General features: G+C 54.6%; 3 protein-coding genes and 1 long non-coding RNA gene across 7 annotated transcripts; 3 read left to right on the top strand and 1 right to left on the bottom strand.

Moving 5' to 3' along the window:
• Positions 1-22,704: 22,704 nt before the first annotated feature.
• PEMT (phosphatidylethanolamine N-methyltransferase) lies at positions 22,705-107,008 on the top strand. Of its 2 annotated transcripts, XM_049638010.1 has the most exons (7): positions 22,705-22,786; positions 37,943-38,050; positions 87,965-88,080; positions 101,443-101,588; positions 104,124-104,235; positions 106,515-106,589; positions 106,797-107,008. In XM_049638010.1, exons 1-7 carry the CDS (start codon positions 22,724-22,726, stop codon positions 106,852-106,854), a joined length of 678 nt encoding a protein of 225 aa, XP_049493967.1. In that variant the 5' UTR covers positions 22,705-22,723; the 3' UTR covers positions 106,855-107,008. The 2 variants fall into 2 exon arrangements, 1 of the variants encoding a protein (XP_049493967.1); XR_007459364.1 differs by lacking the exon at positions 106,797-107,008 and having other exon boundaries at positions 104,124-104,458.
• Positions 107,009-112,461: 5,453 nt separating this feature from the next.
• RASD1 (ras related dexamethasone induced 1) lies at positions 112,462-113,785 on the top strand. 2 transcript variants are annotated; one of them, XM_049638029.1, is made up of 2 exons: positions 112,462-112,961; positions 113,192-113,785. In XM_049638029.1, the coding sequence occupies exons 1-2, from the start codon at positions 112,676-112,678 to the stop codon at positions 113,743-113,745; spliced, it is 840 nt and encodes a 279-aa protein (XP_049493986.1). In that variant the 5' UTR covers positions 112,462-112,675; the 3' UTR covers positions 113,746-113,785. The 2 variants fall into 2 exon arrangements, with proteins under 2 accessions (XP_049493986.1, XP_049493987.1); XM_049638030.1 differs by having other exon boundaries at positions 112,471-112,961; positions 113,266-113,348.
• A 1,819-nt stretch (positions 113,786-115,604) lies between these two features.
• Positions 115,605-129,884, bottom strand: MED9 (mediator complex subunit 9). Of its 2 annotated transcripts, XM_049638027.1 has the most exons (3): positions 129,568-129,882; positions 117,403-117,579; positions 115,605-116,585 (listed from the first exon to the last, which is right to left on the bottom strand). In XM_049638027.1, exons 1-3 carry the CDS (start codon positions 129,792-129,794, stop codon positions 116,447-116,449), a joined length of 543 nt encoding a protein of 180 aa, XP_049493984.1. In that variant the 5' UTR covers positions 129,795-129,882; the 3' UTR covers positions 115,605-116,446. The 2 variants fall into 2 exon arrangements, with proteins under 2 accessions (XP_049493984.1, XP_049493985.1); XM_049638028.1 differs by having other exon boundaries at positions 115,605-117,579; positions 129,568-129,884.
• Positions 129,866-134,382, top strand: LOC125927558 (uncharacterized). The gene is made up of 3 exons (XR_007459365.1): positions 129,866-130,361; positions 133,024-133,274; positions 134,029-134,382. It is a non-coding gene; the product is annotated as an uncharacterized LOC125927558 (long non-coding RNA).
• Positions 134,383-139,027: the final 4,645 nt, after the last annotated feature.

Genomic DNA, 139,027 nt, shown 5'->3' with positions numbered 1-139,027 from the left:
TGTGGTGTGTGTGAGCCAGCTGGTTGTGCCTCAGAGTTGACATTTCCCTGGCCGAGCTCCTCTTCTTAGAAAGAAAACACGGGATGTAGGGCAACTCCAACAGCTGTGTTTAAATGCCAGACTTCATTTGACCTTCAGAAGCAGAGAACGTTGTCCTGTTTCTCACAAACATTCCCATCTCTTCTCAAGGGAGCCCCGTTACTTACAAACACGGCAATTCTACAATGACCATGACTGCCAGGCAGCATTGTGCACGTTGTGCACTGCCTAACTCCAGGCAAAACACCAGTCTACGTAAAAGTACCCTTTTTTCTGTTGCACAGTGCTCAACCTGTGCAACAGTGCCTGGTGGCCCTGAGCCTCCAGAAATATTTCCGCTGGGTAGACAGGTGAGTGGGTCCCCTGAAGCTTTGAGAGGGCGGGTGTGCTTGCCTTCTTGTCGATATGCGTCCCCTTGAGCAGGAGAAACTGACCAGTTCCACAAAAGGGACCTGGAGGTGGATGGCCCACCCTCATTGATGAGCATTGCGTATGTCCCCAGCACGATGTCTCACTTACCTTCCCCTCCCCCCACATTCCAGCGGGCCCAGACTTGGCTTGTGTTAAAAGTCTCCGCAGCAACCCTTCCATATCTGACTCTTAATTTCTTGGGGGGGGGGGGGACTTCGATGTACTCGCCCCTGTGTCTTCTGTCTCCTCTCCTGGTCTCTGCCATCTCCCTCCGCCACCGCCATTGTCCGGGTTGCTCAGATCCCGAGCCCTGAGTCCTCCCTGACTCCGCGACGTCCCTCCCTGCCACGGCCCAGGTCAGAAAGTCCTGGTGGTCCTGCCTCCTAGATACACTTGGGTCCCCTCCTTCTTCACCTCCCTACCTCCTGGGTGTCCAGGCTGGCCAGCATCCCTCACCTGATGGGGGCTCCAGCCTCCTTCTGGCCTCCCTGCCTCAACGACGCCCCGCTGCAGACCCTTCTTTTCCCTGTGGCAACCAGAGGGGCCTCTAAGAAATTAAATCGAGAGAAGCCAGACCCCAAAGGCCCCCTACTGTATGATTCCTTGTATATGAAACGGCCAGCAGAGGCCGATCCACAGGGACAGAGAGCAGATGGCTGGTTGCCAGGGGCTGGAGGGAGGGAGGATGGGGAGTGACTGCCCAGGGGTTCGGGGCTTCCTTTCGGGGTGGTGGGAGTGTTGTGGAACCAGGTAGAGGGCAGCGACTGCACAACACCGAAAGAACGAGATGCTCCTTCATCTGCATACTTAAAACATTGAATGGTGGGTTTTATGTTATGTGTGTTTTACCACAATCAATACAGAGTTTAATCAGATGTGGTTGCCCTGGGTGGCTCCCCAGATGCCCTCACAATAACCCCCAATTCGGTGTCAGGCCCCCAGGCTCCAGAGCCTCACCTGCCCCTGGAAGGCTCGTCCTCTGCATATCCCCGGGGTTCCTCCTCCAGGCCTCTGCATGGTTTCCCCTCCCCCTTTCCTCAGACTTTCTAGGGCTGCCTCTTCCCCACCTTTGAGGCTGCACCCCTGCTGACTCCTGAGTGCCTGGGACCGAGTCGGGGGTCTTTGTGGTCTGGATGAACGGAACATACCAGCTGGGTGGGTTCCTCTTGCCCCATGCGGCTTCTGGCCACTGGCTGGCAGGGGCCTCTGGCCAGCTGGTCAACCCTCGCCCTCCTGCGGGCCCGCCAGAGCTGAGCCCTGAGCACGGCCTCCTGGGAGCCCGGCTTCGTCTTTGCCCCTCAGAATCCTTTCTTCTGCCAAAAGATTCATCCCTTTGGCACGAGCAGCGTTGGATTCTGCCTCAGTGCTTTCTGCTTCTGCAAATCCTCCGGGCTCCCATGCCCCTCCCTGCTAATACCCGTGGCCTTGAGAACTTTCGACTTCTTCTGGCTTCGGGGAGGGGTTGTCCAGAGAACCAGAATCACACCCAGCGATTGGCACACACCACGGGCTAGACCACGGGGTAGGAAGGGCAGCACCGGGCTTGTTCTGAAACGTCCCTACCTGTGTAGCGATGGTTCCTAAGGTGAAGGTCAGGAACGTCTGTACCTTGTCAGCTGCTATGGCTGCCTTGAAACGCCCTCGAAACTTTACCCGAAAGTCACCTTCTCAGTGAGGGGAGCTTCCTACTTAAAATTGCACCCCCCCATGCCCTCCCTGCCTCATTTTTCTTCAGAACCCTCATCACCATCGATGAACGGGGCAGAGGCTTTCCTAGGCCATAACTGCCTTGTCTCAATTGTTGGGGCGATGCTCACAGACGGTCAGAGAGCAGCCAGCCCGCCCCCCTTGGCTCCTCAGGGCACAGTCCTGGCTGGGCCTCATCCTTCCTCTCCAGGACCATCGACGGCCCTTGCCCAGCTCCCTGCTCTGGCTTCTCGCTTCCAGACCTCCCTTGGAAGGGGCTGCCCAAAGGCAGACCTTAGCACTCCTCGGCTTAGCACTGACCGGGTGGCTTCTCAACTTCCGCACCGCTGACACTGCGGGCGGATAACCCCCTATTGGGGGAGCTACTCTGACCATTGTAGGACGTCCAGCATCCCTGACCTCAGACCCTGAGATGCCAGGAGCACCCGCCCTTGTGACAATTAAAAATGTCTCCAGATGTTGCCAAACATCCCCTCGGGGCAGAACCGCCCTTGGCCAAGACATCACCTTTTCTCTTAGGGATAATTTCAAGCAGATACAAAATCAGGGAGCACAGGGTGAAGAACCCCCGGGACCTGTCACCCAGCTGCACAGTTGTCAACCCCTGGTCAACCTTGTTCCATTCCCACACCTACCCAACACTCTCTTTATTACTTTGAAGCAAATCTCAGACATCGTATTAGTTTGTCTGCAAATATTTTGACAGTTCCCTCTAGAGAACAAAGACTCGGGGCACCTGGCTGGCTCATTCGGCAGAGCGTGCGGCTCTTGAACTCGGGATCATCAGTTCGAGCCCCATGGTGGGTGTAGAGCTGATTTAAAATAAAATAAAACAAAATAATGGCGTGCCTTCTAATCTATGGGCTTCTTGTTCATCTCTTTGATCCCTTGCAATTTATCTGTTGGAGAAACCACCTCTTGACCCCCCAGAGTCTCCACGGTCTGGATTTTTCCTGGCTGCACGCCTGTGGTGGCGTTTGGTATGTTCTTCTGTCTCCTGTATTTCCTGAAATTTGGTGGTTGGGTCCAGTGCTTACGCAGACTCGGGGTGGATTGTTTCTGGCGAGAAGGGTTCGGAGGCAATGCTGGGTTCTTCCATCAGGAGACGCACAGTCTCTGGTTTTCCTGTCTCTGATGTCAGCGGCTGCCTGCCTTAAGCCCTGGCAGGCTGCTTCTCCAGCTGCCCGGTGCCTGCCTCGGCCTGCCCCGGGCTTGTTGCGGGACCACACCGCTTGCCTGCGAGATGTTTCCCGGGCTGCCAGGGTGGGGTGGAGGTGGAGGCAGGCTCTCAGAGGCTGTGCCTGCTCTCCCCAACATCGTGGGCGCCTTAGCTGGGCAAGCAGGTCTCGTGCCTTGAAGGCCGTGCTGTGCACCACGGGAAAACTCTGTGGCCAGGACTCTATCTCCCAGAAGTCAGAGGTGAGGACTTCTCTCCCAGCCCTCGGGCAGTGGTGGTTTCACAGGTAAAGGGGAGAGAGAGGGCACCGGGGCAGCAGCTACAGCTGGGTAATGGGACGGGGGGTAGCACACAGGCCCCATCTGGGACCCGAGACTGGTGGAATGCTGTGGGCCCAGGAGGAGCAGTGGGCGGGCCTGCCTGCTCTCGCTGGATGCCGGGCTGTACCCCTCCCTTACGTATCAAGGCACCTAGAGACTTTAGTCTGAGCTCCCTGCTTTGGTGGGAGGACTACACAAATCTGGGTGCTGGGGGATAAGAAGGGAGAGCTCTGCTGGGCTGGGTGTCTGAGGACCTCTCAGAGGGAGCGACACTTGACCTGCATCTTCAAGGACATCTTCTTCCCCTGGACACGTCGTCCGTGCGCATTGGGGCCCACAATAGAGATGTGTTTAAACGCTTTTGTCTCCCCAAGGCGGTCAGCCTGCAGCTGGCACTCACCGTGTGGGAATGGTCTGGAAGGGTCCAAGGGAAGAGGAAGCCACCGTGGGAGTGGGTGACAGCCACAGAGGTGGGTGGGAACTAGCTAGTCAGGGCTCCTAACACCAGCTCCCGTGGGTTGCCCTGGAGGACCCACTTTATGTGGATTGTTTTATCACAAGAACCCTATGAGAATGGAAGTATTATTGACATTTAACAGACCAGCAAACTGAGGCACAGAGTGGTCAGTGATTCACTCTAGTCACGCAAGTGGTAGAGGCGTAAGTCAAACCCAGTTCTGGGTGATTCTAAAAGTGTAGAAAATGTAACTGACTGTGGTTCCTTAAGTAAGTCAGGGATCAATTGTCACCTAAAAGATGACTGGAGGTGGGGTCGAGGGCTGGCTTGGCAGTTGCACAAAATCATCAGAGCCCCAGGCTCCACTGTCCTCAGTTTATGGCTTCTATCGCCAAAGTCACCTCATAGCCCAAGATGGCTGCTGGAGCTCCAGCTGTCTCATCTGTTTTATAGGCAAGAAGAAGAAGAAGAGAGGAGAAGGAGCACAGACCTTCCTCCTACTCTAATTGGCTCTTTAAAGAGGGTCTCTATTAGTCCCACTCAAAAGCTTCCAGATCATTGGCTACCGCAGCTCCAAAGGAGGATGGGAAATGCAGTCTTAGTTGGGCACGTCACTGTGCAAAGACCAGCGCTCTGTGAGCGAGGAAGAGGGAGATGATATTATAGGGCCTCCCTCCCCACCTCACCAGTCCCCAGGGGAGCCATTTTCCACGCCTCCCAGTTTCCCCGGAGCAGCATGTCCCAGGACGCATGTAATCCAGACCCACCGATGGGAGTCACTTGAGGCTTTGAAAGTCATTCAGCCCTTGTCTTCTGGACTGCTTTGCTGGGGGACGCAGGCCCAGAGAGGCATGTCCTGGGCCGTGTGCTGCAAGATGAGGTGCCACAGTCTCACTGCTCGTCCTTGGCTTTGCCTGTGGTCTCCTACGGGGGACCCGTGGCGCCGTCTGATGCGCGTAGAATCTGTTCTCGTTTATTACGCCGGTTGGTGGTTTCGAGCCTGTGGGCTGGTGTCAGAGAGACCCGGCTTTGGCCCTTGGCTCCGCCTTTCCCTGGTTGCATGACCATGGGCAAATGTGCTTGCTTGTTCGTGAATTTTCATCCCCTCGCCCGTGAAACGGGCATCACGATTCTGCCACACGTATGTCGAGGGCTTATTTGGCACCAGCCCTTCTGAATGCTCCATGGACACTAATATGCTGAGCCTCACCAGTGGGCCTGTGAGATAGGGACGGCTGTCATTTCCATCGCATAGGTGAGGAAACTGAGGCACGAGGAGTTTAAGTACAGCGAGGGAATCACCAGGCTGGGAGAGAAACCTTATCTGACCGGAGCTCACTGATGTCTGTGACGGGCTCCATTTATAACCTTGTGCATAGTAGGTACTTGGCACACGTTGGCTAATGCTACCCTGTTGCCCAGTCCCCTGGCCTTTGGTGCCCACACTTGGCTAAACGTTGTCTGCCTGGCTCTTTGTAGTTCCATTCGTTCCACTGGCTGTTTTTATTTCTATTTCCTTGGAATTCTGGATTCTAGATGTGCGTCTCAGTGGTCATTTGCAGCACGCATGAGAAGACCAGGGCTTTGGGGCGATGTGACAGCTTCCCAAATGGGAGTAACTGGGAACGCGATGTTTATTCTGCAGAAACCAGTGACCCAGCTGCCTTCCCTGGGGGAGTGGCCCATGGGCTCTTCTTCCGTAGCTTTGCCAGGGTGACTGGGATGGTCTCTGCTGGGAGAGGCCATGCCAACAGGGTGTCATGTCTATGCTGAAGGCTTACTGGGAAGAAGCACCAGGACAGGGCAGCAGGCAGATGTGGGAGAATAGGGATGGGAGCCACGAACTCTCCTGCCATTATTTCTTCACAGAGCCTCGGGCCTGGAGAACACCAGGCCTGGTGGCCCTCTCAGCCCTAGGACAATGGGACTTTCTGACAACAGCCCCAGAAACAGGACTGGGGATTGAGGCAGACCCCGCCGACCGACTTCCTAATACCTATTCTGTTTGTGCTGGCAAAACATCGCTTGGCTTTTTAATCAAAAGAGCCAGCCATGACCATTCTGTCACCAAACGCTCATGCTGATCATGTGACCCAGGCAATCAGTCCCGAAGTAGAAGGTCTGCTCGGGGCATTTCTGGGAAAGCTTTTGCTCTCCGGACGAAAAGAGGCAGGTGTAGTTAGCATGGCCCATGACCTTTCCCCGTCCTTGGACTTGTCTTGTATCCAAGTGTGAGGACTAGGGCCGTGGCACAGCCATCTTGTGACTCTGAGGCCAAAGCACGAGGATGGAGGGTGAATTATATTAGGGAAGGTGGAGTCACAGTCCCTGATCCTAGCAGCTGCTTGCTTCTGGTTGTGTTATGTGAAAAAGAAAAAGAACCCCCTGCCTATTTGTTTAAGCCTCTATCGGTTGGGTTTTGTTTTTTGCAGGCGAATGTGTTCCTAACTGATACCGAAGTGAAGGCAGAGGGTGGGTTGGGCCAATCAGGGACCCTGCGTGCTCAGAGAGGCTCATAACTGCTCCTCAGGACTGCTGTGTGCTAAGGCCTTTACTGGGCCTTGGTGACATCCGGCAAATCGGGCCCAGACCCTTCCCTCTAGGGGGTCGTGGTCCATCAAAAAAGAGGACACAGATTGTTCATTGGTACAGACTGTTGCACAATGCTCCGGGTATAAGAAATCCCTCCCCTTTGCAAAGTCAGATGAAACCCTACTCGAAGGCCCACATACCAAGCTTGGCAAAAACTACAATTGCTCAGGATCACGGGGGAACTTAGGGCTTGGTCAGCCCTAAAAAATCGAAGGGGACCTTTGTGTTCGGCCTTTCACATTTCTGCGGACCCGGTCTGGTTTTCGTTAAATAAGATTAGCTGCTATAACGAGGAAACCCCAAAGTCTCAGGGTACAGCACCATGAAGATTTATTTCTTGTTCATGTGAGTTGGGTGTGGGCTGGTGGGAGCTGGTGAGCACATGGGGGTCAGCTTGGTGCAGCCTTTCCGTCTTGTGGCTCTGCTTCTTCTAGGTAGGTCTTCGGGGTCCTCTCATTCAGCAGGGAGATGGGAAAGGAGAGATGAGGCCGCCACATAGGAGGGTCTTTGGCCTGGGAGCGATGTCATCCCTTCCCCTCACGTTCCATTGGCCGGAACTTGGTCGCGTGGCCATCCCTTACAGCAAGGGAGGCTGGGAGATGGAGTCTCGTTGTGTGCCCAGAGATACTGTGGACACCTGTTGGCCCTCAGAGGTGATGGCCAGCGGTCTCCCTTCGTCATCTCTCCAAGCCCCTGTCTACAGCTGTTTCTCCTCACGGAGCAGCCAGTCAAGGCCCTTGGAGCACCCAGACCTTCCCAACATAAACACCTGAGCATCGGCCATCTCCAGGAAGCCCACTTGACCGGGGAAGGGCCCTCTTCTCTGGAGCCACCCACACCTGGGGTTAGAACAGGTTTCTCAACCTCGGCACTATTCTGTTTTGGGTTAGATGGCTTTTGGTGGTGGGGGTGTCCTGCACACGGTAGGATGTGAGCAGCATGCCTGTCCTCCACCCACAAGATGTCCATAGCACCTCCCAGCTGTGACAACCAAGTCTCCAGGCGTTGCCCAATGTCCCTGGGGGTGTGTATGTGGCAAAATCGTACCTGGTTGAGAACGCTGCATTAGGAGATGCCAGAACTTTAGATAAAAAAGGCTGCCTTCTCCTTGGTGGACGGCTGAGGTGCAAGGAGGGAGAGGCACACGTTGTGTCCTGGCATGTCTGTGGCAGCAGAAAATAAAACCAAGATGGCAACTCATTTACCAGAAAATCATAGTTAAAATCACAACGAGATGAGATCAACATTGCAACGAGGTCTCTGTCGGGCTGGGCGTGTTCCAAAGGCAGGACCGTCAGGTCAACTGCACGGGATCAGGGCGCTTTTCAAAGGAGGAGACACTTCCACCAGGTCACAGGCTCTCTGTCCCTATTGTCCCCGTACAGGCCCACTGTACCACTGGTCACGCTGCAATGATTTGCTTCTTCTCTAAACCCTGCCTTTTGTCCTACTGTGTCCCGGTGCTGTGCACATAGTAGGTGCTCAGGCTACTGAATGAATGAAGCAATCAATCGATAAATGAAGGAACTGATCCAGCACAAGAAGATTGAACTTTGGTCTGTGCAGTAAGGAGCCACTGCAGGGTTTTGAGCAGGGGAGTTGCCTGCTGTTGGGTGGAGGCAGGGAGGCCAGCTGTGGTGACTGTTCAGGTGGGAGCTGATGAGGGCCGAGAAGAGCTCTTTCAGAGAAACAGTTGTTGATGACTGATTCGTTGTGGCAGGGAGGGAGAGAGGGAGGAGTCTGGGTGGTGCAGAGAATGGGGGCCTAGGGTCACGGACTAGGAGCGGAGGGGGCTGGAAGGCCACACACCCCCTTGTGGGGAGGAGTCCAGCAGGTGGGAGAGTCTGGGGTCTGAAAGGGAAGTTCAACTGAGCAATGGAAAATTAGGAGTCATTCACGTGTAGTGCCTGCAAGAACAAACACGTGATTCTACTTTTCGGAAGCTGGCTGTAGCTGTTTCTGCAAACACACAAGGCAGTCGCAGCCCTGATGTTCTGAGAAAGAGCACCTTTCCTTTGGAAGAATAGTCGAAAGAGCTCTTGGCTGGGTTAAAGGTCTTGGGTTTGCCTAGAAGCAAGGTCGAAGGGGGGGAAGTGCTCCATTTCCCCCAGAGATGGGGAATGGGTGTGTGTGTATGTGAAAACGCCGGAGGGCAGGGGCAGGCCGTTAAGAGACAGGGTTTCCTCAGAGACAGGGGCTGACACCCTTGAGAAGCTGAGATGGCCAACATTCCGTTTGAAATGACTCCTCCTGTGTAATTACCCTTTACGTTTGAACTCCATAATAGAAAGGTAAATAACCCAATTAGAAATGGACAAAGGATCTGAACAGGCATTTCTCCAAAGGAGATAAACAGATAGCTGATAGCACAGGAAAAGATGCTCAACATCCTTAGCCGTTAGGGAAATGCAGATCAAAACCACAAGGAGATACTGCTTCACACCTAGGAGGAGGGCGAGTATCAAAAAGACAGAAACAAGGGGTGCCTGTGTGGCTCAGCTGGTTAAGTGTCCAACTTCAGCTCTGGTCATGAGCTCACAATCTGTGAGTTCAAGCCCCGCATTGGGCTCTGTGCTAACAGCTCAGAGCCTGGAGCTTGCTTGCTTCAGATTCTGTGCCTCCCTCTTTCTCTGCCCCTCCCCTGCTCATGCTCTGTCTCTCTCTCTCAAACATGAGTAAATGTTTTTAAAATTAAAAAAAAAAAAAGGCAGAAACGAACACGTGTTGTTGAGGCTGTGGAGGAGTTGGAGCCCTCACGAACTGCTGGTGGGAATGTAACATGGTGTAGCCACTGTGCAAAACAGTCTGGAAGTTTCTCAAAAGCCTCAGTATGACTCAACAATTTCACTGCTAGAGAACACCCAAGAGAAATGAAAAGGGAATCCATTAAAAAAAGAAACAAATAAAACCAATCAACCTGTACATGAAACGTCCACGGCAGCATTATTCACAACGGCCAAAATACGGAAACAACCCAGTATCCATCAACGGATGAACGGATGAACGGAATGTGGTATGCCCATACGGCGGAATATGATTCAGCCATAGAAAGGCATGAAGTACTGATACGCGCTCCCATGTGGATGGACCTCAGAAACGTTATGCTAGAAGACATCCGGATGGCCAACAGGCACATGAAAAGATGCTCAATGTCGCTCCTCATCAGGGAAATACAAATCAAAACCACACTCAGGTATCACCTCACGCCAGTCAGAGTGGCCAAAATGAACACATCAGGAGACTATAGATGCTGGAGAGGATGTGGAGAAACGGGAACCCTCTTGCCCTGTTGGTGGGAATGCAAACTGGTGCAGCCGCTCTGGAAAGCAGTGTGGAGGTTCCTCAGAAAATTAAAAATAGACCTACCCTATGACCCAGCAATAGCACTGCTAGGAATTTACCCAAGGGATACAGGAGTACTGATGCATAGGGGCACTTGTACCCCAATGTTTATAGCAGCACTCTCAACAATAGCCGAATTATGGAAAGAGCCTAAATGTCCATCAACTGATGAATGGATAAAGAAATTGTGGTTTATATACACAATGGAGTACTACGTGGCAATGAGAAAGAACGAAATATGGCCCTTTGTAGCAACGTGGATGGAACTGGAGAGTGTGATGCTAAGTGAAATAAGCCATACAGAGAAAGACAGATACCATATGTTTTCCTCTTATGTGGATCCTGAGAAACTTAACAGAAATCCATGGGGGAGGGGAAGGAAAAAAAAAAAAAAGAGGTTAGAGGGGGAGAGAGCCAAAGCAGAAGAGATTCTTAAAAACTGAGAACAAACTGAGGGTTGATGGGGGGTGGGAGGGAAGGGAGGGTGGGGGATGGGTATTGAGGAGGGCACCTTTTGGGATGAGCACTGGGTGTTGTATGGAAACCAATTTGACAATAAATTTCATATATTGAAAAAAATAAATAAAAATAAATAAAATTAAAAAAAAAAGAAAGAAAGAAACGTTATGCTGAGCAAAAGAAGCCAGACACAAAAGGTCACACGTGTTGTGTGATTCTTCCAAAAGATGCGAATCTGTAGAGACAGAAGGTAGGTTAGTGGCTGCCAGGGGCTGGGGCGGGGACGGGGCGCAGGGTGACGGCTACGTGGGGTGATGGAAATGTTCTGGAATTAGATCGTGATGATGGTCACACGGCATTGTGAATGTGACTAAAAACGACTGACCAGTATACTTTAGAATGGTTAAAATAGTTCTTTGAGGAAGATGGGGTGGCAGCTGCAGCAGAGGCGGGGTCACCTACTCCTGCCCCTGCCTCCCTTCTGTTCCCTCTCCTCGAGGAACGAGGAACGAGGAACCGGTCAGTCAGGAGGCCACAGCACGGCTTCCGCTTCTTGAGATAGTGGAAAGACAGCCGCGGAACCAGAGGTGGCGGATCACCAAATTAGGATGACTCTGAGCAGCCATAACGTAAAATCTTTGGAGAAGGTGTGTGCTAACTTGAGCAGAGGTGCAAAGGAAAAGAATCTCACTGTGCAGGGACCAGTTTGAATACCTACCAAGGCTGTGAGAAACACTGCAAGAAAAACTGTCCATGCTGAAGGTTCTAAGACTTGGGATCTTTGCCAGATGAGGACCCGCAAGCCACTCACTGGTTGACATTGTCCTGCGGCTGCTCGGCAGACATAACCTCCATCAGCAGCGAGCCAGTGGTCAAGGTTGAAGTGACCACTGCAGGTGATTTAAGTGGCATTTCTCATACATCGATTACTGATTGTTAAAAAAATAAAATAAAATAAAATGGTTAAGGGGCACCTGGGTGGCTCCGTTGGTTAAGTGTCTGACTCTTGATTTTGGCTCGGGTCATGATCTCATGATTTGTGAGTTCAAGCCCTGTGCTGGGCTCTGCTCTGACAGTGCAGAGTCTGCTTGGGATTCTCTCCCTCCCTCTCTCTCTGTCCCTCCCCTGTTCGCACTCTCTCTCTCAAAATAAATAAATAAACTTTAAAAGAAAGAAAGAAAAGAAAATGGTTGATAAAATGAAGTTTATCTCGACACAAAAAAATTTCTTAAAGTAGGTTCCATGCCCAGTGTGGGGCTTGAACTCATGACCCTGAGATCAAGAGCTGCGTGCTCCACCTACCGAGCCACCCAGATCCCCCCCGCCAATATTTTCTAAGTATATGGGAAGTCTCTGTACTTTCTGCTTACTTTCCCCGGAAAGCTAAAAGTACTCTAAGGTGTATTAATTAACAAAACACACAGAAAAACATGAGGTGGCCATGAAGGGTAGGAAAGCTGTAGCCTTGGGCCCCGTGGCACCACCTGCAAGCTACTAGGTGTGGGGACCCCCTCCCTGTGCATCTACCGTTGTCACCGCCAGCCTGCACCTCCCTGGCCCCGCCACGGTTCTCTCCTTCCTCTTTCTGAATGACTGAGCTTCCCTTTGGTCAGCAGAGGCTGCCTACAGAGAGCTGGTCAAAGGGCTTGTTTGTTGCCTTTGACCCTCATGACAAGCCCGTGAGGAATCGAGGGTTGAGGGAGGTCAGGACATTTGCCCAGGATCAATGAGTGGTCAAGTGGCAGAGCCTGGCCGGGCGGGACCGCGGGTGTGTCCGGTCCCAGTGTGCACAGGAGAGGGGCGTTGCCGTTGGGTCAGTTCCCAGGCAGCCCCTGGACAGCAATGCCCTGAGTCTGGAGACAATACACCCACTGGCCTGGAGACACAGAAGCACACTCACACATTCTGACACGTGGACGTATACTCCCCCCTGCACGGATCACACCTACACACACCCGCTGGCACCGAGATACAGGCAAACACACATGGACACACACCTGCACTCACACTGAAACAGTCGCATCCACGTGTGAACTAGACACACACTCGCACAGATGCTGAAGCACATTCGCCCACCTGGAAACACACACACACACACACACACACACACACACACACCGAAACGGACATTTATACCTACACAGTGAGACATAGACCCAGACAACTCATACACACACAGACACGCACAAACGCGGAAACACAGACAGACCCAAACAGTAACACACTCCCATGAGGGGCTGGGCTCGGTAGCTGGGCTCCAGCCTGCAATTTAAAAGTGCTGATTACCTAAGTCCTGGGCTGGAGGAGGGGGAAACAGGCTGGCTCTGAGTTTCCCGTGGCCTGTGGGTCACTTTGACCCGGCCAGGCCTCACCACAGGCACTTAGCCATCTGGTGCCCAGGCAGCCGGCTCCAGCTGCTCTCACTGGGGAGAGTAGGAATCAGGGAGAGGGCAACTCGGGGACCAGGGCGGAGTGCTCCTAGGGGCCGCTCCTCTTAACCTGGGGCCACGTCTCCTTCCAATTGCTTAACCTCAGACTGTCAGAGTCCTTGAGTGTGGCGGTTACTGAATCCTGACGGTCACGGCTAACGGTAATAGCAGCAGCAGTGACAGCATTACTGAAGAGCATCGATTTGCTAAACACCTTCTGTGCGCCAAGCACCGTGCTGAGAGCATTACCACCTTCGATCCTCACAACAAGCCTAGAAGATCAGTACTAGCCTCGTACCATTATGCTGATGAGGACACAGAGGTCTGCAGAGGCAAAACACCCCGCCCAAGCTGGTCTTAGAACCCAGGTTGTATCAGTCAGCTCTTGCTACAATAATGCTGCATAACAAACCAGCCCGGACGCAGGGGCTTACGGAGAGCGTTTATGCTCCTGTACGTGTCTGCAGGTTGGCTGGTCTGGTGTGAGCTGGTCTCCTCCATGTTGGTTTGTTCTGGGGCCCAGGCTAAAGGGGCGGTGGTCACCCAGGATTTGTGCTCCTCATGGTAGGTCACCAGAGCACCAGAGGGCAGAGCATACCGCACAAGCCCATTTGAGGGCTCTGTTTATGTTATGCCCATTCCCGTTCCATTAGCCAAAGCAAGCCGCCTAGGCCCAAAGTCAATGGCGCGGGGAAGTCTGCTCTCCCCACAACGGGAGGGGAAGAGTGAGGGCGAATACCCGCTGAGCGACAATTCAATCTGATGCTCAGGTTTAACTCCGAAACCCCGGGCTCGCCACCCGTATGTGACGTTGCCTCCGTGGGCAGATAGCCTTGCACAGGATGGGACATTAAGGGTCAGGCTTCCTGAGGGTGGAGGTCCTGGCTCCGACACTTCCTGGCTGTTGCTTAAGCTTTCCGGGCCTCACTTTTCTCATCTGTGTGATGGGTTGTGTGCAGTACCAATGGGATGATGTAGATCAAGTGTTTGCCAGGAGGCCAGCACGTGGGGAGCCTTCAGCAGACAGCAGCTGATGTTACTGGCTGTTGTCTCTAGCCGTTCTCACCTGGGGGCCGCAACCCCCTTCCCAGAGCCATCTGGAAATGTTTGGGCGGGGGGGTGGTATTCCAAAGCGAGGGCCGGGGACACTCCATGTTTGCAAGACCCGCCCACACCACAAAAAATGGTCTCGCTCAAATGCTGAGCGCCCTCCTCCGGAAACCGGACAGATTCTCACGCGGGCACTTGGTGTCACAGATGGAGAGATCGAGGCCCGAGGAGGGGTGGGGGCTAGACCGGGAGGTGGCCTTGGGGTTCCTCGGTAAATACAGCGAGTCAGCTTGCCGCTGGGATGCCATGTAACAAGGACGCATGGAGCAGGCAGCGGGGGTCACTGGTGAGGGGGTGGGATGACAGCTTTCCCCAGGGGTGGCCCCACCGGAACTCAGCTGTACCGGCGCTACTCTCCTGAACCGGGCTGCCAAGCCCCAGATTTATGAAAACAAGAACAGGCCAACAGGCCAGCGGGTGACGACACGCACACCTCTGCGGAGGAGCGATCAGCCGGTCACAGCGATCAAAGCTCACGGCCCCAGGATGGGCAGCGACACCACCACACGCGGCCGGGGGCGGGGCGCAGCCGCACTTCGGTGACGTCCTGGCCGCCAGAGGCACAGCCTCGGGGAATCATGGGAGACAAAACCCACCCGAGGGGCAGTCTGCAAAATACCCTGTGTTCTCCCAAAGTGTCAGTGTCGTGAAAGACAAGGTCAGGCGAAAGGAATGTTCCACATCAAAGCCGGTGGAAGGCAACACGTGGTCCTGCGCTGGAGCCTGGATCTGATGAGAAAACGCACCAGGAAGGATGTTTTCGGGATGTTTCGGACAATCGGTGAAATTCGAATGTGACCTATATGTTGGATATGATCTTGTAGCAATAATACACTTCCTGATTTGGGTCACAGTCTCGAGGTTTCGTAGGAAAACATCTTTGTTCTTAGGAAATAGCCACTGAAGTATTTAGCGTGAAGAGTCTGCAGTTTACTTTCAAATAGTTGATAAAGAAAAAATGATTACATGTGGGGTGCTTGGGTGGCTCAGTTGGTTAAGCATTCGACTTCGGCTCAGGTCATGATCTCACTGTTCATGAGTTCGAGCCCCACATCAGGCTCTGTGCTAACAGCTCGGAGCCTGGAGCCTGCTTCAGATTCTGTGTCTCCCTCTCTCTCTGGCCCTCCCCCGCTCATACTCTCTCTCTCTCTCAAAAATAAATAAACGTTAAAAAAACAATTACATATAAACAGACAAGGCAAATGCTGGGAAACGATAATAGGTAAACCAAGGTATATGGGTTTATTGTATAATTCCTGCAAGTTTTTGGGGGGTTGGGAAATTTTCCAGGTAGAAAAGTTTTTAATCACTTAAAATGTGCAGCAGTCTGGTTCGTGTCATTAAGAAGTTCAAGAGATTGTTAAAGAGTAAGGCTCATGTGTCTTTTTGAAAGAAGGCACAGGAAGTGCATTGGTAAATAGTGCAAATAAAACAGTATTCTAATCAGAAAGAAAAGCACTTGGGGAAAATGCCCCAAATTGTAAATAATGGGAGAAAAAAACCAAATTAAGTAAGGTATAATTATTCAACTATTAAATCAATGTAAATATGTTTGGAATAATAATATTCGCTGCGGGCAGGTCAGGGAAATGGAAACTTCACCCTTCTGCAGAGGCACAAAGCCTTATTTATTTTTTATTGAAGTATAGGTGATGCATGATGTTGTGTTAGTCTCAGGTGTATGACATCGTGATAGGACAAGTCTGTCCATGTGCTGTGCTCACCGCCAAGTGTAGCGACCGTGGGTCACCACCCATCGCTATTTTTTTCAACACTACGGACTGTATTCCCTATGCTGTGCCTTTTATCCCGGTGACTTCTTCATTCCAGAGCTGGAAGCCTGTATCTCCCCCTCCCTCTTCACCCCCTTTGGCTCATCCCCCCCAACAGCTCCCTCTCCCCTCTGGCAACCATTGATTTGTTCTCTGTATTTATAGATGTTTCTGCTTCTTGTTTGTTGGTTCATTTGTTTTGTTCTTTGGATTCTGCATATAAGTGGAACCATATGGCCTTTGTCTTTCTCTGTCTGACTCATTTCTCTTAGCAGAATGCCTTCTAGGTTCATCCATGTCGCTGCACTCCTTGGGAAAGGAGTTTGGCTGTCTGGACCCTTTGCCTCTGGGGGTGAATCCTAAGGAAATAATCCTAAACCAGACTTCACGCATTAAGATGACCCGTGTGCCCCAAGAGGCAATGTCTTTGCTGAGGCCTCTCAACCCTCAGTTCTCATTGCTTTCCAGCCTCCTTCCTCGGTGCACCCCTGCTGAGATTTCCAAGTCACCTTCTAGCATTTGGGGCCACAACTGCCTGTTCCTGTACCCGTGGCGGCCCCTGTTTGCCTCCCCAGCACTCAGTAGCGCTCAGAGCTCCGCCCCCACCCCCACCAGAGTGTTTCTGGAACCAAGCCAATAAATGGGAAATGCCATCTTCTCCTAGAGTCCAGTCACTCGCCATTCCCCGGCCACCGTTGCTTGATTGGGGTGGGTCACCTGACCCAAAGGTATAGTTCTCACACCCTCAGCCACCTGGATGGACACCTGGCTCGCGTGGAAGCAACTGGATCTCATTTCTGAGGTTTATTGTTTTTTAGGATTTTATTTTTCAAATGTTTAATTTTGAGAGAGAGAGAGAGAGAGCGAGCAGGGGAGCAGCAGAGACAGAGGGGGACAGAGGATCCGAAGCAGGCTCCATGCTGACAGCCCGACGCAGGGGCTCAAACCCATGAACTGTGAGATCACGACCTGAGCTGAAGTCGGACGCTCAACCGACTGAACCACCCAGTCGCCCCTTTTAGGATTTTATGTTTAAGTAATCTCTACACCCAATGTGGAGCTCGAATTCACAACCTGGGGATCAAGAGTCGCCAGCCAGGTGTCCCTCATCTTTGGGGTTTAAAAAACAAACGTATTATCTAATTTCCAGACGTTGGGAGATGTTCCAAACATTGGGATTTGCTTGCTAGCTTAATCCCAGTGTTTAGGAAAATAAACTATGTGATTGGAATCCCTTGAAATCTGTTGAGATTTGCTTTATGCCCCAGCATATGGTTGATTTTGGCAAATGTTGTATATGACCTTGAAAAGAATATATGTTCTGCACTTGCTGGAAGGACATTTTTTTTTTTTTTTTTTTTTTTTAAGTAGGCTCCACGCCCAACATGGGGCTTGAACTCACGACCCTGGGGTGGAGTCAGGTATTCTACTGATTGAGCCTGCCAGGTACCCTGAGGGCCATTTCTGAGGAGATCACGGTATAGAGCTGGCTCGTCATGTTCGAATATGTAGCCCCACAGGGTTTTTCCTGCTTTTCCCCTCAGTTACCGAGACAAACATTTTAACCCCACAAGATATTTTTATTAGTTTCACCATCTAACTTATTTTATTTTTTATTTTTAATGTTTTTAATTTTTTTTATTATTATTTTTTTAACGTTTTATTTATTTTTGAGACAGAGAGAGACAGGGCATGAACGGGGGAGGGGCAGAGAGAGAGGGAGACACAGAATCTGAAACAGGCTCCGGGCTCTGAGCCATCAGCCCAGAGCCCGACGCGGGGCTCGAACTCACGGACCGCGAGATCGTGACCTGAGCCGAAGTCAGACGTTTAACCAACTGAGCCACCCAGGCGCCCCTAATGTTTTTTATTTTTGAGAGAGAGAGAGAGAGAGAGAGAGAGAGAGAGAGACAGCAAGCGAGCACGAGTGGGGAGGGGCAGAGAGAGAGGGAGACACAGAATCCGAAGTGGGCTCCAGGCTCCGAGCTGTCAGCACAGAGCCTGACGCGGGGCTTGATCTCGAGAACTGTGAGAGGGTGACCTGAGCCCAAATCGAGTTGGACGCTTAACTGACTGAGCCACCCAGGCGCCCCCTTCTTTGTTTCCATTTTTGAGGGACGACTTCACTGGACTCAAATTCAGTTTGGGCCTTCCTTCACCCAGTGATTCATTTGGTACATTTGACGAGTGCCTGACCGGTGCTGGGTGTGTGCCAGGTGCTAGAGATCCAGTGGTGGCCAAAGCAGGAAATGCCCTTGCTCTCCAAGAAGAGGAGGGAAGGGTGTGCCTGACAGGGAACAGGAGGTGCAAAGGCCTGGGGCTGGAAGCAACTGAGAAGAGGTCAGTGTGGCTGGAGTACAGACAGCAAGAACTGAAATGGCGGGGCCATATGGGACCTCTGGAGGCCATGGTGAGGACTAATGACTTACCTCAGTCCTTAGAGGAGTAGTCAGGCTTCTTAGAAAAGATGAAGCTTTAACTGGACCTTGAAGGGTGGATGTGATGGAAAGAAACAGAGAAAGGAGCAGAAGCACGATGTGTTTTGAGCATTGAGTATTTGGATAAGTGCTGATCCTGCACTGGATCCTGTGCTGGGCTTTTTTATGTCGTTTCCTCCGTCCTAGGGAGGCAGGGTTGCACGGTGGTAAAAGGCCAGGGCTGGCTTTGGGCTGGCTGGCTTGAAGCGCATCACTTACTCAGCTGTCTGCCTGTGGGCCAGTCCCTTCCCCAGAAGTTGGTTCCCTCATTTGGAAAGCCAGAATAACACTCCCCGCCTCACAGGGCAGTTCCGAGGCTTAAGCTGAGTCTGCAGCTTTGTAAGAGCTTGAAGAGCTTGGCTGTTTGTTTTAATTGGTAGAGTTTTCTCTTCTGCTGAGCATCAGAGAGGGTAAGTCACTTGCCCCGGGCCCACAGCCAGAAAGTTGGGGGGGAGGGGGACTTCGAGTCTCACTTGCTGCTTTGATTTCCTACTCACAGATCCCATCCCTCTCCGCTTTCCATGGACAGGGTCGCTGGGGCCCAGAAAAGTGGTTTGCCCAAGAACACCCCAAATGTGGGAGTGGTAGAACCATTCATTCATTCATTCATTCATTCATTCCTTATTGAGTGCCTGCTTTATGCCAGGCATGATCCAGATGCCACGGAGAGAGTTGTGTATAAAAGGGATAAGAATCTCCATCCTCGTGAAGCTCACATTCTAGCGAGAGGGACAGACACTACACAGAATAAGTAAACTAAATCAATTTGTTAGATGACTATAGGGGCTGTGGAGGGAAATAAAGTTGGGAAGAGGATGGAGACTGGAGGGGGAGGTTGACATGTTCATAGAGCAGAAAGGTGATACTCGACCTGAAGGAGGTGAGGGAGGGAGCTCTGAGGACATTGAGGGAGCAGGATTCCAGGCAGAAGGCGCAAGGCAGCGTGTGCAAAGGCCCTGAGGCAAGGGTGTGCCTGGGGTGTTCCAGGAACCACAGAGAGGCCAGCAGGAAGGCAGGGGTTGTCTGCTCTGTGGACGCTGAGGGGTCAGGGATGCCCTGCTAGTACCCACTCCTTGCTGGCCTTCAATGGATGGATTCAGGTGAGCCCTCTCCTCAGCCATAGGAGGTCGCTGGGAGAGAGGCTCCTTCCTGAGCCTGGGGAGGAAGGGAGGGTTTACTCATTACCACTAGCACTGCCCTGCCCCAGCTCCCACCCCGGCTCCCGCTGAACCTGCTCCTCTCTGGTTCCTGGACACTCCTCGGGCACAGTGGGGACAGGGGGGCCTGAATACAGGAGGGAGGTATTGGGCATTGTGGCTATGACTCCTCATTACCCTCCTGTTTTTATTTTTATTTATGTATTTTGAGAGAGAGTGTGTGCGCGTGGCGGGGTGGGTGGGGGGGGGGGTGTGGGGTGATAGAGGGACAAAGAGCGAGAATCCCAAGCAGACTTCATGCTCATCGATAAGCCTGACACAGAGGCTAGATCTCATGACCATGTGATCATGACCTGAGCCGAAATCAAGAGTGGGGTGCTTAACTGAACCACCCAGGCGCCCCATCGTCCTGGTTGTAGACAGCATGCATGAGGTCTCCAGTGCATGACGCCATTCCCGCCCCCCCATCCCTGCCCCCACCCCCCTCCCCAGGCTGTCTGCTCTGCTGGCTTCTCACCCCCTCTCTTCCTGGGAACTCAGTGGGCCTCTGAGCTGGGCTGGCCCTAGACCCCAGCATGTCCATGAGGGTAATGAATATGATCTAAGAGCTGAGCCTCCGTTATATACAGAAGAGGCAGACAAACATTTGTTGAGAACCCACGGCGTGTTGGGTGTTTTTGTGCTTATTACCGACGCTAATCCCCGTGTCAGTCTTGCTCAAGAGATATTATGCCTATTTTGTGATTCAGAATAGGGAAAGGCTTCAGTTTTACCCAAAGTCACCCAATATGCAAATGCTGATTTTAGTAATAGAAGTCCATTTTAGTGATTACTGGGAGCCACGCAGCCAGATCCAAGGCCAGGTGAGGGTAGGGAGAGGAGGGGAAGGCAATGAAGAAATGAAGAAGTGGCTTTTAGTTTTGATCTCCTTTTGTAGCAAGTGTCCAGCCACTGGCCAGCAAGGTCATCAGCAGATGTTTGCCCTGGAGCCGACTAGGAGATGTTGTGTGATAAATGGCTTCCCATATCTGAGGAGTAACCAAGGGGCAAAGAGAGATAACCCCGAGGGTGGAAAAGAGCTCTGTTTGTTACCACTTCAGGAAGGGTGACTTTGGGTTTGTATCATTAATACACACCCTGTTCAACAGTGGAGCGGGCTACTTTTGGAAGTGATGAGTCTCCCATCACTTGGGGCATGTAAACAGAAGTGGCTTTTCTATTTGCCAGGGATGCTGAGAAAAGAATATTCCAGTGAGAGAGGTTGGCCTGGATGATTTCTGCAAGCTTTCAGACCTGGGAGTTTTCCAATGGTCGAGCAAAGCCTTCTGCCCCAAACTATCTTCCGCAGGAGGCTTTTGATCTGAACAGCCCCAATCACATTTGAATCTGCAGTCTGGCTTCTCTATGCCTGGGTGTTTTCTTTTCACAGAAGGTGGCAGGGGGTGGATTAGGGGTGGAGGAGTGGATTTTTCTAGTTGCATCAGCTCTGGTGTGACCTCTGACATTTACCTTTCTTTGTTCCCAGATAAACCAAACACACACAAACTAATTTTTCTGGCTTCATAAAACAACCAGAGCAGCCAGGTAGGTCAGGAGAAAACTGGAGCTTCGGCAAAGTAGACAGGTGGTGGGGGTAGGGGAAAGGCCCTTAGGAGCACTCCACCTTGGCAGGCTCCCCAGAACGGACTCTGGGTCCGGGAGGCCCTGCCTGGACACCCCGAGGAAGAGAGCCCTCCCGACTCTTATAACTAACTGATCAGGAGGCAAACCAGCTTTTGAGCACCTGTTGGGTACTCAGCTCTGTTGTGGCCAGTGGTAATTAAGTGCTTCCCGTGGGTCAGATCATGTGTGCTGAGTTTCACCGACATGTATTTCCCTTTTCCTTTGGAGGAAACTGAAATTTGCCCATAGTCATACAGCTAGTGCATGCTCCAAAGCCAGCGTCCTTCCTGCCCTTCCTGTCTTGTTGGTGGACCTGCTCCATCCTAAGGATGTGGTCAAGGTTGGGACTAGGTGTAAAGCAGTCAGCACAGGGGCAAGCACACCAGGGCTAAGGGGGAGAGAAGCAAGCCACCCAAATCAGGAAGCAGCTGGCCTTGCAAACGTCCTGCGTGGGCTGGCAGCTTGCTGGGTGACTGTACAAATCTCTGGGAATCTGAGTCTATTTCCCTATATACGTAACACCCGGCTACAGAAGGGGCTCTCTGGGACCTGACCATCTAAAACCCCACCTACTTTTCTAAACTTCCTTCCCATTCTAGTGGGCACCTCCTCCACCACCACTCCACAGATCATCAGCCCTTTCTGGATTCCTGAAATATCCCTAGTCCTGTCCTGTCTCCTGGCCTTTGCACATACTGCCTCTCTTCCCAATTGGTCCCGCCCTCACACTTCACATGTCTTGCACCTTCTCCTGTGTTCAGGCCTCCCTCAAGGGATTCTCAGGCACTTTGCCTTGTCATCATCTGACCCAGCCCCCAGTTTCCTTCCATCATAGAACTTACCCAAGTTATAATCCGTTATTCATGTTTTGTCTCTTCCATTAGGAAACAGTGAGGGCAGGGACCTGTGTTGTTCCCTACTGTACCCGCAGTACACAGACAAGTTCAGCAAGCGCCCGGTGAGTGTACCAGAGAATGAATGAACAAAGAAGTGCAGGAGGTGTCTCTGACCGAGCCAAAGAATAGGGAGGCCGCAGGGGCGGGGGCCCAGGGTCCCGAGGAGTAGCCTCTGCTGGAGGCTACAGAGTGTGCTCGTCCTGTACCGCCTCTGGGCGAAAGCAAATTTCAGAAGGGGGCAGGGGACCCCGAGCCTGGGCCAAAGTCCAAGTCCGCAGGGGGCTGCGCAGGAAGCTACTTATACCTAGGACCCGCAGCCGCCGCCTCCGAGCCCCACCGCCAGCCAAGGACAGGGAAGCCAGGTCAGTTGCGGGCCGGGTGCGGGAGCGGGGACCGAAGGGTCTAGGCGAGAGCCGCCTCGGAACTGGCAGTCACTGCGGCGCACGACCCTGGGACGTATAGCTCAGGGCTCCGCGAGATGCCGTCGCGAGCTCCAGGAAAGTGGCGCTTCGCGAGGACGGGGGACTACATTTCCCAGAAGGCCGGGAGGAGTTGGGGTCACAGGCAAAGCGCCCCGGGCGGCAGAGCTTCCCGGCACGACAGGGCGGCTTCGGGCGGGGGGGCGGGGGGCGAGTTGGCGGCGGCCGCGAGGCCCCGGCGTAGGCTCTCTAGAGGCGGCCCGGCTGAGAGCATCTGGAGGCCCGGGAGCGGAGCCCATGAGCAGCTCGGTGGCGGGGCCGGACTGCTGCGGAGGCTTCGGCAATGTTGACTTTAGACAGGTACTGATCGGGCCGCGCGGCTGGGGAGGCGGGGAGAGGGATCCCGCCGCCAGGTGGGTCTTCCGGGCTCTGCCGCCGCAGCCAACGCCCGGTGGGCGGGGCCACCCGTTACCAGGCAGCGGGGGCGGGGCGCGGTGGGGGCGGGACTGCGCGCTCGGGGGCGGGGCGCTGGCGTGTGCGCGCGTGCGCGCGTGCGAGAGGGATCGTGGATGTCACAGAACGAGTTCCTGAGATTTTGTGTGTGGGGGGCGGGGTGTGTGTGTGTGTGTGTGTGTGTGTGTGTGTGTGTGCGCGCGCGCGCGCGCGCGCCTCTGGGATTGTGTGGTCAGTTGCCCCAAGAATGTGTGCCCTGAGTGTGAGTGTGTGGGACTGGGACTGGGCGTGGAAGCGTGTGAGGGAGGCCACGCAGGTGTATTTGGGAGTGTGCGTGGTGGCAGCATGTGGCTGTGTGGGACATGGGAGGCCCCTGCCGCAGTTGCATCCCCCCTTCCCCGGGCTGGAGGCCAGCTCTGCAGCGAGCGGAGTTAAGAGAAGGGTTTGCACCCTGGCATCTCCACCCCCTGGCGCTGAGCCGGCTGCAGAGCGTCGCCTCCTTCCCGGGTGGATGGGTGGAAAGAGTTTACAGCCTTTCAGTGTTGTGCTAGGATGGGGTGGGATGGGCCCTGCTGGCTGGAGACCCAGCTGCCCGAGTCAGCCCCTTTGCAAAGTTATAGGCCAGAGAGTTTGTGTTTTCTTGCTGTCTCTCCCCAGACTCCCCCTTCTAATGGCTGTTCCTCTCCAGGGTGTTCCCTCCTGTCAGAGCAGCTTCCTTTCCACCTTTCCACCTTTCCACCTGTTTCACTTGTCAGCCACTCTCTAAGGAGCCCGGGAGATGTGCCTCTGCCCCAAGCGGCCTTTCTTTAATCTAGAGCATCTTCCCCCCTTTATTCATTCACTGATACAGCCAGTCTTTGAGAACTTTGAGAGGCAATAAGCCCAGAAGCATTGAACCTTCTCTGATGGGGGCAAAACTGGTCAATGTTTTAGAGAGTAGCTGGTGGGGAGGTGGGATTGAAATCCCTATATCTGTGAGGAGTTAACCTGCAATCTGAGACCCGAGTGATAAGCCAGCGGGGCCAGATGCCGTGGGTGGAGGGACAGCAGGGCAAAGGCCTTGAAGGGGGGGAGTATTTGTTCATCCAACAAAGAGCAGGCTAGCATCTGACCCTGAGAGAGTGCAGGATGACTTCAAGTGGATAGGTGGCCTCATGAGGATGATGTTATCCCATGGAATCCTTATGCTCTTTTTTTTTTTAATGTTTATTTATTTTTGAGAGAGAGAGAGAGAGAGAGAGAGAGAGACAGAGCGTGAGTAGGGGAGGGCAGAGAGAGAGAGGGAGACACAGAATCGGAAGCAAGCTCCAGGCTCTGAGCTGTCAGGACAGAGCCGGTCGTGGAACTCAAACTCGTGAACTGCGAGATCATGACCTGAGCCACAGTCGGACGCTCAACCAAGTGAGCCACCCAGGTGCCCCCTTACGCTCATAAACCGTAAATGGCCATCCAGGGATCTCTGGGCCACATGGTCCGTGGTGGGACTGCGATTCTTGTGTTCTGCCTTAGCAAGTGTTAGGAGTTTGGAATGCCAGAGGGACCTGGCTTAGGGGGCGGATGCTTCCTGGATGAATGACTCCGGGTGGAAGGGTGGGTCACCATTGACCTGAGGTGGGACGTCATTGAGCCAGAGGCCACCATGGGAGGGGGCATGCTAGGGTGCTGCCGGCTAATCTGAGCAAGGCCTGTGTTCTAGACCTGGCTGCAGGGGTGAGAATCAGCCACGGGGAGGGGATGATTAACTGGGTGTGTGTGGGAAGGGCTTTTCCGCTCTCTCCCTTCCAGAGCTTGGTGGGGCTGTGCGGTCGGAGAGAACGGGGAGTGTTTCCAGGGACAGGTCAGGGTGACCCTAGCTGACTAAAATTCAGTTTTTTCCACTGCTGTTGATACAGATAAGCTTCCTATTACCGAAGGATTTTTTTCTTAAAAACGACAACAACACAACATTACTATGTATTTGTCTTGTGGTAGTTCTCCTCCTTCAATCAAAATCTCTCTGTTTTTTTTAATGTTTATTTTTTATTTATTTTGAGGTGGGGAGGGGCAGAGAGAGAGGGAGAGAGGGAATCCCAAGCAAGCTCCACACTCAGCAGGGAGCCCGATGCGAGGCTTAATCCCATGACCCTGGGATCGTTACCTGAGCCGAAATCAAGAGTTGGATGCTCAACCGACTGAGACGCTCAGGCGCCCCCCAAAATCTCTGGTTTTAATCAGTCCCTGGCCCAAGTGAGCACCAAGGTTTCTCTTCACTCCATGGACATCTGTGCTAGCCCAGCACCATCCGATAGAAATAAAATATGTCCCGTTTATCATTTAAGCTTGTCTAAGGGGCACTTGGGTGGCTCAGTTGGTTAAGCGTCCAACTTCAGCTCAGGTCATGATTTCGAAGTTCATGGGTTCGAGCCCTCCCATTGGTCTCCGTGCTGACAGCTCGGAGCCTGGAGCCTGCTTCAGATTCTGTGACTCCCTCTCTGCCCTTCCCCTGCTCAGCTCTCTGTCTCTCTCTCTCAAAAATAAAATAAACGTTAAAAAAAAACAAACAAACTTGTAGCCACATTTTAAAAAGTAAAAAGAGGGGCGCCTGGATGGCTCAGTCAGTTAAGTGCCTGACTCTTGGTTTTCGGCTCAGGTCATGATCTCATGGTTCATGAGTTCGAGCCCCCTGGTGGACTCTGTGCTGACAATGCAGAGCCTGCTTGGGATTCTCTCTCCCTGTCTCTCTGCCCCTCCCCCACTGGTGCCCTTTCTCTCTCTCAAAATAAAATAAATAAACTTAAAAAATAAAAAAAAGGGGCGCCTGGGTGGCTCAGTCGGCTAAGCGTCCGACTTCAGCTCAGGTCACGATCTCGCGGTCTGTGAGTTCGAGCCCCGCGTCGGGCTCTGGGCTGATGGCTCAGAGCCTGGAGCCTGCTTCCCATTCTGTGTCTCCCTCTCTCTCTGCCCCTCTCCCGTTCATGCTCTGTCTCTCTCTGTCCCCAAAAAAAATAAACGTTAAAAAAAAAATTAAAAAAAATAAAAATAAAAAAAAAGAAATCAGTGACGTTACTTTTGACAGAACATTTTATTTAGCCTAATACCTGAAAAATATTATTTCGTCATGTGGCACACTGCAGGTTCTCAATAGCCACCTGGTGGCTGCCGTATTCGACGGAACAGGGCAGCCCTTGGGTACGACGCTCTTAACCAGCTAGTTTTTGTGCCTGTTCCAGCTGGTACGGAATGTTGGTTTTGTTTTTAAGTTCAAAAAGTCCCTCGTTGGGATGAGGAGTTGACCTGCTGTGACCTCACCGATCAAGGTTGTTCTTGGCCCTCCCTACCCTCCCTGCCATGGGATGCCAGAGCCCTGCTCCCCAGCCTGCCAGTTTGCTGTTCACAGGCAGGGACGCCTCCAGGACTCAGCAGATGGCTCCAGTGGGGCCTAGGGGTCCCGGCTTCTTGGAGAACCCAGTGTGGCAGGGCACAGTCACATGGGAGCCTCTCATGCCCTTTTCCTTTTTTTAAAAAAAAAATTTTTGTTTTTAACGTTTATTTATTTTTTGAGACAGAGAGAGACAGAGCATGAACAGGGGAGGGGCAGAGAGAGAGGGAGACACAGAATCTGAAACAGGCTCCAGGCTCTGAGCTGTCAGCACAGAGCCCGACGTGGGGCTTGAACTCACGGACCGTGAGATCATGACCTGAGCCGAAGTCGGACGCTTAACCGACCGAGCCACCCAGGCTCCCCTCTCATGCCCTTTTCCATACGGACTCACCTGCTCTCGTGAGCAGATGGATGGTGTCAGGTGTCAAGAGACGCGCTTCAGTTTCTGGATCTGTAAAATGGGGGCAACAGTTGTATGGTCCTCATTTGTGATACAGGAGCCCGAGTAAACCATTGGAGACAAAATCCCTGTGGCAGGTGTGGGATGTCTTGACTGCCTTTCGGGGAAGATGCTTGCCTGCAAAGAAATTGTTTTTAAAGAATCTTTTGATGGTGGGGCACCCGGGTGCCTCAGTCATTTGAGCCTCTGACTCTTGTTGATTTCAGACCTGACCCAGGGTCGTGGGATCAAGCCCCGCGTTGGGCTCTGCACTGAACGTGGGGCCTGCTTAAGATATTCTCTCTCTCTCTCTCTCTCTCTCTTTCTCTCTCTCCGCACCTGGGTGACTGAGTCCGTTAAGCATCTGACTCTTGGTCTTGGCTCAAGTCATGGTCTCTCAGTTCGTGAGTTCGAGCCCCACATCGTGCTTGCTGCTGTTAGCGTGGAGCTTGCTTGGGATTCTGTCTCTCCCTCTCTCTCTCTCTGCCCCTTCCTCACTCATGTATGCACTCTCAAAAATAAATATTTAAAATATTAAAAAAAAGATTCTCCCCGTCAAATGAAATTTTTAAAAATCTTTTGATGCTATTACTTTGTTTAAATAAATATCAGTCCATTTTATTGGGTGACTTATTTTGTGAAGTTCCCGAGGACATACTTTTTATCTTCAGTATTTTGGATCAGTCAAGACAGGAGGGTTGGGGCTTTTTTCTGCCCCCATTGTAACCTTGGAGAAGTCATTTAAACTCACAGAACCTCAGTTTCTTCTGCTTCTGTTGAAATGATCATGCAGCTCTTCCTTATTTGGCTGCTAATGTGGGAATCACATTGATGCTTTGATTGTTGAACCAGCCCTGCATTCCGGGGGTGACTCAGGATCCTGATGTGTTAATCCTTTGTATATGTTGCTAGATTTGCTTTGCTTTGTTTTATTGTTCAGGATTTTGGTGGCTGTATTCATGAGGAGTATGGTTTGTTGTTTTCTTGTGGTGCCTTTGTGTGGTTTTACTATTAAGGTAATGCTGGCCTCTTAGTGTGAGTTGTGAAATCATCCCTCTTATACTGATTTCTGGGGGAAATTGTGTGGTTTTGGTGTTATCTCTTCCTTAAATGTTAGTAGAATTCATCCAATGAAACCATCAGGGCCTGGAGCTTTCTTTTTTGGAAGGTTTTTAAATGTGAATTTATTTTCTTTAGTAGATATAGGGCTATATCTTGAATGAACTTTGTTGGCTTATGTCTTTCCAAGATTGGACCATTTCATCTGAGTTGTTGACTTATGGGCATAAGCTCCTTTATTACCCCTCTAATGTTTGTGAGGTCAGTAGGGGAGGCCCCTCTTGTATTCTCGGTATTGGTAATTTGTGCCTTCCTTTTCCCTTGGTCAATGTAGCTAGAGACATTTTTTCCCAAAATACATGTTTTGGGTTTGATTTTTTTTTCCTCTGTGTATTTCTGTTTTCAGTTTGATTGATTTTTGCTTTTATTTTTTCCTTTTGCTTGCTTTGAGTTTAATTTGCTTCTCTTTCTCTATTATGTTAAGAGTGAAGCCTATGTTACTGTTTTGAGCCTTTTCTTTTTCATCAAGATAACACTTATCTCTTAGCCCTCTGGCCCGCAATTTCTGATATTGCATTTTCATTTTCGTTCAGTTCAAAATATGTTAAAATTTCCCTTCAGACTTCCCCTTTGACCCATGGATCATTTGGAAGTGTGTTCTTTAGCAAATATCTGTCTGTTATTGATTTCTAGTTTAATTCTGTCATGGTTCAGGAGCATTCTTTTATGCTTTCTGATTCTTTTATTTATTAAAAACTTTTTTAAGTTTACTTATTTATTTAGAGAGAGAGAGAGCACAAGTGGGGGAGGAACAGAGAGAGGGAGAGAAAGAGAATCCCAAGCAGGCTCCACGCTGTCAGCACAGAGCCTAAACCACGAGATCATGACCTGAGCTGAGATCAAGAGTCAGACGCTTAACTGACCGAGCCACCCGGGTGCCCCCTGATTCTTGGACATTTAAGATTTGTTTTACAGCCCGATTTGGTCTGTCTTGGTGAACGTTCCCACGGGCCTGGGAAGAATGTGTTTTGCTGTTATCGTGGGACGTTCTATGAACGTCAGCTAGGCCAAGGGGTTGACAGTATTGTTCAGGCCGTCCTCGTCGCTACTGATTTTCGCTCCTGCTGCTCCTACCTGCTCCCTCCTGCTTCCTAGCTGCTCCCTCAGTTCTGAGAGAGGTCTCCAACTGTCACTGTGGATTTGTCTGTTTCTTCTTTCAGTTCCGTCGGTTTTTTCTTCATGTGTCGGCCTCAGTTTTTAATCTGCAAGATGGGCATGTCTCACAGTGTTGTCGTGTGGACTGAATAACACAGTAATAATAACTAACATCGATCCGACTGTGCCAGGTGCCAGACACGGTACTAAATGCTTTCTTCGCATTATCTCATTTAATCCTCCTGACAGTCCTGTGAAGGAGGCACCGCTACCTCAAAGCTTATGGAGGGCAGGATACCTGGGTGGCTCAGTCAGTTTAGCACCAGACTCTTGATTTTCTCCTCAGGTCATGACCTCACAATTTGTGAGGTCGAGTCCCGAGTGAGGCTCTGTGCTAACAGTGTGGAGCCTGTTTGGGATTCTCTCCCCCCTCTCTCTGCCCCTTCCCCCACTTATTCACACTCTCTCTCTCAAAAATAAATACATAAACATTAAAAAAAAACAAAGTTTGCTAGGGCTCGTGGGGGGTGGCTCAGTCAGTTGAGCGTCCGACTCTTGATTTCTGTTCAGGTTACCATCTCATGGGTTTGTGGGATTGAGCCCCACATCAGGCTCTGCCCTAGAGTGCGGAGCCTGCTTTCGCTGTCACTCTTTCTCTGCCCCTCCCTTTCTCTCTCTCTAAAAAAATAAATAAACACACAAAAAAAATAAAACAAACAAACAAACAAACAAACAAACAAAGCTTACTGAGGGCACTTGACTTGCCCAAGCTTATGAAGGGTTTGTGGAGCCCGACCAGGCTGGGATGCACCGTGTCTTAGGACTGTGCTCTCTGTCCTGCCTCATTAAAGCCACGGCTGGGTGCCCGGTAACTTCCCAGTGAAGGTCAGCTGGCTTATTGTCATGATTACTCTTAATATATGACACTTATTTAAATAAATGTACTCAGCAGCATCGGCCTAGTGGGGTGTGTCCTGGGCCCTTGAGGGTGAACGGAAGAAAAGGGGTCTGCAGCTCACGATCACGTAGCGGAGTTGAGAGGGCACCCAAGGTGAGGCGAGGGCCTTGAGAAGCCCGGGACCCGTGGATGCCACTCCCAGGCCCGGGGCTCACTGATGAGGGTGCACGTGAGCCGCCAGAGCGGTTTTGCACTTGGCCCGGGACACACGAGTTGAGTGAAGCATGAATGAACATCTTCCCCCTTCCTGAAAGGAGTTGCGGATTTGGGGGAATTAGAGCAGCTGCTGGCCATTTCTTTTTGTTGTGGGATTTAGGAGCGCTTCAAATGCCAGCTGGGGGCTACCTTTCTTGGATCCGTGTCCCCTCTCTACCTTTTCCTCAGGATGACTGTATTCCCGGAGGGCCTCTCCAGAAGAGGCGAGATGTCTGCCAGCAAAACAGAGGGAGGGGACAGAAGAGCGTCAGCCTTAGAAGCACCCTCTGCACCTCGTACTCTGATACTCGTTCTCTCCTCTGCCCAGAATGTGACCTTGGGGGCTAGGGGCAGTCTTGTCACCCCTACGTCATCAGAGAGAAACCCTGGGCTGAGACTGGTCACGGAAGGCCTGCCCAAGTGGTCCTTCCTGGACGGTGGGAGTACCCTGACCCCAGCCCAGATTGTGAGCTGCCCGGAGACCTTCTTCTGAGCCAGATGCACCCCCCCCACCCCGCCCCCGCCCCATGCAGAGGAGCTAAAACGCGGTTGGGAGCCTGCCTGAGTATAAAACTTCTTTGAGGAAAAAGACTCCAGCACATTCATTCTTGTGTCAGACACAGGGCTCTAAGCAAAAGCTGCCCAGTAAATGTTGCCCGAATCGACCGAGAACGCCAGGGGCCCGCGGGGTCCCCCGGGAAAGGCAGCCCCCACCCTCACCCCGCTCCTCCTGCCCTTTTCTGTCTGTGGTGTGTGGATCCCACTTGCGATCGATGTGACTTTGACTCTCTGGGCCTCTACTGTTTGTTTGGATGTCACAATGTGACCCTGGGTGCTGTTGACCTGCGGCGAATCCTTCCCTGAAGTGTCCTCAGAGCCTGTAGGCAGTACAGTGAAATTGCCATGAGCCGCTTCCTTGCCGACTCGTAGCGTTTCGGGAGCTGAGCCCATTCGTCCGTGACCTGAGTGGAATTCTTCCACGGTTGGGTAGGTAGCGCCTCTCCTCTGTTCAAACACAGAGGTCTGCAGTCTGTGACCTTGGAGCCGAGTTCCATTCTTAGAATCAGCCGGTAGAGAAAGCCAGGATTTTTGCTGCTTTAACAAGATTGGGGCAGGGACGGGAGGGGTGCGGGACCCTCCCCTTAGTCAAGGCTGCCCACTTGTGTGCAGGGGTGACCGAGGGACCAGGGACCCAGGACGCTCCTGATCTGCTCAAGTGTGACCCGGGGTGTTTTGTTCTTTTCTGCTGATCCAGTTTTAGGAGGGAGGTCCGCCCTTTCAGGTGAGTTTTGGGAAGTGACGACAATCAGGAAAGGACCTTCAGGTCTCTGGAGTGGGAAGCCAGAAGGGCCTCCCCTCTGCTGCCCGGAATACCCCTGTGGACCATTAGTCATTCTCCCCTGCTGAGCAGGCCCTTCTCCAGGCAACGCAGATCCCCCACTCTCAAGGTGACCGAGGTGACTGGATGCTTCCTTCCCAGCAAGACAGTTTGACCCCAGGGCACGGAGACCTGGGTGGGAGCCGAGGTTTCGGTTTTAACCCGTTCAGCCCTAATTGGGGGATCCTGCTTGATGTTACCTGCTGCCAGCTTCGGCAGGTGTTAGCTGGTTAACCTTTCAGTACCTCAGTTTCCCTTCCCTGCTTCAGCTCCCACAAAGGGTGAAAGAAAGAAGCATATTTCTCCTGCTCCTCTGCTGTGTCTCTTTGGGAACGTTCAAGACTTTTGTCCTTGCCCCACCGGCAGCAAGCAGTGGCTGCAGCACTTCTGAGTCCCAACAGAAAGCCCCAGTTTCTGTCAGGAATCCGGAAGGGCTGATCTGGCCAAGGCCTGGCTCTGCTCTCCTCCTGTGATCTGGGAGCTTCTCTGAGCCTTTGGCTTTCTTATCTGCAAAGTGGGCATTACGATAGTGCTTGCCGGGATGAGGTATGTGAACTTTAAATAAATGCTCTTTGATTGTGGTACCTGGCATCGTGAAGGTTCTTGAAGGAGGTCTTAGTCCTCGGACCGCCGCCCAGAGTAGGGCCTCCCTAGTAGATGCTCAGAAAGACATGGAGTTGAATCCTTAAAAATATCTGCCGCATTTCCAGAGGACGTTGTTTTCCCCCAAGGGCCTGGTGGGGAAATAGGGGACACAGTTCCCAGTTCCCAGGCCGAGGCTCTTGCTCACTTTCCTCCCTGGGGAGGTGTAATTTACACGCAGTGAAATGCCCAGACCTTAGTGCCCAGTTGGAAGGTCTGACACGCAAGCTCCTGACTGGCTGTCCAGGCTCTAGTTGAGATGGGGAATATTTCCATCACCCCAGAAAGTTCCCTGTGCTCCTCCCAGTCAGTGCCCCACCTTGCTTCCCAGGCGGTCACAGTCCAGGTGGCTGCGCCTTCTTAGGCCTGCACTGAACCACCGGTCCGGCTCTCTCCTGCTCAGTGTCCCCAGGCCTGGGTTTCCAGCCGTGAGGCCCTGGCCATCGTCTGCACCCTCTCTCCAGCTACCTGGGACTCTGCTCTGGCTTGGTCACGCTGGCACAGGGTCAGCCCATGGGACGGGAGGCGCCACGCTGAGGGCACGCCAGGTTTGCCTGGGACTTTGGGATTTCTTGTCCTCAGCCAGCCACTAGCTCGCAGCAAAAAGTGATGAGGAGCTGGGAATCCCAAGGCAGCGCAGGCTGTGTGGGCATGGAACGGGGCCCTGAGAATCACACCCGCAGATGACGCAGTTTGCCTATCCTTGAAATGAGGATGCTGATGATGGCGGGGGAGAGGGCTGGAGGGAGGGCTGTGGGAGAGGATATTTTACTTCTCGGTACTTCGTGAGAATAGACCACTGCCAGCTGCAGACCCTGACTGTTGTTCTTTTCATTGTCATGAGCAAACGCTGCCTTAACTGTGCTGGAGGGCAGGCGAACAGGAGCAGAGGGTTCTGGCTTAGAAGAATAGTGGCCCTAAAAGGGAGTCTGGCTAACAATAAAATCCTTGTCTGTCCCGTTGCCGTATGAATTCCCGTGGGAAGTGTCTGCTCTTGTGAAAGCTAGCAAGGGTGAAAAGTACATTTCACGTGTCAGGTGTGCTGGCCCTAAGCTCCGCTGTTTGATGATTCAGAGGGCAAGCCTGGGTCTTAGAGGACCTTTTGTGGGCAGCCGTGGGTGGATGGATCGTGAGGACGGCTGGCTTATAGAGTTGATAAATGGGGTGAGTAGTATCTGGAGGGGACGATGGGTAGTGGAATTCAGGGAAGGGGGGGTCAGGACTTCAGGACTCCTAGTAATCCCTGGTGCTACACACACCTCCCACCCAGCTGTACACCCTAGGGATGGGCAGGCCCCACCTGGGGAGACTGACCTGTCTTGAAGAGATCCCATCCCTGGGGTTTCTGAGAACCTGAGAAAGCCCTACCCCGCCCCTGGTCTGGCCAAACCACCTCCTGCCAATGCCTGTGAACACTGCTTGATTTCCCAGTGTAAAAGATGCCGTAAAAATATTTCCGAAGCGCGGCGTCTGGGCGGCTGGTGAATCTGCGGCCTCAGAAGCAGAGGGATCCGCCGGCCGCCTGCCGGCTGTCCACCGGCAGAATCTCCACGGTGGCCATTTGGGCAATTTCCTGCCTTCAGTTTGAAACCAGGAGGGAGGGGATCGGAGTCCCAGGAGCACAGGCAGCTGACCTGGAGTGCCCCTTAGGGATGTACCTTTAGCCCCTGCGTTTTGCTCGTGATGAAATGAGAGCCACTCGTGGAAGATACAGAGAGGGAGGAAAAAAATGGCCCTTAGCCTGGAGGAACGATTATGCTATAGGGACAGATGACCGAATCCTCATAACAGGGTGGACACTAAGGGCACAAAAGAGAGGGCCATGGGTGAAGTTAGAGGAGAGGCTCCCACTGGGTCTTGAGGGATGAGTAGGAGTTTGCCTAGAGGTGTCAGAGGCGTGGAGAGTATTTCAGACATGTGCAGACCCATGGTAAAAGGGTCTGGAGCAAGGTGTTTGGTGTGAGTGATAGGGTGGGGCAGGAAGGGTGGCAGGTGAGATGGACGCAGGGGAGTTCATCGCCTGTCAGTGAGCGCTGGGATGGGTGAGCCCAGGGCAGGGGAGGAGGCCTGGGGATCAGAGCATGGCAGGAGGTGAGGCATGGGAAGCTGGCTGGGGCTAGAGTGCCCCAGCCTGAGGGCAGTGGGATCAGTGGGGTCAACGGACATATCGGAGTCATGGACGAGAGGCGAGAAGGGTCAATGACGGGCAAGTTGTGGCCGGGTGTTGAGGGTTGAGATGGGGACCGGGGAGGAGGGGCAGTGAGGCAGGTGCTGCTCCGCAAGTGGCTGAGCAGGCCCAGAGCAGCAGTCTGGTGGCTCCCCAGACCAGCTCTCCTTCCATCCCCCCCCCCCCCCCCCCCCCCCCGCAACCCCACCCTCAGCCCCATCACAGACTCTCAATGGGCGGGTCCTTCCAGGCCCGGGTGCTTGATGAATGTTTCTTTTCACACAGAAGACAAGAACGCCCTTTGGTTCAGTCCCAGGTTCTAGAGGCTTTGGGGCTGAGGGTGGGCAGCCTGTTTTGAGGCCTGTTCTGGCTGTTTTGTCCTTCATGAGTGGCTCCGCCTCTCCTGGCGTGTGCTCCAGGGCAACTTGGAATTTCTGTCATGGCCCGAGGCTTCATGAGGGGCCCGCCCTGAGAGCTTGGTACTGGCGCAGGGGGACCTCTGACCTGGGAGCAGACGGAGGAGGAAGCTGGAAGGCAGGCCAAGGGGTTTCCGGCCTCGTGGGTGTTGGCAGCGCCCGGGGTGCCCAGAGGCTGTGGTCGCTGTGAGGCCAGGGTCTGTTTGAATGTCACCCTTCCCCGTTCGCTGAGTGGGTCCTCCTGCGTCATTTATTAATAATGGGCTTGTGTGCCCGTGTGGCCACTTTGCCCCTCAGTCACCTTATCCACGTGTTTACTTAGTGGTGCCTTTGTGGCTTTGCTGGTTCATTCATTGGGTTCATTCATTCTTAGCTTTGCCCTTGGCCTCGTAGAGGTGAAGGTTTGCCCTTGCCTGGGAAGGATGTGCCAGGCCGCGTCCTCCATGCTCAGTGACTTTCCAGAATCTTCCCACGCCACACTCTTGGGCACTGTCTAGATGGCAGGCTGAGTTAGGCCGGGAGAAGGGGGCTCGGTGAAGCAAGAGTTGGAGTAGAGGGGGCTGCTTGTCCTCCAGGGCTGGGTGACCTGTGGGGCCGACCAGGTCAGGATCATTGCCTACTCAATCCCCAAGAAAGGTAGAGACGGAGATACTCCTTGAAAGGATACTATTAGGATCCCCAAACGAAGCGAAACAGAACAGAAAATACCATCAAAGCCAACATTATGAGGGGCGCCTGGGTGGCTCAGTCGGTTAAGCAGCCGACTTCGGCTCAGGTCATGATCTCGCGGTCCGTGAGTTCGAGCCCCGCGTCGGGCTCTGTGCTGACAGCTCAGAGCCTGGAGCCTGTTTCAGATTCTGTGTCTCCCTCTCTCTGACCCTCCCCTGTTCATGCTCTGTCTCTCCCTGTCTCAAAAATAAATAAATAAAACGTTAAAAAAAATTAAAAAAAAAGCCAACATTATGACAACGCTGTCACTCTGATGGACTTAGACTTATTTTACAATTTAGGCTTATTTTTACTTTGATTTGACGTGGAGAGTCACCATACTTTCAGTGCATTGGCCCTCAAGTCCTTTCTAAAAGCAGAAAGAAAAAGTCCAGAGAGTAATGTAGGGATACAGCAAATACCACTCGAAATCGGAAGTGTCCTACTATCTTTTTTTTTTTTTTTTTTGATATTTATTTATTTTTGAGACAATGCAAGAGACAGAGTGCAAGCAGCAGAGGGGCAGACACAGGGAGACACAGAATCTGAACTGGGTTCCAGGCTCCAGCCCAGAGCCTGACGCGGGGGTCAAACTCATGAACCATGAGATCATGACCTGAGCCGAAGTCGGACGCTTCACCGACTGAGCCACTCAGGCGCCCCTATCTTTTTTTTTTTAAGTTTTTATTTATTTATTTTGAGACAGAGAGAGAGAGCGTGCACCACCCCCCCCAAGACACACATGAGTGGGGGCGGGGCAGAGAGAGAAAGGGAGAGAATCCCAAGCAGGCTCCACACTGTCAGTGAAGAGTCTGATGGCGGGGCTTGAACTCACAAACTGTGAGATCGTGACCGAAGTTGAAATCAAGAGTTGGGCTCTCTACTGACTGAGCCACCCAGGCCCCCCCTACCTTTTTTTTGAAGAAAGAAATCAGTGTTCCAGGTGTTCAGCTCTTCTATTTTCTTGTCCCCAGAGGCAGGATGTCGCAATTCTGCCCGTGGGGGGATGCACTGGGGCCGTGCCTGGAGACGTTTTTGGTTGTCGCAACTGGGGAGAGCTACCAGCACCCGGTGGGTGAAGGCCAGGGGTGCGATTTGAACACCCTAGGGTGCAGGGACGGCCTCGCCACAGAAAGTGATCCTGCCCCAAGTGTCCACAGTGGAGGGCAGGAGACCCCGCCACAGATGTGGCAAATAGTGTGAATGTGTTAGCATGTTGCATGCCAGTCTTTTTTTTAAAACACACGCACAGAAAGAACATTTAGTACCATGTGGTTTGTGTTATTTTCTAAACGTGTATATATGCTGTGGGAAATCTACAGCTCTCTTTATTCATTTGACTTTTTTTTTTTTTTTTTGAAATTTGTTTAAGGGATCTCTCCACCCAACGTGGGGCTCAAACTCAATGACCCCCAGATCAAGAGTCGATGCTCCCACTGACTGAGCCAGCCAGGTGCCCCTCATCTGACATGCTTTTCTTTAATGTTTATTTTTGAGGGAAAGAGAGAGAAAGACAGGGTGTGAGCAGGGGTGAGCAGAGAGAGAGGGAGGCACAGAATGCGAAGCAGGCTCCAGGCTCTGAGCTGTGAGCACAGAGTCCCATGCGGGGCTTGAACTCACGAACAGCGAAATCAGGACCTGAGCTGAAGTTGGACGCTTCACCGGCTGAGCCCCCCAGGCACCCCAGCACATGTTTTGAAGAATATCACAAGTCAGGGTGCCTGGGGGGCTCAGTCGGTGAAGCGTCCAGCCCTCGATCTCAGCTCAGCTCTTGATCTCAGGGTGGTGAGTTCAAGCCCTGCGTTGGGGTCCATGCTGGGTGTGAAGCCTACTTAAAAAAATATATATGTCACAAGTTGACACAAACGGCTAGTTTGTTTAAATTCTGTAGTTTCGCTCCGTTAGGAATGGGCCACCTTCCATTTATCCTTCTTCCACAGGTGGACAGCTAAGTGGTCATGCTTTTCATGACAGGCGTGCCAGATGGAAACATCTTTGCACATGCGCTTTGCACACTCATGGGCGTATCTCTGGGACAGGTGCTCGGGAGTGAGATCGCAGGCAGTAGGAACACAGCTTTCAGTTCACAACTTCCTCAGCGCTCAAGACTATCTGTCGTCAGGTTTGGCGAGAGGAGGCTCATTAATGTTGCTTCAGTTTGCATTTACCTGATTGCCAGCCCCTCGGCTTTGCTCCAAAGCCCTCTGCACGGTCCCAGTCACAGCACCTGGTGACCCAGACATTGGTCCTGGCGGGGTCACTCCCCCTGCAGGGTGCTGGCTGCTCATCCTCTCTCAGAGCCACCGATTTCCGGGCACGGTGTCCCCACACTCTGCTCTGCTGCTGCAAGCCCGGCCACCCTTTGACAGGGCACCACACGGCTGATTGGCTTTCGCCTTTTATCTTCTGTTTTATGATTACACAGTAGTAACCTTCGCTGGACTTGCCTGTGCCCGCGCCTCCCGGCGTGTTCCCGGAGGGTAACTTTGTTTCCGAGTTCCGGAGGCTTGTCACTCCTTGTCCCGCAGGTGGGGGCCGGCGGGGACTGGGCAGGTCTCCTGCTGACGCTGGCTGTGTCCCTGCAGGCAGACCTCTGCGTTATGACCCGGCTGCTGGGCTACGTGGACCCCTCGGATCCCTGCTTTGTGGCTGCCATTCTCACCATCACTTTCAACCCGCTCTTCTGGAATGTGGTAAGTACCCTGCACCCATATTATCAGGGCCAGCTGCACGGACGGACAGATGGATGGCTCTTCCCTCCCCACGTCTGTCTCTGCCAGCGTGGAATCGTCCTTTCTGTTTCCCCATCAGTCTCAGAGCCCGGGTAGGGGATGCAGACCAGGGAAGCCCTCATTTTGGGGATCCCACAGCATCCTGACAGCGACAGCCCTGGGCTGCTGTGGGCTGGGCCAGTGGGGCTGTCCTGTGATGCGGCTGCCCAGCTGTGCCCGATGATCTCAGCCTTCTCCTCGGTGAAGTAGAGGGCCTCGGCTTGGGGGCTGCCTTCCTCCTCTGCCATGCTTCGCAGGGAAGCCGCTTTCTTGGGAATCCTCGCCCCCTCGGATGTGCTCCAGAAACATGATTATTTGTCCTGAATGAGGCTTCCTGCAAAAGGGTTCGCACATCGCTGGACTTTGTGTGCTGGGTGGCAGTGAAAACAGGAGACAGAGCAGCACCCAGTTCTTCTGTGGGCCCAGGGGATGCCCAGGGGACGCTTGGAGCACGGAGAGCCGGGTGGGACCAGGCTGTGTGGGAAGGGGGCCCCGAACCCTCTGAGGAAGGTGTGGGAATGCAGGACCGTCTCTCCTGCTGTAGTTTTTCTCTGAGATGCCTCCTCCCCTGCCAGGATGTGGGGGAAGCTCGTGGGGTTTCTGGAAGCATGGAAAGGGGCGTCAGCGGTGCCCCCTGAGGCTCCTGCCCTGTGCCTGATCTCGGGTTTGCTGATGCAGAGCCACGGACATCGTGTGATCACCCTTGAGGGTAGCCTGAAGAATAAGGCCAAGCTCAGCGTTAGCAACACGCTGTTCCAGACTGTTTTCATTTCAGGTGACCACTTGGTCCCAGGGGCAGAACAGGACATGTTTTTCATCTGGTTTATGAGTTAGGTCTTTTCTCTATCTGGGGAGGTCGGAGGTGGGTGGGAGCGGGGGGTGGGGTGGGGGCGGGGCTGCTCATCTCAAGGAGGCCGCATTCGGAATGTTCTGTCCCTTCTCTGGCAGCCCTGAACACGCTGGGCCCACCCTGAGGTGGTTGGTGGCGGCCCCCGGCTGAAGGCGACCTGAGGGGCGGGATGAGCTCTGAGGGCTTGCTTTGCCTAAAACCATTCCTCGGGCCTTCGGGGACCCCCGCCACACCCCACATGGGACCGCCTCCCTGTTCATTTCTGCTCTCCGTTCCTTCTCTGCCACTCACCGTCCCCACCCCCCAGCTTTCCTCCGGCAGCACAAGACAATGAAGGGTAAAAAGGGTATGTGGCAGGCTGAAAAATGGCCCCCGAAAGATGTCCACACCGCAATCTTTGGAACCTGTAAAGGTTTACCTTGGATGGCAGAAAAGGGGAGCTCTGCAGGTGTTAAGGATGTCTGGATGGGGAGATTGCCGTGGATTGTCGGGGTGGCCTGAAATGTAGTCACATGTGTCCTTATAAGGGTGGGGGGCAGAGGGAGATGTGAACACACTGGCTTTGGAGACTGAGGTGATACGGCCACCAGCCAAGGAAGGCGGGGCCACTGGTGGGGAAGGCGGGGCCACCAGAAGCTGGCACAGGCCAGGACTGGATTCTCACCTAGAGCCTCTGGGAGAGTGGGGCCCTGCTGGCTCCTTAATTTGGCCTAGAGATACAGATTTTGGACTTGTGGCCCACGGAGCTGTGAGAACGTGAATTCCTATTGTTCTAAAGCACCTGGTTTGTGGTGATTGGTTACAGCAGCCGCAGGAAACTGGTGCAGGATATGAGACAGGTTGTTGGTCCCTGCGAGAAGAACCTGCAGTCGGCTAGGAGTGTGCGGTGCTCTCCCCTGTTCACCGTCCTCCCCCGGAAGGCCTGGCTTTGACCACCAGTCCCACTGGCCTCCCCGTGCTGGGGGCTCGGCTCGCCGGCCTGCTGGGTGCGCAGTGGGTCCCCGGGACACTTTTTCATGCACAAGCCCCTTCCATTATTTCCCGCTGGGCCTTCCAACAGTGTGGTTTTGCAAGTTCATTTTGAAGTCACTTGGTGGCCCACAGCCAGGTTGAGGTGCTTGAGATTTGCGAGGCAGGCAGCCCGTGTCTGTGCGCTCGTCATAAGGCTTGTTTCTTTTGTCGTAGCGTTTGATTTGCCTTGTTTCTGCAGAAGTTGTACGCTGGCACAGTGTGTGGTCATTAGCGGGAGGGAGAGCTTTTCGGTCGGTTCAGAATGGGAGAAGTTATGGAAACATATTGTGGTTTAGCGGGCTGCCGCTGGCTGGGCAGTGGGAACGGGACCGGGAGGCTGGAAGAACTGGTCTGAGTGGGACCCCAGCTCTGTGACACCCTGGGGACGAGAATCCCAGCAGTAAGGGAGGTCGCACCTGTGAAAGCCTTTGATGAGCATTGATTCAGTCCTCCCTCCCCGTGCTTGGCCATTGTGCTGAGTGCGGTTCACGCAGGATTTCAGCTGATTGTCACAGCAAAGGCTGTTATTATCCCCTTGGGAAACCAGCCTCCAAGAGGTCCACTCATCTCTTACTTACTGATGGCCCACTGCATGCCAGGCGCGGGCGGCACACTGCCCCGGTTCTAAAGGAACTGACGTTCCAGGAGGCAGACACCGTGTGGGTAAAAACACACACTGCATACAGCAGGATGGGGCTGGGGGGGGGGGGGGCGATGAGGCAGGGAAAGGGGGAAGCTGGTCAGGGCAGGGGTGACCTTTAAGCAGAAACCTGCCCTCATGTGGGAGGGAGCCCTCGGGTATCTGGAGAAGAGGAAGCAAGTGCAAAAGTCCTGGGTGGTTTCAAGGCTGGAATCCGACAGAGAGAGCGTGGAGGGCGGCAGGTCAGGGAGGGGGCTGGCCTAACAGAGCAGGCCTTGTAGGCCGTGGGCAGCATGTGCGATGGTTTCTGAGTGGGGAGCCGTGGAATGAATGGCCTGATCTGACTCCGGTTTTCTAGGCTGGCGTGGGCTGGTAAGCGCAGATGAGGGGTGAGGGTGGGCCGAGGGCGGGGCTGGAGGCTGTCACAGCGCTTGCGACCCAATGGTGGCCTGGACCAGGGTGGCACCAGCGGGAGTGGGAGAAGTGGTCAGAGTCTGGGCATGATTTGAGAGCAGGAAGAGTCAACGGGATTTACCCTGGTTTGGTGGGGAAGTGCAAGAGAGTTCTAGTTGGGACCTAAGAAATAGGTATTTGGTCTTCAATCTGGCTCACGGCTCCCCGAACCCTTGAAATTTCCTAGGTGCTGAGTGTCATCAAGGTGTCTTGTGTGATGTTAATGAGGTGACTTATTAATGACTTATTAATAAGGTGACTTATTAATGAGGTGACTTATTAATGACTTATTAATGAGGTGACCCCCCCCCCCCACACCATCCTAAGGACTGGGGAAGGGTGCAACCTTGCCAGAGGAACCAACCACCTGACCTCCGGGGAGGGGGGAGGAGCTGGAGGTCAGTTCAGTAGCCAATGGCTACCAAATAATGTAATCAGTTGCCTCTGTAACGCAGCCTCCATTAGAACCCGAAACGATGGGTTCCAAGAGCTTCTGGGTTGGTGAGCATGAAGATGTGGAGAGAGTGGCATGAGAGAGCGTGGGCACTCTGCACCCCTTCCCCGTCCGCGCCCCCCCCCCCCCCATTCATCTTTTCCTCTGGGTGACAATTCGTACCCTTTAGTATCCTTTGTAGTAAACTGGCCATCAAGCAAATAAAATGGTTTCCTGAGGTCTGTGAGTTGGGCAGATAGTGTCAGACTTGCGTTGAATTGTAGGACCCCCCTCCCCCCCTCGCCCGCCAGCTAGCGTCAGAGAATTGGTTGGATGTGTGGGTACAGACTTGTAGAGGGCATGGCCACGTGGGACAACCTAGGGGCTGAGGGCCGTGGGGAAGAGACCTCTGTTCTGCCCGTGCCTGGGAGATTCTCGGTGGGGACGCAGGCCTTGAGGGTCTGGAATTCAGGGCAGTGGAATGGCTGGGGTTGGTGATGATGTCTGGAGTCACAGAGGGTGGCCGCCCAGGCCGAGCCTGGCCTTGGCTCCGGGCCTTCCGATTCTTCCATGGCCCACTGTCTGCCTCCCCGGGGCTGTAGCTCCTTGAAGAAGCTACGCCATTGGCTGGAGGGGCCTGCCCACTTGTCAGTGTCGCAGGTAGATGCGTAGGCACATCCTCCCCACCGGCACTGGCCCCGGGCCCATCTCTCTCTTCTTCCCGCCCCCTTCTCTCCCCGTAAAGGACTCTTTGTTGCTTCTGCCCTCTCCTTGTTGAAGCTTTGGGGAAACCAACACTATTGACCTTCACCGTTTCTTGAAACCCTGTGCCTCACACTGCTTTTCTGGCTCGCTTGGCTGTTCCTTGTGAACAGCTTTTCCTCTGCCTGTCATTCATTCATTCATTCATTCATTCCACAAACGTTCATAGCACACAACAAACTGTGTGCCAGGCACTGCGCGATCCTGCGGGACCCAGGGAATAAAGCTGCCCGGTCTCCATTGTTAGAGGTCACAAATAGGTTTGTAATTAAAATGGTGAAAAGGTCAGGTGCTGCAGAGGGACTAATTGGGGCTTTTCCCAATTAGTCATCTCGGGGCACCGGGACCTGTGGCTCCACCTGGGCATGTCCAGGCCCAAAAGAGAGCTTGCTGTTTGAACTCTGGCCAAGAACCTCCCTGTGTGCTCCCCTACCAGGGGCCCAGGGCAGAGATCCAGGGGTCGGCCTTCACTCCTCACTGTCGCCCACCCGCCAGGACCTGTCCTCAGCCGTCCACTTGCTCGCCCGGTCAGCACTGTGGCCTTCCAGCCAGGTTCCCCGGCACCCCCTGTGCCTTTCCAGCCTTCCACACCGCACACTCCCTCCTTTGTGAACGAACACAGGCCAGGGCCCAGGGCCAAACCACCCAGTGCCCCAGCTCTCAGTTGCTTAAAGGTGCCCCACACCTTGCAGCAGAAGGTGTGAGCCCGTTCCCCGGCCCCTGGAGCCCCTCTGCTGGGCATCCCGTTGTCTGCACACTCAGTCATCCTGGTCCCTTCCCTTCCCTGGTGATTCAGCCTCTTGCCGGGGGCTTCTTGCGTACCCCGTGCCACCTCTTCCAGGCAGTCGTCCCTGCTTCTCACAAACCCCCTCCCCAGCCCACCCTCCGGGTTAAGGTTGCCAACACTGGCACTGTTGACATTCTGGGCCATCCTCTTCTCTGTGGGATGTTTAACACTGTCGCCTGCCTCTACCCACTAGGTGTCCTGACAGCCTCAAATGTCTCCAGATGTTGCCAGGGGTCCCTGAGGGGCACGGTTGCCCTGGTTGGTCTGAGTGAGGCAGCCCTTTGTGTCCCCTGCATGTGTCCTGTGTTCCCTCTGGTGTCACTGCTTCCCCTGGGCCTTCCCCTTGGCCTGAGTGTTCCAAGAGAGCCGGAGCAGCCCCCGCCTTGCTCCCCTGTCCCCCCAACCCTGGCCTGTGCCCGGCACCGTGTGCCATGAGGAAGGGCAGAGTTTCTGCTTCACCTCTCCGTGTGTGCGCCCAGCGCTGCCTGCACAGACCTGCAGCCAGCGTTTACTGGGTTCTCAGCAGCTGGCCTCTTCCCCAGTTTTCTGCCCTGGCATCGGAGGAGGGGGCGTCTCCATCTGTGACATTTGCATCTGCGTACTGAGACTCTGCAAAGAAAGGGATCTGGGGTGGTGGGGGGAGTGAAACACAGTGGGCCCAGCTATTCACGGCATCTCAGTAGAGATAAGATAGACGAAGCCTTGCACCGTTCCAGCTCTGGGAACTCCCTCCAGAGTCAGAACGCAGCGAGCCAGTGGCAGGTGATGATGAGGTAGCCTTGAGCCCTCTCGCTGTTTACAAAAGAAAATGGTTTGCAGGCTTTGGTGTCTTAACTATTATCGAAGGCAGATTGCTTTGTCACGGAAGTCAAAGCTGATTGAGCCTATCAGCATGTTTGGACCCGTGCTAAACTCTCGCCCTTGGGAGAGCTACAGGGGCGTTACTATTGATCCGGCTGGGACGGCAGGTGGGAAGGGGGACCCCCGACCAGCCTGGCCCAGCTTTCTGCTCCTCTCGGAGTGCCTGCTGTCTCACACCCAAGCCTGCTTGCGGGCTTTCTCCTGCCTGAGACCCACCACCCATCCTTCCAGGGTCCACGTGCAGCGCCCCTCCCGCCCCCCCCCCCAGAGCCCCCCACGACCGGCTGTCCCACACTGCGTCCCAGCCTCAGACTTCTCTCTCTGAGGGTGGGATCTACAGCCTGTGTCTAGGGCAGCCGGCATCTGCAGGACGGCCAGCCTGCCTGTTGGCCAGTCCTCTCCTGGCTTTGGCCTTGAACTTTCTGCATCCCCAGAGCCTGTCAGTCCTGGGTTGGGCACCCTATCTGCAGAGGGTGAGTGTGGGAGGAGGCAGCTCTTCCTCTCCAGGAAGTAGGGGCACTGGCCATCTAGCCGGTGTGGCGGGGGGGGGGGGGGTCCCTCCGCAGAGGGATGTTTTGTTGGCTCAATACCTGAGCTGGCGGCCGGGGACTTTGGACGGAGCCAGAAAGGCAGGACGGTAGGTGGCGCTGTGGGCAAGGCGAGCGCAGAGCAGGGCAGGTGGGCCTGCCGCCTTCAGTGTGCCTTTGCCTTGCTCCCTCATTTTCTGGTTTCAGAGCCCCAGCCAGCAATCCGTTGGTTAATTTCAGGCGCCCCCGAAGACCCCCATCGGTGCCAGGGAGCTGACCCTGAAGACGCCGCTGGGCTGAAGCAAGGGCACCAGCCTGGCCCTTGGGAGGTAGTTCACACCCCACTCTGGGCCTTGGTTTCTCCATCTGTGAGGTGAGGACCCTCAGCTGAGGTCCTATCGAGCTCTGAGACACTGTGACCCACCCACTGTACCAAGTGCTGCCCTGGAATGTCCCTTTGCTGGGTCCAGGGGAAGCAGACGTCCCTGCCCGCTTGGAACCTGCTCTTGGGCCACTGAGGTGAGGGCGTTTATCGGCAGTGCGATCTAAAAGTCAGGGCTTGACTGATGATAAAGCTTGCCGGTAGAGACAGATCTGGAAGAGAGGAGACGAGAGAGGGGTTGTGAATCTCCCGGGCTTGTGAGCTGCATGGGGCCTGCTGAGGTATGGCTGGGCTTTCTAGACAAGTGGCAGGGGTGAAGGGTGGGGGCAAGAGTTGAGAAGACCCAAGAAAAGGGGGTGTGTATGGAGAGAAGGTGGACAGATGGGCCTGGGGCCCCGGAGGCAGGACCCTGAACACTGGCTTGCAACCCCGATTGTCTGCTACAGGCTGGCAGTGAGTGTGTGTGTGTGTGAGTGTGTAAGTGTGTGGCCGTGCACGTGAGAGTGTGTGAGTGTACATGAACGTGTGTGTGTGTGTGTGTGTGTGTGTGTGTGTGTGTGTGTGCATGTCATCCAGACAGGCTGGGGAATTGGGACAGGGCGTGAACCCAGACTGTCTGAGACCCTCGCCCCCACCTGGCTTTGAGAGCTGGCTCCCAGGGCATGGCCATGTACCCACTGGGCTCTGAGGCTGTGTTTCCGGATCTGAAAACATCTGCCTCTGCCAGGGTGCGTCTTGCCTTTGTGGGAATGCTGAGCTGGGCCTGCTGGTATAGCCCGTGGCACGGGAAGGGCCTTTCACTGCGCAGAGCTGGCTGGCTGGCTGGACGTGACTGAGACCTTGGCTCCTGGAGCCAAGAGAGCACAGAACTCTGGTTGGCCAGCCACTTGTCTCTTATGACTGGTGTCACCTGGGACACCATAGCCCTCCCCCAGCCCTGGCGCTCTCCCTGTCCCTGCCTGAGCTATGCTCAGAGCTGGATTCTGCAGAACTAATGGCATGTCCGGTCTTGGCTCCATGGCTGGGGAGGTCAGCTCCTTGTCACCAGGGACCCCTGCTTTGCCCCTCTAACATCTCAATGTCAGCTCAAGTGCAAGATGCCCCATGACGTGTGTGTGTGTGTGTGTGTGTGTGTGTGTGTGTGTTCTTTTCTGAGCCAGGGAGTAGATGGGTGTTTTTAGCTGGATGAAGTCCTGGCCACCCCCTGCAGCCCCATCCCTGTCCGAACGGAGAGCTGCACTCGTCGCTCTGTGGGGCTGCGGGCAGTGGCCTGGCGGGGGAGCGTCGTGACATTGGCCATGTCTAACTTTAGATTCTCTGTGTCTGAGCAACGTGGTGATGAAGTGCATATGGCGCCTCGAACTGGGTCAGCTCACAGTCTTTGCCGGGATCCCTTGGAGCGACATAGTTAAGAGCAGAAGTGGGAAAAGCAGAAGGAGGCTGTCTCCTACGTGAAGCCCGGGCGAAACACTGGTGGACCCAGCTTTCTGCAATGGCCTCATCTTTGCTCTCAGCTACCTGATATTCTGGAGATGCCATTTGAGTTTTCTTACAAATTCCGCGCCGGGTGGGGGTGGGGGTCCAAGCACTTTTTCCATTAATGATTTGTTTCTCGTTCTGGACTTTGTGGCTTTGTGAGGACATCAGGCACTGTTAGTACGTGTGGGATTGAAATGGGCACGTTGGAAAGGGCTCCTGGCTGAGTGGCTTGGGGAAGGGGACATCCTGGGATCCTTCCCTCATGGAGGGGTCCAGGGCAGAATTTTATTACCCTAGCCTTTCCCGGGTATCCTGTGCCAGCCTGCCCTGAGCCCTGAGCCCGAGCAGACAGGGCTGAGCATCCCCTCTGTGGCTCTCCCGCCCAGCTGCACTGCTCGCCCACATGCCCTGTGCATTCATGTTTCGCCTCCTCCCTCAGACTGAGTGCTCCTGGAAGTGGAGGGCGGCGTCTTGGAGCTCGAGACGGGGTCTAGCCCAGCGCTAGAAGGGGTGCATGGAAATGTGTCCTTCCTTCTTCGAGGGTGAGCTCTGAGTAGCCCGGGGAGTGGTGGGCCAGGCAAGGTCATGCCTTCCTTTCTCCATCTGTGAGGAGGGTGGCAGGTCCTGACCCCACTAATGCCCCCGTGAGTGCCCTGTCGGGAAGTAATGAGATGCAGCCATGAGCGGTTTAGCAGCCTGGGAGCTGGCCTGCCGGTGTTGTTGGCTTTGCCTCCTTCCCGGGTCTTCTTCTGAGGCCGAGATTCCATGGAAAATTCCCAGGGCTTGAGTTTTTTGTCTCGTTTTATTGCTAACTTGCTCTGTGACCAGAGCAAGTCACTTTGCTTCCCTAGACCTCAGTTGCCTCATCTTAGGTCTGGGGGAGCAGCCTTTGCCCGATTTCCTTGCCATCTGGCAGCAAGGCTGTCGGGGAGGGAATGGGTGCAAAAGGGTTTGGAGGCATGAAGTGTCCGGTGTCATATTTGGCTCGAAGGAGGGGCAGCCGTGGGGGCTGTCTGGTCGCAGGCACACCCAGAAGAGCTCTTGCATCAGTGGAAACTCCCAGGGCCTTTATCCTTCCAGCCACTTCCCCAAGCTTTAGGCCAAGTGCTTTCACTTGTTCCAGAATCTCCTGCCCAGAAAGTTTCCATGGCCTACAGATACCCCTTGGAGAGGGAGTTCTAGAGCTGGTGACCCCTTCCTTGTCCCCAGGAGTCAGGAATCAGCCAGGGAGAGACTTTGATTCAGAAGATGAGGGGGATGCACGTTGCTGGCCAGTGCTCTGGGGCCACGCCTCACCAAGCGGTACCCGCAGGCTCTCCTACGTTGTTGGGTGCCTCCGCCTTGCTGGGGAGTTCCGGTTCACCAAGTTGCCCGAGAGGCGGCCCCGCTCTTGCCACCTTTGTCTCCGATTCCTGCCCTCCTCCTTCCCTGTCTTGGCACAGGGAGACTCAAGAGGGCTAAGATGGGAGGTGGTCAGGCGCCGTGACCAACGTGGGGCTTGGGTTCCAAAGCCCCTGGGTGATGCCCCGTTGCATTTCAGGGAAGGCTCCCATGCATGTGTGCCTGCCGGACATGGGATAACAATTGTAGTTTGTTCAATGAGGGGACAGTATGGGCCTGGGGTGCTGGGCTCCTGAGGGCTCCTGAGGTTTTGGTGGTCCAGGGAGCCTGGACTGACTGGGAGACACCGAGGTGTGCACTGGGCAGGGGACAGAGATCATGAAGAGAGGCTGGAACCAAAGCTGAGCAGCTGGTCTGGAAGTCCTGGGTGGAGAGGAGTGGAGAATCCAGGCCAACTGTTGGAAAATGGGGAATTAGGAAGGGCCGGGGGGTGGGGGGCGGTGGGGAAGGCAAGGAGCAGAGGGTGGGAGGTGGAGCCTATGCAAATGTCCCAACGGTAGTTTCCGAAGTCAGGTGCCTCTTGTCCGGGGCTCTAACCCCGTACAAGGCTCTGCAGGTGTTTAGGTGGTCACCCCACCTGCTTACACATCTTTGGTACCTTTCACTCTGTCCCAATGCCCCTGCTTGCAAATGCCGCTTGGTGGGCCCGCTCGTGCCGGCTGGGTGTGCAGAGGCCTCTGCTCTCACCCTCCTGGCCACTGCGGCACGACATTTGAATTGATTCCCAACTGGCCGGGAAATGGCACACACAGCAAGCGTGAGGTTCTCCAGCCTTCCAGGGCTGTGCTCACAGGCAGAGGATCATGGAGTGAGGACCGTGAGGATGCCAGCCCTTCGGCTTCATGACTGGGGAGGGGGGGGGTGTTATCCTTCAGGGTCATCCTGTGGCTTAGATGGGAATACAGCTTGGTGGGCGGGTGACACTCCGGGCACGTAATAGGCATCAGTCCCTTTGCCTTGAGTCCCCATCTGTCCGCCCATACGGCAGGCAGAGCTGTCATGGGCATTACATGATTAAGAGGCATGAAGGGGATTTGTAAGCAATAAAGCAAAGTACGAGCAGAAGGAGTTAGGTGATTTATAATAAACATACATTTGGTCTTCATTCCTGTTCCTGGCACAGGCTTCCTAAAGCCTTTGAATTTCCTAAGCGATGAGAGCCGCAAAAAAAAAGTCTCTGCTATGTTAATGAGGTATCTTATGGGAAGTCCCTGGGTCACCTAAGGCTGGGTACCAGTGGAGCCAACCCTGCGTAGACAGTTGGAACTTCCAGTCCCATCCCCGACCTCCCAGGAGGGGAGAGAGGCTGGAGATTGAGTTCAATTCCAGTGGACCATGCTTTGATCTCTCATGCCTGTGTAATGCAGCCTCCATAAAGACCCAAAAGGGTCTGGAGAGCTTCCCCAGGTTGGTGGACATGTGGAGTTTAGGGGAGAGTGGCGGGCTTGGGGAGCATAGACGTTCCACACCCTTGGGGTGGGTGGTTCAATCAATTAAACCTCCAACTCTTGATTTTGGCTCAGTTCACGATCTCACGGTTCATGGCATCGAGCCCTGGGTTGGGCTCCGCCCTGGCATGGAGCCTGCTTGGGATTCTCTCTCTCGCTCTCTCTCTCTGCCCACCGCCCCCCCCTCCAATAAATAAATAAACGTTTAAAAAAAAGAATCTTCACACTCTTTCCCCACACCTCGCTCTCTGTATCTCTTCCCCCTGGCTGTTCCTGAGTTAACATCCTTCATAATAAACTGGTAACTGCGGAAGTGAATTTTTCTCTGTGAGCTGCCCTAGCAAATTAATCAAACTGGGGGAGGAGGAGGTGGTCACTGGACCCCCTAATTTATATGCATCGGTCAGAAGCATGGATGACCACCGGACTTGAACTCGGCATCAGTCGTCAGGGGCAGTCTCGTGGGATGCTTATCCGAGTTAATTGTTTGATGGTCGTGGGAAAAGCACACATATTGGAGGCTACTGTAACTTTTAGTTTTATTTGCTCATGAAGTTTTTTCTTTGATTATTTTATTTTTTATTTTTTATTTTTTTAACATTTTTTATTTATTTTTGAGACAGAGAGAGACAGAGCATGAATGGGGGGAGGGCCAGAGAGAGAGGGAGACACAGAATCGGAAGCAGGCTCCAGGCTCTGAGCTGTCAGCACAGAGCCTGATGCGGGGCTCGAACTCACGGACTGTGAGATCGTGACCCGAGCGAAGTCGGACGCTCAACTGACTGAGCCACCCAGGCGCCCCTTCTTTGATTATTTTTAAGAGTTGATGTATTTATTGGGGGGGGGGGAGGGGGGATCTTAAGCAGGTTCTGCGCTGTGCGGCTCAATCTCACAAAACATGAGATCAGGACCTGAGCCAAAATCGAGCTGGACGCTTAACTGACTGAACCACCCAGGCGTCACTATTTGCTCATGAAGTTTTAATTGCCTTTTTGACCATGCCTCTATTTCAGGCCCAGACTTGCCCCTTCTTCCTGAGGGGGGGGTGTCTGCTCTTCTCCCTCCAAAAGCCTGGGACTTCTCGAGTATCCTGGTGGCGAGCACGGTGGGTCACAGAGCCCCAGTGGTGGTCACATCACCGTGGGAGGGGTGAGGTGAGGGGAGAGGGTTTGCCCAGGACCGCTGAAGTGCTGAGACCCGTCCCCTGGCCCCCTGCCTGCCATACCCACAGGAACTCATATGGATCCCGGGGAGGCCCAGAAGCCCCTGCTGTCCAGGAAAGCCTGTACCCTCCTGCCTGTGCCCACCCCTTCCCACCCGGCCTGGGCTGGATGCCATCAGTAGGGTGTGACTCGTTACCAGCCACCGGTTCTCGAGGTCTGTGTGCCTGCACGAGGCTAGGCGCAGGGTGGGTTGGTCTCCCCGGAGGCGCCCCAGCAGTTCCAGGGTCAGATGTATGCTGAGCGCCCCGGGGAGCCCCAGAGGACGTGCTGCCCCGGGAAAGGCAGCTTGAGCTGGGCCGTGGTTCACTGCCGAGGAAGGGCGCACATCCGAGTTCTTTCCCACCCCGTGGGACCACCTGTGCTGCCTCTACGACCCTGCCTGCCTGCTGAGCAGAGCGTGGAGCCCCCCTCCCCACTTGTGCCCAGAGGCGAATGGCAGTGACCTTGACAAACACGTGGGAACCCTTAACTGTGTGCCCCATCTCCTGCAGGATGGCAGGCTGAGCCGGCCCCTCAGCTTTTCCCCTGTTTCTGCGAGAAAGACCGCTCAGCCTCAGCGGACCTTTTTATAAGGCGTCCGAGGCACTAGTGCCTTCTCGAGGCTTTCTTCTCTTAGCGATGAAGAACATTGGAGAAGGGCGTTGGTACTGTCCCGAGCAGACACCTCTGTGTTCTGTTCTGTAGAATCTGTCTCTGGTCAAGTAGGTAGGAATCTTGGGCGTGGTCACAGAGGAGGTGGGTAGGGGTGGGCACCTGCCCCGGTCAGCCAGCTGGTTGGATGCGGTGGCCCTGCTCTGCGTCTCCCCACCAGTCTTTGAGGGTAGGGACCAAGAGACGGTGGCCTACAGTGAAGGGGCAGAGCAGCCCTAGGTAGGAACAGTGCCGTCCGCGGAGGGCACCGCCCCAGATTCTCCAGAAGCCAAAGCTGAAGACCAGAGAGGTTGCTTGGCCTGCCGTGGTCGCACAGCTGTGGGAGCAGAACTGGGCCTGGCAGCTGGGGCTTCTGCTCCTGCGCATTACCCTGCTGCCCCCATCCCGTCCCCTGGAGGGCCTGCATGGTGCACACACAGCCCTCAGTGGCAGCATGGCCTGGCCTGGATGAGGCAGAATGCTGGGGCTCTGCTGGCGGGAAGAGGCCCTCAGAACACCTGCTGGGATCTTGCCCTGCGGCCCCCCTGCCCCTGGAGCCTGGGGTGCTCGAGTGTATCCTGCACTGACTTCTCAGCAGCTCGGCTTCTGGGCTGCTGTAGACGCTGCCCGTGTCAATATTATGACCGCACGTGGATTTCCTGTGGGCAGGGCCACAAGTGCGTGGCCATGAAGGCCAGCCACCTGGAAGGGAAGGCTCTGCTGGGGTACGGCTGACACAGGTGTCCTCGTGGCCCGTCCTCGGTCTGCTCAGCCTCAGGAGCTCAGGGCAGTCATGTCCCCCTCCCCTGTCCCCCCACAAGTCCCCCTGGCCCATCTTGCCAGACCAGGGAGGGGTGGGGCGTGGGTTTCTGAGCATATGAACCTGTCTCGCTGATGATACCTCTTAGCTGAGGGACCTGGGCAAGATTTCTGGCTTCTCCGAGCCTTGGTTTTCTCATCTGTAAAATGGGTACAGTAGTCAGGGCCTCAAGGGTTGGACCAGAAGGTAGGTAGAACAGTACCTGAGCCAGCTCAGCGGCTCGCTCTTTCTTACTGTCCCCTTTGTGCCTGGCAGTTCTTCGAGGCCTGGCGGCCGGGAGCTTCTGCTGTGGAGCTGTCCTGCGGCTTTGTGGCTTTCGTCCTTCGGGACGGGCTCAGGCAGGCCTGCAGGGGCCTTCCCACCCAGCTTGGGAGGCGATGGCCTGGTCCAAGTCATGACCGGCTACTGACCGCACGACCTCAGGCGAAGTCCTCAACCTAAGTTCCGTGCCTCGGTTTCTTCATCTGTGAAACAGGTTCACTGTAAGGTTCTGTCCCAGGGTTGTGGTGAGATGAGTGAAGTAATCCACGTGCAGAACGCAGGGCAGTGCCAGGCGCAGAGTCAAAGCCGGATAAGTGTGAGCTGTCGTCTGGGTCCCGTCTGACGGCTGCCGGGGAAATGCTAGGTGACTGGCCGGCATGCTGGCCCTGCCAATCACGTGATGTGACCATGGGGCCTGGAGGAAGGGGCAGGGAATTGTTTGTAGAGGACGGAAGAAATGGGAAAGCGTGTACACAAGTTCTGGCCTTTGCCGGTCACATCGCTCGTGGCCGCCGGGTCCCTGGCCTGTGCCCAGCTGGGCCCAGGCTGCAGGGCCCATGGAGATGGCCGGTGACAGGGCAGTTCCAGAGTGGGGAGGGCGAGTGTGCGGGAGCACGGGGCGGTGTGAGTGGAGGAGAGGTGGGGGGAGAGTGGGCCGCACCTCATCCGAGGCTCGGGAAGGTCGGGGGTGGTAATGGGAGCTGAGGCTGGATGGGTGGTCTCGGGGGCCTTCCGGGGAGTTTGTACCTGCGCTGGGGGTGGCAGGGAGCCGATGGAGGCGGGGAGGCATGACGCCCACTGGATCTGTGGGCACGTCAGAGACCCCGGCCCAGTCCCTGCGTTGTTCCTGGCTGTGTGCGGCTTTGTGTCAGGGCCTGCTTGGTCACAAGGCGTTGATGCCTGCACCTGGGGGCTCTGCACCGTCGTCCTCCTCCTGGCCCTTTTCAGTCCTGCTTTAGGCAAGCGTAGCGTGGTTGACAGGGCCGTGGGGCTGCATAGACCTGCCTCTGCTCCTCAGTTTCCTTGGTGAGGAAACATACGCATCAGGGGTAGGGCCCAGGGCCTGGTGGTCCACAGGTGGGGGTGGCGGGGTTAGGGGACCGTCACGCGGGGCTTGCCCTTCCCAGGCGTGGCCAGGCCATGTGCCCAGGGGTGCGATGTTGGAGCTTTTCCCTGCTGAACCCAGGGCCTGCCCGCTGGGCTCTGTTGGATACCTGCTGGTCACCGTTTGGACTGGCAGTGGTGGTGTGGGGGGTGTTGCACAAGAGACTCGTCCCGATCCTGGCCATCTGGGAGCCTTCCAGCCTGGGCCAGCTGTGTCTTTGCTGTGATTGGCCACGAGGCCGGGTCTTGGCAGGTCTGGCGAGACATCAGGTGAGCTAGAGCGGCCAGTAGGGCTCCAAGGCTCTGACGATCCAGGAGGGCCACCCGGGCCCCAGGAACGCGTGGGTGACGGAACCTCGTTGTGCGGTTCCGGTCCAGCCATGTACTGACCAACTGGCAGCTGGGACAGGCTCATCCACTCTGAGCCTCAGTTTCCCCATGTAGAAACTGGGGGAGGTAGGCTATAATACAGTCTTTTTTTTTTTTTAATGTTTATTTTTGAGAGAGAGAGAGAGAGACAGTGGGGAAGGGCAGAGAGAGAGGGAGACACAGAATCTGAAGCAGGCTCCAGGCTCCAAGCTGTCAGCACAGAACCCGATGCGGGGCTCGAACTCACAAACCATGAGATCATGACCTGATCTGAAGTCTGATGCTTAACTGACTGAGCCACCCAGGTGCCCCTATAGTACAGTCTTTTCTGCTTCTATGTATTTGAGGCTGTTCTCTGGCTCTATCCTGTGCCCCGGGTTTCCTGGGGATCCTAGCCATGACTCGCCTGCAGGCCTGAATGTTCACCCCACTCCAGAGCCCCAGATACGCCATCCAAACTGCCTCTCCACCCACCATGATGGCCCGTCCACCCTTCATGCCTGTGACACTGGCTTTTGGGCGCTTCTGAGGACCCACTGTTGTGTGAAGGGCCAGAGGCCTATGGCAAGGAGGCTAGCCCTGAACTGCAATCTAGCTAAACGTTCTCCATCCCTCACTCACACCGGGCTCCTGGCCAGTGGACCCCCTTTCCCAGCAACTTCCTGCCGTGGAGTGCCACTGGGGGACGAGCGTGGCCTTAGATAGGCTGCCCGGGCTCCAGTCCTGCTCCTGCCGGCCCTGAGCAAATCACTTAGCCTCTCTGAGCCCCTCGGCTCTCTCTGCCCTGCTTGACACCCCACGGGCCCTGGGATGCTGGTGCCTTGACCAAGGGCTACCTCCCCCAGGTCCCCGCCCCGAGGGAACCCCTGCCAGTCCCGGACCTCTGCCTCCGCCCGGGTTGGGGAGTGTGGCCCGTCGTGGCACCCAGCTCCCGCAGCACCGCTCTCTGCTCCACTCTGCCCACCGCCCCCCACTGCCCACCCTGCAGTCCTGCTGAGGTTTGCTTCGCGCCCTTCATCCTCCACACAGCTCTGGGAGCTGGCAGGTGTTAGAGACAAATAGGAAGCCAATTCTAGAGCCTGATGATGAACCCACGGTCTGCTCTGTTCTGCTAGAGCATCCCTGTCACAGTTCCAGAACGAGACTGCTGGAAATGGCTTTCCCGTGGCCATGGCCTTCAGGGCTCCTGGGCCAGCCCCCGGCTCTCTTCCTCCGGGTCTTTCCATGTGCATCACCAGCCTTGGTCCAAGCGCCATTTTTTATTTTTCATTTCTGGTCGGTCTGCTGTGTGCATTTTCGTAAGCACCCCATGTCCTTTGCAGAATGAAGCATGGGGTAGGGACAAAGGCCAGCAGAGCCCAGTGCGGGGCTGTTGGGCTTGGGGCTCAGTCTGAGGCGTGGTCTCCACGCAGGGGAAGCCATGGGAGGAGCGAGCCCCCCTGCATGGGTGCGTCCCCACGAGGGGAGGGCTGGGCAAACCGACAGGCTCCATCCACAGAGGTGGGGGTCAGAGGGGTCGGTGAGTGCCAAAGGCTCTGGGGGCAGCCAGGGGTCCAGCGAGACGGAGGAGGGATGCGGGGTCCGAGGTGTAGAGCTCTGGTAGGGCCCTGGGGACCTGCTGGGGCTGTAGGCTTTTCCAGGTTTTTTCAGCATCCTGCTTCCTGCTGAAGACAGAGTCTTGGTTTCTGTTTCCCTGTGAGAGGTGGCAGCCCATGGGCCGTGGTGACAGCATAGTCTACAGAGGCTCTCACTTCCCCCGTTAACAACACCACCAGGGGCTTTCCCTGCAAACGAAGGGCACCTCAGCTCTCTTCTTCAGCTCGGGAGGCCTCTGGAAGGAAGGAGGAGGCTTTGGACAGCACACAGGAATCCGCCGGAAGGCAGGCTCTGTCCCGGAACAGTCCCGGCCGTGGCTGGTACCCCAACCAGACCCTTCCCTCGGGACTTTCCTTTATTACTATTATTATTATTTTAATGTTTATTTATTTTTGAGAGAAAGAAAAACAGAGTGTGAGCGAGGGAGGGGTAGAGAGAGAGAGGAAGACACAGGATCCGAAGCAGGCTCCAGGCTCTGAGCCGTCAGCACGGAGCCCAACGCGGGGCTCGAACCCGCGAACTGTGAGATCATGACCTGAGCCAAAGTCGGATGCTTAACCGGCTGAGCCACCCCGGTGCCCCTATTAGTATTATTTTTTAAAGTTTATTTATTTATTTTGAGAGAGACAGAGACAGCACAAGTGGAGAAGGGCAGAGAGAGAAGGAGAGAGAGAATCCCAAGCAGGCTCCACACTGCCAGCACAAGAGCCCGACGCGGGGCACAAACCCCGAAGCTGCGAGATTATCACCCGAGCCGAGACCAAGAGTCGGATGTGTAACTGACTGAGCCACCCAGGCTCCCCCCTGGGGGCCTTCCTGTCTGGGCAGTGGGGGTCGCAGGGCTGGGGGTCCAACGGCCCGATGACTGTGTCGTCAACTTGAAACAGACCTGGCGCTGTTATCGGGAATCACGGTCTGGGGGAGGCTCCTTACCTGCCTGTCACCCCCCTTGTCATTTCCCTGCCCCGCTTCCTGGGCAGGTGGTGTGATGTGCGGCCCATGTGTCCTGTCTTCTCCCCGACAAGGAATGTGTCAGCTGCTCATGGCTGAGCCCTACTTCCCATTGAAGTGGCCGGTGCTTAGAGGCCTCATATGTGAAATGAGTAAGCCAGACGGTCTAGAGAGGGCGCTACAGACACGTTTTCAGAGAGCCTAACGCAGAACAGACTGCCCCAGCTGTGGAGGACACACATCAATGGAGGGCAGCTCAGGGTCTGACTGGGCCCCGGGGTCGTCATGACAGGCATGGGCGGTCAGCATGGACAGGCCGCCACCTCGGAGCCGATGAGGCCACATCAGCCTTCAGAGAAGCCGGGAGTGCTCTCTGAATGGCACCCCAGTACACGTCCTGCAGAAGCCAGAGGAAAGGGGGGAGATTCAAACACTCGGCTGTAAATAAATGTCTCCTCTGCCGGACCTTAGAGACGGGGCCCCTGCCCTCTTTTGTGATGCATGCCTAGAAGACTGGTTCTGGAAAAGTTCTTCCTCACTTTTCAGAAGAGGAAACTGTCCTGGGTGGAGGGCACTTGTCCAAGGGTGTCCCATGAGCCAGTGACAAATGGGTGCCTGGGCCTTTGTCAGTGCTGGGCTGTCCTGGCGCTGGAGGAGGTGGTCCCTCGCCGGGCTGCTGAACACGCTCCCTCTGGGGGCAGAAGCCACGTGTGCTGCAGCTCTGTCCTCCAGCCCGTGCCTGGCCCGTCTGCCCCTGCACTTCCCTCCCAGTGCCACCTTCTCTTCCTAGATGTCACCTTTCTTCTTGGAGAGACGGTGGGGGGTATACCCGGGGTGGATCCTAGCTCTGCCACTTACCGGCTGGCCTCAGTTTCCTCCTCTGTGATATGGGCATAATGAGCCTATCTGCTTGTTGGGTCTCTGAGAATTCAGTGGTTTGGTCCCTGGGCGGGGTTTGGAAGGGTGCCCGTTTGCACTCTTGCAGATGCGTGCTGTGGTCACATCCCCAGATGGCACAGCGGCTGTGCACAGTCTATCAATGTTGGGTGAATAAATGCATAGACATATGCCTCCCGCCCCCTCCCCCCTCCCCCCAGCCCAGCCGCTTTCACTTCCGTGCTGTCGGTTCTTGTAAAAAAATCTGCTGACCCTGCACTGGTTGATGATGATACAGTCTTGCAGTGAAAGGGCTCCATTTGCTGGGGCCCAGCTGGAGGCGAGCTTCCCGCAGCCCTGCTGGCAGAGCTCCCCACCTGCCAGAACATGCTTCCCCACAGCGCCGCATTTATGCCTCTGGAGCCCATGGCAGCTAGCTCAAAGGCAGGATGGGGCAGGATGTAAATGCCTAGGATGTTTACATCTGTCGGTGCCTTCGTCGACCGCCAAGCCCTTCACTTGTTTTCTGGAGGAGGGAGGCCTGATCCGGCACCCGTAGCAGGTGGCAGAGGTGGAGGGGTCCGGGGCCCTAGTGCTGTCCCCTCACACTAAAAGCTGAGCACCTGCACGAGCTGTGACTTTGAGAGAAACAGACAAGAGGAGAGAAGAGAGGAGGCGTTGAAGGCGCCTGGCGTTGCCGCAGCTGGCAGGGTTCTGCTGCGAGGCCCCTTGGCTTGGCCTGTCAGTTTGAAGGTTTCATGCCCCCTCCCCCAGGAGCCTCTGACCATCCAGGCTGGCGTAGCCCCCGCCCCCTGGCAGGGTATGTGCTGCGTGGAAGGGACAGCGGGAGGAAGAACCAATTCTCCCCAGTGTACCCCATCCCCTGCTGCAGCAAGGATATGACATCTTTCAAGACAGGCAAAAGCAATAAAGGGGAACGGATAGGTAGCCACAGAAGAAGGATCTAGATTTTGCTAGACTTTCCAAATAGACGTGCAGGGTTGGGATGGTTCGTGGGGCCTCACCTTGCTGAGCTGCTGGCCGTGAAGGATGCTGCGGAGGGCCCACGTGATGAGCTGAGCGGGGTTAGCGGCAGGGGCATCCATGATTAGAGGGGCTCCAGAGGGTGAGGGAGGCGGGAGCATGATTTCATTTGAGGCGTCCCTCTGAAACAAAACCCAGGTGGCAGCTGGGAATGGCGGTCTCCCGTGCACATTAGCCTTCACTCTCTCTCTCTCTGATCCTCACGGCCTCCAGGGATAATTACAGGATAATTATGGGCGAGAACATGGAAAGAGCAAGCGCTGCCTGCATTCCAGAAGCTAAGCGCTGTGAGCCCAGCTGGAGACCTGGGGGGCCTCTCCCCAACTGCCAGGTGGCTGACGGAAGGGCCGGTCTCCCTCTGTGGGGGCTATCGGAGCCCTGGCCCCCTGTTCTCTGGCTGCAGATCTGAGCCATGGCCCGTGTGGAGGGTGGCTTCTGGGTCCCCAAGAGCCTGGTGCTGGGGCCCCCGTGAGGGGATCTTACAGCCTTTCTTACCCCCAGCCCACCAGGTGCCTTCACACCTGCATGGAAACCTGCACGCTGGTTACTTTGAAGAATGGGTTGAGCTTGGGGTTTCTGGAAGTGGTGAGTGGGGGCGTCGGACCCTGACTGTGCCTCCCGGGTGAGGACCCTTCAGCATTGCCCCTGGCGCGTAGTGGGACAGATATTACTCCAGCCCGTGCCGGGCTGGAGCAGTGTGTTCAGAAAACACTGTTCCCTGAGCACGGATTTGACACCTTCCGCGGTCAGACTGAGACAGCCCCCCCTCTCCTGGGGAGCTTGGAAAGTCAGGTGCGAGATCCAGTGGCCTAATTTTAGACCTTGGGTCTCCATGTCAAAACAGTAGCAGGATAATTAAAAGAAAAAAGAAAGAAAGAAAGAAAGAAAGAAAGAAAGAAAGAAAGAAGAACAGAATGACAGGCTGGCCTTGGATAATTAAAAGAAGAAAGAAAGAAAGAAAGAAAGAAAGAAAGAAAGAAAGAAAGAAAACAAAGAAAGAAAGGGAAAGAAAGAGAGAAAGAAAAGAACAGAATGACAGGCTGGCCTTGGATAATTAAAAGAAGAAAGAAAGAAAGAAAGAAAGAAAGAAATAAAGAAAGAAAAGAGAAGAAAAGAAAAAAGAATGACAGGCTGGCCTTGGATAATTAAAAGAAGAAAGAAAGAAAAGAAAGAAAGAAAGAAAGAAGAAGAAAAGAATGACAGGCTGGCCTTGGATAATTAAAAGAAGAAAGAAAGGAAAGGAAAGGAAAGGAAAGGAAAGAAAGAAAGAAAGAAAGAAAGAAAAGAAAAGAAAAGAGTGACAGGCTGGCCTTGACCCCTTGTTAATTATGAAGCAAGCACATTTCCACCAGGGACAGGAGGCCTCACCCAGGAGGGCTGCCGTCCATTCCCGCCCGTGGGGCCTCGGGGGTACCCAGACCCCTTTAAAAACCAATCATGCATATGTTCTTTCTGAAGTCCCTCCTCTCTAGCACAGACGGGCTAATGCAACTGTGTCATCATGATGCGGGTCCTGGAGCTAGGATGCGGGCCCCTCTGCACACGGCCCCAGACGCTACCCTTTTTCAGGACCACGTGCCTGTTCCAGTGTTTCTGACCCCTGTCCGCCCCTGCTTCTCGCCGCCTGCGGTGCACCTGTCCCGTCTCCCTCCCCATCTGCCGCTTTCCTGCTGTTTTGGGCAGCCACGCAGTCAGGCTTGTTAGACTCATGTGTGAAGCAAAAGCACGTCAACCCGAGGCAGGAGTCAGCGTTCCCCACGAGCCCCCGGTTTGGACGGGTGAGGGCCCTGGGAGTGGACACCTGCGCAAAGCTGCATACCTTGGTTGACCTTGAAGATCAGCCATCTGGGGTGGCCACCTGGGGTCCCTGCCTTACCTGACATAGCCATCTGCCCCTCACCCCTGGGGACAGGGTCAGTTTGTTGTCTGTAGTATCCCCGCAGTTATTGTGTTTAAAATTGTAAGTGTACGTGACACATGCACATGATAACAATTCAAACGGTGCCCAGGGGCATAGGGTAAAAATGTCTCCCTTGAACTCTGTTCCCCGGCCCTCCCTTCTGGGAGGTTCTCTGTGCGGAGAAACTCTCTTTCCGACAAGGGTGGCCACCTTCTTTTCCTTCATAAAAGCGGAGCTTGCTGATCTTAGAACAGTAACAGGAACTGGGGCGCCTGGGTGGCTCAGTCGGTGAAGCGTCCGACTTCGGCCCAGGTCGTGATCTCGCGGTCCGTGGGTTCGAGCCCCAGGTCGGGCTCTGTGCTGACAGCTCGGAGCCTGGAGCCTGCTTCGGGTTCTGTGTCTCCCTCTCTCTCTCTGCTCCTCCTCGTACTCTCTCTTTCTCAAAATAAACGTTAAGCGTTTTTTAATAAAGCAAAAAAAGAAGAGTAATGGGAACTAATGTTGTGTTTCCTCAGCACTAGGCCCTGTTCTACCGAACTCTTCGAGCAGCTCTTGGCGCACTTGGAGATTTTCACTTTCCTGTCCATAGATCTACGATATTCTTTTCCGTTGCTACGCAGGATTCTGTCGTATGGGTGTCCTGTAATTTATTCGTCTCCCCCATGGACTTTCACCACCGTAAACGGTGCTGTCGTTACACATCCTTATCCTGCTCATTTGGTCACACGGGCAAGTACATCTCGGATCTGCGTTCAGTGGAACGGGGGTCCAAGAACCAGTGTGGCCGTGACTGTGACGGAGATTGGCAGGGAGGCGAGTGCGTGAAGGCCCAAGCCCCCGGGGCTCAGAGCAGACCTCCCCGGTGGCTGGTGCGCCTGACCTCTGACCCCTGAGTGCCACAGGAGACCCTAACCGCTGTCCCAGCCGTGCGTCTGTGCGTCCAGCGGGGGCTCGTGTTTAAGCTCAGTCTGCATGGCAGCACAGGGAAGCTGTACGAGGTCGTCCCCAGAGGGACCGGGCCAGACAGACGTTGTGCTGTTCTGTCTCATCCTCCCTGCGGGTGACAGAGAACCGAAGACGTCCCCGTCCTCGGAGGTCACGAGAAATGTTCCGGCGGGGTGGGTGATTAGCACAGAACACAGTATCTTGAACCCAGGCTGTACCCTGCGAGAAGAGAGAGTCCTCGTGCTCAGTGCTCTGTCCCCTCAGCTGTCAGGCACTTTCAGGGACAGTCACACCGCTGTGTGAAGGGGATTCGGTTACCTCAGGACGCTGCTTTTTTATGTTCCTTGCTGCGATTGGGTGGAGTTGCTCACCTCCCTGAGCTCACACTGGCTCCCCGCTTCACAGCCTCCGGGAGGGTGCGTGGGCATGGTTTGGGGGCACAGGGACTGGGGGGCCACGCGGGCTCAGTGTGGCCGTGTGGCGGTGACGGGGACATGGCTCCCTCCCATCTGCTGGGCAGGAAAGCTGACCATCCGCTCACCCAGCAGAACAGAACTGCTTTTGCCCAAAGAATGGCTGAAATGTCTCCGCTGCTGTTGTCACCAGTAGGCCGTGGGTCCGGGAGGTGACCACCTCAGAGGAGCTGGCCGGAGGCACGCGGGAACCCTGGGCTGACATTCCAACTTATCCAGGAATCTAAAAGTATTGAGAATAAGACGTTATTTAAAAATGCCGCGGCTGTTTGTCACTGCAGGGGGTCCGTCCCACTCCTGGTCAGTAAGCCTTCTAGACAAATGTCACTGAGTTTGGGCGTGTGTTTGGCCTGTGTCACCTCTGCATTCCACTGCCTGCCATGGACTCTGGGACAAGTTTGGACACGGGCCATGGGGCCTCTGGGTCCCTCGAGGGCAGGGGCGAGATGATCCCCAGCCCTGCTCAATGCTTCTAGGAATCCTGCTCCCGCCCCCCTCACCCCCCAACCCAAGCCCGCGGGGCTCCCCGTCCAAGGTGCCGGTGGCCCTTGCAGGTGTGTGCAGTCCGACCAACTCCTGAGTCTTCCGTCTGTGGACTGTGGGTCCTGACCTCCCGCAGAGGGTTCTTGTGAGGATGGGGGAGGTCGATGACGCCCTCACTGCCTGTCTCTCTCTGGGTTTCTTTGGTTCGGCTCATGTGTTGGTGCTTCTGATTCCGTAACACTCTCTGGAGTTCAGGTGTCCTTTCTTTTAGGGCCTTTGTCTGCCCCCTTCACCCCCCACAGCCAGTTTCCCTTGTCACCGCATTTGCAATTCTCTCCCTCCAGCTCAGTCACTGATTCGCATGATTTAGACTTGTCCCTCCCGAGTACCCCTGGCTTCTGTCGTGAAGACACCTCACCTTGCTAGATACCAAGTCCGAGATCCAGAACAAAACCTTTGCGCCTGCTCTGTCCCCACCCCTCTTCCAAAGCCCAGGCACTGGGGGGGCCGGGTGACCCTGGCACTCTCACTGCCCCGGATTTGGCTGTGAGGGCTTCAGGCAGTGCGGACACCCGGCAGGAAAGCAGGGTGGTCGGAGCAGGACAGAGAGCGCCATTCCATGTCTTCCTGCCCGGAGGAACCTTCTTTCTGTGTTCTGTGTGGGTCTCGTTTTTATCTTTCAGGCCACGGCGTGCGGGTCGCCCTGCCAGGGAGGCTTCCTCGACACCCCCAGCCCACGCTATTCTTTCTGCCAGCACCCATTCTCCGGAGATCGCCAACTCTGGCGATCCACCCCGGAGGCCTTCTGAGGGCCACGCCTGGCACGGGCCGGTACCCCGGAGCCGCCCAGGGGACAGACCCGCAGGCGGGAAGGCCGAGGCTGGCCCTCGCTTGCAGCTGAGTCTGGGCTGGTTCGTAAATACTCGCGCTGTCATCAGCAGGCGTGAACCAGCATTCGGTGCTCCTGCCTGGCAGAACTGTTTGCTGTGGAATCAATTCTCTCGAGTCTCTGCCGTCGCTGCTTGTATTAACAGCGAGCTGCTAATAGGGAACATTGGGTGCCACCCGATGGGGGAGCCGAGCTTTGCTGTTAAGGACACTTGGAGCCACAGAGCGGCGCTCAGCTCGGGGGGGCCCCCGAGAAAGGCCCAGGCTTCCCGAGCCTCGTCACCGGATCGCCCAGCTTCATCCTGCAGGTCGATCAGACTCGTGCGGAGGCCCAGTCCGCTCCCCACCTTCTCTCTGTCCTTTAAAAGGAGATGGGGGGTGGGGTGGGGAGAAACTGAGCCCGGTGGACAGAGGCCCGGGTCGGCATGCAGCAAATGAAATAATCCCGATTCAGCTTTGATGGCAACTGTGAGGGTAAAGAGACGGCCTTCGCCGGCACGTAAGCTTGGCAATTACTGGGAAGTAATTGGGCGTCCGTGGACTGCTCCAGATTGTGAGCACCATCAGGCCACCGAGGGCCACGCTGTCTGATCAGAGGCCGGTTCAGCCTTCCCGCCTGAATGGAAGCCACTCCTCCCTCTTATGCCCAGACCCCTCCCCCCCAGTGGTAACAATTGTAGCTGTTCACCTACCCCCCCCCCCACACACACCCCAGGATGAACAGTGGCTTCCTCTGGGGCTGGTTGGCTTTGGAGCATCTCTGTGCTGTGTCCATGAGCAAGGGGCTTGGTGGGCTGGACAGCGTGTGTGTGTGTGTGTGTGAGAGAGAGAGAGAGAGAGAGAGAGAGAGAGACAAGGCTGCTGCATGCTGCTGTTCACAGCCCTGCAGATGCCGTATCTTTGTCTTTCTCTCTCTGTGCCCTTAGCAGACTTAGCAAACATTAGAAGTGCTCTGGGTTGCTTAAATCCTATTACGCCCAGCGCCCCCTGGCCTGGCCAGGGGAGGTTGTCACCAGCTTGAAACCTGCTCCTGCAAATGTCCTGGGGAAGGCCTTGCTGTGCCTGGGAGGGAGCCCAGGCCATTTGAATGCGCACCCGCTGGGTTCAGGACTGCAGAGCCGGCACCGCGGCCGGAGGGAGAGTGTGGGCTGGGCTGGCCAGGCCAGGGTGGTGGCCATGGTGTCCAGCACATTCTTGCCCCTACCTTGGCTGCGGCACACGCTCTTCTCCCCCGATGCTGTCATTTCCTTTCTTCCCCCGTGACTGGGCCACCGCAAATGCAGAAGTGGCACTCAGCTTGGGCACTCAGCACGTCGGGGATTCAGCCAGTGTCCGAGTGCAGGGCACCTGGGAGGTTTGGGGAGGAACAAGGCATGGCCCCCTTTCCCAGGGTTCAGAGGATGCTTGAGGAGGTAAGGTGGGTATAGATTTCAGGGCCCAGAAGTTGCTATGCTGTGAGCAAGGCACAGGCAGGTGGCCCGAGGGCTTGGAGGGGACAGAGCAGCCGGGCCACAGGCACAGACCCCCTTCGTTGGGGAGATTTTGGTAGGAAAAGGCAGGCAGGAGAGAGATAGGGTTCTCAGGCAGGGGCAACTTTTTTAATTGACAGATTTTAAACGTATACAGCAGTGGAGAGAACAAACCTCCCGACACTCACCTAGATTCCAGAACATCTTGCCACATTTGCTGAAGTCATGAGTGCAGTGACACGTGTCCCCTCATCCTTTCATTGTAGCGTCTCTGAAACTGGGGACATTTCCTACCTCAGCGCAACTTCATTATCACAAGAGAGAACATTCTGAGCAAAAGTTGGGAAGCAGGCAGGAGTAGGGTTTGTTCTCGAATGGAATGGATGAATGAGTCATTGGATGTACCCAGCCCCTAGGCCTTGCTGTCGAGAGTCTGGTGGAGGAGCTGAGGCCAAGACCCAGGACGCAGGACAAATGGTGTTGCTCCCCAGGCCAGTGGGAATGGCTCCTGGGGACTGGACCCGCCAGGGATGAGGTCACCAGAGGAGGGTCTAAAGCTTGGCCGGCTGCACAGGTGTGATGTTGGCAGGCAGAGGTCAGGGACAGCTCTTCTCGGTGGCAGGAATGAGAGAGAGTCATGGAATCCAGGTGACATGGATGTGCTGGGGACACGTGCAGGTGCACGGCCTCTTGGGGTGAGCTGGGACGCCAGGACCGTGTAGAGCTTCATGGTGGTTGCATCTGACCTTTTGAGGGTCCCCCCGGGGGTGGGTGAGGTGTCTCAAAATGCTTTAGATGGGGCTGTAGCCTCATGGCTTGCACCCATGGCTGAGGTCCCACTCGGCGCACTCAACGTGCCCGGGAGAGTCGGGCTTTCCGGGGGGTACGGCCTGGCAGGGGACTGGAGGACCTGCGGGTCAGACGGCCCACTGTGGAAGCTGAGGACACTGAGTGGCCCTTTGGAGTGGAAAATGCCCCGTGGGGTTAATGAGGGCCCGGGCCAAGGTGGGCTCACTCAGGAACAGCACAGGTGTGGTCACCTGTCGTTGCCTGGATGCAGCCTTCCAAAGCACGTACATTTCTAGCTCCCTTGTCGCAAACACCGGAGGTGGCAGTGTGGTGGCTCAAGCTGCCTGTGTTTCTGCCCCAGTCTCAGGTGGGGGTGAAGTTCCTGTCCGGTGGGAGAATGCTCTTGGCACCCACGCCTGCTGGCCAGCAGTGAAGGAGGCAGCCCCGTTCTGCTGTCGTTGACGGACCTGCGGGACGTTGGAGCTGGTGGGGATGTTAGCCTAACCCCCTGTCCTTTACACACAAGGAAACCGAGGTTGTGATGTGTCCCGGCAAATCGGGGGGACCCAGCCCGAAGGAGAGCTGTCCTGGGAGCTTACCGATTGGAAACATAGGTTCTGGATTCAAGGCTGGGCTTTACTACTGCTCAGCTGTGTGGCTTTGGCTGGGTCACTCACCCTCTCTGTGCCTCTGTTCCTTTATGTGTCAGATGAAGTGCTTTTCTCACAGATCGTGGTGAGGACTCTGGGGGACAATCCCTGGACGGTATCCTGCACAAAGCAGGGGCTCTGCTTCTCCTGAACCCTGTCCAGTGCTCTCTCCAGCCTCTAGGCCGTTCCCAGAAGAGGCATTAAGACTTCTCCTAGCAAGGCTGAGTAGCTGAGTTCCTTAAAGCTGGATCTCAGCTCTCCCCAGCACCCTGGTGGCAAAGCTTCATGTTGTTACAAGCAACTGACAGTCACTAGGGTCGCCTTAAATCACGTGCATGGTTAAGCTCAGAGGTCGAAAGAAGGCATGAGCTTGATTTGGCCTCTGCCACAGGGACCGGCCTTGAAGTATTTGTCAGGGAGGTGCCGCTGCTGTGTTCTGAGCGGAGGGGCCCTGGGCCGGAGGTGGGGAGCACCGTCTTCCGCGACTGCTTCAAAGGACCGCCACCTCTAGAGGCGGAGCATCTCGGGGGGTTGTCCCTTCACGGTGCCGTGGGCCTGGTAGAGAGCCACGACGCTGTGTTCGGGAACGGCCGGGGCGATGCCATGGAGCTTTCTGGCGGTGAAAGCGGTTTCGGGGTTGAGTCAACAACCGAGTGGGAGTGTGAGGTCCCTCCGAATGCTGGGGCAGCATAGCCCTTCTCGGCAATCCCCGGGGACGCGGTGAAAATGCAGACTGACTCGGCGGGTCCGGGGCGGGGCCCAAGAGTCTGCATTTCTCAGAGGCTCCCGAGGGATGCCCGCACTGTTGGTCTGTGTTTGAGGAACTGGATTGGAGGCGGCGAGGCCGGCCTCCGAGGGAAGGCAGCTGGAGAGGAGCACAGGCGCGTGTCCAAACCCCTTCTGGCCTCAGGAGGCTCCAGAGAGGGCAGCATCTCTGAGGAAAGGAAGCGGAGACCCCTACCCCGCCCCCCCCACCATCGCTTCCCAGTGTGGCCTGGTGGCCTTGGGCCCTGCCCCCCTTCCCCCGACGGCTGCACACAGGCCCGGCCTTGGCTCAGCCTTCATTCACACTCAGTCCTCGCCCCCTCACCGCCTGCTGAGGGTCGGACAAACGGACGTGGACCAGCCACAGAAACCTGAGAGGCCACGCCCTCGTCTTTCTTCCTTCGTGAAAGACAAGCCCAGCAGAACGCAAAGCCTCTGCACTCGACCTGTTTGTGTCCTTGGTACGGCGCGGCCCGTTCTCAGAGACAGGCCCTGCCCAGCTCTGGGCGCCCTGGGAGGTGGGTAGGTCGTGGCAGGTGGGGTGGCAGGGTGAGGCCCGGAGAGGTAATGTGGGGGCCACGGTGAGGTGAGCGCGCTCAGCCGGGGTCACCCGAGCAGGCCAGCGTTCTGCGGGCTGTGTCATGTCGGTCCACGGAGACGGGGCCCCTTTTCCTGGATTAACTTCTAGGGAGCTCAATTAGGCAAACCACTTTCCTCAGCCCGGGGCTTGCCTTAAAGGATAACAAGATTAGCTGCACCTTTCTGGCTCAGACACTAATATTCTAATATTCACTAATGGGGCTTCACTGGCCCTGAAGCACCTTCTGGAAGGCAGCGCTGGGCAGGTGGGGGCCTGGGTGCTGGGCCCCCGTGGCCACGGCCCATCGGTGGGGCTTAGAGCCAGGGTGGGCGGCCCATTCCTCTCCGGGCAAGGGGCTCAGAAGAAATCCTTCTGAGGTTGCAGACCAAGCTGGCGGCCTTGGGCACAGTCCTGGCCCCATCGCTGCACTCTTGGGCAGGTCACTTCCCCTCTCTGAACCTCACAGTCCTTGCCTGGAAAATGGGCACATAAACAGTTCTCGCTGGAGGCCTTGAGAATATGTGCTGGATTCTGCTTTTTCTGGGGCCGACTTTTCGAGACCAGTGAGTGGCCTTCTGCTGGACGCCACCTCTGTCCTGCTCGCTGGGACTGGGGACCAGGCTCCTGGGGATGAGAACCTGCCCACACTCCCTGCCTTCCCCCCCCCCCCCCCCGCTGCTGCTGAGGCCTGGCGATCACAGGGGCACCCCGCAAGTAGGCAGACAGCTCGTCGTCACTGGCCTGCTAAGTGGGTGACAGGCAGCTGGCCACAAGGAGGGGTGCCCAGCAGCCACAACCCTGGGGAGCTTCCGAGGGCTCCTCCCGGATGGTGGGCAGCTTGGGCTGTGGGGAGGCATGGAACTAGGGGTGGGAAGTGGGTCTGAGCTGAGGGGCTCAGGCCTGTGTCCCCTCCGCGCACCCTATAAGCCCCCCCATGGCTCCCTGCCCACCCTCCTTGCAGGCCGCTTGCCTGCATCCTCCGTGCCCTCCCCGCCTGTGGGCTGGGTCCTCCACCGGACTCCTCCTCACCCCTTTCCTTTCTGTCTTGCCTTCAGGTCTCAGCTCAGATTCTTTTCCACGATGGGGTCTCTGTCCCCTCCGCCCCCCCCCCAGGCCTTCGCCCCTCGCAATCTTGTGCCCCCGACGTGCTCCTGGGCCTTGGGCTGTGGAGTGTGGGCGCTCTCCCGAGCGGTGGCTGTGTTCCCCGTCACCCCTGTGCCTGGCCCGCGTTTCCTGGCCGCCCCTCTAGGGACTGGCACAGCGGTGGAGGGGACACAGCTGCTGCTCAGTAGCCGCAGCAGGCCACAGGGCGAACGAAAACAAAAGCACGTGCACCGCCAACCCTGTCTGCAGCAGCTTTGTTTACAAGAGCAGAGTCCCGTGACAGCCGAGTGTCCCTCGGCCAGGGAGCGGATAAACCAAACGTGGCCCATCCACCCATGCCACGGATCCCTTCCCTCACAGCCTCGGAAAGGAGCAAACCACTGAGGCGCAGGCACCGGGTCGGTGGAAAGGTCCCCGCCTTAAAAAATAAATAAAAAAAAAAAAAAAAAGAGGGCACCTGGGTGGTTCAGTCGTTTGAACATCTGGCTTCGGCTCAGGCCATGACCTCATGGTTCCTGGGTTCGAGCTCCGAGTTGGGCTCTGTGCTAACAGCTCAGAGCCTGGAGCCTGCTTCCGATTCTATCTCCCTCTCTCTCTGCCCCCCAGCCCCACCCCTGCTCATGCTCTCTCTCAAAAATAAATAAACATTATAAAAAAAAAAAAAGAAAAGGGCGCCCAGGTGGTGCAGTTGGTTAAGCGTCTGACTCATGATTTCGGCTCAGGTCATGATCTCACGGTTCGTAAGTTCAAGCTGTGCTATCAGCATGGGGCCTGCTTGAAATTCTCTCTCTCCTTCTCTCTGCCTCTCCCCTGCTTGTGCATCTCTTTCTCTCTCTCTCTCTCTCTGTCAAATAAAGAAAACTTTTTAAAAAATTTTTAAAAAGAAAAGAAAACTGCCCTCCGAGGAGGTTGAGGGGGTGGGGGTTAGAGACTACGTGGTTCCACATGTAGGACGAGGGGGCAGAAAACAGGTCAGGCGTTGTTGGGGCAGGAGTGGGAGAAGGGCCTGACTGCGAAGGGCACAGGGAACTTTCCAGGGTAATGGAAGTGTCCTCTGTCTTCATTTGGCTGTGGTTGCATGACTGTATGTGTTTGTTGGAACTCAGAACTCTGCATTAACAAGGGTACATTTCTTTCTTTTTTTTTTTTAAACGCTTTTTCATTTTTGAGGGACAGAGAGAGACAGAGCACGAACGGGGGAGGGGCAGAGAGAGAGGGAGTCACAGAATCCGAAGCAGGCTCCAGGCTCCGAGCTGTCCAGCACAGAGCCCGACGCGGGGCCCGAACTCGCAAACTGTGAGATCGTGACCTGAGCCGAAGTCGGTTGTCTCACCGACTGAGCCACCGGGGTGCCCTAAAAAGGGTACAGTTCTATTGTATGTGAGTTTTAGTTTTAAGTCTATAAATCTGACCTAAAAAAAACTCTCTTCTAATTAAAACTAATATTATTTCCAAAAAAAAAAAAAAACCAAAAAACCAACAAAGAAAAAAGGCTGGCTGACCGTAACTGTTAATATCATTATAGCGATGTTGATGTTGATGTTGATGTTCCACACCTGGCCCCACCTAAGATTCCCAGGAAAGGCCCCAGCTGCGCTTGAAACCCTGCGTCTCCAGACAACCACTCTGGCCTCCAACCAAATACTTTCAAATTTCCTTTCTGAGTCAGGCTGAAGTCCGTGTAAATATTGACCAAAGAAGGCAGACTAGATTTTGCACTGTGTTTGCTTAGTGGTTGGAGAGCCACTCCGGGGCTATTTTTCCAGCAGCTTTGTGCAGGTGGGCCTCGCTTTATTTGAAATAAATTAAAAAAATTTTTTTTTAACGTTTATTTATTATTGAGAGACAGAGAGAGACAGAGCACGAACGGGGGAGGGGCAGAGAGCGAGGGAGACAAGACACGGAATCCGAAGCAGGCTCCGGGCTCTGAGCTGTCAGCACAGAGCCCGATGCGGGGCTCGGACTCATCACCTGCGAGATCAGGACCTTAGCCGAGGTCAGATGTTTAACCTACTGAGCCCCCGAGGCGCCGCGATTTGAAATACATTTTTAAAAAGATCCTAAATGAAGCATTGTAAGTGTGGTAGGAAAATGCATCTATTTAGATGGATCTCATAGTGGATCTTTTGATAAGGTAATTACCTCTTCCTACCCCTTTAGTGTATATATTAAGTAAAATTTAAGAATAGATTTTTGGTCTGCTTAAGCGAGGGCTGTGTTTTTGAGATATAGAAGTCCACCTTTGCCCTGGCCCCGGGCTCCCCGGGACACATGGTGGCTGTCTTCTTATGAGAAGCCACATGGTGTGTCGAGTGAGTGACAAGAGTTCCAGGGGCTGTCTCACGGTGAACTGGGTGTCCTCCCTGCTTCCTGTCAAGGTGGGCACAGGTGGCATTCCTTTAGTGTCCTCCCTCTGCCATGGTGCAGGGATGGACAGGGAGAGCAGATCAGACGGGGGGGGCTACCCTATGGGTTCCTGCAGCCAGGCTGTCCCCTCCTGAGAGCAGACTGGATGCCAGGATGAGGTCCCACCCAAGTCACGGCTGTGTGACCGTCTTCCAAGTCAACAAATGTGGCCCAAGCCCCCTGGAAGGCAGGGTGGCGGGAGGGGCCCAGCGCTCAGCCCCGTCCATGTCCCAAATGCAGCAGGCTCCATGGGAGTGGGTGGAGTGCCTTGTTCAAGGTCCCACTGCAGAGTCCGGATTTGAACCCAGGTTGTCTGTCCTCCCCACCCTCCCTGGGCCAGGGCTGCAGCCCTTCAGAAGGCTGTCAGCTTCTCAGAGGAGCAGAGCCTCAGGGCTTTCCTTTCCTCCCTCCCACTTCCCCCTTTCCCCAGACAAATATCAGGGCGGGAGAGGTGGCCACGAGGCAGAACGTGGTGACTTGTACAGTGATCCCGTTGGGGGCCAGTGCAGGGAGAGGGCTCCGGCATCTGCTGGTCCCTGGGGCGGCTTGCGTCTCCCGAGTGGGGTTGGATGTGGGGAAGGGCAGGTGTTTTGGGTGGACGTGCCCTTCCCTGGCCAGGTGACTTCTGCATTTGGCCCTCGTCACCCTGAGGGCATGGGGTCCGGGGACCTGCAGGGATGGGGTCTGCCCTCTTGGGGCTGTCAGCAGCAGGACTAGGGGAGGCAGAGGATCCAAGGCCCGGGAACAGGAAAAGTAGCCAAATAGAGTGTCGCTGTCCAACCCCGGGCTGTTCCAAGTTCTTGTCATGGGAGCTAGGCAGGCAGCAAGGGTTCTCACCTCAGAGCTGGCCCGCAGGGACTCCCTCTCTCCTTCCTTCTTTTTTAAAACGTTTTTTCTAAATATCTTTTTTCTCTCTCTTTTTAAAAATTGTGTTAGGCTGGCAGGGCGCCTGGGCGGCTCAGTCGGTTAAGTGTCTGACTTTGGCCCCGTATCGGGCTCTGTGCTGACAGCTCAGAGCCTGGAACCTGCTTCAGATTCTGTGTCTCCCTCTCTGTGCCCCTCCCCCATGTGCACTCTGTCTCTCTCTGTCTGTCTCAAAAATAAACATTAAAAAAAATTGCGTTAAGGGGCGCCTGGGTGGCTCAGTCGGTTAAGCGGCCGACTTCGGCTCAGGTCATGATCTCGAGGTCGGTGAGTTCGAGCCCTGCGTCGGGCTCTGTGCTGACAGCTCAGAGCCTGGAGCCTGTTTCGGATTCTGTGTCTCCCCCTCTCTCTGACCCTCCCCCGTTCATGCTCTGTCTCTCTCTGTCTCCAAAATAAATAAACGTTGAAAAAAAATTAAAAAAAAAAAGAAAAAAAAATTGCGTTAAGATGCACATAACAGGAAGGTTACCATTTTCGCCGCTTTTTGGGTGTACAGTTCATGGTATTAAAAACGTTCGCCCTTCTGCTTTCTGTCCCTGAATTTGACGATTCTAGGTACCTGAGATAAGTGGAATCGTATGGCGTTTGTCCTGTTGGGTCTGGTTTATTCACTTAGCATCACGTCCTCAAGCGTGTTCATCCACGTTGTAGCGCATTGCAGAATTTTCTTCCTTAAGGATGGTGAATATCCCACTGTATGGATATACCACATTTTGCTTATCCGCTCATCAGTCAGTGGCCCCTTGAGTTGCTTCCACATGTTAGCTGTTGTGAATGACATTATGAACTCTTTAAGATCCCGCTTCAAATTCTTTTTTTTAAATTTTTTAAATCTTTATTTATTTGAGAGAGAGAGAGAGAGAGCGAGCACCAGTGGGAGAGGAACAGAGAGAGAGGGAGACACAGAATCCGAAGCAGGCTCCAGGCTCCGAGCTGGCAGCACAGAGCCCAACGCGGGGCTCGAACTCATGAACTGAAGTCAGACGCTGAACCGATTGAACCACGCAGGCTCCCCTGGGGTGCGAGTTCTTGACAGAGAGTGACAAGTGTCCCGGGCCCCCACGTGGGACCAGGGGTGCTGGTTGTCTCCCAGGTAACTCTGGGGACTTTGGACTTGGCTTAAGTATTTAGGGGAAGCCAAGGACAGAGGCTTGGAGTCCACGTCGGGGAGAGGGTGCCGTGAAGGTGACTCCTGGGTTTGTGGCCTTCGGGGGCCAGGCATCCACGTGTATACCCCTCATAGGGCTGCTGTGTGGAGTCACCCGCAGGGGACAGGAAAGCAAGTGTCCACCACCTTCACGAGCGCTCGTCCCACACAGGGGAGACTGTGTCCTAGGCGCCGCGGTCATGTGGGGAGAGAGGACTCCAGGACCCACAGCCACTCGCTAAGCCAGACCCGTGCCAAGGTCTCACGGACCTGGAGGGAACGGTGGGGTGGCCCTCCCCCCAGGGACCTCACCCTTAGCGTCCTGTTTAGCGACTTTTTTTCTTTCGTGAATCACGCTTCCTGTTGTAACCTAAGAAATCACTGCCTTAACCAGAAGTCATAAAGATTCTCTAGTACGTTTCCCTCCACAACTTTTATAGCCTTGGGTTTTACGTTTAGATTTATAACCCATTTTGAGGTCATTTTTGTACCTGAGGTCTGAGTTCCGCTTGGAAGTTCACTCTCGCCTGTGACTTCCAGGTCCGCCTGTTGCAACGCTCTCCTTTTCCCACCCAGTTGCCTTTTGCACTTTGCCACAGATCAGTTGACCTTAGATGGGTTTATTTCTAGACGCTCTGTTCTATGCCGGCGATCTATTCGTCCGTCTTTACACGCGCTGTCTCGGTTACTGGTGCTTCATAATCCAACTGGAAATCTGGTCGGGTTAGGCCGTTCTAAGGTCTTTGCATTTCTATCTGATTTACAGTCAGGTTGTATCAATTTGCAACAAGAAGGCTGTTGGGATTTTGTGGGGTGGGGGTGGGGCGTAGAGCAGAGGAGAGCTCTGACCTCTTAGCGACACCGAGCCTCTGGGCCTGGGGACACTGTGTCTCTCTCTCCACGTGTGCGTGCCTTAAATTCTCTTAGCAATGCCTTGCCACCTTCAGTGTGCCTGTCTTGCATCCGTGTATAGATCCTATCAGCTTTTCCTCATAGGTGGTCACGTGTCTGCCGGGAAAGATGTTTCACTCCTTCCTTTCTGATTTTTAGATTTCCTTTCCTTTCCGATTGAGCTAGCTGGCACCGTCAGTCCAGCGTTGAGTAGGTGGCGGAAGCAGACGGCTGTCTTGTTCCTGATCTAAAGGGAAAGCTTTCAGCGTGGTGTGAGCCGTGGGCTTTGCGTCGAGGCTCTTTGTCAGGATGCGGAAGTCCTCACGTTCCTGGCGTGCCCGAGTTTTCGTTGGGAACACGTGTTGGATTTTGTCGAACACTCTTTTGTATCTGTGAAGGTGATCATAACGTTTTTCTTGTTTGTTTGGTGTATGTGGTGGATTTCATTGACTGGTGCAATTTTCAATGGCCAACCCAACTTTTCATTCCTCGGAAAAATCCCACTTGGTCATGGTGTATTATTCTTTTGATGGGTATAGTGCCAGTCAGTTTATGTACTTTGTTTTTCTTTTTTTAAAAAATTATTTATTTATATGAGAGAGAGAGAGAGAGAGAGAGAGAGAGAGACAGTGCATGAGCGGGGGAGGGGCACAGAAAGATGGAGACAGAATCCGAAACAGGCTCCAGGCTCTGAGCTGTCAGCCCAGACCCTGACTCGTGGCTCGAACTCACAAACCAGCAGATCATGACCTGAGCTGAAGTCGGACACTTAGCCGACTGAGCCACCCAGATGCCCCTATACTTTTTTTTTTTTTTTAATTTTTTTTTTCAACACTTTTTATTTATTTTTGGGACAGAGAGAGACAGAGCATGAATGGGGGAGGGGCAGAGAGAGAGGGAGACACAGAATCGGAAACAGGCTCCAGGCTCCGAGCCATCAGCCCAGAGCCCGACTCGGGGCTCGAACTCACGGACCGCGAGATCGTGACCTGGCTGAAGTCGGACGCTTAACCGACTGCGCCACCCAGGCGCCCCTATACTTTTTTTTCTTGAGTGAGCATTGGTAATTTGTGTTTTTCAAGGAATATATGCATTTTTTTTCTAAGCTGTCAAACTTATTGGTATAAACCTGTTCACATGTTCCTTTATTTCCCTTTTAACATCTGCAGACTCTGTCGTGATGTCATCTCTCTCATTCTATTGATCATTTGTGTCTTCTTTTTTCTCCATCAGTCTGGATCGAGGTTTTATTGGTCTTCACAGGAAACCTGCTTCGTTTCACTGACTTTTCTCTAATGTTTTTCTAATTTCTATTTCATTGATTTCCACTCCAAAATTACACTGACGTGGTTTCTATTTTCTCTCCTTTGTCTAGTTTCTTAAGGTGGTTGAGACTAATGATTTCAGACTTTGTTCTCTTTCTTTAAAAAAATTTTTTTTTAAGTGTATTGATTTATTTTGAGAGAGAGAGAGAGAGCACGTATAGGGGAGGGGCAGAGAGAGAGGGAGAGAGAGAGAAAGAGAGAGAGAATCCCAAGCAGGATCTGCACTGTCAGCACAGAGCCCGATGCAGGGCTTGAACTCATGAACCATGAGATCATGACTTGAGCCAAAATCAAGAATTGGACGCTTAACCGACTGAGTCACCCAGGTGCCCCTCTTCTCTTTCTGATAGAGATGTTCGGTGCTATAAATTTGACCCAAGTGCAGCTGTAGTGCTGTCCCACAGGGTTTGTTATGGTCGGTTTTTATTTTCATTCAGTTCAAAAATCTTTCTAATTTCCCTCTTGGTTTCTTGTTTTTCCCATGTGCTTTTTTGGAAATGTGCTACTTAGTTTCTAAACGTTTGGGAATTTTTTTTTAGAGATCTTTATGTAATTAATTTCTAGTTAATTCCATTGTGGGCCTAGAACATACTGTTATGTCCTCTTGGTTCATTCTGACGAAATCTTCTTTATCCTGGTATGAATGTTTGCCCTGAAACTTACTTTGTCTGATATTAATATAATATGCTGGCTTTCTTTTAAAAAATGATCTATTTGCTTATTTTAAAAATTCCAGTATAATTAACACGTTGTGACAGGCACCGAGTAATGGACAGAATTGTACACCTGAAAATAACATAACACTCCAGCTTTCTTTTGACCAGTGTGAGCCTGGTGTCTCTCGTACCATGGTTTTACTTTTCAACCTTGTAAGTAAAGTATATTTCTTGTAGCCAGCATATAGTTAGATCTTGCTTCCTCCCCTCCCCCTCCCCAATCCAATGATCTGTCTTTAATTGTGATGTTTAGGCCATTAACATTTAATGTGATTATTGATGTGGTTGAGTTTAAATCAGTGTCCTCCATTCCTTCATGTCTGGTGTCTGGAAATCTATTGTGTATTTATCTCTTTTTTGGTTGTTTCATGTGAGAGGCTAAACTCCACCCATCTTGACTGGAATTAGAGAGGACGCCTATAATATCTTAATATTATGTAATACTCATCCCATGTTCAGATTTCTCTGATTGTCTTAAAAGTATCTCTTTACAATTGCTGTGTTAGAATGGGGATCCGAATAAGAACTACCTTGCATTTGGTTGCGTTCTTAAATCCCTTATAATCTAGAGTAGTATCCCATCCCTTCTTTCTATGTCATTCATTTATTGAAGAAACGGAGTCATTTGTCCAGCAGACTTTTCTGGGTTTGGGTGATTATATCTTTGTGATGCTTTTTAACATGTTCTTCTGCTTTAACATGTTCTTTCCTATAAATGGATAGATCTAGAGGATCCTTTATAGAATGTGCTGCATGTTCGTTTGAAATACATGAAGTTGCCAGTATTGGACTATTTGCCCTACTAATGGCCCTGCTGTTGAGCCTCACACTTCCTGTTGCATCATGTCTGGGAGCCCCTCTTCGAGTGACAGAGATTGGCCAGTGGATTCCAGAGGTCATCCTGGCCCTCCACTGTCAAGACCCCCCATGTTTCCTGATGGTTTTCGTTGTATTGCATGTCACCTGGGTCCTTATCTCATTTAGGAGTTGCAAAATGGTGCTGTTTTCATCCTGTCACTCTTCTTGCATTTATTAGCTGTGATTCTTCTGTACATAGAAACTTTTCCTCATCAGCGATTTGGTTACCCTGAAATGAAGCGCACTTAGCAACGGCAGGATGAATGCTTAATTTTTCCCCTTTTAAAAACCAAGTTTCAGAATACTGTGTCAGTGTCCTAGTAAGCTCCAAAGAGATTGATGATTTCTCTGTGTGTGTGTGTGCATATATTTGACATATTTCAACTTGAAGTTTTCGTCAGTGTTCTGACATTTCTGCATGCGTCTTTGTCAGTTTCTATTCCCACATTCAACATCTTGTACGTTTCCTATTATAGACTTGGAATTGGCCTTTGAACCAAGAAGCTCTGGTGACTTTTAGTGGAAAATGATATTTAGAGACCACAATCTGGATGCTACAGGTGCTCATTGCAAATGGAGAGGCGTGTTTTGTGGATCAAGCTAGGAAAAATGAATTTTTTAGGAAGAAATAAATCATAAGTTCATACTGGCATTCCTACTCTGAAAGTTTTTGCTTAACTTTAGAGATTTTATTTTTGTATCTCTTCTCTTATAGGGGAAGTCTGGCTCCTAAATATGTTAACATAATTTATATATAGTCAAAATAACAATACCTATATTATTGCTAACAATATGTTTACTGGATGCAGTTTAGAGTTTCTTTCTGGGGCTTTTTGTCCTCAGGCTATTTTATTGCATGAGGGAGGATTGGTCAAAATACTATGTTTTCTCTAAATTTTTTTTAAGTTTATTTATTTATGAGAGATATAGAGACAGCATGAGTCATGGAGGGGCAGAGAGAGAGGGAGACACAGAATCCGAAGCAGGCTCCAGGCTCTGAGCTGTCAGCACAGAGCCCAGTGCGGGGCTTGAACTCGCAAACCATGAGATCGTGACCTGAGCCGAAGTCAGACGCTTAACCAACGGAGCCAACCAGGCACCCCCAAAATACTGTTTTAAATTGCTTGAAAACCATTTCATATATAGTTAGGTCCCTTTATTTTGTTTTTTGATTTTTAGTGATTGCTTTGTTTTTATAAAACATTAAATGGTCTCACGCTCAGGCAGGAGACCTTCTGTGTGCCACGGGCCCCTCAGGTGTGACGGTCGTGCTGCTGGGTTGAAATTTTGCAGGTTGCCTGGGGGTGGGCGGCCAGTGTCAGGTTAATAAAAAGCTTTGTGCCCCGCCTTCCAGAGTATGGCTCGGGGACCCTCTCTCAGGCAGTCAAGTCCAGAAGTGAATTCACTGCAAGGGGGAAAGTCCCGGATGTACCTCGGAATTGATTTATTCACTGAAGAAGCCGGTAGGCAGTGTCCAGTGAGCAGGTAATGACTGCATGAAGTTGTGGGCAGCACTGAAAGGGCGTGTAGCTATGGAAGCCATTGGATGCGACCCTGTGCTGCTGGTTCTGTGTCGTGGAAGGGTGGCTGGCCCAGGCTTAGGGTTCCAAGGACTGAGAGGGTGCTCTGGTCAGATGGGGGTGGGGCTCACAAAGGAGCCAGGGCTGTGTGCACCTAAAGGACCAGGTAGAGCTGGGTGTCAGGGAAGGGCAGATGTGAGCAGCCCAGGGCTCCCCGGGGCTGGGCAGCCTTGCCTTCCTCCAGGGCCTTTGGACCCTCCCCTCTTCATGGACCCCCCCCCCCCGCCAACCAGCTTCCAGTCAGTGGCTTCCCGTCCCTCCTGGCCCTTCCAAGCCCTTGCTCATTTCTACTTAAGTTTGTTTATTTATTTTGAGAGAGAAGGAGAGAGAACGAGAACAAGGTGGGGAAGGGCAGAGAGAAGGAGAATCCCAAGCCGGCTCCACACCATCATCGCTGAGTGACGCAGGGCTCGAACTCATGAACCGTGAGATCATGGCCTGAGCCGAGATCAAGAGTCCGACGCTTAACCGACTGTGCCACCCAGGCGCCCCGCCCTCGCTCAGTTTTAGATGGAACCGCCCGTGTGGGCCCCACAGAGTCCGTCTATAGGACGGGCAGAAGCAGGTCAGAGAGAAGGTCAGAGAAGCTGCTCACCAGTCATGTTGGCTTGAAGGCCTCTGAGCTTTCGTACATTCACGCATTCATCATTCACGAACCCCAGTGGTCACTGGGGTCCTTTCTGTGCCGGACACAACACTAGGTACAGAGAGAGGTGGGATGCCATTCGGACGGTTAAGCCAGGCCCGAACTTCCTCAGTGAGCATGTGCCAGGAGTTCAGAGGTATGAGAAGGTCCTGGTTGTGGCTGGGATGATCTGGGACATTTGGCTCAACTGACTGAGCCATCAGCCTTTCTTCATCTGCATGGTGGTGGCCTGTCAGGCCGACAGCCAGGCCTTCTTTAGGTCTTTCAACTCCCCACCCGCCCACATCAGAATGAAAACAAACAGCATTGCTAACATCTGAAAGTTTGCCACGCTCCAGACGTGTGCTCCAAACGTTCTGTGTGCATTAACTCACTTCATCCTCACAGCAATGCTGTGCGATAGTGTATTATGTGATCGTGCACAGCTCCACCGTGCAGGTCAGGAAACTGAGGCAGAGAGAGGGAACGTGATCTGCCCTCGCTCGTGTTTGAACCCAGAACCCGATGCTTTTCGCCGGTGTCCTGTCCCGTTGGCCGCCATGATGAATGCTTAATGGTTGGTCATCTAGTGAAAAAGCCTCTATCTCACCTCAAATGGTGTATTTCAAAAATCCACCCTCAGGGGCCCTCACTGCAAGGACATGTAGGAAATTTGAGAGGCAGGTATGTGTCCAGAAAAGGTCCTCATCAAGTCGGAGAGATGGCTCTCGAGGCCCCAGCGTGGACTCTGAGAGTCTCCTCCCATGGCCCTTGCTTTTGTCTGTGGACTCCCAGAGGAAGGGGGGGGGGGCAGGTGCTGGTGCTTTCAGTGACTGAGGCATCCTTGGCTTTAATTATCATTATGAAATTACACATTTTACACGAAAACAGGCACCATTTGTTATGAATGACTTTGTATGGCTTTCTCCCCGTTTTCACTTCAAAACATTCTACTGTCTAACACCACATCTGGTCTATAGTAGATCCCCAGTCAATTTGGATGAATTGGTAGATGGAGGCGTGAAGGAGTAGATGATGGATGGGGGTGGGTGTGTGGATAGGTGGGCGGATTGAGTGGAAGGATATTTCTTTTATTCTTTTCTTTTAGAGAGAGAGAGTACGTACAGGTGCCTGAGTGCACGAGCTGGGGAGGGGCACAGGGGGAGAGAGAGAGAGAGAGAGAGAAAGAGGGAGAGAGAGAGTCTTAAGCAGACTCCATGCTCAGCCTGATGTGGGGGTCGATCCCACAACCCTGGGATCATAACCTGAGTCGAAATCAACAGTCGGACGCTCAACCAACTGAGCCACCAGGTGCTCCTGAAGGATGCTTCTCATAGCCTTCCAGAGCTGGAGACTTGCCCTGGTCTGTCTGAAAACACATCCCAGGGGCGCCTGGGTGGCTCAGCCGGTTAAGCGGCCGACTTCGGCTCAGGTCACGATCTCGCGGTCCGCGAGTTCGAGCCCCGCTTCGGGCTGTGTGCTGACCGCTCGGAGCCTGGAGCCCGTTTCGGATTCTGTGTCTCCCTCTCTCTCTGCCCCTCCCCCGTTCATGCTCTGTCTCTCTCTGTCTCAAAAAAAATACATAAACGTTAAAAAAAAAATTGAAATCACATCCCAGATGTCCCTCTCTCTATCCCTTGTGGCCACAGCCCATCTTCTCAGCTGTTGTCACCCACACCCACTGTGTTCCCAGTGAGACACTCAGACAGTCACAGGATGCTTGGCAGGTCCTGGCACCCCCTGGTTCTAGCAGGTGCCACTGGCCTGCCAGCATCCCCGAGTAAGGATCTCCCGAGGACGCATTCTTATCTGGCCCCGGGCAGAGCAATCATGGAGATCTTCTATAATCCCACAACTCTCTGTGGTAGCCACTCTTCATATTTCAAGCGAAGGGAGTGGCTCAGGGGCACGCGGTCTGTAAAGAGCCCGTGGCTCTCAGGCCTGCTGAGCTTGGCAACGACCTTGATCGTTTACACACACAGGACTTCCAGGTCGAGAGTCACTGACGTTCCTAGTTTCACGCTCGCGCCTCTGCTCCCTGGGCCTTAAACCCAGCAGGCTTTGGGTCTGAGCGGGAGGGACACGTTGCCGTGCGATGCTGTGGCTCCTGGCTGAAACACATCACATTGTCTCGGGGACTTGCTGAAAGCAGAGTTCTCCTTCCCTGTGGACGCCGATGAGGGTTATCTTTGCAGCTAAGAGGGCCGTCATTCTCAGGGGCACACGGTGGGCCGGGCTTACGCGCTGGAGGCCTGACGTCTGAAGTCACCGTGGTGTGCCTGCTGGAGGCCGTGCGAGGAGTCCCGGCGTGTGGGCAACACACACAGGCACGGCCCTGGCGTGCGCCTTGTGTAACTCTGTCCACACACGCGCAGGCTGCCAGCGGCCAGCAGCTCACCTGCATGCAGCCCGCCTCGCCCCGGACCGCCGCGCCCGCCCCATCTGCCCGGAAGTAGGCCGCGCAGCCTCTCGAAGGGTTGCTGTGCGCGGGCAGGCCCGCCGTGGCCTCCTTGTCCAGATTTTTCACCTCAGACCGGATGCCAGGCTTTTAACGGGAAAACTCTGCATGGTGAACTGTTGTTGGGTCACAGGTTTTTAAAGTTCCGTGAGTTTGACCCAAACGCTTCTTGGGCTGCCAGTTGCAACCTCTGTCTGAGCCACCGGATGCTGCTGCAAGGGATACCGAGAACGGAGCCCCGGAAAGTGGCAGAAAGAAGCGTACACCCTATGGGGAGGTACGGGTGCTCACTTCTGGGGACAGACTTTGGAGCTGCCTCCTTTCAGGCCAGACCCAGCATCGTCATCAGCACCATCAGTGGGGGGGGGGGGGGGGGGGGGGGGGGGGGGGGGGCGCAGGAGTATAAAAGATGCCAAGCTTGCTCCGGGGGCCAGAGACATGAGGGAGAGACAGTCTCTTCCACCCGGACGAGGCTATAGGGCTGGCATGCTTTCATCCATACGTGCTCTGGTCTGCCCACCATCCTGGGAGGTGGAGAAGGGATTTACTACCTTATTTTTTGTACTTCACAGCTGAGTCGGTTAAGGTAGAGCCGTGATTTGCCTGCAGACGCACAGCCGGCTGGGGGTGGGGGTGGGGGTCAGGAATTGTGACTTGTGTCCCTGGATTTCCATCCCCTTCCATTCTTGCTCCACCCGCCCACGTCCTGTTTCTTCTGCCCCGGCACAGAGCCTGCGGGACACATTTGCAAAAAAAAAAACCAGAAAATGAATCAACACTTTGGAAGGCTTCCCCGTTACAGAGCTGAGCCTGGTGACCCTTGCTCAGGGGTGTGGGAGAGGCAGGGTTGCCAAATGTGGCAAACACAAGCACAGAGCCCCAGTTCAGTTTGGGTTTTAGGTAAACAGCAAAGGCAACATTTGGGACAACCGATGCTACAGATTATTTGCCGTTTATCTGAAATTCAGATTTACCTGGGGGGCCCTGTGTTTATCTGGCAACTTCAGGAGGAGGGAACGTGGGCATAGACTAGGGGAGGGCTGGGAACGCCCATCTCCATTTGGGGGATTCTGGAAATCTAGAAGACAAGCAACGCCAGGAACGGTGACAGCAGAGCGTTTGGTCATTCTGCCTCCTGTGCCTACGCCCACCGGTCCAGCCCGCGGGACAGTGACCTGCGTCATTCTACAGCTCGGCCCCTGGCGTCCAGCCCCCTGCAGTCGAGCTGCGCTGACTGCTTCCGGCCTCTTAATTGGATGAAGTGTGCAGCTGGGCGCCCGAGGAAGGGAAGGTGGGGCGGCCAGGCAGGGAGGCAAATTAACCTTGGCTTCAGCAAGGCCACTGGCTGCTGATTTATTGATTGCCTTGAAATAACAGCCCAATCTAACACAGGCTGACCGAAAGGCAGATAGTAGTTATTCATAGGACTCCTCGTTTCCTCTTTCCCACATTGCCTGGTCCCGGGGTCTGCCACTTTTGGTTATTAGATTGCTCAGAAAGCACATTTATTACCCCACCGTTCCCCAGGTGAAGGGGCGGGTGTGGAGGGCCACCTGGGAGATCAGAGGTGGCCATGTGGTCCCCAAAGGGCCTTCGGAGGAAAGACGTCCCATCATCCCCAGAAGAGCCAAGGCCTGGCAGAGGGTCCAGCCTGGGAGTCCAGAAGGCTGAGTACTCGTCTAGGCCCTTCCCAGCCCTCGGTTTGCAGGGCTGAAGAATGGACCCTCTTCCTGGTCACCCAGGAGGGTGCTATGGTTATAGAAGTGAGGACTGTGGGCTCTGGGCCGGGGTCCGTTGTGCATCCTGGACACATCCAGTGAGCCCCACAGAAACAGGGGAGCGTCCCCTCCTTTATTATTATTTTTTTAAATGTTTATTTATTTTTGAGAGAGAGAGAGAGAGAGAGAGAGAGAGAGAGGAGAGAACGCATGCATAGGGAAGGGGCAGAGAGAGAGGGAGACACAGAATCCAAAGCAGCCTCCAGGCTCCGAGCGGTCAGCACAGAGCCCGACGCGGGGCTCGAACTCACGGACCGCGAGATCATGACCTGAGCCGAAAGTGGACACTTAACCCACTGAGCCACCCAGGCAGCCCAAAAGGCCCCTCCTTTAGAGGCTGAACTCAGGACCCCGTGGTGTCACACGTAGAAGAGTCTGCCAGGGTATGTGACACTGACAAGCCATTCTCGTCTGACCCTAGAGCTCAGATTCAACAAGGATTGGATTTTTTAAAAGCGGCTCTATGGAGGTATAGTATACATACTCTAAAATGCACTCATTTCAGGTGTACAGTTTGAGTCTTGACCAAGGGGTGTGCCTGTGTAACCACCACTCTGATCAAGGTATAGAACATTCCCTTCCCCACACGCCCTCTCCTCCAGTCCAGCGCCCCCACGTGGCCTCAGTGCCCAGCCCCCAGCCCCCAGCCCCCAGTCCCCAGCCCTCATCCCAAGCCCCAGCCCCCAGCCCCAGCAACCACCGCTCTGACATCTGTCACTAGAGCGGGTTCCGCCTGGTCTAGAACCTCGTGTAAATGGAATTAGGCAGAAGGCACTCTTTTGCATCTGGCTCCTCTTGCTCAGCGTATGGCCGATGACAAGCGTCCCTTTGCACGGTAGGATGTGCCAGTGGCCCACGCTGTGTCTGTGCAATCCGTACGGTGGGTGGCGGGTTTCTGGGAGGCAGAGCCATCCCCAGGAGCACAGAATGCCACCTGCTGCCACTTCCATCCTCCTTTTGCAGCTGGACAAACAGCTCCCGAGAGAGAAACGCCTCCCCGAGCGTGGGGAACACGCTGGGCGGTTCTGAGTCCAGCATGCAGTGTTCCCGATTCCCCGTCCAGCGCTTTCCAGACTGGGCTTGCTGGGAGGGTCACAAGCCCCTCAGCTAGAAGTACGTGACCCCTTATGTAATTTCTAACAGATTTCCATGGCCTTTTGGAAGCACAATCCCATCGACCGGGAGGAAAAAAATCAACGGGCTTTAAAGCGGTAACCTTAAAAATCGCATACAAGGAACGGATGTGCCAAAGATCGCAGATTTGAACCACAGCTGGCTAACTGGCAGGGTGGAGAGAGGGGCCTTCCCTGGATACGAGGAGCCCAAGGGGTCATTCTGCTGCTCCTCTTTTTGGCTGTGTGACCCCACCAGTGGGAAGCCGTGGCTTCCTCATAGGTAAATGGACCATATATCACCCACCGCAGGCTCATTTTGGGGGTTAAGCGAACTCAAGGAAAAGCACTCAAAATTGTGAGATGCTTGAATTCATGGTTATTGTGATTTTTATCATTAGCCTCCTGGCATTCCCCAGGGTTCTGGGATGGTCACCAGCCCTCCTCCTCCCACCAGAGCTCCCTCTGCCCGGGTGTCCTGCCCACCCTTGTGGCTTGAGTCTGGAGTTCATGTTTTTTTTTTTTTTTTTTTTTTTTTTTTTTTTTTTTAACGTTTATTTATTTTTGAGACAGAGAGAGACACAGCATGAACGGGGGAAGGGAAGAGAGAGAGAGGGAAACACAGAATCGGAAGCAGGCTCCAGGCTCTGAGCCATCAGCCCAGAGCCCGACGCGGGGCTCGAACCCGCGGACCGCGAGATCGTGACCTGAGCCGAAGCCGGACGCTTAACCGACTGAGCCACCCAGGCGCCCCTGGAGTTCATGTTTGATGCCAGGCTGCTTCCTCTGGCCAAGGACACCTCCGTCCACTTTTCCGCCGGGCAGTCACGCCGAAAGGGCTTCTCTTTACCCCTTGGTCTGTGCCCCTTGGTTGGCTGCTTTGGAGGGTGACCGTGTCTTCCAGGGGGACCTTCAGCGGGAACCCTGTGCAGGCCACACAACCTGTCTTGAAGTCTGACCACCGCAGACACCCTCTGGATTTAGTGCAAATCTGCCTGGCTGGATTTCGTTCTATGGGATCAGGCACACAGATGGAAACTCTACTCCATATTGCTATCTTGGGAGACTCTGAGCTTCCTGAGGGCCGGCCTGGCAGGTTACTGAGTCTTTGAGCCACGGCTGTACTTGGTGCAGTGCTGAGCACGAATCAGTTGGTTGAGCTGGGTTGAATCCTACAAGGCGAAGTGCTTTGTCAACATAAAAGTCTTTTGTGCATAAAAGAACATTATAGGGGCGCCTGTGTGGCTCAGTCAGTTAAGCGTCCGACTTCGGCTCAGGCGACGATCTCGCGGTTTGTGAGTTTGAGCCCCGCGTCGGGCTGTGTGCTGACCGCTCAGAGCCTGGAACCTGCTTCGGATTCTGTGTCTCCTCCCCTCTCCGGCCCTGCCATGCTCATGCTCTGTCTCTCTCTGTCTCTCAATAATAAACTTAAAAAAATTTTTTTAACTAAAAAAAAAAAAAGGACATTATAAAGCAAGGGAAGACTACAGAATGGAAGAAAATATTTGTGAATCACGTATCTGATAAAGGGCTGGTATCCAGAGTATATAAAGAGCTCGTACAGCTCATCAACAAAAAGATAGTCAACCCAATAGAAAGAATGGCAAAGGACTTGCACAGACTTTTCTCCAAAGAAGACACACAAACGGCCTGTGGGTGTTCAATGTTATCATTATTTGGGGGGATTTCAAATGGTGTGACTTTCACGCCACTAGAATGGCTACAGTTTTTTTATTATTTATTTATTTATTTATTTATTTTTAAATTTTTTTTTCAACGTTTTTTATTTATTTTTGGGACAGAGAGAGACAGAGCATGAACGGGGGAGGGGCAGAGAGAGAGGGAGACACAGAATCGGAAACAGGCTCCAGGCTCCGAGCCATCAGCCCGGAGCCTGACGCGGGGCTCGAACTCACGGACCGCGAGATCGTGACCTGGCTGAAGTCGGACGCTTAACCGACTGCGCCACCCAGGCGCCCCGAGAATGGCTACAGTTTTTTTAAATGGAAAATAGCAAGTGTTGGTGAGAACGTGGAGAAATCGGAACCCTTACACACTGCTGGTGGAAATGCAACATGGTGCAGCTGCTGAGGAAAACATTCTGGAAGCTCCTTAGCGAGTCAAAAATAGATTTACCCTATGACCCAGGGATTCCACTCCCAGATACGCACCCGAGAGAAGTGAAAACGCACGTCCACACAAACTGCTGCATGCATCTTCACAGCAGTGTTATCCATAGTGGCCGAAGGGCAGAACCAACCCAAATGTCCATCCCCTGCTGAGTGGATGAACCCAATGTGGTCTGTCCACACAAGGGGATATCATTCGGTCACGAAGTCACATGCCACAACGTGGATGAGCCTCAAAAACATTATGCTAAGTGAAGTAAGCCAGGCACAAAAGGTCGCAAGGTTCTGTTTATGTGAAACCTCCAGAAGAGGTAAATCCACAGATACAGAAAGTAGATTCGTGGTTGCCAGGGGCTGGAGAAGGGGGTGCAGGGTGATAGCTAATGGGTACAGGGTTTCGGTGTGGGGTGATGGACGTGTTGTGGAATTTGACCCCGGTGATGGTTGTACAACTGAAAAGCACTTTGAGTTTTATCTCAGAAAATGTTTTTAAAAATCTCGAAATGGCCATGAGAAGTATGAAGTCTGACCCCGCGCCCCCCGTGGCCATCTGCAGGCCACTGAGTGGTGCACTCGCAGCCCCTTGAGCGCTCAACCCTTCCTGTCCGAATGAGGCCCCAGCTTCCCGTGGGGTCAGCAGAGGCCGCCTGCCTGGAGCCGGACAAAGGGTTTGTTTATCTTCTGGGAGAATTGAATACTGATGGCAACAGTGGATCTGCAATCGAGGGGAAGGCCCAGGAACCACCTCACTTACCTCCTTCCCGTAAACTCCAGCCTATACCCTCTCCCTCTAGCCCTCTACCACCCAGGAAATCTGAGGACAGGAGCCACCTCCTCTAGGGAGAGAGTCAGAGAGTCAGTGGCCTTGATCTGCTAGTCACTGTCTCACTGATTAGTTGCCGGGAAAGACAGATTCGTTTGGGAAGTGGAACTGGGCAGCAGACAGAGTCATTGCTGAGGCCGTGATGGAGATAATGGCCCCACCAGCCCCCAGGATCTGGTCCTCCTGTAGGATCCCAGGACCACAGAGGGCCCCCTGGACCTTCAAGACCCTCCATATGTCACACACACACACACACACACACACACACACACACACACATTCAGGGCCCAGGTGGGTGACCGGCTCGCATAACCAGAGACCAACCACCTTGACTCCCAGCCACTTCCCCTGCAGCATCCCCTGCTGTGTATTTGCCTTTTTGCACCGCCCCCGCGCCCCACCCCCACCCCCCACCGGGCAGCAGGTGCAATGGAAGTCCAATGGCAGCATGTGTGCGGAAGGAGGCTGGGGTCCTGGAGACAAGCAGAGCCGTCTGTTCATTGCACTCCGCTGTTAGCTGTTGAAAGTTGAGAGTCTAGATAGGATCCGTTTGAAAAACTACAATAAGGATTCTGTGGCTAAAATTAAAGACTCACAAGTCTGTGCCTCAGGGGGCGCTGGGGAAACAGAGGTGAGGGTGCGGGTTGCCCCAGGGGTGAGAGCGCCCTGCAGGCGGGGCGTAGGCTCTGGGTCTGTGATCCCCCCTCAGCCTCCCTTCGTTCGCCAGCTCCTGTGTGTGTCTCTGTCCGGCTGCTCCTTCTCTGTTTCCGTGTCATGTGCCGAGACTGTCGGGAATGTGTGTGGCGGGACGCTGGGTCTGGAGCGAGGCCCAGAGGCTGGTCAGAGCCCTGCTCTGGCTGGCGTGCGTCTTCTGATCCAGGTCTGGTTTTGCTGCTCGATGGGTTTGTTGTGTGCTTCCAGAAGGCCCTTGTGGTCCGTCCAGACGGGCTGAGATCCACACGCAGCCGCTGCGTGCAATTCTCCCTCCTTGGAATGGGGGCTCCAGAGCTTTAGAGCACAGAGAGACCTGCTCCCCGCTTCCCCCTCGGCCCCGGGATTCTCCCCAGTGAACATCTTATGTTGCCTTATTCTCTCCTCTGCACCGTTTAGGTGGCGAGATGGGAACAGAGAACCCGCAAGCTGAGCAAGGTCTTCCGATCCCCCTACCTGGCCTGCTACTCCCTGGGTGCTGCCATTTTGCTCCTGAACGTGCTGCGCTCGCACTGGTAAGCGCTTCCCGGGCCGACCGGCCGGATAAAGTCCGTTTCCATTGGAGGCATCCAGGGCACCTGAGGGGGCAGCCCCTGCAGGCAGTGTTACGCGGGTGGGTGCATCCAGATGCGGGGAGCGTTGCGTCCGAACGCAGTCACCCCCTCCCTCTCTGGGCCATCAGACTCCCATCCGCAGAGGAGTCCTCGTGGCCCCAGGAAGGCGACAGCGCCACATGCCTGGGGTGCAGGCACGGAGGAGCACCGCGGACAAGGCCAGGTGGTCCCCAGTCTCAATGTGTAGACCAAGCTGCTGCAGGAGTCCCCTCCAGGAAGTGTCAGGGCAGAAGGCAGGTGACACTTGGGGACTGGGCCTCACGCAGGCTTTTTATAGCAAGCTGCTCAGCTCATGTCTGGACCTGACGTGTTACCTTCCTGCCAGGAGAACTCATTCCAGATGATAAAGCGCTGCCCTCGGGCCTGGTGGCGGGAGCTGGTGCTGATGCTCAGACAGGAGGCGCGGTGCCCTGCAGGCCACCCCTGAGCCCGGGGTCCTACCTCCACTGCTCTGTGAGAACCGCTGTGGGCGCCACACTGGCTCGTGGACTGAACATGGCCCGTGCGGTGCTGGAAAAAATGAGCGATGATGGCACAGGAGAATTGCAAGGTCCGACTTGTCATGACAGATCAGAAGCCCTGGTGGCCCCGGCCCCGACGTGGGAGCGATCACTGGGGAGCTGAGTGGCGGCCGCTTGCCACGTTCCCCACGCCCTGCCTCCCCCTGTGGGCCCTGGGGAGAGGGATGGCTATCCCAAGGGTCCTGGTCTTCAGAGAGGGCGTGGCCCCTGCCCTGGATTAAATGACACTGGAGACACTTCTCCAGAGAGGCCTTATTCCCCGCACAGAGGGGCAAGGGGCTTGGCTCGAGGCCCTGCCTAGGGTGCCTCCAGGCCTGCATGGCCCGTGTGCTGACCAGCTTCCAGGCCCTCTGACCCCAGGGAGCGTTTTCACATTTGTAGTCTCTGAGCAGAGAAGGGTTCCATTGTACAGACGAAGAAAGTGAGGCTTGGCAGGAAGCAATGGTTTGTTCGAGGTTTTCCAGCTCACGGAGCCTGATGTGGGCGGGAGACCAGGCTGCATCACGCTGGACAGCAGCTTAGGGAGAAAAGACCCCATTCACTTAGGAGGTCACACTGCCAGTGCGACCTTGGGCTGGGCTCATGGGTGTAGGAGGGGTCAAGGGAGGGGGGTTGGTTCTATTTGCCTACCCTTGCTGAGTGGGGTGTCGCCCCTTAAAATGGAAGGGGGCCCTGGGCTGCCGTCAGCTGGGCAGGACTCAGTAGCACGTTTGAGCCCAAGCTGAGAGACCAGGCCCCCTCTGGCAGATGGGGGGCTTGCTTCTCTGTGAGTCCTGCCCCAGGGCTGCTCTCTGGATTCCAGGCACACACTCCCGGGGCCGGGAGGAGGGCTGGTCACTGTGGTGAGGCCGAGGAAGGGTAGAGGGCTGGAGAGAACTTGCCCTTGTCCTGGCTCCCTGGTCTCAGTGCATGCTGGGTCCCCACCAGGGCCTGCACGTGGCCCGGGGAGGGCTTGGGCCCCACGGCCCTCAGCCCAGAGGCAGCAGACCAGGTGTCTCCAGAAGCATCCGTCAGTGCCCTGAATTGCTACTATCCCTGAGCACCAGGCTCGGGCAGCCGTGCTGGGCTCCTACCATGGCTCCTCACGCTTCACCCCAACCCTTTGGGGGTGGGTATGGGAGCCCACGCGTCAGCTGGGGGCCAAGGCTGGTGAGCGGTTGAGCCAGGAGGCAAACCCAGCTAACTCGGATGTGCTGGCCCCTCTCAGGGAGCCTGTGTCTCAGTGCCGAGTTCCCATTTTCCTGACCACCTTGGTAACGGAGCCTCTGTCTCACCCCTTGCTCAAGCCGGTAACTTGGGAGGCATCCTTAATTGTTTGTTGTTATTTCCCTGCTCGGCCCAGCAGCACACCTAGGATCCCCCCTGGGGATCTATCCTGGATCTACCCTGGGATCTGGACTTGGGATCTATACCCTGGGTCCACCTCTGAGATCTACCCTTCTCCCTTCTTGCCTCTGGATTACGCGGCATGGAGGCCCTCGGGGATCCTGTGGGGATGGGCATCGACTTGTGTCAGCCCTGCCTAGCACCCCCATCCCGCTCCCCTGTGCGGTAAAGAATGACACCCGGTTTCCTCATCTGGCCCCGGCCGTGTCTGGGTCACCTCCCCCCTTCCCCTGGCAGGGCCCCTTCCCTGACTCTTCCTGCTGCCTCATTTCTGTCGGGTCTGGCTCTCCTCCTGCCTTAGCTCCCGGCATCCATAGCACCTCCCAGCTGCACCCTATGTGTGGAAGCCCCAGTGCGACGACCCGCTCCAGCCACTTGTTGGTCTCCGGGGCTCAGAGGGCTCAGAGGGGCTCAGTGAGCACTCAGGCTCAATGCAGAGTGGACCGAGCCTGCCCTGGGAGGCCGGCTGAACCCTGACCCCGGAGAGAGAGGCCACAGGACGGCTCCGAGGCTCCAGTGCAGCCTGAACACTGAGGAGTGCACCAGACACGTAAACGAGTTGCTCGCTCCTTGGCCCTGTCCTTCTCTCCCCTGCGCCTCAATCACTTTGCTGCGGTCACAGTGCCAGGGTTACAGAGAGGTCTGGCTTTCCCTCCCACCGCGCTCACCCATGGGGATGTGGCTGCCTGGGGTGCTGGGGGCGGGGAGAGAGGGTCTGGCCCAGACAGCCCACTCTTGGCCTTGACCGGCATGTGACCACAGGGCTCCTATGAAATGGGGGGCCTGCCTCCGTCACCTGCACATGCACCCCCGGTGATCCTTCGGTGTCCCTGGCCTGGCTGGGCACAGGCTCAGGTGGGGTGGCCCGTGGGGTTAGGTTGGGGAAGATTGTGGGGTCAGGCCACACCTGTGATGTGGTAGGAAAGAGGGAGCCAGGAGGGGTTCAGAGCCCGGGCAGTGAATTCACGTACCGGGTCGGGTTTTCAATTTGCAAGGGGCTACTTTGCCCTCCTGCGCTAACCTCTTTCATTGTGCAGCTGAGACAGACGTCCCTTTGGGTTCCCACTTGGAGGGATGCTGAAGCAGGGAGAGGGAGGGAGAGGGGAAGGGATGTGGGGAAGGGAGGGGAAGGGGTGGGGGGAAGAGAGGAGAAGGGGCGGGGGGGGGGGGGGGGGGGGAAGGGGTGTGGAGGAAGGTGCCCTCCCAGCAGAGAAGCTGTGCAGGCGGCAACAGCCAATTCGTGTCTGCTCCGGTTACGAGACCCGCACTCCCCGTTGGCTGCTGGGCATGTTCGGGCCTCCTGTGCTGCCCACCAGCCTAACTCTCCTGTGGGGTTCCTCCCTCAATTACTCGGAAAACTCAGCCGGCAGGGCGGCCCGAACAGGCTCCTTCCTTGTTCCGCAGCCCCGATCGTGGCGCAGTCCAGCCTTGTTAGCTACTCTCCAGCTTAACTGATTTTTCCCTTTGTTTTCTTCCCTGAGGAGCCTTTGCCCAGAGGGCCTGCAGACACTCTCACCCTTCGGAATGAATGAATGAGTGAATGGATGAATGAATGAATCCCATACCCTCTCTGTTCTGCCTCCCAACTAGTTGTCGAACTAGTTCAGGGGTTGGCAAACGGTACCCCAAAGGCCCAAGCCCACTAGCCACCTGCCTTTTTACGTCTCACGAGCTCCTCTAGGTGCAGGTGGAATCAGACGGTATTTCCTCTTTTGCGTCTGGCTTATTTCATTTAGCGCAACATCCTCAAGGTTTGTCCCTGTTGGAACACGTGTCAGAATCTGCTTCACAATGCTAAGTGAAATGAGCTAGACACAAGGACTAACGGTGCCTGATTCCGCTCATATGTGGGATCTCAAAGCATCCAACTCATCGAACCAGAGAGCAGATGTGTGGGAGCCAGGCCCTGGGAGTGGGGGAAGTAGGGGGACATGTTGGTCCAAGGGGACAAACTCGCAGTTAGAAGATGAGTAAGTCCTGGAGATCTAATGCCCAGCATGAGGACTATATGCTTAATTCCGTCTCGTATACTGGAAAGTTGCTAACAGAGTAGGTCTTAGAAATTCTCTCTGTGCGCACACACACACACACACACACACACACACACACACACACACGACCACTATGTGAGGGGACGGAGGTGTAACCCACCTTATTTTGCTAATCATTTTATAACACGCGTACATGAAGTCATCGCGCCGTGTGCCTTAACCTCACGCGAGGGGATATGTCAATTCTGTCTCAGTAAAACCAATAAAAAACAAAAGGATTCTCAACTTTTTTTTTAAAGACTACCCTTCCTTCTTGAGGCTGAATGATATTCTCTCATAAGCAGACACGATGTGTTGTGTACCCATCTATCCGGGCACGGACTCTTGGGCCACTGTCACCTGTCGGCTCCCGGACTCGTGCTGCTGTGGACGTGGGCCAGCCCTGCCCTTGATTCTTCCATACCTAGAAGAGCATACGGTAGTTCTGCGGTTGACTTTTCTGGGGAACTGCCACACCGTTTCTCGCTGTTTGAGCTTCCCACCAGCCTTGTTCGAGGTTTCTAGTCTCTCCACACCCTCACCAGTGGTTGCTATTATTATTTCTTGATAACGGCCGTCCCTTTTTTTTTTTAATGTTTATTTATTTTTGAGAGAGAAGGAGCACAAGTGGGAGAGGGACAGAGAGAGAAGACGACACAGAATCCGAAGCAGGCTCCGGGCTCCGAGCTGTCAGCAGAGAGCCCCACGCGGGGCCCGAACCCACGAGCCGTGAGATGGTGACCTGAGCTTAACCCACTGAGCCACCCAGGCGCCCTGATAATGGCCATCCTTAAGGGTGTGGACTGTTTTGATCTGTGTCCCCTGAGCGTTTTTTCACGTGCTTATTGGCCATCTGTCTATCTTCCTTTGAGAAATGTCTATTCAAGTCCTTTGCTCATTTTTAAGTCAGGTTGTTGCTGTTGACTTGTATACACAGCTTCATTTTAAATGGTTCTATAAGTGTCTACATGGTATCCCAGGTTTTGCCTCTCGGCCTACAAAGCTGAAAAATATTTATTTTCTGGCCTTTTGTGAAAAAGTTTGTCAGTCCCTGGACTGGTGGGTGACTAAGATCCCTTCTAACTCAGATCCATAACTGTGTGATTTTCCGTGTCAGGTGTCAGCAAAGTTTTTCCGTAAGGGCCAGATTATAAGTATTTTTGACTCTGAGGGCCATGCGGTCCCTGTTGTAACTACTGGAGACAGCCCGTCAGCATGTAAAGAGTTGAGTGTGACTGCATTCCAATAAAACTTTATTTACAAGCACGGCCAGCGGGGCCAGATTTGGCCACAGGCTGTGGTTTGCCAGCCCCTGCTCTCCATGAAAGGAAAGTCCCATTGCCACCTTTGGACATCCAGGTCCACCTGGAGGATGACGTCCGGGACCCTGGGAGACGGTGGGAGTCAGAGCAGCCTGGGGGAGGGGCAGGTGCCCTGGGTGGGCCTCAGCTCTGCTCTCGATGGGCTGGCCTTGAGCAGGTCACTGAGGCCGGGTTGGTCTCCTGTCTGAAACGGAGAAGGAGTCCTTGATCCTCTCCCAGGAGGGGTCACCCGTCCCTCACTGACCGGCTCCTCGCCGAGGCTGTGGCCAAGCAGGGGATCCCGGGCTGGGGCAGTGACGGTCAGACCTTCACGCTTCATTCTAGGCAGCCAGTAGGAAGTAGGAGGATCTGTGATGCCTGGATCAGGCAACTTCTCCGGCAAGAGCTAGAAGGCCCCAGGTCCCTGGTCTCCTGACAGGGGTGCCTCCTTCCTGCAGGCCCCCAGCCCAGCACTGCGGGTTCCTAGGAGACCAAGCAGACAGGGCCACCTTCAGACGTGTATACACCAGCAAAGACCTCTCTGGCTTATTCTTGCATCCGGGGCCTGGGAGAGCTGGGAGGAAGTCCCGCCGTGTCCAGCTTCTTATAGATGATAGCTCCTCAGCTCTCCCTTCTCCCTGGCTTCTCGGTGCTGGTGTTGGTGTGGCCCGGGGTCTGTCTTTCGGGCCATGACTTTTCTCTTGGTTGGACTGGCCACCCCAGAAAGTTTCTGGGAGGAGAGAGAGGATGCTCACAGGCAGGACTGTTTTCTGTTCACCTTCCCCACCAGCAGGCTCTTTCTTTCCCCTCTGGCCCTTCTCCCACTGCCCTTCCCTCTGCCAGCTTGGTGATCGGGTGGGTGGGGCTTCCAGAAAGGCTGGTGAGAATCCTGGCAAGACCAGCTCCTGCCCGTAGCCGACAGCCCCCCCACATTATCCCGAGCACCCCTTTCCACACATGGCTTCATTTGATTCTTCGAGATGTGTTCTCTTTTTCTTTTGTCGTAAAATATACATAGCACGACACCTGCCACTTAGCCATTTTAGACTGTATACAGCTCAGTGACGTTTAGTACACTCGTAATGTTGCACAACCACTTTTGGCTAATTCCAGAACTTTTTCACCCCGAACGAAAACCCTGTACCCATGAAACACACGCCCCCTCCCCCCCACCTCACCCTAGGGCACTGGAAAATCTGAATTTGCTTTCCGTCCCTATGGATTTGCCTGTTCTGGACATTTCCAATGTGTCTGTTCTTATCTGTGTGGAAGCCACAGCTTCCGTGGTCGGGGCGGGGCGGGGGTGGGGGGAGAGCAGCAGTGAGGCAGGGTGGGGGGCAGAGAGCACATACAGCACGTGCACGCAACTGAATGGAGCTCAGATCACGTGGCTGTCAAAGCCCTGGGCAGGGGTGGCAAGAGACCACTGAGCAGCGGGTCTGCTGGGTGGTCAGGGCCCCGTGGCCGCTGATGGGGGGCAGGGGGGAGGGCCAGGCATCCTCGTCAGCCGGCCTGCCCCAGCCGGGCAACCAGAAGTGGTCTGGGGGCCTCGGACAGGATGAGTAGACTCCTTATCTGGAGGCCATTAGCGCTGACCTGTTTGTGAAGGACAGGGAGGCCTGACGGGCTGGGGGGCCTCTGGTGAAGCCCCCTCCCTGCCGGCTGCATCCCCTGCACAGCCAGTCTCAGTGGGAGCCTGGTGGCCTGGAGCCAGGGTGGCAATGTGTGGACAGCCAGGCGGGGCCCGGGCTCCCCGGGGCTGGCACTACAATTGCCTACCTTCCGCCAGGATTGCGGCCTCACGGCAGATGTGCAGGTGCACAGGGCCTCAGGGGGCCTCAGGTATATTGATCAGTCCCTCAATGGAGCTGTATTCCAGGACCCTTCAGAATTGCCCGAGGTCTGGTGAAAACAGGGACATGAAAGGATGGGGACAGCGGAGCAGGTGACTTCCACTCGCAGCGTGGGGCGCACCTCCAGCAGAAACGGGGCTGGCGCCGGGGCCAGGGCGCCTTCTCCCCCTCCGTGTGCTAGTTGCCCCGGGGGCAGGTGCACGGCGTGCACGGACTGGCCAGATTGGTGGGTGTCAGCACGTGTGCCTCTCTGTCCCTGTTGCCATCTGTGTGCCAGTCATTCCTGAATCCAGGGCCCTGCTGGAACCGCTCACAGGACGTGGACAGGGCAGGCCCGACGGGCAAGTGGCCACGCAAAGGCGCCAGCAAATGGGGCAGATGGGGACCGTTCACTGCAGCGGAGGGCTGTCAGAGGGTTCCGTGAGAGCGCGGCTGGAAAATGGGGTGGGGCCTCCCTGGGGCTCCCGGGCTGCGGGAGGACTCAGATCCCTGTTGCTGTGGGGCCGCGGTGCTCGGCTCCTAGTGTCCCCACTGCTGCCGGGAATGTGGTCCTCCCCACGGCACAGTGCTCTGACTTCTTCCAGGCCAGCGGGAAAAAGTCTCTTGGACTTCCCTCTGCCCTCCAGGCCCTCTGTGAAAGGTTCCCCAGTACATCCCCACTTGACCAGGGTAATCTCCTTTCCAAAGAACTGTAATTACATCTGGAAATGCCCTCACTTAGCCCCATCAGGAAGTGATGCCTTGGTGTTCGGAGGGCAGCCCACACCCAGCGGGAGGAATTCTGCGGGCCGGTACTGGGGAGCCCCTTGGAGGCCTGCCCACCCCGTGGTGGAAAGGAGTTCTAGGCGGCGGGAACAGGAGGGGCAGGTGGGGTCAGCCTTAACTCTGCAGGCTGGGGAAGGGCCTTGGTTAGACGTGGGATATGGAGTGGAGGTTCTCCAGGAGGAGGAGGCTGGGGCAGGAGGCAGGTGGAGACGGAGGCCAGAGCTGGGGAGGAGCCAGAGGTCCACGCAGACTCAGAGTCCTATGATTGGGCAAGTGACTGACGTGGGAATGAGGGGGTCCCCTCAGACACCTTTCATCTCGAATGCCTAGAGTTCTGTCGTATCCTGCCTGGGCCCAGGGGAACTGTGGGTGGGGCCTGTGTCGGGACCTTTGGAAGCAGAGACCTGAAGCCCCTCAGTGCAGGTGGGAGAGCTGGAGAACTGGCTGCTGACCAGGAGGGGGGCCGGGGAGTCTGGGTTAGGCTACTCTGAGGCACACGGGGCCTGGCTGTTGGATTTCGAGGATGCTGCATCTCAACAGGGTAGGTCCAGATATTGGGGTCAAGGCCCAGGTAGTGGGGGCCGAGGACCTCCCGCTGGCAAAAGCAAAAATAAGGCAAAAATAGGGCCCTGCTCCCGGCACAACCCCCCGCCCACCCCTCTGCCCCCTGAGGCCCACTAAGAGGCTGGTTGTCGCCTGGGCTCCTCCCCTGCCCCACCCCCCCAACCGCTCTGTTTCCTGATTTGTAAGATAAGACAGACCCTCTCTTGGCTGTGATGGGTTTTGGAGACACTTTGAAAAGGTGATGTGTTCATCAAATGTGCGGGATCAGTACAGCATCATAGCCCTAAATTCTAGACACCTGATGACTTTTCAAGGGGTTACGTAGGAGAACATTTTTGTTTTGTTTTGCTTTAGCACTTGTAGGTTTATTTTATTTTATTTACTTTTTTTTTTAAAGATTTTTTTTTAATGTTTATTTTTGAGAAAGAGAGAGACAGAGCATGAGCAGGGGAGGGGCAGAGAGAGAGGGAGACACAGAATCCAAAGAAGGCTCCAGGCTCTGAGCAGTCAGCACAGAGCCCGACGCGGGGCTCGAACCCATGAACCCCGTGAGATCATGACCTGAGCCAAAGTCGGATGCTTAACCGACTGAGCCACCCAGGCGCCCCTTGTAGGTTTATTTTAATGTGGATTAGGAAAAAAATAAGTCCACGCACCAGATGCCAGCGTTCATGAATCGTTTTGCTCAGCGTGGCTGGACCCTGAGGAGCGCGCTAACCTAAGCCTGAAAGGTAGACTGTGAAGTGAATCGCCGTTCAGGTTCGCCTGGAGAACACGTGAGGGCGTCCTCGAAGGGCAGAAGTTTGTCAGCGCTGGTCAGTTGCAGACAGACATGGCCACCGGCCGGTCTCTTGGCCGAGCCGGGTGCCTGGGGTGTGGTGGGGACACAGCGGGCTGCGACACCCTCTGTCCGCCTCCACTCTGGGTTCCGGGATTTCAGGGGAGCAGAGCACAGACATCCTCAAGTCACACGGGTGACCGAAAGTTCAATCCAGGTTTTAAAAATAGAACCCGAGACAAATGAATGAGTCTCTCCACTCCCACCCCCGGTGCAGAATATTTCCAAAGGAAATTGCCTCCTGTTATTTCATTCTATTATGAAGCGTGGCTCATAGAGCCACTCATCCCTCCATTAATTTTCCATAGGGAATGGACTGTGCCTTCCCGGCTTAATGGAGGATCTAGAACACGACGGATCACCTGACTGGGGCCGGGCCCTGCCCTTCCAGGAAACCTGACGCCTGTGGTCCCAGAGAGCCCGTGGGCCAGGCAGTGCACAGGGCATCTGCACAGAACCCTCGGGAAGGGCCTTGCCCGCTTTCTCTGCTGACCCCAGAGAGAATGGCCTGCAGAGCTTTGCGGGGAGTGGGTGCTGAAGGAGCCTGGAAGGTGCTTTCCGCTGGCCCCTTCTCTTCCTCTCTTCCCACTGGAGAAGGCATGGAAAAGGAGCCACACGTGGACAGAGGCCCGGGTCCAGTCTTGGGCAGCTGCCCAGCCGCTTCAGGGCCTTCTGCCCATCACTGGCCCTAGATCTTCCCTTTGTTAGGACTCTCCATCTGCTTCCAAGCAGATGGCTTCTCCTGCAGGGCCATCCCCCTGGGAAGCTGCTCCAGGCCAGCACATCAGCGAGAAGTTTCCATTTTCATCGCTGCCTTTGCGGCATGCGCTCAGAGCCAGGCGACTCACGGGCTTCTTGGAGGATGTGAGTGAATTCTGGTGGAGGAACCAGAGCCAGCCCGGCGCGGAGCCTGAAACCGAGGCCGGATTCTCTGGAACCCCGTATCGGTCCCCTCTGGGCGGTGGCTGGGCTCCCTCGGCCCCCTGGGCCCCCAGTACTTGCCCTCCTGCTGCAGTAGCTGACGATGTCCCCTGCTCTGCTCCTCCCCGCCAGTGACTTCGCACTCACCAGAGCACATTCCAGACGACCCCAGGGCGCGTCTCTTACGCAGGCTGCTTTCACACCGAACTCCTGTGCTGGGCTCTGCCCCCAGCCTCTGCCTGGGCTGTTCCTCTTTCTGGAATTCTCTCTCTGCCCTTCTCCTGATGAGTTTCTTCATCGGATCCCAGCTTGAGCCTTGCCGAGGCCTCTCCTAGACCCGTCAGGTGTGCCCGCCCATCCCGTGGCGCCTGGTGCTTTATCACACGGTGTCACCCTGCGTTCACACCTCTGTCCTTCCCACTGTCCGCAAGCCCCATAGCAGAGCCCGGCATGTCTCACGCTCACCAGAGTGTGCACAGCCATCGGTTGCAGCTCGACACAGGGTGATGAGGGGTTACCATCACCGTCTACAGAGGCAAGAGCCAAGGTTCGGGGCACCCAAGTCTGAAAATCGGTGCCGCTCTTTGCCAGGGGCTCTTTTATTGGGCTGCCATAAGGTGCCCCCCCCCCCCCCAGAGCACTCGAGGCAGATGGGTATGCTGGGCTGGCCAGGGGGTGCCCGCTCTGCCTCATTTCCCTCGGTTTGGGGGCCAGGGGGCACCCCAGGCAGGGAGGAACAGGTGCTAAACCTGCCAGGGGCCAGGTGGGGGGGTTCACTCGAGCCCACAAGAGCACAGAGGCCTGAGCATCACCCCCACCCACCCACCCACCTACGTACATACTCCGTCTCTGCTGGGTGTGCAGGTGAGCCCCACTCGGGGTGGGGCGGTCAGCCTTACCAGAGCCCGCGCCCTCCTACACACAGGAGAGGTGGGGAGGGTGCGGAGGCTGGGCGGGAAGCTGCCTGTTCCATGGCCTCAGCTGCTGGGTCTGCAGGGCTGAAGGTGTGCCTGCGTCACGGGGCTGCCCAGAAGGTGAGGGCTGCTGGTTTCCCAGAAAGTCAGGTGAGGGCAGAGAGGGGTGGGGCATGGGTGTGGTGACCACGGACAACCACAGGGTGTGCATGACCCTGAGCCGATCCCAGCGGCTTAGCCTGGACCTTCGGGGTGACCCTGAGCCTGGGCGGCCGGAAGGCTGAGGGAGGGCGGTGGTGGGTGGAGAGCCGGGGGCGTGGGCAGCGTGACCGGTGTATAGGTGTGCTTTGACATACGTGTGCCGCTGATTGACAGGTCACCATGCTGGCCTCTGTGTGCAGCGGGAAGGGAGGGAGTGGGTAGTGGGTGCTGCTTTTCCTCCACTTGATGTGAACCATAACCCGTCCTGTCTGGTGCGTGCCAGGTGCCTGGGAGATACTTGAGCGAAGCAGAAGCAGCCTCTGTTCTCTAAGAGCTGAAAGTAGTTGGGGAAGAGAGTTCGAAGGGGGTGGTTTTTAGCTCAAATCAGGATGGTTTTATGATAATTTGAGTTTCCCAGTGGAATGAATGAGTGAGGATGGTGAATTTATTCTGCTTGAAAGAGACTTGCAAACAGAGGTACCTTGTGACGGATGGATAGATACAGGATAGACTGATGGATGGATGCATGGGTAGATGGATGGGTGAGTGGATGGATGGGTTGATGGAGGGATAGACAGATAGATTGATGGGTGGAAGGATGGGTGGAAGGATGAATGGATGGAGGATAGACTAATGGATGGGTCGGTGGATGGACAGATGGATGGATAGATAGAGGATAGTTGGATGAATGGATGGATGGATGGATGGACGGACGGATGGATGGAATGATGGATGGACAGAGGATAGACTGATGGATGGGTGATGGGTGGATGATGGAAGGATGGGTGGATGGATGGATGGAGGATAGACTAATGGATGGGTAGGTGGATGGATGGAAGGGTGGATGGATAGAGGCTAGACAGGTGGATGGATGTGTGGGTGGGTAGGTAGATAGTGAGCTGCCCAGCTAAGAGGTACCTAGTAAAGAGTGAGTACAAGCAGTTGTCCTGCAGGAGGCAGGAGAGCCCCATGTCTGTTCTGAGTGTTATGATCATGGGGGAGTGGGAAGTATATGTTAGTGGTACACGCATGCACCTGCTCCCACGCACATCCTTTCCTTTGAGTATGCCCCCCCCCCAGTGCCAGCTCCCCACTAGTGAGGCAGACCCTGAACCTTGCTTCTATGCATTACCATGAGCCCAGTCACTTTGCCCTGCCTGCACCATACCTTCCCACCTTCAGTAGCCAGTTGGAGAACCTGAACTTCCAAACCCACGAGCCCAGTCCCTTCCCCCCTGTTTTCATCACTTGCCATTTAACAAGGCCTCCAATGGCTTGGCCCCAAAAGGAGCTTGGTGGGGGCATTTCAGAGGTGAAAGGAAGACATTAAGGGGCCTCTGAGGTGCCACCTGGGATGCAGCCAGCCCTGCCCAGGGACTGTGGAGGCCGCAAAGGGGGCAGAAGTGTGCCCCAGGCTTCTGGGCGCTGTGTCCACTCTAGGGGCGTGCGATGCCACCACCACACGCACGCTCTGCCAAGTGCAAGGGCACGTGGGCACAGCCAGGGGCATGCATCTTTCCTGATTTGAGCCACATTTGCCTCTGAAGTACTGGTTCTAACTGGACAGGAATCAGAGTTTGCAAACTGGTGGTCTCTGGGCTGAATCGAGCCCGCTGTCACACGGGAGTCTAAAGCAGTTATTGTTGCCTATTGCTAATAATTAGAGTATTTGACATACAAGTCATGATTTCTGGCTTCTTAAAAAAATAAATTTAGGAGGGCCCAGGCTCCTCATTCTGGTCACTTCTCTGGTGGCAGGAGGGGGATGGGGGCTGCAGGGGCAGGACGGTGCTCTCCAGGAGCACCACAAGCCACCTGCAGCCTACCTCACTCATTTGGGTCACCGGCCTGGCCCCAGCAGGCTCTGAGACCCCTGGACTGGCTATTCTGGGGGTCACCTGGGAGACAGAGGGGGGGAAGGCTAGGGGAGCCCCTCTCCCCGGCAGTGATCTCCTGACTCTCCCCCCAGCTTCACGCAGGCCATGCTGAGCCAGCCCAAGATGGAAAGCCTGGATAACCCCACGGCCTACCGCGTGGGCCTTGCGCTCCTGGGAATAGGCAGCACATTTGTGCTTTCCAGCTTCTTTGCACTGGGCTTCACCGGGACCTTCCTAGGTAAGACCCCGAGGACTGGGGGGCACGAGCAGACGTACCCTGGGCTCAGTGGGGAGCAGGGGCTGGGTGGCCGACCTCCCTGCCCTCTGTGACATCTTCGTGGGGTGCACGGGAGGACCTTGCCACCTTCTTGCTCTGCCACTAACTCTGGGGCTCAGGGCGCCTTCCCTCCACCAGGCCTCTGCCTGGTCAGCTTGGGAAGCTGGGCTCTCCTATCTCATCCAGCTGGTCGGCCGCCAGGCCAGGTGGGATTTCCGCTGGCTGCATTTGGGCCCCAAGCCAGGGCTGGTGCAGGTCTGGATCGGGTGTGGCATAAGGGGGTGCCGTTCCTGCTCTGCATTTCCCACTGCCTACGGCTCAGGTGCTTTTGGGCCGGGAGCCCAGTGCTGGCCTAGCTAGAGGTCCTCATGACCTCAGCAGCTTCTAGCAACTTGGAAGCCCAAGGAAGAGAGCAGCCGGGGAGGCTGGAAAAGCAAGGGCAGTCTTGGGGCCGGGAACGGAAGGGAGGCGGCGGCCCACAGAGGGGGCCCAGCAGGCAGCCGGCATGTGGGAGGTGCCCACCCCTCTGATGGGCTGATCCGGGGGGTCCCGGGTCCTCGCCAATCTCAGCCCCCAGCCCACTTCATAGACCTGGCCTCAGTTTCCTCCAGTGCCCAGGGCTGTCCCCGGCACCCTCCTGGTTTGCCTGGGTCTCTCTATCCACAGTCGCCTGGGGCCCCGGGGTACTGCGGGCTGCAGCGGGGAGCCTGCAGCTCTGAAGGAGCTTGTGTTCACAGGCGGACGAGACCTCCGGGAGCGGCGTGTGCAGGAGGCCTATGCCGAGGCCCGGCCTGGGCCTGTTGGGCACCTGTGGCAGTGGGGCCCGCAGGTGGTTTAGCGCCTCGTGCTCAGGCCAGAGCTTTAGGGTGCCCGGTGCTAGGGGAGGGGCACGCAGGTGGGAACCTGGGAGGAGAAGGTGGGAGCTCCTGGGTCTGCCAGGTGGGGGTGGGGCACTGGGCCAGTGGGAAGGAGGCCTGGGAGCAAATAGTAAGTTCCGGGACAGAGTGGCAGGCAGGTTGGCCGGGGTGTGTGTGTGGGGGGCGGGGGTGGTGGCGGCGGGGGTGGGGGGAGAGGCAGTCAGGCGAGGGCTGGAGGTCGGGTGGGGGCCACATCACATGTGTCCCCTAAGGCCATGCAGGAGCCTGAGGCTTCACTCCTGGGCACGTGGAGGCCATAGGAGGGCTTGGAAAGATCTCATCCCAGCAATGAGGAGGTTGGACTGGCTGGATAGTGAGGTGGGGACAGGGAGGAGGTGGGGATCACGGTGTAGGCGTCACAGAGCCGGGGCCAAGGGCCACAGAGGGAGGAGGGCCGCCGTCCTGTCCAGCCCAGGTCCTGGAAGACCAGGAGTGAATAGCCCCGTGGCATGCGGGCCTGGCACAGGTGTGGGCACAGAGCTGGGAAGGAGCCGGTGGAGCCCCGGATGGCGTGCGGGGCAGGACCTGGTCAAGGCGTGTGAGGCGAATCGCCCAGAGGAGCCAGGCAGGGTGGGCGGGCAGTGGGAAGGAGCCTGACAATAGCAGTCACCGGCGGCACACCGCCACCCGGAAGAGACGGCCGGGAAGTGCCGCTGGGCTCTGGATGTAGGGCACAGCGGCCACTTCCCTCCTGTGAGTCAGCCCCAAAGCGGGTTTCTGTGCCATCCGCCTCCAGGCCCGCAGCCCCATTTCCTGCCTCCTGGGAAGAAAGCCTTCCGCAGCCCCCGGGCAGCTCCTGTGCCCCCGCACCCTTTGTCCCCAGACAGCGGACTCCTCTGCCTGCCGCTGCCCTGCTTCTGCCTCGGATGAACAGCACCGTGCCCGTGGCGGTGTGGGCTGCCTACCGGCCAGTGCCAGAGACCGTGTCCCTGTGCCTCTTGGAGCGGCCTCAACGTGAGGCCTCGTCACCGTGTCTCGGAGGGGTGGAGGATAGGCCTGTCCGGGGTCGGCCGTCTGATGGTCGCACTCTCCACTGCGACCGGCTGCTCTGGGCTGGCTGCAGGCCGTGGTGGGCAGCTGGGGTGGAGAGGCAGAGCAGGCCCCCTGGATCCCTGGGGTGGGAGGAGCTCACCCAGGCCCCTACTGGGTGAGAAGGGAGGATCTGGGGGCAGAAACACTGGGTAGCAGGCAGGGAAGGGCCTCTTGCAGGAGGTGACATCAGCTGAGGGAGAAGTGCCGAAGGAGGAAAGATGCTCACTAGACAGAGAGCAGGGAAAGGCATCCCAAGCAGAGGGAACAGCATGTGCAAAGGCACGGGGGAAAGGAGCAGATGGGGGTGTGGGAAGGCTCAGTGCCTTAGCCCTATCAGGACCCTGTGCCCTGTGAGGTGTCTGCATGCTGGTGACCCGAGTGGACCCACTGCTTGGGGTGTCCCTTGACCCAGTACGCTGTACAACCTGCTCCTTGGCTGGGCTGGAGCCTCCTGGAGGGCAGACCTGTGGTGCCCACTCTGGGGGCCTCCCTCAGTAACTGCGCAGTCAGGCTGTGACCCTCCGGTCCTGCCCCAACTTGTCCACAGGCGATTACTTCGGGATCCTCATGGAGGCAAGAGTGACCACATTCCCATTCAACATCCTGGACAACCCCATGTACTGGGGCAGCACGGCCAATTACCTGGGCTGGGCCATTATGTGAGTATCGGGCCTTCCTGCCCGCCCTCCCTGCCTCCTGAGGAAGACGGGCCAGCCTTCTGTCATCTGTGGAGCCGAGGTGTTCCTTGGGACTTTCTTCTCCATGGAAACAAACAACATCCTAGAACACGGGTTAGCGAACTTTCTCTTGGAGGGCCGGAGAGGCGGGGCTCCCAGGCCATAGGCAGAGCTCGGATGCTCAAAAGCAGCCGCGAGCCAGTAGGTAAATGAATGGCTGTGGTCGGGGACCAACACCGCTTCATTCTTGGACACTGTAATTTGAATTTCATAGAATTGTCATGTGTCGTGAGATAGTCTATTCTCTCTCTTTTTTAACCATTTAAAAATGTACAAATCATTCCTGGCCCACACACCACAGACTGCCAACCCTGTCCTGGAACATTAGGGCCGGCAGGTCCTGAGTGACCGCCAGGGCTCATGCTTCACCTTCACGCTGTCCAGAGGCCCCAGGTGGCGAGGCATAGGGGGCGCTGTGCGCTCTGGGCCTCAAACCACGCCCCCCCCGGAGCACTTCCTGTTTGTCCATTTTCTGCGTTAGGGCTTCTTCCGTGGGCAGTTTTTCAGCAGAAAGCGTTCTGCTTTTATTGGGCGCTCGAAACCACGTGCCTAGAATGTTGCAGGTGCTCCCAGAGACCAGAAAGGTTCCAGGACACCAAGGGACGAGTCTCAGATGGTGGCGTGTCGGGAGCGGGATGTTTCCTCGCGACCCCTGCCTTCAGGTGCAGCCCAGATCGGAGCCCTGGGCTCTGAGCGCAAGGCGCTAGAGGGGGACCTGTGGGTCTGGCAGGGACCTGTCCCCCTGCCCCAGCCCAGCCCCTCTCACCTGACTCAGGCAGTGGGAAGGTTCCATGCCCCTAGATTCCCTCAGGCCACAGAACATCTCCCTAGGCCCCACCCTGCAGCCTCTTGATTCCTGCCGGGCCGTCGCACCCAACATTCCCTCCCTTTTCCGTTCCTTTCGTCTGAGAGCTCCTTAGAGATGCGCCATTGCCTGGGGCTGCCAGACGCTGACCCGGCAGGGCTGCTCCAGGCCTCCTGCAGCCCATCTGTCTCCCACCAGGGGCCCCCACGGCTGGGGGAGCCCTGGTGGGCCCCGGGGCAGCAGGATTCCTGGGGGCACTGGGCACCGGGGCCTCCTGCTGTCTCCGGGCCCCCACCTTCCCAACCTCCTAGCCCGAGTGGGACACCCCACTCCCCAAGGTGCACAGCCGGTTCCCTAGGGCCAGCCCTGCCATCACCTCAGGCTCGGGGCCAGGCATGTGGGTCAGTCTGGACCTCAGCCTCCCCGTCTGCAGAAGGAGAGGATCCTTTCTACACAGGGCTGTTAGGGTGTCAAGGTCAAGAGTGTGAGAGCACGTGGAAAGTGGGGAAGTTTCATGCGGGTGTAATGGAGAAGGGGTACCCGCTTGGCTCACGCTCCAGGGCCCAGTGTGGGGGCTGTCCCGGGGGGTGCAGGCCCCTGCCCCCTGGCCCCATCCTCCCGGGCCTCCTCCCCAGCTCCTCGGGTGCCTGACGTATGGGTGGGGAGGCTCTGCTCACTCCAGGCTCTGCTGGAGCACCCAGACAAAGAGACAGGGTGAGGCCCTGGGCGGAGGAGAGTGGGCAGGGCAGAGGGTCTCTGCACGGTGCACACAAGTCCCGGGGCCCCCAGCCTGGGACTTCTGTGAAGGAGGTAGAGCGGGGGTCACAGAGCCCACCTGGGGCCGTGTTCCCTGCTGGCTCCCGGGCTCTGTGTGGCCCCATGAACTAGTTTCCCTCTCTCCTCCCGGCCATCTGGATGCTGTAGCCCGGCCCCTGTGGAGCCTCTGGGGTCAGAGGTAACTGGAAAAAGCGGGACCAGCTGGACAGCAGATGCACCCGGGCTCCTCTGTGTGGCAGTCACCAGCAGGGAGCCTGTGAAGGGTCCCCTAGACCCTCCACGTGCAGCTGGGGGTTGGGGGGCCCTGGACCCGTTTCTAGAAAACACCCTGAGAACACTGTCACTGGAGGGCAGGCAAAGCATTTGTCCCCCCCGCCCCCCCGCCCTGCCGGAACATCGTCCTCTGCAGAAAAGGACATGCTTGGCCACCCGGGCAAGTCTGAGAGGCTGGACGTTCTTTTCATCCCTGCTGCGTCCTGAGCCGGGGGCCGGGGACACGAAAAAAGGGAGCGTGGGCCCCCCTTGGAGGACCGAGCCCTACCGGACAGGCGGTCAGCCGGCGGTCATCGGGTCAGAGAGAGAAGGCCGGGCGCGGGAGCTGATAGTGTGTTCTCCACAGGCACGCCAGCCCCACCGGCCTGCTGCTGACTGTGGTTGTGGCCCTCATCTACATGGTCGCCATCCAGTACGAGGAGTGAGTAGGCCCGCCGTCACACACGAGGAGTGTGACCGGCCGAGCGGCCGACAGGAAGCTCAGAGCGGACCCAGTGGGGCCTGGGGGGCCGGGCAGGCGGTGACGCGGCAGCCCGGGCCTCCTGTCCACGCTGCCGTGGGGGGCACGGCCTGGGGCGGTGGCATCACCCCCGAGACCTGCTGATGGAGCCCCTCCCCCTCCCCACAGGCCCTTCACCGCTCAGATCTACCAGCAGAAAGCCTCCTCGTCCCGCAAGAGGAGCTGACCGGGCCTGTGGCCACTTCACTGAGGGTCTGCCGCCCCGGCCTGCCCCGAGTGCCAAGCCCTGCGGTGGGGAGCAGAGCGCCTGGCCGCGGCTCCGTGTTCGCGCCTGATGAGGGCCGCTCAGTGCCTTGGAAACCTCTGCCTCGGGGGCCCTGGACATGCTGCCGTTTGGCCACTGAGCCCCCAGCCTCGCTGCCCCCAGAACATCCTAACTCAACAATAAAGGCACCCTGACGCCAGCATCCCCTTGGGCTCTCTGTCCGGCCAGGTGGGGATGGGGAAGGAGTTTGGGACTCCTGGGAAGGGAGCATTCCCCTGAGGGCTCCAGGCCAGGCTGGTGTGGCCCTCCTTCTGCCTGAAGCCTCTCAACCCTGAGGCCAGCGTCACCATCCGCACTCGGCAGGGCAAGGACTTGCCCAGATGTTTGAGCTTCCTGTGCCTCCCGTCTCACCCCCTGCCCCAGCACCCCGTCTTCCGTCCCTTTCCTTTGGGGAGCCAGCCCAGCCTCCAGGTGGAGGTGTCCTCATACGACCCAGCAGCCCCACACGCCAAGGAGCTCCCAGCCTCTGTGAGCTGCCGTCAGAGACTGAAACACATTATGCTGAAAATGTAAATGGTGACATGATGGTACATGGTGGGGGTGGGAGCCTGTCGTCAGCCAAGGAGATCGGGGTGGGGGGCCCTCTGAGGAGGGGACATTTGAGCTGAGACCCAAATGAGCAGGGGGAGCAAATGGGAGGATTCCAGGCCACGAGAAGGGTGAATGCAAAGGCCCTGTGGTCAGAACAAGCAGCAGGCTGTTTAAGGACCCAGCTAGTGAGGAGCATCAGCCAGGAGGTGCTGGGCCCCGTGGGGTCGGGCCAATGAGCGGGCCCAGTTGGCAGCCCCCTGGGGCATTTGCAGAAAGCTGGGCTGTGACCCTCATGCTCTCTGAACCCCAAGCCACCAGGTCCAGCCCAGATGAGCTGGCCTTGGGGACATCATCCTTGTGCGGTGATCTGAGGGCTAACAGAAAAGCCCAAATGTGGTGACAGTGCAACCCCCTTTGGCCTATGAGGGGCCTGGCACTGGATGGAAATATCATGCCCCTGAAGGCTGACGTGGAACGGGCTGTGGGAAGGGACCGGTGAGGCTAACGTGCTCCCCCAGAGCTGCTAGCAATGCTTGAGCCTGCAGGGGGAGGGGAAGGGCCGGGCCGGCTGGACCTCGGACATTCGGCATGCACCTGCTCTGGGGCCCCGCCCCTCACCGGCTGTATCTCGAGACTACCACACGGGCTGGGGTCACCCCCGTCTGGCAGCATAGGCTTGGTGACCTGTCCCGGAGGCGCAGGTCTGTCCCACCCCAAGCTCACACTCCCTCTCTCCCACTGAGGTGGGAGGCGTCGAGGAGAGGTGGGGGATCCCGATGCCATGGGGTCGGGGTTCCCAGATGGAACCGGAGGTCCTGGGCCCAGCACCCAAGTCTCCTTTCACCCCCCCACCCCCGGGGTGAACTCAGCATCTCTGGTTAATGCTGACATTTCTCTCCTAATCCCTCGTGAGCCTCAAATCACCAGAGGAGCAGGCCATGTGATCACGTGGGGCCTGTTGGTCAAGCCTGGCTGTGGAGTCTAGTGGACAGGGCTGGCCGGCCCCTCCTCCTGGCCCCAGGCTTACCTGCAGGCCGCCAGCCCTCCAAGGACACAGGATCCGCCTTTCCCTCATTCGTGCTGGGAAACTGCCGTGAGCCCAGACTCCACCTGCCCACGGGCTCTTAAAGCCCCAGCCCCCCACTCTGTAAAGGGGCCACCGTAGCCATGCCTGCCTCGTGAATGCACCTACCGCCCAAGCAGTACAGGCTGGGCCTCCCCTGTCACCCAGGGAGCTCCTTGAGCCCTTTTCTTTGGTTTCTGGAATCCAGAGTCTATCTCAGGCCTTGAGGGCCCACAGGAGGCATCTAGTCTGATCTTACCCGATGCTTCAATCCCTGCTTCTGCTGGCATACCCCTAAGAGCAGGGAGCTTACTCCTCCACAGGTCCCTCTGCACACATAGCCTTTAAGGATATGCTGCCCCCACCCCCACCCCAATGTCAGGGTAGAACAGAGAAGCCCCAGGTGTCCTGACCCATGGGTCCACACGGCTGTGGGAGGAGGGGCCCAGGGTGGGGCCAGAGCCATGTGCTGAGCTGGCTCCCCTGAAAGGGTCTGCTGTAAAGGGAGTAGAGCTCAGGCTGCCAGACAGCTGTGATCTGGGCTTGATGAAGGCAGCCTGTCCGAGGGGAACACGAGCTCTTTTTTGCCATTCTCCCGTTCAGGTGGCGGCTGTGGACCAGGGTGACATAGGACACCTTTGTGCAAGGGGCTGGCGGGGATGGGCTCCGGCTGGCACGACAGCGTTCTTTCGGGAAACAGCCACTCACCTCCACCCCCGACGGGGGCCTGCCCGGCGCTCTCCTCGAATAGATTTTCAAGGACGCCTACACTGCTCTTTGCCATCAGGCCCTGCCGTGTTGCAGATTTCTTGCCTTGGGGGCCAGCTGTCCACTGTCCAACGTGCCCTCACCGTTTGGTCAAATATTTTTAAAAGTTCCCATTTCACTTTGAGCAGGAAAATTGCTGCCCTGCCAGTAAATGATATTTACAAGCAGGCTCAGCCTCACAGATGCTGTTTGTTGCTTTATGACCAAACACACAGAAAAGGAAATCATTTGTAACCATTGTTAACCTGGGCAACATAAAAACAAGGCTTGGGCTGGCGGGGCGTGGGCGGTGGGAAGCTGGGAAGCTGGGGTGGGGGGAGCAGGGGAGGTGTGCACATGTCCCCCCTTCCCCCAGCGCGATGCCCAGAATGTCCACAGGCGGACCAGACAGGCTGATGGTGATGTGTGTCTTGCCTGACCACAGGGCTCACCTATTGAAAATATGTCCCCACCCCAGGACCACTCGGGTTCAGTCAGCCTGTGGCAGGGCCTTGCCGTAAAGTCACCAAGGCCACCCCGAAGAACAGAAAAGCGTAATACAATTAACGAAGAGCTTGGTGGTGGGCAGGGGCGTCATCCCTGTGTGCAGGGGTGGGTGCCTGCCTCAGAGTTGGCCTCATTCCTGTGAGGTGTGGGCATTAAGGGGGGGGGGGGGGGGGTCCAGCTTCCAGTTCCTTTCTCTCAGCTCCTTTCTGAAGTTCCAATGCTTCAAAAACATCAGCATGTGTTACTTTTGTAACAAAGAGGTAGGCCTTTGCAAAAAAAAAGCCAGAAAAGAGGCAGCCCAAACTAGCAAGCCTCACCCCTGCTTGCTCCCTGAGGGAGTGAGGCCCCACGGGCCACGCACAGTGGTGGGCAGGTGCATAGGCTTTGGGGGACATCCATTCGGGGAATGAATGACCGATGTGCTCAGGGCTTAACTCGGCGCACTTAGGACAAGTCATAACCTGGCATCTGTGAGGTGGGGTGACGTGCCCAGAAAGTACCGGGGATTGTGGCTGAAAGCCCAGGCTGGGCCCAGTACCTGCCACTGGCGCTTACCAGCTGGAGGGGGCTGGGGGCACGATGTCAGCACCAACCTTGACATCTGCCCTGGGATGGGGGAGGGAGGCTCTATCCAGGCTGGGTTCCACCCACTGGATCTTCTTAGAGAGGGCTGGGTTCAAATCCTTGACCTTGCCGCCCTTGAGCCTCTGCTCATCACGGTGGCCTTCCCAGGAGTAGAGGCCACCTCGACTCTGGCCCCCTGGCACGGGCCGTCAGGAAGGAGCCAGAAGCCATTGGATTTCAGAGCCCAGCTGCCCATACGGCGCCTTTGCGGGAGGCAGAGGGAGGGCCCCTCATCTGGGGGTGACGTGAGCCCCTCCCGTGACCACCCCTGCTGGCATCCTTGTCTGGTCCCTTTCTGTGGGGAAAAGCCCTGCCCCACTGTCCGCAGCGGCCCTGCGTGCAGGGCACCGGCTCAGTTCTTCCTCACCTCAGATGGGGAGGGCAGGGTCAAGAGGGGTGGGGGGACCCAGTCCAGCCGGCCTGTCACATAACTCCTGCATAAAGGACACCCAAGGGGTGAGCCCTCGGGCGCTCCTCTTGTGATACGTGCTTTCGAACCCCCTCATCAACAGGAGACACGAGGCCTGAGGACAAGTGTGGAGGGGGTGGGGCTATGGGGGGTGTACTCTGAGAAATGGGCCACGGATGTCCCACGGTGGGGGACAGAGCCACAGGAGGGGCGCCGTCGGTGGTTAAGAGCCAGGACCGCCAGTTCCCTGGGTTCAAGCCCCAGCCCCGCAGTCTCAGTTTCTCCGTCTGTAAAATACAGACAGTAATAGCTCCTGCTCCTTAAGGCTGCCAGAAGCAACCATGTAAAAGTGCATGGCACAAAGAAACCCTCTTCTGGCATCGCCCTGCGGAGGGTGTGAGGTTCAGTTGGAACTCTCGTCACAGAGAGGCCGGATAAGGTGAACCCACTCCTGGTTACTGATCAATCTGCCGCCTGCTGGGTTTGCCCCTGCGCCCCGCTCCTCCCAGCCCTGCAATCTCATGGGTCATTTACTGTTGTTATTACTACCAAGTTCCTGCCCCCTAAACCGCATGGACTTTCTCATCCACAATGGGAACCAGAACCGCCATCTTCCAGAAGAGGAACCCGGGACGCAGAGAAGGCGAGAGGCTGCTCTGTGCCAAGGGCCTTCTCATGCACTCACTCGCTCGCTAGCTCACTCACTCCGTGTCTGGCAGGCCCAGCTCCCCAGCTCTAAAATGGGAATGTTCGCCCAAGAGACTCTCAAGACACAAAATGCTACGGGGGAGGGAGGAGGGGACGTTGGCCGAGGCCTGACCAACGAAGGGCAAGTCTCTGGTCCTGTAGGTCCGCCCAGGAAAAGGATGCGGATGCGGACAGCCCCCGCCAGAAAATCACTGCCCGGCTTCAGAGCATCCCCGGCTGGGCGAAAGGAGACGCTGAGGCCCGCAGTAGAGCGCGGGGCGGTGAACGGCTCATGTTGGATCCCGGCCTGGAACCCCGCGCCCCGCGTCTCCGCGGACCCCCACCCTGCCGCTCGTTCCCCGTTCCCCGCTCCAGCCCGGAGAGCGGCGCCTGCGGCCTGCCTGCTGCGCCCGCGGGGCCTCTGCTGCCCTCTGGCGGCCAGAGCGCGCAGCGCCGACCTCGGCGCCAACGCTGCCTCCGGGGAACAGGCGCGCGCTTGCAGACGGGAAGGGGGCTTCGGCGGGGGCTGGTTCTCCGTACGGTGGAGAGAAGGTGGGTACGCAAGGGCCTGCGCAGGGGACCTAGCACTGCTTACCGCCTGCGATCACGCCGCGGCTATGACTGGACTGCTGTTGTTACTCCTGGGTAAACTGAGGCCCAAAGAGAGTGAGGGTCTGTGTGGGTGCGTGTTTCGGGTGGGGTCCTTGCCCCAAGCCACGAAGGGTCAGAGGCACAGCCGGGACTACAGACCCGACGCCCTTGCGGCTGCCGGGCCCCGCGCGTGGAGAAAGGGGTCCGCGCGCCCTTAGCCCCAGCGGGACCTGGGACTCAGTTTCTCCCCGCGCGCAGCGGGCGGCCCGCGGAGGTCGCGGGAGGGGCGGCGGGGGCTCGCGGGGCGTGACGCACAGAGGCTGGGAGGGCGAGGGGCGGGGCGGCCACGCAGGCTGCATATAAGGGCGGCCTCCCGGCGCGGAGAACCAGAACGAGCGACTTTGTGCCACAGCCGGAGCCGAGCTCGAGCCGGAGCCCAGCCCCAGCCGACACCCCAGCCCGAGCGGAGCGCAGCCTCCCAGCCGCGCAGCGCCGCGCCGCGCCCCCAGCCACCCTCCGTACTTCTCTCGGCCCCGCGTTCGCCCCCGCGGCCCCTCCGCCCAATGAAACTGGCCGCGATGATCAAAAAGATGTGCCCGAGCGACTCGGAGCTGAGTATCCCGGCCAAGAACTGCTACCGCATGGTCATCCTCGGCTCGTCCAAGGTGGGCAAGACGGCCATCGTGTCGCGCTTCCTCACGGGCCGCTTCGAGGACGCCTACACGCCCACCATCGAGGACTTCCACCGCAAGTTCTACTCCATCCGCGGCGAAGTCTACCAGCTCGACATCCTCGACACGTCCGGCAACCACCCGTTCCCCGCCATGCGGCGCCTCTCCATCCTCACTGGTGAGCGCGGGGCCGGTTCGGGCGGCGGTGGCGGGGAGGGAGCTGCGCCACCGGGAGGGCGGCGACCCCTGGTCCGAGGGCGCCCGGCGAGGGCCGGTCCCGACGCCGCGCGCCACGTGGAGACGTCCGGGCGTCCCGCGCCGGGGCGGCCCCCCTGTCGGCCCAACTTCGGCTGTCCCCTCGGCCGCCGCCCTCACCGGCTCCTTTTCCGCCCTCCGTGTTCCCCGCAGGAGACGTGTTCATCTTGGTGTTCAGCCTGGACAACCGCGACTCTTTCGAGGAGGTGCAGAGGCTCAAGCAGCAGATCCTCGACACCAAGTCCTGTCTCAAGAACAAAACCAAGGAGAACGTGGACGTGCCGTTGGTCATCTGCGGCAACAAGGGTGATCGGGACTTCTACCGCGAGGTGGAGCAGCGCGAGATCGAGCAGCTGGTGGGCGACGACCCCCAGCGCTGCGCCTACTTCGAGATCTCGGCCAAGAAGAACAGCAGCCTGGACCAGATGTTCCGGGCGCTCTTCGCCATGGCCAAGCTGCCCAGCGAGATGAGCCCGGACCTGCACCGCAAGGTGTCGGTGCAGTACTGCGACGTGCTGCACAAGAAGGCGCTGCGGAACAAGAAGCTGTTGCGAGCCGGCAGCGGCGGCGGGGACCCGGGCGACGCCTTCGGCATCGTGGCGCCCTTCGCCCGCCGGCCCAGCGTGCACAGCGACCTCATGTACATCCGTGAGAAGGCCAGCGGCGGCAGCCAGGCCAAGGACAAGGAGCGCTGCGTCATCAGCTAGGAGCCCCCCGCCCCCAGTCCCCAGTACACCCCCCCCCCGCGTCGGTGACCGAACTTGAGGAGGACCTTTTTGTTTCAAAGTCACGTCCGGGCCAGCTCGTGCGCCCCGGGGCCGCGTGCGCGCGGACTAGCGTCTTCCCTCCCCGCGGCCCTGGGCCCGCGCACAGTGGGGAGGCACTAACGAAGAAGGGACAGTCATCTGCTCTGGAAGGAAAGAGAACTGGACGAGACTGGGACTCCCCTCCTCCCCCCCCTTCCCCGCAGGCGCCTGCCACTCCCCAGACGGGGGTCACAGGCCAGCGAGGGTGAATTTGTCTTGTTTCTGACAAAGACAAGAACGGGGGTCGGGGGAGTGAGTTAACCCCTGTTGGGCTTTGAGAAACCTGTCCTGCCCCCTGGAGGGTCAAGACAGGACACCTGGGGCATTATCTTGTCTGTGATCCTGGGTTGCCATGACAGCTACCGAAAGCCTCTGCCCTCCCAAAACTTAGGGAGGTGCGGGTCAGATCATAGCCAAGTGACTTGTTTACATGAGTGTGTGAAATTGCACAAAGGAAAACAAAACACACACCTTGCACTTTAAAAGTTCTGATGTCATCGTGGACATGAACAAAATCTTACCCAGCTGTTTGTACCGTGTGTGTGTATGACCGTCCTTAAAGTTATTGTTACTGTTTTTATAAAATAAAATAATTTAAAAACAGATAGTCATGCTTTCTTTGCTTTTGGAAACGGCTCAGGTACAGAAGGGTGAGAAGGGAGGGGTGGGGTTTTTATTCTGTGGCATTAGCCTCCCCTTCTCCAGACTGGAGAGGACCCTGGCCTTTTGAAAATATCGCCCCCCACCACCACCTCCACGGGAGAAATGGCTCCAAAAAAGCTCCAGATGATCAGGCCAAAGCCCATCTATGTGGGAATGGTTCCTTAGCCAGGGTGACGAAGGGTTCAGGTCCTTGCTAGAGCTGCAGCCACAAAGGGCCTCTGGGACGTGTCCCAGCTGTTTTGTCCTAGACTCCCTACATGCCCAAGGCATTGAAACGTCCTCAAACCTGCAACCCACAGTCGGCCTGAGGTGTCACTAGGGCCCTGCTTTCCCAAAGGAAATGGAGCCTTGAGAGACCAATCCAGTGTTGGCCGCTGTAAGAACCGTGTCCCCCAACTCCTCTCCGGGGCCTGCCACGTGGCTGTCTGGAGACAGTTCAAGATCCCCTGGCCACATGCGTCCCTCCAGCCCCTGGAAACACATTGCTGCCAGCGCTGTCTCCACCTCCCGGTCTCCCCTCGGCAGTTGAGGGAACCCGTTCCCGACTCGGGACCCAGCTCTCCCTGCCACTTGTAACTGCAAGTTCGGGGCAGGGGACACCTGCCAAGCCCCAAATTCGTCGCCCCCGAATTACAGAGAACACCCTCTGCGTGGGGTTGCCATGAGGAGTAAGTGAGGTGTTTGCAGAGTGCTTAGCACAAGAGCTGCCACCCAGTAATGCAAATCATCGGTGGTCTCGAGAGGTGCTCGGCCCCGGGAAGGGCATTCAGTACTGTCCCAGGGAGCGGTTTCAGCCCTGCCCTGGTGAGGGCTGTTCCCTGCCACGACTGGACTCCCCTCCGGGCCCAGGGGCCAGTCCCAGGCGGGAGGGGTGACCCACCAGGCCAGCTGCGTCCTCGGGGCCAGACGCAGCTCCGTAGGGAAGTAATTCTGTTTTTACGCTGGTTTTGGCGTGTACGTGCCGAGGGGGAGGGGGTGCAGAGTGGAGGTTCTCACAGTTTGTTCTCTCTCTTCTAAGCAAAATGAACATCTTCCCTCTCAACTATCCAAGACAGGTGTCCTATAATGAATTTCTCCGTACAGAAACCAAGATGTCCTGAGAGCAGAGTACAAGTTCTTTTAATTATACTCTTGAAAAATGCCGTAAGTCAAAACCCTGGAATACAGGAAAGCTCTGTCTCTGCCCCAGGGAGAGCCCTGGTCTGTTTCAGCCGTGCAGAAAGGCCCCGGGGGTCTTGTAGTTCCGTGTGCTTCGTATTTGGTCAGAGCCTTAAAACTGGCCCATACGCTGCTCTGAGATTTTGCGAAAATAACTGATTCAGTTAAATAACAGTCTCCAGGGGGAACTGGTCTAAGAGGTGACTACTACCCACCTCAATTCAGAGCCTGTTCTTCTGCCCGAGGCCACTGAAACCGGATACCCCCCTTCACAGGTCCGCAGGTCAACACAAATGGGGCCCCTGCTAAAAACATCTTCAACCAATATTCCTGCCAAAGAGGTCAGTTGGCAGGCATCTGTTAAGCCCCTGACTTGGTCAGCACAGCTTATGTGCCCATTTCTAGATCTAACCAATACGTAGTTACTTCTCCCCTCATCTTTGACGGTCAAGGGAAGAGCGCAGAAATAAGGGTCCCATCTGGCAGAAATGAGGGGTGTTATCAACATTTATGAACCAGAACCGGGCTGTAGACCTTCCGGGTGTAGGCTATCCCCGCGCCTTCAGAACGATCCAGAACCATACCCTCACACCCGGCTGAGGGGTGATCAGAGCTGTCACTGAGAGCTGCAATTCTCCGAGCAAAGAGCACATCACGATCGCCTCTGTCTGCGGTGCAGCGCATGTTGGTGGCTGACTCTTCAGTGCCCAGGCCAGAGGGGAAACTGAGTTTTTAAACCGGGACCACAGGAATCTGAAACGCTGGAAGAGGCAAGGCCCGCTCACCTGGGAACCTGTGTGAGCCTGTGCAGAAACAACACTACCCTCCGGCCCCGTGGGCAGCACTGTGGGGGTCTGAAGTGGGCTGGTCCTTCTTGAGCAAGAGACGACTGAAGGGGACGGAGACAAAGGGAGCAAGACCTACAAGTAACAAGAACACGTAGGTGGCAGAGAACCTGGAGACGGGGGCTGCCCAGGGCTCTGGGTTGACGCCCCCCAAAGACACAGTTACATTCACCGGCTCAAACATAAAAGGGAACAAACTATTCTGGGGGGCGGGAGGAGGGAGGAAACCACCCTGTAGTCTTTCAGAACAGTATTCACTGCCTCACGGCTTTCTTTTACCGTTTTAAACCCGTGCCGTCTGAGCGTAGCCCCCATTTGTCCAGTGAATTCTATGCAAATGTGTCATGACACTGCTGTGAACAGAACAATGTGTACCTGGTACACACTGAGCATACCCAGGGGTGGGAGAAGAGGGAGGGAGGAAGCAAAGAGGAGCCGCCTCCTTCCCCACTGCGCGCTACAGATGTGCCCGCGGAGCCCGAATACACGGCAGATGGCCCCTCCCCGGAGGCAGGGGCAGAACCCTCTACCCACTCCCCAGCCTCCGGGAACAGTCTTCCTTCCACCAGCAGGCACTCGAGTTATTATGCATCTAGACATATGGATATATACTCTACAAGGAGGCCCCGACAAAGCCAAGCTCGCACGCTGGCTCCTCACACTAGTCAATGCCAAGTTCAGCTACGGCAGCAGCCACACCAGCCCCCGCCTCTCCGTTACAGAGTTCACAGCTGGAGTCCGAAAGAGCTACGCTCCGGGGGGGTGGGGGGGGTGGCGGGGGGTGGCGGGGAACACGGTAAGGCCATGTGCTCTCCCCCTTCTTTCTCGGGCATTCCTGGAAGCCAGCCTCATCTACTCCTTGGGGATCTCAAACATGCAGAGGCTCTTGTACTTCTGCAGAAGTTCGTTCTTGGTCCTGACTTGCTCTCGGAGGCTGTGCAGCTGCTGCTGCTGCTGCTCGGGACTCAGGTGGATGCCGGGCATGGTGCTGATGACCTTCCGCATCTCCTGGAACTTGGTTTTGAGGGCGTTCAGGTCCTGGTGGATGTCGGGGCTGTCCTTGTCCATACTGCAGGGAGCAGAGGGAGGTCGTTAGCATTCATGGCTCAGACTGCGGCAACGCCTGGCTTCCCTCCCCTGTACCCCACAGAACTCGCTGTCTTCCTACGTCATCTTTTAGAATGCCTTGTTTTCTATGTCCCCTCACTAGGCTGCGCACCCCCACAGGACAGGGACCAGGTGCTGGGCTCACAACCGGCTCAAATGTAAAAGGAAACAAACTATTTCGGGGCAGGGGGGAGGGGAGGAGGGAGGAAGCCACCCTGTAGTCTTTCAAAACGGCTTTCTTTTACCGTTTTGGTGACAGCTGCTCACTAAAGGCACCCCCACACCTAGCACTGTCATCGCAGCCCCTCTCGGCGCGCCCGCAAAATTAGACGCTGACACTGCATTAGCTCCGAGGGCAGGGACTGTGTCTGCCTTGTTCAGAGCTGTATCCCCAGCCCCCGGGCGCTGTAGGCACTCATGTAACATTTGTTGCAAGAATGAATGCACACATCATTACCAACACCGGGGAGAAATGGCAAGCAAAACTTGCTGAAATACGACATTTCTTCGAATTTGAGACGTTTCCAGGCCAATCAGGAAACCTTATCAGCTAGCAAGAGCTAATTTTAGCTGATGTTTTGATGCTTGAACCTGTTAACATAAGCACCAATTTCCACGGAGCTATTCATACACTTTAAATTAGTTACAAGCTACTGGAAATTTTTCAGCAGGTACCAAGCTTCTCCTACCAGTCATGTAAATTCCTTGCCTCCGGGTCAAGCTCATTTTAAAGACAGGATCATTCGCTTCATCTTCCAGCTAGCTATTGTCAGCTGCCCAGAGATCCAGGCTCCCCTTGTCACTACTAAATTAACAACAGGAACAAAACCTTCACCTAAGATCAAAGAAACAGGCTGTCGGGTGCTCCCGTACATTTTTTAAAAGTGAGTGAGTGGATGAGCTTTTGCAAACAAACAGTTGGGACTAAAACTAAGAGCCAACTCAGTAAGCTGTGCTCAAAGTCACCCTTTGAGGCGTAGGAGGGAGAAAACTGTCAATGATCATTTGTTTTTTTTAATAAGCGTCCATCCCTGATGGGAAATTTCAACCCAGATGGTGCTAATTCATGTTTATTATTCATCATGTCTCTGCTTACGCAGACAGAATATCCATCTTCCCTGCTGGTCCACTGGGTACGCGCACACCCAGCAAAGGAGAGGGCCCTGTTCACTATCCCAATAGCTCTAACTCAGAGGCAAGAGAGAGAGAATCGCTCATTCTAGGGACTGTTAACCAGCCAAACATTTCTTGTCATTTGATGCCCTTGCTTTAAATATACAGTTAATGGTACACCTTATCCCAGTTTCTAGGGAGGAGTAATTGGTATTCACGAGAATTGTAAATCATTTAGAAAGAAGCGAGGGGGGGGGGGCATCTTTTATTTTAATCATTTTAGATCTCAGCTCAAATCTACCACTCTGCATGGAATCCATCTGGATCTCTGAAATCATTATACTTGGGTGGCGTATGTGTTAACACATTGTTACGAATGTAAGTCCCAAGGGAGTTTTGAAATTTAAAAAAAAAAATACAGTTTTAAGAAAACTGATGGACATCATGAGTCTGAAAGGACCCGGTAAAAGCAAACAAATGAAAATACATAAAATGAGAATTTGCACAGAAGCAATGATAATTCAGGTCTGGAAGCAAAACATAACCTGGCCCCCAAAGAAGATTTCATTCTGAAAGAAAAAGTGGGCCAGGCTCAGGATGCTCGCTTCTGAAAACCCCTGAATCTCAAGGGTTGCCCATATCCTTTACCCGGTGAACTTTTGGTAAAGGAGCCCCATAAAAGCTTGCCTGGAGGGAAGCTATGGGGAAAGGGGGGCACGGAGCCTACAGCAAAGGCCCCTGCTGCCAGCTTCTCAGCCTGCCCTAGTTGGTGAAGGTAAATAACCCAGAGCTCCTGGAGCGAGGAAAACACTCTATTCAGGAACTGGCTCGAACCAAGCAAGAACCTGCTAGGCCAGGATGACTGTGAAATACTCGCACCAAAAGAAAAGAGGCCCAAATATTGAGTGAATAAAGGCAGAAGGCTCCAAGTGGGCCTGCCTTTGTGTTCAATGTGAGTCATCAGCCAACTTTAGAAGGGGGGGTGGGGGTGGTGGGGAACAAAAACCAAAAAAACGAGGAGACTAGGCCAGGCCGAGAAGCACGAAAGTTGCACAAGTAAGGGCCAGGTTAGGGAACTTCGGTCCTGCTCGCAGGAGTTTTGAAAAGGCGGACAAAAATACTACCGCTGTGGCTTGATTGACAGGCCACTTCTTCTCCATCTTTTGAGCACATCCTGGGCGATACTCAGCATCATGTGCACACAGACGTTCTGTACGTGTGTCACCAGCCTCGGGGCAAACATCACAGGCTTTGGAAGGTGGCCTAAGAATGGTGCCGAGTACAGCGCAGCTTCAGGTTTTAGTACGGGTGCTTTGGGACTTGAAGATGCCAGCTGGCATCAGCCGGGCAAGTGTGTCCACTGGTAACTCAGAAGCAAAGGGAACCCAGCCGGTCACTGAAGCCAACCTCCTCCCAAACTTGAGACCACGCGGTAGCATGACCCCTTCCCATTTCTTCCTCCTCAAAATGTCTGTGACCCCCCCGGTGTCACGGCCCCACTGTCCTATAGCTGACCCACCCTGGGACCAGTCCTTCTCACCCTCTCCTCCTTTCACGCTGCTTCAGAGACTGGAGTCTTTCTAGACCAGTGGTGGTGCTGGTGGCGGGGGAGGGGGAGGCTGTTGTTTTTACTTAATAGGTGCTTGAGGGAAAACCAGTTAAAAAAAACAGACTCCAAGGCTTAGAAAAGGAAGGTCCCTCTAATCCATGTTCCGGAGATAACCTCTGTTAACACGGGATACGTACTGCTTCGGACCCGCTTCAAAACATACAGACTTTTTTACTTGCTTTGACAAAAATGTTACCATTCTTGCTTTTTTCACTTAAGTTGCACCTTGGATGTCTTTCCATGTTACCACATGTACAATTATGCAGCTAAATTATTTGGCTACTGATGGGAATTTGGATGTTTGTAACTTACCACTTGCAATCAGAATGGCAACGGACCTTCTGTACCTATATCCGTAAGTCTTGTGCACGTATTTTGATAAGATGATTTCTCAGAAGTCAGTTTCTAGGTTGAAGGTTGTGTGCATTACCATTTTTGACAGACTGCCAAAATGCCCTCCAAAAACTGTACCGTCACCGTGGACACGACGCTTGTCCCTCACACCCTCAACGACGCTGTTACACAGCCAGCAGCCATTGGTATTTTCCCTGCCTCGGTTCAGCCAGCGCCCAAGAGGGGCTCTGAACCTCCTACCCTTGCTTTTATCTGCCCACAGGATTACATGTGAAAGATGTTCCCTTTAGGAAGAGGCAACAAAAGGCTCTGCTGCTAAAAGAAACTTGAAAAAAAACACTGCTCTACAGAACAGCCCAGAAAGTGTTCATCCACTTCGACCTCTTCAGATGCCAACAACTCCCAGCATGCCCTCCTTCCTGAATTTCAGGAGCCTTGTGCCAACGGTTCCTGCACATTTTCTCCCTGGAGCCTGGGGGCGCCTGCAAATGTCCAAAGTGGACCCCAGCCTCCTCGGTATGCCGCATTTCAGATGGAGGGCGCTGGGCTGGAACGCTGTGCCCCACACGTGCGTCCACATGCCCCAATGCCACGTGCTTGATGTGCACCCAGCCTCCAGTCCGGCCCACTCCTCCTCCTTACCCCTGCCTCCTCCTCTCACGGGTACCAATTTCTAGACCCTTCCAGACCTGGGTCCTCTCCTCCTGAAACCCTCTGCCCCACCCACCTCTACAGAATCCAAGTCTGAGCTCAAAAATTCCAAGACTACACCTGCCGGGCAAGTCTGCACTTGAAGGGGGCCACTCAGGGCCAGCTACAAGCAGCCTGTGGCCCTTCCAGGCCCGACTTCCCACTCGTCCCCAGACTCCGTGTCAATGTTCCCCGCGGCACCTGTCCTGCCGCACCAGGTCACTGCTGACCTGTGCGCCTGCCTTCGCGGAGTCTGTGTTCCAGGGAGGCGCTCGCGAAGTTATGCTGGATGAATACAGATGAAGTGGCACAGGAGGGAACAGGCTTGTAAACTGGCCCAGAAATAATTCTTCCAAACAGGCTGTAAATATCCCCTGTCCGGGTGCTCCCCCTGTTCACTGGGATTTGCCTGAAGGAGAAGTGAAGGGCACAGAGGGCTCCAGTCACATGAGCACAGACAAACCCCATGGAGCCGGTGGGGTCCTTTCGCAGCCTTCTCCGCTGATGTGAGGGCTGCTTCCTGCTCAACCCGAGGACAGGCCTCAGCTGGCAGGGGGGGCCGGTCAGATGAGAATAGACCTTGCTTCGGAAGAAGCAGCTCAGTAACATCCCGTATCCACGAAAGTGGTCTCGCCTGGGCTCTGAGGTCTTGCTGACCTGCCTCCACAACAAAGGGACTTGTTTTCAGCGATATGGCCCCAGCTTGAGAGGTAAAGGACAACGCTCTGTTCTCGTCACTTAAACTACTTCTGCACTGTCACAGATGGTTCCCCTTTACCTACCCAGCAGCCTAGAACACTTTAAGGAACTAAAAAATTCAACTTGAAAAATTGTTCAAGTACCCACGTTGATAGAATACTTGTACTAGGTGAGCCACAGCCATCAAGGCAAGGTATTGACAATTGCAGTTCAGAATTCCTAGGCTGGGACACTTGGTTCCAGACTTAGATTAGATCTGGCAAGTTTGAGGGGGAAAAGCAATGAACTTTCCCTGGTCCAACGAGCCTCATTTTATTCCTCCTTTGCTCTACATGTACTTCTATAATGTGATTTCTATACATAACAGGAAAGGTCTCAAAGAGTTGGGAGTGCTAACATTTCTTACCGGCGTAAAACTGACATTTCTCTTTCCCCTTTCCTCATTCTTTAAAATTAACACAAATGTGTAGTTTTAATTATTCATTCAACCACGGGGCAGACAGCAGGAGGGCTGCAAGTCTGTGGAGCCTCTCTCCAGCGCCAGGCAGGTGCATCCCAGCCAGGAACACAAGAAGTAGGAGTGCTCCCCACCCCTCCCCCTCCCCGCACCTGCCCTCCAGTGTGGGAGGTGGCCTCTGAGCAGGTCCATAAGCATATGTAGCATTTCCCTGGGCAGAGACAGGGCAGGAGGGCACGCCTGCAGAGGGCCTGGAGTGTGCACAGGGCTCGATGACTCCACGCACACAGAGGCACTAGGATCACAGCGACTCGCTCTGGGGCTCTGGGCTCTCTGCTGCGTGGTCCAGGCAAGCCTCTGAAGAAGGTCCGCACAGAGCCCTGAATGGAGTGATACCAGCTGGGAAGGACAGTATGGGAAGAGGAGGGAGCCCTAGAGACTGGTAAGTAGAGAGAAATTAAACTGATAACATGTACAGGATGAACTAGAGACAGGAGAGATAAAGGCAGTTTCTAATTAAGAAGAAACTAAATAAGGGGCGCCTGGGTGGCTCAGTCGGTTGAGCGACCGACTTCGGCTCAGGTCACGATCTCACGGTTCGTGAGTTCGAGCCCCGCGTCGGGCTCTGGGCTGATGGCTCAGAGCCTGGAGCCTGCTTCCGATTCTGTGTCTCCCTCTCTCTCTGCCCCTCCCCGTTCATGCTCTGTCTCTCTCTGTCCCAAAAATAAATAAACGTTAAAAAAAAAAAAATTAAAAAAAAGAAGAAACTAAATAAGATCCATGGGGCGCCTGGGAGGCTCAGCTGGTTAAGTGTCCAGCTCATGGTCTCACAGTCCATGAGTTCGAGCCCCGCGTCGGGCTCTTTGCTGGCAGCTCAGAGCCTGGAGCCTGCTTCGGATTCTGTGTCTCCCTCTCTGTCTGCTCCTCCCCTGATCGTGCTCTGTCTCTCTCTCTCAAAAAATAAATAATAAACATTAAAATAAAATTTAAGAAGTGACTGTAAGATCCAAAAATGAGGTTGGAAGACCTGGACCATGAGTGTTGTCAACAGACTTGGAGGTAAAGGGACAGATTCCAGCCTAAATGTTCCACTAACCAAATCTCAGCATTTCAGCATTTCCTAGCATCTCAGACCAGCTACAGGAAGCAGGCCAGGAAAGGTCAAGGTGCTATGGGTAAATGTTGCCAAGAAAGGAAAGAGGGAAGAGCAGCCTGGAGAGATCATTAAATGTGCCATGAAGATTTAAGAAGTAAAACAGTTTGGTGCTGGAGAACAGAATGTCCAGAAGTAGAACAGAAAACATATGGGGATTCAGTGCACAAAAAAGGCGGCGACTCAAGCAGAGAAAACAATGAATATTCAGTCAGAGAAGTGGGAAGATGAAAAAGCAGGGCCCCCTTCTTTCCATCAAAATAAATTCCAGAAGCTTCACAGAACTGAAGGTAAAAAATGAAACCGTAAAAGTCCTAGGAAAAGGGGGTCAATATTTATCGTCTTATCAGAGTGGGAAGGCCTTTCTAGTAAGGACCAAAATTCAGAAGCCATAAAGGTAAGGCTTACAAAATCTGCCCACAGAAAATGATATGATTCCAAATGACAAAAACAAACAAACAAACGAAAACCAGGAACAAAAAAGGCAAAAGAACAGCAACAACTTGGGGAAAATATTTACAATACACTTGACAGACAAAGGCATACCTTCCCCGCTATACAAAGAGCGCATTCAAAGAGGCACGACCTAATAGAAAATGGACAGTTTGCGGGGGAAAAAATACAAATGACATAACAAGTTGCATATGAAAAGATGCTTATGTGATAAAGCAAGACACAGATCAATACGACATATCCTCTCTGACCTATCAGATCAGCCCCAGTGAAAAAGCTGAATGGTGAGGGCAGGGATATGGGGGGAAAGACACAAATACACTGCTGGCAAAGTGCACACGGGCCCATTCTTTCTGAATTTGCCAGTTGTGATCCAAATTTTAAATTCACATATCCCTGTGCTAGAAATTTACTCTGGAGACTCTCAAGAGTCTACAAGATGGCATTTACAAAGACGGTCAGTGCAGCTCTGAGTGCAACAGCAAAAAGCCGGAGACCACAGAGTGTCCTCGGGGAGGGAACTGTCGACGGAAAGGACGGCATGGTCATGAAATGGAGGGCGGTACAGTCTGGGGACCCGGGAGGGAGGTGGAGGAGGGGAGGGACAGGCCCAGTTGTCATTTTGTGCCTGTGGGTTGCTCTTTGAATCTACCTACAACCGAAAGTTTTAACTTTTTTTACAACGGTAATCTTTACGTATGTTTTTTAAGTTTATTTGTTTTGAGAGAAAGAGAGAGTGTGCAAGCGCGCAGGTGACTGGGGGAGGGGCAAAGAGAGGGAGAGAGAGAGAGAGCAAATCCCGAGCAGGCTCCATGGTGTCCTCACAGAGCCTGACTCGGGGGCCTCACTTGCGAACCGTGAGATCACGACCTACGCCGAAATCAAGAGCCGACTGAGCCACCTAGGTGCCACTACAACTGTAGTGGGTTTTTTTTTTTTTTTTTAATTTTTTTGTTTTAACATTTATTTAGTTGAGAGAGAGAGAGAGAGAGAGAGACCGAGTGGGAGAGGGGCAGAGAGAGAGGGAAGGAGACACAGAATCCAAAGTAAGCTTCAGGCTCTGAGCTGTCAGCACAGAGCCCGACGTGGGGCTTGAACTCATGAACCGCAAAATCATGACCTGAGCCGAAGTCAGGTGCTTAACCGACTGAGCCACACAGGTGCCCCAACAACTGTTAATTTTTTAAAAATGCTCTCTGGATGGTAGATTTCTGGGCCATTTTGGGTTAATCGAAGGAGTCCAGTCTACAGGATTGCGATTTGGAGAAACGGCTAAGAGGATGTCGCCCTCTTCACTTAGCGATGGCTGCGAGTGAAAATGAAAAATGAGAAACGCCCGTACCCTCCACTCCGGCAATTCCACCGCTGCGGGTTCGCCTCCTCATAAACGTTCTCAAATACAAGGGTGCTTCCCGGGGTGGCCAGCAACGGCAATAACCAGGAAAACCCGCGAGTGTCCGTGAACAGAACACTGGCTACGTAACTGGTGGTGCAGCCACCTTACTGGGGAAGGCCTTCGTGTGTGAGAGTGGAAAGGTGTCCAAAACAGACTAACAAGTGCAAAACAAACACAGTACAGTATGATCTCAGTTTCCAGAAATTTTTTTAAAGACGCGCATATACAGTTCCTGCCAGGATACTTACAATTAGAAGTTACGACTGGTGAGGGAACTTCACTTCACACGATTCTCAGTTTGCAACTGTGACTTTTGTGTACCTGAGGGTGCGGTACTCTGAATTCTTTATGAGAAGAGAAGGCCTAAGCTCACGGCAGCGTCTTCCTTCCTCACCTGGCCAAGGAGTAAACACGTAATAAAAGGGCCCCTGGGGAAGCTCCAGGGGAGGAAGAGATCAAGGGCCTGCATGACCGAGCGGGTCCTGGCCCTCACCGCCTCCGGCCAGGCCTGCCAGGACGGCGTCCTCACTGGCTTCCAGGCAGAGGAGCCACCTCCATCTCCAGCACAAATCTGACTCCATGGCCGGAAGTCCTCGCTAGCTCCCCATTCCCCAGAGGACAGAACGACCATGCAGGTGGGGGACATGTGGTCCTGGGCGCACTGGCTCTTCCCGGCCCTCCAGTTCTCCCTCCCTTGGCTCGCACTTCCGCCCCAGTCCCACCCCTACCAGGCCGCCGCCGCATCACGTCCTTGCCCCCGCTCTTCCTCCTCCCTTTCATAATTTAGGACTCCCCACTGGCATCCATCCCAACAAGTCTTCCGACTCCTCCAGGCTTCCCAAGGCCTCCTCTGCCTTCACCGACCCTACCACAGTCTGTCTCCTTTTTCATTAGCCTAAAGACCCCAATACACGCCTATACATATTGTAACATCACATCCTAGCTTTTTTTCCACGGCGAAGGCATCTTTCCTTCTCTCTGAGTCATTTTCCTCCAAGTGGATTTTTGCTCTTCTGTTTTGTCCTATCTTTTGCTAGGGCTTTTCCTCACATGCTTGGTGACCTTGGCTGCCCAGTCATAAAGTTAAGAGTAAAATACTATTTGGATTATGTGCATAGTGCACTGCTTTCACTATACTAAATGAAAGAAGAAAAAGGCATGATCCTATGATAAAGTGTTGATTTTGACTTGCATCAGATGGGGAGGGGGAAGCTGAATGCGAATAGAAAACATAAATATTTTATATTGCTAGTAAAAAGCAGGGTATGAATAAATAATGGAGAATATTAAAAAAAAAAAAAAGTAAAACACTAAAAGGCTCAGCACAAGCTCTCAGTAAGAGTGATACTTCTTGGGGCACCTGGGTGGCTCAGTCGGTAAAGCATCCGACATCAGCTCAGGTCATGATCTCGCAGTTCGTGAGTTCGAGCCCCACGTCGGGTCCCCTGCTCATTCTCCCTATCTCTTTCAAAATAAATAAATAAACTTAAAAAAAAAAAAAAGACTGATACTTCTTTTAGTTTCTTAAAGTGAACTAAGTTCTTTCTTGAGAAGCCCCCATGTCTTTTCTTTGGGGCTGATCAGACACTCCAGAGGAGGGATCTCTGTCTCTTTGGCTGCCAGTCTCGAAGCCAGGTCAGGAAAGAAAGCTAGGGCTGGGTCTCAGAATTCAGTTTGTGAACTTTCTCTTAATCCCTGTTTTCAGGATTGGCTCCCTTTCTCCAACTCCTGCCACGTGCTTGGTGTTCCCCAGTCCAGAGATGCTCTGGCTTATCCTTAAAAATAAATCTTGGGAGAGAGTAACCCTTTGTCTGCCAAGATGGAAGAAGGGTTGTCACCTGCTTGCTTGGAGTGGGGAAGAGAACTACGGGATCTGACTCTTAAACAGACTTTAGGTAATCCTCCTGTTCATAGTTCTACTTCACCTCTGTTTCCAAGAGGGCCCTGGAACTGCCAACTCCTGAGATTCAGGGGGGAAGCCATGGTCAAAGGCAGCTGCTTATGGATGCTTCTTGGGGCTGATGGATGGATGTGCCATTGGCCGTCTATTTTGTGATAGCTGCCTCCTCTCCTGTTCTTTTTGGTTTCATTAAACACTCTTCACTGTCCTTTAAGAGGGTACAGAGATAAACACATGTGATCAGCTCACCATCTTTCAAAGAACACTGCTCTTGAGTATACTTTACAACGATCTCATGATTTAAGTATGTTATCCCATTTCACAAGAGAAGAGACTCAGAGAAGCTAAGATCACCTAGCTCAAATACTATAAAACTGTAATCTGAACCCACTGTTTGAGGTCCATTCTTTTTTTATTCTTAATTTTTTAAATGTTTATTTATTTTTGAGAGAGAGAGACAGAGAGAGCAAGCAGAGGAGGGGCAGAGAGAGAGGGAGGCACAGAATCCGAAGCAGGCTCCAGGCTCTGAGCTGTCAGCACAGAGGCCAATGTGGGACCTGAACCCACGAACCAGGAGATCATGACCTGAGCCGAAGTTGTAAGATTAACCGACCATGCCACTCAGGCGCCCTGAGGTCCATTCTTATTATTCAGGTATTAGAGAGATGAACTAAGGCCTGGGAAGGTTACATATGAACAAAGATTACAAAGCAAGCAAACATCAGTGTGCGGATTTGAATCCCAGACTACCTGACTTCAAAGCCCATGTTCTTTCTAGTGTGTACCTTACTGCTCCGTGTTTAAGGCCAGCCCAACGCAACTGCTCTACTGGGGTGCAAGAATATACTCTCAGGGGTCCAGGAACTGTCTCTGCGACTGTATACATCTTGTGTTTTCATTTTTCTTAAAACCAATATATTTGGGTTAGTTGGGATAAGCCATTTATAATCCAGAACTGCCCTGGGATTTGGGGGGTCTGCATTTGTGTTTCTTTGCCATATGTCACTGCTGCCAGGAAGTGCCACTTGAGGACCGCAGGCTAATGAGAACAGAACAGAGTCTGCCTTACCCTATCAACAATATGCTCATGCCAAGTGAAGCCAAATGAAGGCAGGGTCTAATGTGAGAACAAAGGCTTTGCAGTTGTTCGAAAAGTGGTGGAAAAGCATGAAGTCATTCCACAGCAAGTGAATCTAGTCTGGCTAAACTCAAAAGAAGCTGGGCCGTTGACACACTGGACCTTCATATCGTGGGGAGCAATTCCATTTCAGCAAAACATCCAAGAGCACGTTAATGTTCACCTGAATGTTACTGTAACAGTAAAACTCTGTTTTAATTTACCTTATTTTGGTTTTTTAATGGCTGAATAAGTTGTTAGTGTCCCTGACCCCTAGTGCCATGTGCATTTAGTAACATGACAGCAAAAATAATTTAGGCAAACATGGGGATCAAGAAGACTTTTGGTTGTACTTTTTTTTTCCCCCCCTTTACAGGGTCAGTTTGAAAACGGGCTGACCTGAAGCCTGGCCAACAGAATGATACATCACCGTCTTTGGCACTCTGTAAGAACACGGCACTCCAGGGCAACTTGTATCTTTGTTTCTTTTAACGATTCCTATCATCGACCCTCCAATCTCTTTGAATTATGGGTCATTCCCACTCATGTCTTTTTTTCCGTTCAGACTGGTGAGCAGTGTGGGGGTGGAAAGTTGGCCCTTTTTACGGCGTACACCCCACAGCACTTAGCAGTGTGCCGCACAGGGAAGATGACCCACATCGGGTGACAAAACGGAGGCTCAGAGAAGCCTGACCTGCTCCAGATCACTGGGATGCAAACTTGAATAGTGACTGCAGAGCCTGTGCATTCAGTCCCTACACTGGCGTCATTTTTAGGAATAGCGCCTGGCCGTCACGAGGTCTGGCAGCTGTCGGGGCTCAACCGTTTGCTGAGCTCACGGTGCGACTAGGTGTGGCCTTGGGAAAGGCCTCTTCCCCCGGGTCTGTTTCCCCGTCGGTAAAATGGGGGTGTACCCGAGAGCACCTCGGCCTCTGAAGCTCTGAAACAGGTGACGAGAAGCGGGGAGGGGGAGGGGCGTGTCGTGGCTGGTCCTCTCTTGGGCTCTTACCATTTGATGATGTTGTGAACCAAAGGTAAAAAGGAGTAATTCTCCTCCTCCTTCACGCCGGCAGGTGACTGAGGCCTCGGCGCCGGCGACTGCTGTGGCTGAGGCGCGGCGACCGGAGGCGGCGGCTGCGAAGGCGGCAGCGGCTTCGTCTCGGGCAGCGGCGGCTCGGCCGGCGGCGGTAACGCATCCTCGGCCTGCCGCCCGGCGGCCACCCCGGCAGAGGCCATGGCGCTCGGGACGCCGCCGGTCAGCAGGACCCCGGCGGTCAGCTCACCAAAGCGTCGCGGATTCCAGACGTCACCACCAGGAGCCCGCGGGGCGGGGAGAGGGACTTGGAAGAGGCTTGTGCGCGTGCGCACTAGGGCGTGGGCGGGGCGACAGCGCGGGCGGGACAATGGGGCGGGGGGTGGGGCTGCTGTTATTAGGCAATGGGCGTTTGACGGGTCTGGGTTGGCCTGGATTTGATTGTAAAACGGAGCAGCTAAATTATTAAGTAGTCAGAAATAGACTTATTTCAGAAATAACATCTTATTCCTATTCCCATGACGAGGAGAGTCCAAAAGTAGCTAAAAAAGAGAGACTGAGATACGTAAGGCTCCACGCAGCCAGCCCTCCAGAAAGCCTCCCAAAGAACCGTCTGGAACCACACGCAGAGTAAACAACTTACCCACTACCTGTTAAGTGTGTGAAGCACTGGGCTCTACGGGCGTTAACAACCTAGTGATGAAGAACCTACAGCTCCTACACCACGCGCGTGCCTCCAGGGGGAGAGGCAGCAAACCCTGGCCAAGCGGGTCAGGTCGTGTACATCTCTAAAAGCTCCGCATGGCTAGATGGGGAGGAACTAATAATCTAACATTTAATATGCATCTTCTAGATGGCGGATGCAATGTTAAATGTGCGGGCAGGGGGTGGGGAAGGCTGTCCTGACTTCGATACAAGGCAGAAGGGGATTGACTAATGCGGGGAGTAAATATATCCTAGAGGAAAGTCAGTGGTCAGGTATTCTCCATACCTGTGGGCCAGTTCCTTAAGCCCCTAGGTCTCAGTTTCTTTATCTGTAAAATCTTTAGTTCGAGGTCATGGCAGAGAACTGCTTTCTGACTTCAGATCCATGGCTGACTTCCAAAGGTCTGGTTTGCCTCTAGAATCCTAGGGCAAAGGGAGGGGACCCCTGGTGGTTTTGTAATTATACTTCACAAAACAAGTATGATATGGGAGCTGTATAATAAATTTCTGGGCAATGGGACACCCATCCTAAGCTTAGCTAGGGGGTGGGAGAGGTCATGAGCTGGGAAAACCCCAACCTTCCTCAGTTGACCATCAAGGGTCTTAAAGAGAGGCAAGCAGGCCCACGTTCAGGTAGCAAGATGAGCCATAGCAGTTAAGAGCAAGGTGGCTATTCCCAAGAAAAGCATCGATGCTAAGGTTTTTAGATGCATCAGGAGAGGTTTACGGAGGCGGATCCCAGGGAAGCCAGAGCATAGAAGGAAGTACGAAGTTGGAGAGTTTGCTACAGAGGCTCTTTAGTGATGGGCCTTCGTACAGCTTTCTGTGGCAAGAATTGCCCAGAACACCCCGGAGGAAAAGCAAGGGGAGGGAGGGTCTGCGCGGTTTTCTTCTTGCTACCCATGGACCTCTCCACATCAGGGAGGAGTTTTAAGAGTTCTGGTAGAGAGTGGAGGAGAAGGGCTTGTTGGGATCAGACCAGGTGTGCTTGAAGAGGCATCTGGGGAAATGGCTTGGAGCCATCTGGGGGAAATAATGATGGGGTAATAATAATAGTAATTACCACAACCACTGTGGAATAAAAATAGGTACAAGGAAGAGTCACGATTGTTATCCCAGTTAATCCACAGAAAAGCTCCAGGAGGCAGATGTTAGTATCTTCATTTCTTAGATGAGGAAACCAAGGCTTATGATGGTTAAGATACTGGCCCCAGGGTCACACAGCTGGCCTGACACCAAATCTATGGTCTTCACCAACACCTAGGAGACCTCGGGTCTCTACTGGCTCTGTAACTTTATGATTCAAAAGGTTGAAGTGAAGTTTTTATTCAGAATTCAAAAAGCAATCTGATACTCATCAATAACAAACCCATGGCAATCGCACATCATCTTTTCCCTCCCGGTGTGTTGTGTAACTTAATTACAAGTCTCAACTTTATCGTTGGCAGAATAATGAGGACATCTCTTTTAAAAAAACCAAAAAACGAAAAACCACTTCAAGTATAAATAGATATGGCTACAGAAAACAAATTGAAAACGTAGGAAGCATAAACAAGTAGGGTGCATTGACAGTTTGCCCTAAAAATAGTTAATATAATTAGTGGCCAAGAGTAAAGCTGACTTCATAACATTGTGAGCAGATGTCAGAACAATCTGCTTGTGCCGGCTTCATTAAAGCCGAAAAGTGAGTCTGTTCATAACTGCTCTGCCCAGAGTCCAAAAAGGCAGATGCTCCCTGATACGTAAGGACTGTATGTTGTTAGAGACATCGCCAAGTTCAGCTGTTGGGTCATTGCTTCCTTGGGAAGATTTACACTGTTGCTCAAAGAGCCTTCCCAGTCAAGTTGGTAGTTACAAGTTCAGGGCTATGGAGCCAGCCTGCCTTGCCTCCAGGCCCAGCTCAGCCTGTGTGACTTCGGAGAGCTGAAGGACCTCACCGTGTGCGGCCCCATACCCTCCCAGGAGGACTCAGTGGGTTATTACATACAAGTTACTTAGAGAAGTGTCTGTGAACAGTAAATATTCGTTTTTATTATTCAGATGTGGGGCTTGCTCCTTCACCAATGAGCAAAACCCAGGCTGATGGCAACTAAGAGGAATGAGGTAGATCAAAGCTCCCCAATGCGAATATAACACAAACCGTAAATGCAAGCCGCGTATGCTGTTTTCGATTTTCTAGTAGCCGCATTATAAAAAACCCCCCAAAAGACAAACCAAACAAAACAAAAACAGGTGAAATTAACATCAGTGATATATTTTATTTAACTCAATATGTCCATAATATTATTTAAACATGTAATCAGTGTCAAATGAGTAGAGGTGCTTAACTGTTTTTCATACTGGCTTTGAAATCCACTATGTATTTTGTATTTAAAGTACGTCTCAATTTGAACAGCCACATTTCAACTGCTCATTTCCAAATGCAGTCAGCGGCTACAGAACTGGGTGGTGCCGTCTAAGAGATCAATCTGTATCAACATAGCTCGTAATCATAATAGAGGAAAACAGCAGTTGCATAAAGGAAATAGAGTATATTACTACTTATAAGTGTTTGAAACATGAAAAATGAATACTACGTATTGTCTGTAGATACAAGACACATCAGTAAAAAAAAAAAAAAAGTGTTTTAAAAGGGGCTAAAGGCTAAGCCTCACGTTCATGAGACGGGGGATAGGCATGTCACAGCAACTTCCTGTATAGTGTTATATTTCTTTTATGAGTTATTAGAAGACTTGAAGCAAATAGGAAAAGTATGAATAATTGGCAAGTGTGGGAGCAGTCACGTGGGAGTTTGGTACAGAAGAATCTCGGCTCTGCTTCGATCTGGCCGTGTGACCTTGAACAAGTCATTTCACCGCCTTGTGCCTCAGTTTCCTTATCTGCACAATGGAATCATAACAGCACCAATTTATTAGGGCAACTGTAAGGGTTACGGGAGTTAATGGATGTGAAGAGCTGTGTGAAGTGGCATATGTATGGTAAGCAATATTAAGTTTTGGCTACTACTGCTGCTGTTGCTTTAATTTTTCAGAAAAAAAGCCCCTTCTAATGATTTCTTATAAAACGAATGTTACCACAAGAACAAATACAAAAACCGGGCTGCATCTAAGAATGGAACTTTGAGATGCTCTAAGTGGACCTACGCCACAAATACCCATGAATGTTCTTATGATACATTTCTTCTACGTGAAGTCCAAAAATAGTCATTTCTCAGCCAGACGGACATCATGGGGATTGTTAAATCGATCATGTCATCGGATGATTGAAGGCTTTTTCATCAAAGCCGTGTTCTTACACATGATTCATCCTTTTCTCTCATTGCCTAGAGCCTCAGGCAGGTTGGAAAAGCTCCATGATACTTTGATTTTGTGAGTTAAAAAAAAAAAAGGCAGCAGTCATTGTTGAGGCCAAACGCAGTGCAACATATACCAGGAAGTGGCTGCCTCAAGCCACGATTCACTGCTTAAACGTCAGACAAAAGCCTCTTCCTCGGTCAATGCTGCAGATGGCCTGCCTTCTCTCTCTGAACTAGATTTCATTCTTTTCTTTGTATTCCTTCCAGCCATTCTCTCCTCTAAGACACTCTGTTATGCCCAATTTCTCAAATCATTTATGTTAGTGGTTTCATTTCTTGGAAGCCATCACCTTCGGGCATTTCAGCACACAAATCCGACCATATTCCTTTCAGACTCAGTTTAGTCCTCATTCCTTCTGCTTCTTATTTTCCATCAGACTTCCCCGAGCCCTGATACAACAAAAACGAGAGGAGGAGCGCCTGGGTGGCTCAGTCGGTGGAGCGTCCGACTTGGACTCAGGTCATGATCTCGAGGTTCGGGAGTTCGAGCTCTGCATCGGGCTCTGTGCTGACAGCTTGGAGCCTGGAACCTGCTTCAGATTCTGTCTCCCTCTCTCTCTGCCCCTCCCCCGCTCATGCCCTGTCTCTCTCTCTCTCTTTCTCTCAAAAATAAATAAACGTTAAAAAAATTAAAAAAACAAAAATGAGAGACAATCCGTTCTCAGAACTAGGTTTTTTTCTAAAATAGTCATTATTGTTCTGATACTATATTCTTTCCAATCTCTTTATTAAGTCATTTTCTAATTGTTAGTTAGCCAAGGTGGTGGTGGTGGTGGTGGTTTTTTTCCTATCTGCCAGCTGCTTCCCCACAGCCTCAACGTTAACCTGTTCTGTTAATCCTTTTTTTTTTTAATGCTCTTTTTCTCATGATGGCTGTCTGGTTTTTCTTACCCTTCTTTCCTTTTTGCGTCCCCCACCTCCCCCCCCCCAGAAGTTACTTTGTTTCCCTCATTGGATTTACTGTAAGTCTTTTGCTTCTTGGTTACTAACCCTGATTGCAAAATTATAATTAAAAATGATTATGTCAGGTAGCCTGGGTGGCTCAGTTAGATGAGCATCCGACTCTTGATATAGACTCAGGTCATGATACCGGGGTCATGGGATCGAGCCCTGCCTCGTGCTCCACACTGACGCTGGAGCCTGCTTGATATTCTCTCTCCCTCTCCCTCTGCCCCTCCCCCCCCAAATGTTACAAATTATTATGCAACGGGCAACTGGAATGCTAAGGAGGCTGTGTGTCTGGTCCCATTCTGGCCCCGTGGCTGGGCTTCCAGACCTCTTGGGACGTGAGGAGACGGTGTGTAGCCACAGGCATTCACAACATCCCCAAACTCCAGAATCCAACCAGCTCCAAGCTGAAAAACGGGGGAAGCATGGTGAGGGAACAGCGACGTTTGTCCCATTGTCCTTCATCCTCTCCTTACAGCATGACTTTGAAAATGGGGTTCTGCGAGCTGTGAACAGTTCCTGCCGGTTCTCTGGTTCAAACACACTGTGTGCTCCTCGGGGCTGTCAGGAGACAGCCCTGGTCTGTCCAGGCCCTACGTTTTGGGCAGCAGCTTTGTGCCTAGGACTGTGTCAGGATCTATGAGACAGAAGGGAGGGAAGAGAAGGCTCCAGGCCAAACCGCAGGAGAACGGTCGCGTCGGTTCAGAACTGGAGGGGTCCCGGTGCTTGTCTCCGGTGAGCCCCTCATTTTGCAGACGAGGAAGCAGGAGCCTGGGGAGACAGAATGACTGACTCGTTTCAGGTCGTGTGGCCCGTTGGTGGAAGAACTGGGACATTGACACAGGAATGGGTATGTCGTGCTGACATTAGGAAGAAACCAGGAACCCAAGGGGACGTCCGGCCTTTCGTGACGATGGAGTCTCCAGCCTGTTTATGCCAGACACTCCTCAGCATCTTAACGGGTTTTCAGGCTGGAGAAAATGTACGTTGTTGTTCCGGCTTTGGAAAAATCCAGGGCCGGCAGCAAGGGGCGGGCTTGAACATAGCTCCCGAGTGGAGTAGACGGGCAAGCGAACGAGGGTGTCGTGCCTCTGGCTAGCCATTGCTGGTTTGCATAAGTCTCAATTTTCCAGGTGGCCTTGGTGACAGTTGGCAAGGGGGACTGCTTATGTCACCGCCTGACTAGGGACTGCAGCAAACTGCAGGGAGGGGGGCTATATGGGAAGAGTCGTCCCCAATCCAGGGAGCTGAGGAGCCTCCTGCGGGCGGCTTTTGAAAACTCCTTGGCCGCCAAGCTTGTGAAAAAAACAGCAGCGGTCTGAGCGCCCCCAGGAGGCAGTGCTGTCCTCCACGCGGGCCCTGGGACTGTGTGTCAGAGCCACGCTGGTTTCCTGGCCGAGAGCTGGGTTTTCTTGCAGCATGATCCCGTGCGGAAAGCATAAGGGTGCAAAATTAATTTATGAAGCAGTTAAGAGGAGGCCAGAAGCCAAGCAGCGATCGGTAACAGGGCAGCCCCTCACGGAGTGGTCTCAGGCTGTGCACAGCACTGGCTGAATCGCGTGCCTTGGGGGACAGATCTGGAGAAGAGGCCAAAACCCACATCTGCCAAGCACTAGCTCCGTGACGGCAGGCGAGTAATTCAACCACCTTGCACTTGGGCATCTCAGTCGTAGCATCCCTCCCGCCTGGGCGTCCAGGGATGAGAGCCCATCCTTGTCCGGTGCCAGGCCCTGTGCCTGGAGCTCAAGGGGCCCCCGACGAACCGAGTCAAAGGTGTGATTCCGACCCATGTCTTCCGGCGGCTTCCTGCTCTTTCCTCTTACGGCTGTGGTTTCCACATCTCGGGAGTTAGCTACCCACAGCTCCAAGTCAGCCAGGGGAACAGGACAAGAAAATTGAAAATCAGAGCAGAGAGAAGTCATGTCGCTGCGTCTTTTCTTCTCCCCCCTCCCCCGCACCTTCGCATTTCAGCCGTGGTGTCGGGGACCGGTGCGACCAGGCTCGCGGTATGGTCATCAGTATGACATTGCTCGGGTGATGAGGGTTAGGGTATCAGTCAGTATTGACTGACGCTCTGCCCCGTGCCGGGCTGGCTGTGCATTGGGCGCTATGAGGAAGTGAGGGCCATAAGGAGCAGTGTTGGACTCAGGAAGCCTTTAATTGTGCGGGAGAAACGATACTGCACAAGCGAGAAGGCTCTCTGGGGTCAGCCAAGAGTGAATTTCCCGGTGGAGATGTTAGCTTACCGGCTATCAGCTCCTCCTGCAGGCAGATGCCCCCGAGCCTGGTCTGAATGATGGGGGCCCCGCCAGGGAGCTGGACCTCCTGCTCAAGGGGTGCGGAAGACACATGTGCAGAGAAAGCACTCTTAAGATGGCCTTTGTGGGTAGAGCGACAGCAGATTCCTGCGGGATTGTTTTCTAAGGGAAACGGAGTCCAGGCCAGATGGCAGGATGCGGCATGAGCAGATTTGGGGATTGGCACAGCTCGTCTGGAGAAGCAAAAAGCACAGGGATGACAAAAGCGAATCCTCCAAAAGCTACCGTTGAAATCCAAACGGGCCCAGCCCCCGCCCATCCCCGACAGCTAAACTTCTAAAACACAAGTCAAGAGAAAGCCTGTAAGCGCGGGAAGCTACCTCACGGTGGTAAAGAAGTCTCTGAGAAAAACTAGCAAAACCAGAGAGAGGAGCACATCCTTCAAGATGCCAAAATCCTTCCCGCCCCCACATCTTTGCTGGACACGGGGCACGCAAGGGTTCTCTCCCTTTTTGAAACTCGCCATTTGTCTGAAAGTCTGTTTGGCATTTCGGCAGCCGGCAGCATCTCATTCCCGAAGAATCTGCCAGGTGCGGTGGCCATGAGTGAGACGTGGTTGCTGCTCCTGGAGATCTTGTGGTGATCGGGGTGGGGGAGGGGGGCAGGGTCGTGAGCAGGTGGAAAAGAGAGATGGAAATAATCTACAGTGCAAGGTGAACATCTCTTGCAAAAACCTTTTCTTTTTTTTTTTGGTCAAATATTATCCATTGTCTACACACGCTCTACCCAGCCTTCATTCCAGCCCTGGGAGGTAAAATGTGATGGGCCTGAACTAGCCTGAAATGATCATCTCATTCCCCTTGGCCAGTGACTGATCTGGAGGTGGCCACGTGGCCTGGTTCTGACTGTTGATATATCAGCAGAAATCTGTTGAGTGGGGCTTCCAGAAAAACTTCTGTTCTTGTATGAAAAGGGGATAAATAAGTGTGGCTGGGGCTGCTCGTTCCTCCTTTCTCTCTTGATGGAATGAGGATGCAATGCTTGGAAATGTGTAGCCATTTTGGGATCATGAGGCTACAATGTGCAAGAGATATGTGGCAGACCACATATAGACAAAGAGCTTGCAAAGGGCAACATCCGGGCTCCTTAGGTATGAAAAAGAGGCCATTCTATTGCCAGCCCCCAAATTCATCCTTAATGGTAGTTTCCTTAGGTAACTTTTTAACTTATAAAAATATTTATCATTTTAAAATCTATTAACAAAAATAGAGATTCAGTGGAGGAACTTCAGTGGAGTGAAGTCTTTGGAAAATGCAAAAAAAAAAAAAAAAGCACACAAAGGAAAATAAAGACTTTCTTCAAACACCTAAAGATATCCACGATGAACAATTTGTTGCCTATCTTCTCCTGTATTACAAATGTGTATATGTGTTTTTAAAACCAATTTGGAAAAAAAAAAACAATTTGGGATCATATTGCCTTGTAATCTGTGTTGTTCGTCCCCTTAAAAATTTGCCATGAATGGCTCCCCATGTCAGCTAATATTTATTCACAACATGGCTTGCTTTCTTTTTTTTTTAATATAATTTATCATCAAATTGGCTTACAAACAACACCCAGTGCTCATCCCAACAAGTTCCCACCTCAACGCCCATCACCCAACATGGTTTTCAATAAAAGGAAGCATGAGGCAAAAACTAACCCAGGGGCACCTGGGCGGCTCAGTCAGTTAAGCTACCGACTCTTGATCTTGGCTCAGGTCTTGATCTCAGGGTCATGAGTTCAAGCCCCCCGTTGGGCTGCACACTGGGAGTGAAGCGTACTTATAAAAACAACAAAAACAAAACACAAAAAAACTAGACCAAAGAGAAAAGACAGCAAATTCGTACAAAAAGCCAATAATCCTCAGGATTGTCTGTGGGACCAGGTACCCTGAGAAATCACAGTGATGCAGGTAGCCTTGGGGACCATTTTTTATTAAAAGGAAGCATTTTTCGCTTTCTCTGGGATTCCTGTTTTTAAAGTTGTCCTGGGACCTCATTTTTAGTCTCTGAAAAATTTTTTTTAAATTATTTATTTATTTATTTATTTATTTAAAAAAAGTTTTTTTTTTCAACGTTTTTTATTTATTTTTGGGACAGAGAGAGACAGAGCATGAACGGGGGAGGGG

Source organism: Panthera uncia, chromosome E1 (genome assembly GCF_023721935.1).
Source record: "Panthera uncia isolate 11264 chromosome E1, Puncia_PCG_1.0, whole genome shotgun sequence".
NCBI classification, from domain to species: domain Eukaryota; kingdom Metazoa; phylum Chordata; class Mammalia; order Carnivora; family Felidae; genus Panthera; species Panthera uncia.
This window is presented reverse-complemented; position numbering and strand designations above follow the sequence as displayed.

What these genes read in the sequence shown, in the direction of transcription:
- PEMT (XM_049638010.1), top strand. Translation starts at nt 22,724, where the DNA reads ATGAGCAGCTCGGTGGCGGGGCCGGACTGCTGCGGAGGCTTCGGCAAT. An exon ending in CTTCACCGGGACCTTCCTAG is followed by an intron (nt 101,589 to 104,123) that starts GTAAGACCCCGA and finishes ACTTGTCCACAG; the next exon opens with GCGATTACTTCGGGATCCTC. An exon ending in TACCTGGGCTGGGCCATTAT is followed by an intron (nt 104,236 to 106,514) that starts GTGAGTATCGGG and finishes TGTTCTCCACAG; the next exon opens with GCACGCCAGCCCCACCGGCC.
- RASD1 (XM_049638029.1), top strand. Translation starts at nt 112,676, where the DNA reads ATGAAACTGGCCGCGATGATCAAAAAGATGTGCCCGAGCGACTCGGAG. An exon ending in GCGCCTCTCCATCCTCACTG is followed by an intron (nt 112,962 to 113,191) that starts GTGAGCGCGGGG and finishes TGTTCCCCGCAG; the next exon opens with GAGACGTGTTCATCTTGGTG.
- MED9 (XM_049638027.1), bottom strand. Translation starts at nt 129,794, where the DNA reads ATGGCCTCTGCCGGGGTGGCCGCCGGGCGGCAGGCCGAGGATGCGTTA. An exon ending in GTTCACAACATCATCAAATG is followed by an intron (nt 117,580 to 129,567) that starts GTAAGAGCCCAA and finishes TGCTCCCTGCAG; the next exon opens with TATGGACAAGGACAGCCCCG. An exon ending in AAGAACGAACTTCTGCAGAA is followed by an intron (nt 116,586 to 117,402) that starts GTACAAGAGCCT and finishes TGTTACTTGTAG; the next exon opens with GTCTTGCTCCCTTTGTCTCC.